Genomic DNA, 142,633 nt, shown 5'->3' on the forward strand with positions numbered 1-142,633 from the left:
CATCATTCATCTCAGGAAGCCCAGAAACAGTGCTTCAATCTGACAAGTAAATAGTCTATTAATAAACTAATTAGTGTTAGTTAACTTAGGTTTAATTAAATAAATATACACTTAAAAAGTGTACTAAGAGGTAAGTAAGTAAAGATTTTTTTATTATTAACTACTGCCCTTTTTTTTATATAAAGAAAGAGGGCTTTTAAGTACACATAGCCCCTAACGCACAGGCTAGATAGCCAACGTTTCAGGCAACCTAATTCAGCCGTACGCGTGTACGGACGCAGCTGTACTTACGTACGGACAAATATTGCTAATATTTGCTGATGTAATCTTTTATCGGTTCGTATTGAATAAAATATTATTGGTGCCAACTCTGCATCTGAATGGCAGCCACACGTATGAGCCACAATACCCATTGATGCTTGGCGGGTTAGCGTGGCGTGGTTGCTGAGTCAACTGAGCCACGAACTTCATGCCCGAACAGTGTTCGCGATCACCACTGTTCAATATCGCAATGCGGGCCCACATTAGGCATGATACACCTCTATGTCCTCCTCACGGACACCCCTGAAAGACAATACAACGCCGCCCTCAAGCTTCCTCGACCCACCTCTAACGCCTCCACCAACGGACGAGAAAACCTTCACTCAGGCTCCCCGAGTCATCGCGCTGTTCAAGGATATTCAAGCCGGGAGGCCCACGAAGCAAAACTCGTGGACTGAATTTCGACTTGTCCGGGGAGAGTACGACGAGATTGAGCTTCGACTTAGGCGAGACGAGCCGCTGTTTGGATACGTCAAAGATAAGATACGGTGCGTGTGCTCAAACAATAGTACGAGCAACGGTTAACAGCAACAGATATGATTACTACGGAGGGAGCCATCAGCTTGTCGTTCGGATGCCGACTGGCGTATATGAGCTCTTTATCGATGGCGTCGAAGATGCGATTCGAAGTCAGCTGAAAACGATTCGCGGCGGATCAGACAGGGCAGCCCTCTTTGCGCAAAAAGTGCGGCCAGCCCGATCTACCGAGATATACTTTCCAGTAGATGGATCTCCATCAAGCACGAAGTCAAAACACGAGCCGGACGCCTCTTTCTGGCACGATAATGCACAATACCCTGGCGTCATAATAGAAGTGGCGTATTCGCAGAAAAAGAAGAGGCTGAGCCGGCTAGCCGAAGACTATCTTCTGGACTCGGATGCCAGTGTGCAGGTCGTTGTGGGTCTAGATATTGAATACGGCAAGAAAGGTTCGCGCAAGGCGACGTTGTCAGTGTGGCGGACGCATCTAGCCCATATTAGCGATGGGGACGAGCTAAGAGTAGTTCAGGTAATCGCTGACGCGGTATGTTTGGTCTGAGATAATATTTCTCCTCCCAGTTGCTGATCTCTTGACGGGCGTTTCGCGACGATGAAGGACAGCCTACAAATCATGCAGGTTTACAAATTCAACTGTCCGACTTTGCTTGCGAAGAACTCACACAAGATGTAATCGCAGGCGAAAATCGAGATATCATTGTGTCTACTCAGGAGCTTTGCAATTGTCTGACTACTGCAGAAGACAAGATTAAGCAGGAAAAAGCACTTGTCAGGCACTCTATTCTTCTTGGAGTAAAAAAGCGCAAGAGGTCCGAGACGCCGCCAGAGAGGATAACGTCCGATGATGAAGCGACGTATGCTGAGCAGGAGGAGAAGACAGCTAAGCGAGTGTCAGCAGAAGATGCCGATTATGAAGAAGCATAGACTAAAAGCGCGTCAGAGTAGACTACAAGATTAATGCTACATTTGTAGTCGTATTTGGGACCTTACCGTGGGGATAAGCATGTTCAGTCCATGTTGCCGAAGGACCAGGGTGACTTAGCTCGTTTTACCAAAAGGGTGCCCATTCGACAAGGGTGCGGCTGATTGCATGGCCAAGGGTGATGAGAGATCTGCCGGGATGTAGGGGATAAGAAGAAGGGGAAATTGTGTTGTACCAATTCGACTCTCGCGGCGGGCCCTATTTCGATCCGCCGCATTCCGGAAGCTAGGTCCCAGATATCTCACGAGATCCGATCTGGTGGAATCTCTTGGCATCCGCCCGCCACAAAATAATTTCAACGCCTCCCTGACTTTGTCTGGGAGGCGTTGAAGTTGTTTTAGTGTGGGAAGGAAGAGTTTGAGATTAGATCTCAGATATTGCCACTTATAGCGTAGGGTTCGCTAAGCAAGTACCAATTGACAAGGTGTCCCTGCATGGAATTGTGCCCTGCAGCGCGCATAGGGCCAGTAACGACTTGCTAACCCATAAGAGAGGTTCTACGACTTAGACAAGGTCATTCTATGAATGTTCAGAGCAACAAAGACTAAAGCTGAGCACTGTAGGGAAGAGAGTCTGTTACACTAGAAAAGGAGACGAGTACAAAGCAGGCTTAGAGACGACAATGCAAACGTAATTTTTCTTGAGGAATAGATCACAGACATTAAGAACTAGCTATAGAGCCTTATTTCTACTAAAATATAACAATATTCATTGTGCGCGTGGCCTCACCGGTTGCTGAAAGTCGAAGTACCCCTCACTTTTCTCGGCACACAGTGTTTCTCGCTAGGCAGTGAGGGACGTTAGTTTAGTTCTCACCTGATTGACACCTCATATGCCCTATATGATCCGGTAGATCTAAACGTGCGGTACCAGCAGGTGAGTGCATTTTTCACATTACTATTACTAAGAGCAGGTGCATTCAGACCCCGTCTAGTCAGATATTCAAAAGGCCTCGGAGTTCTCTATTCTTCCAGCATTTTCCATTTCTGCAGTGTAATACCCGTCGATTTATTGCTAGCGCGGTGGCCGTCTTGCTTCATTCCCCTGTTGGACCCTACCGCATGTGTCTCGGCGAGACGTGTCGCGCGTACGTTTTATCTACCTATAAGTTCTTCTGTGTGCTTGATAGAATGCTGGCCTTTTGCCGCCTGTCGCACGTGAAACTGGCTCACGTGACCTTGCTCAGGGTGAATGTTGGTCCTTCACCAAGTTCACCTCTCGCCCCTTTCCTGTTTAGGACTAGCGATATTTTAGCTACTATATATCTACCTCTGAGCCCTCTCGAGCTCCAGAGGACTTCCACCTCACCTCAATATACCTAGGTCGTCTCTCATTACCTAATTGAATGCTCCATGCTCTCCACCATCCTTCTGCTCTAACCCTGCGATACTACCTGCAAAAAGCTGGTCACACGGTCGACGGAATAATTCTTACGCAGGTGTTTGACGATGCGCTTGTATAGCCTCCGAAGCCATGAACCCCTGGAGTATCAATAGTATATCCACCTCGAACACCACCAGGTATCAGCTGAAGAATGGCTCTGACCTTTGTCCAATGGGGCTCAATTTAATCTTGTTATAACTGTTCCTGCACAGCTCTGTGAACGTATTGAAAGCAAGGAGATTAGGGAATGTGGGATAATAGCAAAGTCATTCCGACCTACAGACTTAATAAGTCTATCGTATGGTCAATTATCTTGCGTAGCTTATGCTTTACAAAGATAAATGAGGCAGTCAGATACTAGCTGCCTGCCCTGTGAAGAGGCTTCTAAAAACAGGCTAAATGGTCATGAATCTTTCCCTCTATACCTTAAAAGGCGATACAATATAATTAAGGTCGACTTGGTACAAATGCGCCCAGGCAACGCCGTCGTATTTTCGCGATTTGCCTTACCCAAGACAATCTTAACATTATATACCTTGGATAGCCACTAATACGGTGAGTTCCGAACGAATCTTTGTTTCTCCATTCTTAAGTGGAATGTCTCGCCCGAGTTCTGGGTTGGTAGAGAGCAGCGGTTTCCGGATTAGGCAGGCATCAAACCGTGGTAAAAATCTTGTGACCTCATACAAAAGGCAGGAGCACCTTCGGCGCCATAGTTCTGCCCTAGCATTAGTGGTCCATTCCTAGCTAAAATTCATTCATCATGACCGGATGTCGATCGTACATTTAAGAAACTGCGGACATCATAGCGCTAACAGGTAAAGAGGAATAGTAGAGTTCACTCTAGAAAGATAGACAGGAAGAGTGAAAACACGTGGATAATATCGGCAATGTTCTGGAATCAAAGAGCTTCCATGACAGCGCGACCCTTCTTCTGAGTAAGGTTCACTAGAAATTCGTGCCCTCTTAGCGTTCATGATCTTACGTTGACTTGTACCCAGGATTGCGGCGTAGATGCATGACTTCCATAGGTAAGTATGCATGCGGCATAACAGGACCGCTAATATCAAACGTCAATCCATTCTAGTTTCGCGGCTTTCAATACATTCATACACTCCATCTTGTCATCGTAGGCATGATGCATAGCCTGTTTGAAGCATAATCCTAATACATTGCTCCGTACCGTCATCAGGCCGACCAATGAGATTTCATTGAGATCGATGCTGAGATATCTTTGCTACACCTGGAAAGTTCGCGATGTTACCGAGCGCTATGTTGCATTGACGTAGGGAGGGCACCTCGGTATTATGTTCTGGGCAAATATATGCCAATTGAACCGCAAGGTTATTGCTGGAGTAGAAGCGGCGCAAACCGGAAGGTCTAAGGAAACAATTAGTATCCATGCTCGGACGGTAGACGCATATATGAGCATAGTGAAGGTAACCATGTAGAAAGACAAATTATATGGGGTATGTATTGACACTGGGTTTGATCTGGCTATGGCTTCTCTTGAACCCTTTGCACTACTTCCAAGCGAGGAAGCTCAAGAAAGATTGCCGAGGAAGCTGAAGCTCTCATCTTCTCAAGTCAAGGACGTGTACCCATGCACTTCGCTTCAAGCTGGATTGAAGGTACTTTCCGGTCGGGACTTATAGTACGTGTCGCAGAGAATGAATGTGCCGCCACCGACGATTGATTCTAGGCGATTTCGAAAAGCATGAGAAATGGATTCAAGCTCAAAGCTAGAAAAACCACACCTGATGTTGCTTCTTTCGCGAAAACATTTTCTCACTAAATCAGGACATAAGCATATGAGTCCAGATCTTTTGTTTCAAATGCGAGAACCTTAGTCGGACTGTTTACAGGTTATTATAATTTCTCCCAGCCGCCATTTGCGTATGCCCAGGAGATAGCACCACCTGCCTTAAGGATATCTCTGATTTCAGTTGATTTGCAGTATCCAAGGGGGTTGCGAAGTTTAGAACCATTCGTGCCATTCACATTAGCACCAGCCTTCAAGAGAACTCGAACAACTTCTGTCTTGCCGTATTGACAAGCTCGATGTAGCGGATTTTCTTGATAACTGCCCTCAATATTAGGATCGAATCCTTGGTCTAGGAGAAGTTGCACAATTTCATGATGCCCTCGAGTGGCAGCCCTGTGCAATTCAGTATCGCCTCTTGACCAAGTGCTGTTTTCATCTGAAGTGAATTCAACCCATTGAGCTTTTCGTTTTAGACGCATCCGAGACTCGCGCAAATTGTTGGCAAGGGCCCCAGGCAGTGGAACTCCTAGCTCCATTAACCGAATGACAATAACACTGTGTCCACTTTCGTAGGCTGTTTCCATGGCATCCGTGCCACCCCGGCCCTGGTCCTGGCCGAGGAGATGCGGATAATTCGAATGGAGGAACTCAAAGGTGCTGTGATGCCCACCCCTAATGGTGACTAGCAGCGCTTCCAGGGTTGGTTTGGCCCCGAAGTCGACGAGATGTTTCACGATGGAAGTGAATCCACCCTCAGATGCTATCTTGATGTGTGAAGAGTTGGCTTTACCACCCCTTTTTAGTAAGAACAGAGTAACTTCTGGTTTCCCTGATCGACATGCGCAATCGATTGCTTCGTCCTGAATCTCGGCTCCATAACCAAGGAGCATATTGATAATATCAAGATCCCCTTTGCATGCAGCACCAGCAAGACAGTGGTTTAGTGCCGCAGTGGTGCAAATGGAGCTATTGAACCTTGCTAGAGAACTTTGCTTCTCGCAAAATGCCACGATAATATCTCGATCTCCAAGATTTCCCGCCACACGCCAGCATTTCTCCGGGATACACAAGGAAAACTCGAGAAGAGCTAGTATCATATTAATATCTCTTTCCTTATTTGAAATTGCTGTCAGTAATGCAGTATTGTGGCCATTGCTAGAATCTGGTTTTACCCCTCTGGCGAAGAGGAACTGAACAATCTGCACTTGGCCAACCTCCACAGCTCGGAGAAGGATTGAAAAGGTTTCGAGTAGCCCTAGTCTCTGATACGCAGAGAAGAGTTCTTGAAATGCAGTGATGTTGCCTTTCTCGACGAGTATGATCAACGCTCGTTGGAGAGTTGTTGGCTTTTTTACCACTCTGGAAAGGAGAGACACAATCTCAGTGTATCCCTTTGAGCATGCTTCATCCAATGCTGTTATCGGTTCCGCATAAGTGGGGAGATTTGGGTCCCGCTCTCCTTCAACGAGCTCGGGATTAGCGCCTTTGTGGAGGAGGAGCCATGCGATTGCGTAGTGGCCCTCAGAACAGGCGATATACAAAGCCGACTTTCCAGATTCTATTGCATTGACATTCGCCCCTGCCGATAACAGATTCTCGCAGAGTCGAAAATCTCCAGCAGTAACGGCCTTGCATATGTTCTGGTTGAGGACCATGGATGGGGCGGAAGATTTTGCAGAAAGGCTATCCTCATAGAACTGCCATTCTTCGTAAGGCTTGGACACGACAGCGAAAGAGATCACTTCCATGTGTCTGCCAAGATGTTGCATAAGAGCGTTTCTGCTCCCGGCAATATTTTGGCCACAGAATGGACAGCTCGACTCTTCAACCAACTCATGCTTAACCGAGATTCCTTTGATCTGAGGCCTTGGAAAGAGCCATTCGGATCTCCCACCAAAAAATAATTTTGGAAGCTTGCTTTGATGAAGATCGCAGTCATCAAAGTGGATATGTTTTCTACCGTCTCGTTTTCTAGAAAAAGTCCTGGTGCAAGTGGTACAAGCGTATGTTCGGGATACCTTACGGTGATGCTTCATCTCATGAGAAACCAGTACACGTCGGGTTGTGTAGGTCTTATCGGGAGTTGGGCAATCTTCAAATGTGCACAGATATGGCTCTAAATCCTGAAATACATGTTTCCTGCCCAATCAGTATATTCCACGACGGGCTCTGCGGGTTACCTACTTCCAATCTCTTCGGCGTAACACCTCTACTTGGTGACTACAAATGTCACACGTGAACGATTTCTGGGTGCCTAATTCCACAGGAGGAGGGGGTAGAGAAAGTAGTGGCTCATGTACATCGTGTGTATTATTCGAGCCTGGGGATTTACCGGTGGAGAAGGTCCGCACAGACTTGTGCGATTGATTATATTCTTGAAGGCTGTCCGATCCGTGAAGAGAACTATGGCGAGTAGATGATCCTGACGCTGAGGAATGTGGACCAGGGATACGATACGTCTGCGACCAATAAGACTTTACCTTGGAACCAGACTGATTGGTGGCCATCGCACTCAGTCTAGCTTGGGGTAGCTGCCTAGGTTCGCTCTGAGGTCTTCGTGTTTCTAGCCCTAGAGACTCTATATCGTCTTTTATGCTGTTCAATGACCTGATTAAAAGACTGGATAACGTATCCCGGGAATTGGACTGAATAGCAGGAGCGAATTCGTCAATAGAATCCTCGGAGCTTTCAGAAGTGCTATCAGAAAGATCCACAAGGCTTGTTCTGCATAAACCCAGTCTTTCAGCACGTCTCTCGTTGGCTTTTGCTAACCTCTTTGCTAAATACTCTGGCATCTGTGGGTATTTATCGCGAATGTTGCGGTAAAATATACGGGCGTTGAAGGAAACTTCGCGCAAATTACGCGCATTTTGGGGTTCATCGGAAGCGACCGAGCGTTTATCATAAGCCCGGTCAATGTGAATGTGCCGAAAACATTCGAGAGCATTTGTTTCGTTATCTTCGTTGTGGATGGTACCATATTCGTCGCTGGAGATCCCCATCTCCGACGCTGAAAGAATTGATACTTGATCAAGCCAGGCATCCAGTGGAGTGGGCTTGGATCTTTTATCTTCGCTGTTTTGCGACTCTATTTCGGTACTCTTGCGTCCGGATAGAAGGGCGTCCAGCTCAACTTGTCCCCACGCACTAAGAGTTGGCAACATATTGGTTTTGATTGACTTTTGTGGGGCTACCCTCTGTATATCGAAAATAGCTTCGTCAGTGTCCATAATATCTGAAGGTACAGGTCGCTCGCCAAATATCTGGTAGTCCTCATCAATTTGTCGTTGTTCGACTCGGACCTCTTCACTTTCTAGGACGGTGAAATCATCTACTATTTCAGGCACTTTGCAGAGATAGCAAGTTAAACCGCACCCAGGGCTTGAAAATGTTACCATCGTCCGTTTTAGGAAAGAAAAAGGCAATATTTTAACGTACCACACAATTGCGGGCCCATTCGTCATCGAACTGAATGCAAGGTTCCTGCGACAGCTCGGCCGTGGACATAGATGGTGTTGCATGAGGACATCCTTGATAATCATGGACATTACGAGTGACGATCCCGGAAAAACAGTTTCTTTCCAGTTCTCTTTTGTAATGACCTGAGTCTGATTGGTCCTGTTGATAAGATGATATTCACCTGATGTTACTTTGAATTCTCCGGGCAGGCCGTGGAATTCTGCGCGAAGCAGTCCCTCGAATGTCTAGTATAAGTTGTCAACAGATATAGATGTAGAAAGATATTAAACTATACCTCCCAGTGTTGAAACCATTCAAATGGTAGTCTTCGATTGCGGCCAAGTGCATCTTCGAAAAAGATATTGGAATCAGACATTATCGAGGGGTTCGGGCTCAAGTTATTCTGGAAATGAAGGAGCAAATGGTATATCTGGACGTTCGTTCGAAAGATTCTCTGCAAGAGGTGTTGAATCTCTCGAGGGAAGGAGTTCACAAAGTCGACGATCTGCTCACCGACACCTCTCAGGGTAATGATGGAGGTTTTAATAGACGTCTGGGAAGCCGTTATACTGTCGCTGAAGCTTTGGATCTGGGCCGAAACGTTCTCGACCTCGGTTTGCAAGACATCCAAGGTCTGGGCTTGTTCTTTCACTTTACCTTGAGTGCTCTTTCCCACACTCGCCAGTTCTTCTCGTACCTTAAGAATTTCGGACAATACATTGTTCTGTTCATTTCGCACCTGGGGCTCAATCCTAGAAAGAGACTCCCTAGCCTTAAGTTAGCTGACTTGCGAGCAACCTCATTACCTCCATCATCTTACGAGATTTGTAAATTCAAGAGTAAGTTAATACTTGTGACTTTGGCGGCAATCACAGCTCTAAGCACCTGAATATTTTCTTCTTGGGATGTTGCCCATTTTGCTTTCCGAAAGGCACCCGATGCTGAGTTTCTAGGGGCAAACGGCCCTAAAGATCGTTCATAGCTCTGCAGCCTTTTAAGGAATTGGCGGAGTGGCAGTTGACAAGACAATGCCATTCCTCGAATAGCATTGACATGAAGAGCGTTACTCTCATTTGGGTTAAGAGCGGCGACAGCTTTCAGTGCCCGATCAAGGCCCTCCAGCTCAATTACAACATGCTGGTAATCCTCGGCAGCACCGCCGGCCGTTTTAAGAGCATCGGAAACTCTTTTAATTAATACTAGAGATGGTATTAACAGTCAGCTCCATGCCAAAATAATGTTTCCACAGAGACGCTCACAGGCAGCACTGATAAAGTCACCGACAGAAAACCCAAAAGCTGATGCCATTTCAAAAGGTTGAATATGGCAGTTTGCATGCAGATCAGGTGATGGCGAGTTATCCCTTCCTTCGTCGCACTATGGAATTTAAAGGGGGCAGCATTAATGCTCAAGGAACACGATGTGGAAGCGAAAGCAGAAATACGTAGAAACCGTAGAGAAGCCCACAGCACAGCCTTCAAAAAGGGCTGTGTAAGCCACAACTGCGATGACTAATTTAGGCATCGCTGTCACCGCCACCAATCGAACCAGTTGAAATTGCGCAAAATCCCTAAGCCCCATTGCAGCCCAAATCCAGTCGGGTGCCGGCGCAGAAGAATTTGCACCGGATTCTCCTGGAGAATATTGACATTAGCCTAAAATGAGATGGCCACTGCTGCCGTTAGAAGCAAATCAGTGGCAGGATGAACAGTCTTGCGAACCTACACACAGACGTGTTCGATGAACCAAACATTGGACGCGTCGGTTAGCTCACCCTCACTCCTCTAGATGGTAGCGCTACGCATCTGGTAGTGGGTCCCTTCTCTGCATGGCTACGCACGCGGTAGGTGGTGGTGGGCAGCTGTACGCTAATCGTACAGCCTGCAATAGGGGTGAGCAGGCAAGAATCTTCTTGTAATTGACTACTGCCCTCTCTCTTTGTACTACAGCCTGCAATAGGGGTGAGCAGGCAAGAATCTTCTTGCAATTGACTACTGCCCTCTCTCTTTGTACAAAGAAAGAGGGCTGTTAAGTACACATAGGCCCTAACGCACGGGCCAGATAGCCAGCCGTTTCAGGCAACTTAATTCAGCCGTACGCACATACGGACGCAGCCGTACTTACGTACGGACAGGACGAGAAATTAAGCTTTCGGAATGGGATAGGTGACCCAAAACTAGTAGTCTCTTTTTATCTAGTTGGGGGCCGAAAATCCGGGATCGAACAAAGCAAGCAGAGGACGACTAGCCAAGTCTGTGGTGGCTGATAGCACAGTTCCCCATCCAGATATAGTAACGCATATCAGTGGTTTGCGAATTTTGCACTTCCGTTGTTCGACTCCCTTATCCAACAGGTGCGAACGCTCTACGCTAGAGCAAGTTCGCTCTCTAACCGCCTTAGAAGGACTATGCAAGACCTTAAGTGGATTGGCATAGGTCAAAACCGAGCAGTCCGCGCCAAGGTTCGGTGTGCAGCCCGCGAGGCTTCCAATAACATCCAAGCAACAGGAGCGTCCCTTCGCTGGCTGGCCTTGTAGGCAACTCCTACGACCACCACTGCACCACCTCCTCACGATCCGTCCTCCGACGTCGACTTCCGTACTTTCGACCCTCGAATACCTCGCGCCGACGTGCCGAATGAGTCGCACGAGTCGCGCTTGCCATGAGATCGCGCTTCAGCTATGGCCCTTATACGCCTCCTGCAGCGCAAACCGGATGGCGAGATCGTCTTTCGCGAACCCACCAGCCATGCCCCTGCCTACGCAATACTCTCCCATACATGGGGAAGCGAGGAGGTCACTTTTCAGGATATGGAAGCTAACACGGACATGAGCAAGACCGTGGGCAAGGCTAGGTGGGGAAAGATACAGTTCTGCGCGAAGCAGGCTGCAGCTGACGGGTTACAATATTCCTAGATAGACACCTGCTGCACTATACAGACTCACTACCGACGACAACGCCCTACGAAAAGGGTGGCATATGCCGCCGAAAATGGCGGCAGAACGTATATAGCTTTTCAATACAAACGTATTAATATTTTCTTACTATCTACCTTTCCATCTGAGAATCCTTGACGAAAGCTCTAATCTGAGAACCCGCTCATGCAACGAGGCCCTTGAATCAGACCCCCTCATGCAGCGGCTGAGCAAGACTGGGCCCCACCCTGAACAAATCCAACAGGCTCATGAGCTCGCTCTGAGCTGACGTGAGCCGGCGTGATCATGCTTGATTCAAGCCTGAGCCTCTCTGATTGTGCCTGATTTCATCCCTGAGCAGCATGAAGAGGGTCTGAAATTGGGCCCCAATCAGCTCGTAGAGATATGAGGTGTCACAGACTGACTGGTCCCATTTTCGGGCCCCGGTCATCCGTGGCTTACCTTTTCGACCCCCTATACCAACAATACTTTCCTTTGATCTACAGTCCTCAAGACGGCTTGAATAATTCAATTCGCATATTCAGCTACTTTAACTTAGTGGTACAAAGGCTTCTCAAGCTTTACGGCAAGGTCAGTCTGTTCTATTCTGATCAAAGGAAATGCTGCCACCAGACAGATAAGACATGGTCACCAATGACTGGACGAGGAATCGCGAGAGTGAACAAAACATCACCACGAAGGAGTAGGACCCGCTGCCGCCACTGCCAGAGAGACTCTCTTAGACTGACGAGTTGTTTGACGATGCGCCTTCCAAGCGAGTCTGAACCATACATTGCAGGACATCTGTCGTCGTCAAAGCCGCTACCAGGGAGCGTCTCTTAGACTGACGAGTTGTTTGACGATGCGCCTCCCAAACGAGCCGGAGCCATACATTGCAGGACGTCTGTCGTCGTCAAAGCCACGCTCAAGAAGTCACAAGCTCTTGGTAACATCCAGGGGCAAGCTGAGTGGGGCCGTGTGAAAAACCACTACTACTAGCGGGTCGCATTGTACTGTGTGCAGGTCAAATCATGCTCACCGGAAGAAGAAAAGTCGGGATGTGGTTCCGTCAAGCGCCTCTCTGCTGCCTGAACTGCGACGTGAGCGGGGCATGATGCTCAACGAGCATGGTATAGGCAGCTGGTGCTAGCGGGCCTTTAGAGCGTGATCTGATGGTGGAACAACTGCGTCTTCTGCGCAAGCTGAATGGATGCAAGACTCCCGGTACCCCTGTGATGATGGCTCATCGTTTGGCACTATAACAGGTTGCTCATGCGTGCCAGCATGTCCAGGCACTCGATGAGACTGAAGACTGCATCAGTGTGGCACAGTTACTGCCTGGAGACCATGACTAGGTACTGTAGCTGTACATTCATGCGAGCATGCTGTGCTGGAGCCTGGGTACAATGCCTGCTAGTAGAACCGGTTCTCCCCTAAAAGTACGTGCGATATTCCAAAGAAGGGACATAGACGGCAGACAGCAGCCTAAGATGCTGACTGAGGTATAGTCACAGGTGCTTTCTTGAAGCCTGCTTCGTTCTCCTTGCTCTTCTATGGCCATTCCCACAGGCATTTCTGCGTAGATGGTGGTGATCTAGAAGCATGTTAACCTGTAAATAGATTCCTAGAAACAGAGCCTGTCTAGCTAAGATAGCGTAAGCTTAGATATCATTAGAATAATTATGCTTTAGCAGTTCTCCACTACGTGATGAACGCGTTACTATCGCCCAATACAGAGTAAAGTCACATGCGCAAATGTGGTGATAGTTGCCAAGACTAAGTGGCAGGGGTAAGGACCTGTACGTTCTAGTATCTAAGTGACTTAGCGTTGTTGTTAGATTTTGTCATAATACATCTCACTTTTGCGCTAGATAACTCCACAACAAAACCTAGCAGTAAGACATAAACGCTTAATATCTTAGCTTAAACAAAATAGCTACCCGTTCAAAGCCTACAGCCGCCTAGTAAAGACTACCTATACCATCCTTAGAAAATAAAGGTATATATTATAGTCTACTTAAATAGAGCATATACTAACACCTTAAAGTACATTCTAGGAACCACAAACCTTCTACCCGCATCGAAACCTCCTGTATTAAGAAAACCTTAACAATTAAAAAAGAGCTAACATCTTAGATAAATAACAAGCAACAAAAGGCAAACGTACAATCGCGTCTAGTAACAAGTAATCTAACAATACATAAGAACTTGTTATTAAACACAACTCTACGTTGCAAAGAACCTTACATCTCTAATTTAAAAATTGTATACTACTAACTATATCCTCTACTTAAAAAGCGTCTATACAAAAACAATCTTAAGAGGCTAAAGCTAAGCAAGCTACTAACCTTAAATAATCTAATCAACAAAAACTAGCTACAGATTAGAAGCTAAACTAGGCGACAGCGAGTCTTTCTTTAGCCTAACCCCCTAAGAAGCGACAACAACAAGGAAACTTAAGAAAGAAAACTAGAGAAAATAATCCTAATCTAATAGAACAATCACATAAAAGACATTAATCCTTATTCCTAAGCAGCAAGATTACTAACCTAAAAGTTATTAGCGACTTTACTCTTTATAATACTTTAGATATTATAGAATAAATAGAGAGAGTTATAAAAGAGACAGATATAGTACAACATTAAATACTACTTAACTACAAATATTTTAATAATATATATCATTTACTTGTAGAAAAGAAAACTCTCTAACAAAAGCAATCCTTATCTAACATTACATCCAACTTACCTAATAATTAGGGATACTAGGATATATAATATACTACTAATCTTAAAATAAATAAAAGTTTTATAAAATAATATTTAAATAAGATTGTTAAAAAAGTTAAAGAGTTTAATAAAAACCTTTATTAGATACTTTTTAAGAACAAGTACCTAATACCTAAGTAATCTCTATTTAACAACAACTATTTTAAGGTAATTATAAACTTAATTTAAGATTATAATAAGACTATAATTAATAAAATTGTTTCTAACCTAATATTTCTAAATATTTAAGTAATAACTATTTGTAATATAAAGTATAAACCTTTTATCTAAAGCGTTAATAAAGAATAAAATAACTATAAGAAAATCACTTTAACCTATCTTTAACTAGATTTAGCTATAGGGTTTAAAGTATCTACATTTTTAGCAAAATAATTTAAGAAGCTTTAACCTTAGCTTAGTAATCTAAATACTAAATCCTATTTTAGAGCTATATACTATATACTTTTTTTATTTATAACATAGAAAGTAAAATAAGGAAACATTAGACTTAATATTACAGATCGGCAAAATACTTATAGCCACATTATCGCTTTATAAAGTCTAGCTATACTTTTTAAACTCTTTAGAAGAAAATAAGAACTCTATAAAAAATTTTAACTTACTTAATATCTTATAATTACTAAATAGTTAGACTATATAACTACTAAATAATAATTATTAGTTAAAATATAATATACTAGTAAAAAGAGATTAAAGCGTTTAACTTTAGAACTTATAAAGGTAGAAATAGGTAAAAATACTATTAATTCTACCTTAATATCCTAGATAAAAGCCTAAAGCTCCTACAAATTATCTAAATAGTAATTAATAACTAGATACTAAATCTAGTATTAGAATTTTTATAAAGATCTAATACACTATTTATAAAGATCTAATACACTATTTATAAAGATCTAATGCACTATTTATAAAGATCTAATACACTATTTATAAAGTCTTTAGGCCTTTTATAATAATTTAACAACTAAAGCCTATTAGATAATAATTCTAAAATCCTAAGTTTATAGTAACTAATACTAGAATTATCTACAATACCCCAACTAGCGAAAAAGAAGCGGTAGATTAGGGTATACTTTAAGCGAGAATAATAGGTTAAAAACATCTTAGCAATAGTAAATTAAACCTTAGCTATTAAAAGCAGTACTTCTATTAGTACCTCCTTTATCTTCTAGGCGCGGTAATAGGTTAGAAAAAAGAAAACTTACTAGTAGAGAGAGTAATACGTTTTAATAACCATTTCTTATCATTTTTTTTAGAAGTCTAGCTAAGTTAATTTACTTTATACTCTACAACGCTTCAAGTACTTTAACTAATTTAGATAACATCTCTATATAGATATTAATATCAACTATATCAAGACTAATAATATCCTCGCTTAATATTCGCAATGTTTTTTGTATAGCCTTACAGATCACCTCTTTAACATATACCTCTTCTTGCTCTAGCTTTAACAAGATATATTCAGCTTCACTCTTATAGCTATTATTCTATTTCCTTTTTTTACCTTAAATATAGATTAGTACACTTAATAATTATTCAGCGTTATATTTACCTCGATTTTATAGTCTTTAAGCCTATAAGTTCTCTAGATCTTCTTTAGTATTATAAACGGATATCACAGCCTACTACTACAGGTAAAGGGATACTAAACTCTTAACACTCTTAATATCGATTATAATATTATAGTTCACAAGATATAAATCAAGCTTACGCGTATTAGTAGTGGATAATAAAAGTTGGGCTAAAAATACCAACCTCTTCTTTTTAAATACTTCCTAGTAAGTATAGTTCTATAAGTATTTGAAATACGAACATTACATTAATAATCAGCTGGTTTATAGAAAAGAAGTAGATTTAACTAGTGCATTAAGCGGATCCTAGACGATAGTCTTTTATTCAAAAACACCTAGGCTAAATAAGTACTAACAATACTATAGCCTTAACAGCTAACTAATAAGCCTCTATATTACACAACAACTATAGGCGGTAATAAAGATCCCTAAGTAGGACTTTATACATTAAACCGCTTCCTACTACTATACTAAGTAGCTTTACCAACAGCCTCGCATATAAATAAGTAGCCTTTAAACACTATTACTTATTATTTGCTAACGTATCACAATTAATTAGATAATTGTATACTATTAAGCATAGTCTAAATCCTAGAGAAAGGCTATAGGCAAAAATATTACTTAGCTTTTAAAACAACTTCAGCCGCTTAGGGATATAATCTCAGCTTTGTTATCTTAAGGGCTCGTCCTCTATACTTCACAGCCTAGCACAATACTTATACCTTATTATAGTCCACCTTTACTACTTTAATCGCTTTCTCTATTATCAGCATAAAAGTACCTTTAAAACCCTGTGTTATAAGTTTCCTAACTACCTAGACAAAGCAACTAAACTCTATCTCCTAACACTACTATTTTAAGTTTAGCCCTTCTCTAAGTATATATTACAATGATAATAGCTAAGGCAAGAGTTAAAGGGAAACGCGTGACTAGCTAAAAGGCTCTAAACGCTGCAAAGAAGGCCAACCTAAGCTGTACAACGCAAGGTGTGACTAAGCTAATATAATTAAGAGGCAGATGAACTCGCCTAGAAGCTAGTAAAGTAGTTGTAAACAAACTAAAGGATGCTAGAGGCAGACCACGCAAATTACAAATTAGAGAAGAGGTAGAGGTGCTAGAGAAGCAATAAACGCAAGCCACTTCTGAGGCCAAGAAGACTAGCGACAAATAGAAGAGTCCCCTTATAGCATTAAACAAGGCGAACACAGCAACCGGGAGTGAGACTGGCGCTCATGGATTCCTCGCCATCAACAGCCTGAGCTCTTTCCAGGATGCAGCAGGAAGTGCAAAGAGTGTGAGAAAGTCGGAACGCATTAAAGCCGCGCATGATTCATCGCCAACTGGCTCCAATCCCGCAACAGTCTTCACCGTCCCACGCCCAAGAGCAAGATTCGCAGCTAAGGGACAGAGTCAGAACCTTGGGATTGTGCTGGCTGACATTGGAAACTACACCACTACAGCATTTAAACTGCAGGATGTGGCCAAGCAGAGTACTATTATGCACGGATTGATAGATCACCAAGGAGGGAGGGGGTCCGTGGAGAGATTCTTCGTGGAGAGACTCTCTCCGTGGACAGACTTCTCTGAGGAGAGAATGTCTTCGTGGAGAGATCCTCTCTGTGGAGAGAGTTCTCCGTGGAGAGAAGCGCTCTGCGGAGAGATTCTTTAAGGAGAGACTCTCTCCATGGAGAGAACAGCCGAGGAGAGATAATCTTCAAGGAGAAAATGTCTCTGTGGAGAGACTCTTCGAGGAGAGAGGAGCTCCGGGGAGAACCCGGCCAGCTTTAAACTTGCAAAGCTCCATCGAATGGTTCACATCTCTATTAATTCGGTTGGTTTACTTCCTCCAGCAGTTTCCTTATGCATTCGTGCAATCTGGCTAGCCCCAGCTTACGTGTTGTTCTACGCCTTTCAAGACTTTGATTTGATTTGACCGCATTATTGAAGGATCACGGATTTTTTATATCGTGGAGGTGGACCCAGTTTCGGGCCCCTTTGAATGCCAAGACCGCGAACTGTTTGTGTCAAGCCTGGCTTCGCCACCATAACGACGTTTATCCCGAGTGGTCCGAAACTGGACCCTCCAGTACAGTGGAGAAGTTACGATCTTATTGTTACAGTTAGTTAATCACTTCAGTATTAGAAACACCATCAGTTCCTCGCCAAACCAGTATCTGGAGCCCAAAAGTTTGCAGTGAACATGGACTTGCACATTAAATTCTGAGATCGAACTATTTAGTTACCTACGAAGACTGGCAAATCAAACAATCAAGCTAACTATCGCGGTTCATTGCCTTCCCATTCCTTACCGCCATGACTTTTCCATGGCCTTTGATGCTACGCTTTTCGATGTCACCGGTTGGTATTCAAGTTCCAGTAGGCGGACTTTGTCCGTCAAATAACCACGGACTATCTCCCGTAGATTGTCTCTCATTTCGTCCGTTGCCGAAGCTATACGGCATTAGTAGTTTGTCAATGGAGTCTAGTTGCACATCTTACTTATGACTAGCATTGATCCTCGTTCCTCACCTTGCATCCTTTTAATGTACTTCCCTGACATCTTGTCTTATAAGATCGCCTAAAGATCTGCAGACCTATTGTACTACGCTGCACGGCGTCCCCAGGAGGTACTATCTAGTTTCCCAATTTTAATATATGTTGATATGCCGAGGATCTAGCTCTCTTCAGTACGTATATTATCGAAATAATCTGTGTTGCTTACATTGCCGTTATCTAGAAGATCGTCGGTTAAAGCGTCGTTCAGGTAGGATTATGCTACAATTCTAATGTCTACTAATATAAGTTACGTTTTCGTAAAGGATAACGTGTTTCACCACTACTCGGGCCACCCCAGTCCTCGGGCCACTAAAAAAACCGCTAAAAATCAAGACAATCGTGTCTTGATATCTCAACAACAACTAGATAGTAAATTCCAAAATTTCATAACATACCTTTTATGCCTATTTTAAGACTCTTACCTAACTTTAAAAGTAATTCATTATATAGTTCTAGAGATAACGTACCTAACGGGTTGGCCGGCCACACGGGTTAGCCGGCCACTTTTGCTAAGCCCCCACTAAACTCTACCTATCTACATAATGCCTTAACAACAACACTAGATTAAATCTTCTAAAGAACGTTAAATACAGCTTGCTCTTTAGGCTTTTAAATAAGACTTAAAACTCTTCTTACAACACGCTGCAGCTATCTATAATGTCTTTTACATAACACTAAGCAATTAACGCGCTAGACAGCCTTTACAAGTAGAATGCTAGCCTAAATTAAGGAATTTAACTAAGCTTAAAAAAAAGGTAGTTGTTAAGTATATACTTAAGCTTATTACGCGCAGATTTCCCCCTAGGCTTATAGCTGTAGCTAATATAGCTAATTCCTTGCCTGTAGAGCGCAATTTAGGCTAGGTTAGCTTAAACTAGCCTAGTATATAAGTTAAGCACTGCCCTAAGGTTATAATAAAGTTTAATTATAAGTATAATTATAAAAGAGCACTTTACAAAGATCTAGAGGTTATCTAGGGCTAGTTTTACCTAGTAGCTAACATAAAAGCTAAGTACAGTATTTAGAATAAAAACATGTATAACTTTAATAAGTTAGGCTTTATAATAGGCTAGATATTAACTAGAGCAGTTATTATAGCTTTAGAGAGACAAAGACAGCTAAAGGTAATATAGTAAGGTAATAAGAAGTAGATAATAGTTATCTAAAGCATTAACATAACAAAGTAGGCTATAAGATTATAAAGCTTTAAGCAGCAAATAAGGCTACTACATAACATAGATTGCATAAAAAGAAGCAGATTTAGGTAGAAAAGACTTTAATAGTTAAGGATAAGGCTTATCTAACTGCTCTAAAGAAGTTTAGAGCGCGTAGTAATAGAAAGAAGCTAAAGACGTAGGTGTGCGCTAAAAAAGGTAAGCTAAGTTAAAGGTAATGCAGGCAGTGTAATTAGACTAGGCATAACTTATGTATGTGTAAGTAAGTAGTAGAAGTAGACTTTAAATAATATCTTGTGTTGTATTGCTTTATATAGGGCTAAAGTGGGCTGTTTTGCAAGAGAATAGGGTGGTTTTAGTGGGGGCTTGGCAAAAGTGGCCGGCCAACCTGTGTGGCCGGCCAACCCGTTAGGTACGTTATAGTAATTTAGACTAATTTAGGCTAATTTAGAGGCTAAAAACTCCATATCATAATAATAGCTAGGGTTCTTACTCTAGAACTCTAATAGAAATCTTAAAATAAACATAAGAGACTTATTATAAAAATTTAGAATTTATTATAAAGCCATTGCTAAGGTATTAAGACACGATTTTCTGGATTTTTAGTGGTTTTTCCAGTAGCCCTGTCAGATATGCGCACCTACTGTCAAGACAGGAGGAACGCTGGACGAAAGCTGCTACATAGTACGAGCAATAAGCTCGAACAGTATGTTGCTGCAAATTGCTGTATGTTGCAGCATTTTGCAACAAATTGCAGCATGTTGCAGCATTTTGCAATATTTTGCATCAAATTGCAGCATGTTGCAAGCTGGTCGCGCATAGGGCTAGTGCGCGAGGGACTCGGACTGGAAAAACAAAAGCTGAGCAACACAAGCAGAGCAGGCGAAGGAAAAAATCGATCAATCAATACAATCAATCATCATCCCATACATCATATCTAAAACCCATCATTCATCTCAGGAAGCCTAGAAACAGTGCTTCAATCTAACAAGCCTAAGGATTAGGGTAGCCTAAGGAGTAGTGAAACACATTAAATTTAGGGGCTTACTAATCGTTTCTAATTACTACACTAGATAGACTTGCTAAGTTCTAGTTATACAAGTATTATACCTATATATTAGTTTCTTAAGGTAAGGTAGCTATCTAGCTATACTGAAACTACTAGCTATTATAACAACTATCTTGTATCAGTTAATAAATATATTAATCCTATATAGACTAGTAAACAAAGCTAGATATAGTTCAAGTCGCCCTCTAGCTTTTCAAACTACTTTACTAATAAGAAAAAGTCTTTATATAAAGCCTCTATAGGGTTCTATAAGAAGGTCTAATAAGTTCTACTTTCCTTTTACCTATAAAGTTATCATAAACGAATAACTTTATAGAAAAGACTAAAAGTTCATTATTAATATCTATAGAGAAATATATTACCTTAATTTAACTCTTAAATATCGAGATAGTTTCAAGTATAGCTTAACAATATCATTAATATAAAAGATATAAGCTTAGGAATATACTAAGCGTACTAACTTATTTCTATAGATTATTACCCTAAATTAGAGAAGTTGTGACGGCGCGTACCGCGTCACATGCTCTGCGGCATCAGCTCCCTCGCTTGCGCAACGAGTAGCACGCTAGTGCTACGAGTAGCGCCTTGGCAAGGGGCACACATGTATATTTAAACTCGCAGAGCAGCTCCTCTGCTCCTTAGTTTAATCTAGTTGAGTTACACCACTTCTTGCTTGTAGCTTGAGCATGCCGACCGTGACAGAAGTAATAAAACGAGAAATATTTATATTAAAATATAAACATATAATTAAAAAGGATAAAATTACTAAGGCTATAGTTTTAGCTGTAAGTACTACTAAATTAAATATATAAAAAGGATAACTAATAACTAATAGATATAGAGGTAACGTACTTTACAGGCAAGTTGCTTACACACCTAAGTTGTTTACTTTTGCTAAGACCCTACTAAACTACTTTTTTTACACTAATGCATTTCTAACAACACTACTTAGACGCGCTAAAAGAACATTAGATATAGCTTACACTCTAAGCTTTTAAATAAAATATAAAACTTTTAAAGAAACATGCTGCAGCTATGTATAGAGTCTCTTAAAAGATAATAAATAACTATAGCGCTAGATAACCTTTATAAGCTAATTCTGTAGCTAACTTACAGAGGCTAGGTAATAATAAGAAGAAGGTAATTATTAAGACTATACTTAAGCTATATACATAAGCATTTTCCTCTTAAATAGCATTTATAGCTAATATAGCTAATTTTTTACACGCTAAGTATAATCTAGGCTATATTAGTATAAACTAGCCTAGTATGTTTATAAAGTGTTATTTAAAGCTTAAAAGTAAAGTTTTAAGTGTAAGTATAGTTAATAGATATTTAGCTTATAATAAAGCCTATCTTGCTAAAGTTGTACGTGTTATTATCTTAGATGCTGTACTTAGCTTTAATATTCTCTATAAGGCTAAACCTGCCCTAAATTACCCTAGAACTCTTATAGAGGGCTCTCTTATAGTTATATGTGAAGCTATGTGGGGCACCATAGACATGAGGAACTGCATTGTATGTATTGCTAGAGGAGTCCTTTGTAGGAGTCTATATACATGCGAAATGAGTGGGTGAGTCTTGGCAACAGATCATGGTGACGACGCACACGACTATGATGACGACGCATCCGATCATGGTGACGACGCATGCGACCATGGTGACGACGCATCCGACTATCGTGTGATTACTGCAAACATTATACTATGCTTAAATAGTACTTTAAGCTCTAGATAACACTTCTTAAACATACTAAGCTAGTTTATGCTAACATAGCCTAGATTATGCTTAGCGCGTTGTGATGACAAGCACTGTCTCTACTACTGTATGGAGCTGGGGATGTATCTAATGTTCTTTTAACGCGTTTAAGTAGTGTTGTTAGGAATGCATTAGTGTAGAAAGAGTAGTGTAGTAGGGTCTTAGCAAAAGTAAGCAACTTAGGTGTGTAAGCAACTCGCCTGTGAAGTACGTTAGCTAAGATTCTTAATTATATTAAGTAATAAAGACTATATAAAGTAAAGTAACTACTTTAAAATACTAAGTGTAAAAGAGTAACTAGGAGTGTCTTTACTAGTAAACTATATAAAATAATTAAAAAGTTTAATAATATCATTACTTTTAGTAACATACCTAACAGGTTGGCGGCCACGCGGGTTAGCCGGCCACTTTTGCAAAGCCCCTACTAAAACCACCCTATTCTAGCGCAAAACAGCCCACTTTAGCCCTGTATAAAGTAATACAACATAAGATATTATTTAGAGTCTACTTCTACTACTTACTTACATGTACATAAGTTATGCCTAGTCTAATTACGCTACTTATATTACCTTTAACTTAGCTTACTTTTCTTAGTGTACACCTACATCTTTAGCTTTTTCCTATTACTATGTGCTTTAAACTCCTTTAAAGTAGTTAGATAAGCTTTATTCTTAACTATTAAAGTTTTTTTTACCTAAATTTACTTCTTTTTATGTAATTTATATTATGTAGTAGCCTTATTTACTGCTTAAAGCTTTATAATTTTCTTTTATGCTAACACTAGCTTATGTATAATAAGTACTGCTCTTTTTAAGACCTTCTTAAAAGCCTTTACTATAGACATTAGTAAGCTATTTATATGCCTTTAAATCTTTACTTTTATAAGCATTAATTATAACTTAAATTTAAAAGTATTACTTAGGGTTTATAACTGCTAGAGCTTATTATTAATATATAGTAGTAGTAATAGAGTATATAACTAGATGTTAAAGGCTATTTTAACTTATTTTAGGTTAAATAGAACTAAACTAGCGCCTTAAAACTCTTCTTTAATATTACTAGAAGTAATTACTATATTATAAGTGTGTATAAAGCATAGTAGAAACTTAAGTTTTATAATGTAAGTAATTTAGTTAGACATAAGATTTTTAGCTTAGCGCTTATACACCTTCTTTAAAGAGGCAAAACAACCTACATTAAAAGGCTATAAAAGGTGTAATAAGTGTAGAAGCTTATAAATAGTAATAATTTTATTCTTTTTATAGTACTATTAAAAGTTAAGTAAGTTATAGCTTTTATAGCTATTAATAATAAAAAGCTAATAAGCACTTATAACTTTTTTTTTACATAGTTATTAAAGTGCTTTAACTACTGCAGCTTAAGCTTATTTATTATCTAGCTATGTTTAAAGACTATAATAACCTAGTTCTAAAGCAGATTCTTTTTTTATACTAAGTAAAAAAGTAATAGCAGCTTTTAAAGATAATAAAAAGTAAAATAGCTTACTTTATTATGTTAATGCTTTAAATAACTATTATTTACTCTTTATTACTTTACTATATTACTTTTAGCTATTTTTATCTCTTTAAAGCTATAATAACTGCTTTAGTTAATACCTAGCCTATTATAAAGCCTAACTTATTAAAGTTATATATGTTTTTATCTTAGATACTATACTTAGCTTTTATGTTAGCTACTAGGTAAAACTAGCCCTAGATAACTTCTAAATTCTTATAAAGTGCTTTTTTATAATTATACTTATAATTTAACTTTATTATAAACTTAAAGCAGTGCTTAACTTATATACTAGGCTAGTTTAAGCTAACCTAGCCTAGATTGCGCTCTATGTGTAAGAAATTAGCTATATTAGCTATAGCTGCAAGCCTAGAGGGAAATCTGCGTGTAATAAGCTTAAGAATGTACTTAATAACTACCTTTTTTTAAGCTTAGTTAGATTCCTTAATTTAAGCTAGAATTCTACTTATAAAGGTTAGATAGCGCGTTAATTGCTTAGTGTTATATAAAAGACATTATAAATAGCTATAGTGTGTTATAAGAAATGTTTTAAGTCTTATTTAAAAGCTTAAAAAGTAAGCTGTATCTAACGTTTTTTAGAAGATTTAATCTAGTGTTGTTGTTAAGGCATTATGTAGATAGGTAGAGTTTAGTAGGGGCTTGGCAAAAGTGGCCGGCTAACCTGTGTGGCCAGCCAACCTGTTAGGTACGTTATAACTTTATAGTAAATTATATAAACACTTAAACTGCTACTAATTTTAGTAGTAATCTATATAAATTTAAGGTTTTTATATAATTACTTTATTAAACTTATAACGGCGCAGGCAAGACAATGGGTCCGAATGCGGTATGAATCCACTCAGAGGCATATGGGAGTGCGTGGGGACTCAGAACCTGGGAATGCCATTGACACCTATAGGCCTTGTACGAAAGGATATTAGAAAACTACTAAGCTAGCTACAGGGGCGAGGTGCGACTAAATACATAAGGGAATAGGGGTAACTGCGGGGGACTGGGTCGAGTCATGGTCGGGGCCGATACGGGGACCCTTCGGATAGGATCTAAGCGACCTAATATAGGACAATTTGTAGAATTGTTACACTACTCCCCCCTCTGTAGGCTAATAGTCCCTATCTGCAGTGTTTAGAAAGTATTTAAAACTGCTTTAGAACTAATTTAGATAGGATATAATAAGTATAACTATCTTAACTAAAATTTCCTGTTACTAAGAAAATAGACTAAAAACCTAATACTAATATAATGCCTCTATTATAATGTTTTTCTTTAGTAGTAACTAGCAGTGTAGTTGTTGTTAATATAGTAAATTTGTTGTTTATAGTAATAAGTGTTTGCTTACCTTACTTATATAGTCTAGTTAATTTTATTAGTTTCTTCTTTAGCTATTATCTAATTCTCTACCTTGTAGGTATTGTTGTGCACCTAACATTCTATAGCTTAGTCTGCTGTTACAATCCTTGCTTCGTGGAAGCACTCGGGTCGGGGGGGGTTTTCCTTGGGGTGTAGGACGGGATGAAGGGGCCAATCCAGTAGGGTGTACAGTCCTACGTACAGGCTAATGGGCTAGTGGAGGGAGGGGAGAGCGACCAGATTGTGGTTTGCCCTGTGTGCGGCGGTATAGAGGCCGGGTCAAACAGTCCTGTAGAACAGGATAGGAGGTATATATAGTGTAAGATATATAAATAGTATTGCAGCTTTTTAGAAAGCTAAATGCTACTTAGTCTATATAAAGAATAAACTAAATGTTAAACACACCTTCTAAAAAGTAGTTCCTAATACTATTATATACATGTGCTAGGTGCGCTAAGGGGAGCTAGCAGGAGCTTACAGGAGTCTGCTAAGGAGACTCCTGCAGGCTCCCTTAGACTCCTCTAAGCTCCCTAGATTTGTGGCCTGTCTCCTTACTAGACAAGGCATTCCTCTATAATAGCAGGCAGCTGCGCTGCCTCTGTGTTCTCTAATTAGTCTGTAAGCAAACCCTGCTCTAACCCTATTGTATTGTAGAGCACTGTGGGTAGAGTTACGCTAGTCCAACCATAGACTGTAACACACTGCCCCTCCTCTCTAGCAGCGTCCTCACCGCTCTGCTTACACAACTGCGTTAATAAGGGTTTATTTATAAAGTAAGTGCCTACTTATAAGAAGGCATTTCTAATAACTATTTTTTTTATACTAAATAGCTTGTTAGTCCTGTTTATTTTATTATTTTTATGTTACCCTTTATTTTAATCCTCTTTGCTAGATAAAGATAAGCCTCTATAGCGCTTACTAATTCTTAGAGTTGTTATGCGTGTTAACACTGTCCTTAAACAACTATGTTAAGTGTGTAAAAAAGCATAGTAAGTGTAATACTTTTATCTCTAATGCTACTTAGGGTTAGCTAGAAAAAGAGAGGGAGGCACTTCTTTAGAAGTCCTTTGTAGTAAAGGCTTAGGAGTGCGCTCTACTAGAGAAGCAGCTTATCTAAAAGCAGCTCCTCTTAAAAGAGTAGCAAGCCTAGGACTAGAAACAGCTTTGTTTATAGAAGGAGATGCTAAGGAAGATAGATAAGAAGTGTTTTAGGCAGAATTATATCTAAAAGTTATTAGACTTACTAGAGGCTTATTACGCAAAATATTTAAAAGGGGACCTTTTCTCCTTAGACAAGATAGAAGCTTTTAAGGTAAAAGTAAAAAGCTGTTTTCTTTCTTAGCCTTTATTAGCTAGAACTTGTCTCTAAAAGCCCTTACTATCTAATAATAACATAGCTGTTCTTTTTAATATAGGTGCTTTATTACCTAGCTAGTTTCTTTTAGATAAGCTTAAAGGTACTTTTGTACTAACTACTGCATATTCTGTAAGTTCTTAGCTAGTTTTTATGTGTTTTTACTAGTAAGCTATTTTTTCTATTTTACTAGAAACTCTTTTTAGTTTCTTTAATTACTAATAACATGTTTAACTTTATACTTTATTTCTTTGTCTTTTTATTTTTATGTAGATAGGGGGATTTCTTTAAGTGCTTTTTCTAGTTTAGAGATATAGAACTATAGGTGTATTTTTATGTGTAGGGGAAGCTTAAGCTTATAATTATTCTGTTAGGTCTAAAGGACTTTATAAGGTTCTATCCTCTTTTCTACTAGCTTTCTTAAAGGTTAGGGTACCTTAAGGTTCCTAGTATTAAGGTATACATAGTCCCCTAGGTAGATTTCTAGTCTTTGTTGTTATAATTTATTTACATATTTCTTTATTATTCTTTTGCTAGACTTAGCTTTTATAGCTAACTTTTTATGTATTTAATATAAGTTTATTAGTTAGTCTATTAACTTTTATAAGTCTATAGGTTAGTTTCTTTATAGTGTAAAGTAGGGGTTATACCTAAAATTAGCTTTGTACAGGGTTTCCTTTATTGTGGCTAATTCTACACTGTTAATAGCTAGCTGCGCCATTAGGAGCTATTCTGCCTAATTATGCTAGGTGTAAGAGATGTACTTCCTTAAGTACTTCTTTACTTCTGCGTTTACTCTCTTAGTTTGGCTATCTGTCTGCAGGTAGTAGGCTGTTAATAGCTTGTGTGTTACACCTAGATGTTACATTACTGCTTTTTAAAACCTACTAGTAAATAGCTTATCTTAATTAGAGATAATTATCTTAGGGCATTTATATACTAATATTACATTTCTTTTTAATTTATAAATAAATTCTTTAGCTGTTATTATTTTTTTTAAGGGCTAAGTGTATAAGTACTTTATAGTCTTATTAAAAGCTACTATAATTATGTTGCACATTCTTTCTGTTCCTAGTTTCTTAGATAGAGGTAACTCTATAATAAAATCTATTGTAATTATTATCTATAGCAACTTTAGGGCTTTAATAGGTTATAAGTGTCTGTAAGGCTTATGCCTCCTTAAGTTATTTTTATTGCAGATGTTGCACTTTTTAAGCACCTTTATGCATAGTTGCTTTATTTTTAGTATTTATTAAAAAATAGCAGCTCTTAGCTTCTTTTAAAGAGTGCCTATCCCTAGGTGTCTATATATTAGGGACTTATAATATTCTTAGATTAGATTCTTCTATCCTTGCTTAACAGCTATAAGCGTGTAAAGTTCCTTTATAAGTTAAAGCTTATTATAAATTTATCCTTTGTCTACTTTTTTAAAGAGGGTAAACTTTTTAGTTCTCTTTTTTTTTTATTAAAGTAGTCTAGTCTTTAGCTAAGAGCGTTAGCCTGTTAATTATGTACTTCTAGTATGTGCTTAATAACATAGTTAAACTGTGCAAGCTTTATTACTTATTTTATATGCATTAGTAAGAGTTTCTTTACTGTTAAGAACATAACTAAATTTACATAGTCTATTATAATATTAAAGGGTTTTGCTATTTTATGCAATTCTATAGCCTATACTCTTACTGCATTTAGTATTGCTTTTAGTTCTTTGTTAGGTATGCTATAGTCTGCCTTAGGTCCTAAAAATTTTGCGGAGTAGTACACAACTAGGTGCTATCTTCTGTCCTCCTGTTTTTAATAGAACGCGGCTCTACTAGCTTCTAAGGATGCGTCTGAATAGATCTTAGTGTCTAGGCGTGGATTATACATCTGTAGCACTAGTTTAGCTGTCACAGCTTGTTTTAGTGCTATAAATGCTTTATTTATTTCTAGGGTCTAAACAAACTTTACTGCTACTTATTTCTTAGTTATAGTGTTTATTAATAGTATAGTAATTTTTAAATAATTTTTAATTATTTTTTTTATATAGCCTAATAGTTTTAGGAACTCTTTTACTTCCTTAACTATTATAGGTTCTAGCTATTTAAGTACCTTTTATATTTTAGCTAAGTCTATTTTTATTTCTTTGCTATTAATTACAAATCCTAAATATTTTATTTTAGTAATGTAGAATTTGTATTTAGAGAGCTGTAAATAAAGTCTATACTTTTTAAGCTATTCTAAAACTTTTTATACCTTCTATATATAGTCTTCTAGGGTATCTTTTAAATAGATAAGAACATTATCTAGGTATACTAGGGTAAAGACATTAAGATATAGGTTAAGAGCTGTATTAATAATTTATTAGAAAGTTACTAAAGTGTTTGTTAGGCTAAATAGCATTACTAGTAGCTTATAAAGCCTTTATAAGGTTCTAAACACTATAAGCTACTTATCTTTTTCTCTTATTTTTATCTTATTAAACTTATTCTATATGTTAAACTTTATAAAGTACTAGGTTCCTTTTAGTTAGTTTATAATGTTCTATATAATTAGTAAGAGAAACTAATTTTAAATTATGTTGTTATTTAAGGTCTTATAGTTCTAATAAACATAGATTTTTTTCCCCTTCTTTTTTATAAAGACTACTGCAGAGGCCACTAGGCTGTGGCTTTTTTAGATGTGTTCTTATGCTAGCATTTAGTTAACATATTCTTGCAGGGCTTTTTTCTGTGCCCTAGTTAGGGGGTAAAGCTTATAGGTTTTTAACTTATAGTCTTTTATTAAGTTAATAGTATAGTCTTAAGGCTAGTGCAGTAGAAGTTCTTCTAGATTCTTAGGTGTTTTAAACATGTCCTTGTAATCTTTGTATTTAAAGGGAATGCTGCTTTTATTCTAGATATAGAAGATTTTAGCTTATTTTATATCCTTATTATTTTTTAGTTTTTTATAAGAGACTTTTTTAAGTTCTTTCTTTATTATTTTTATAGCCTACACTTTAGGTTCTTAATAGGGGAACTTTTAAAGTTTTCTTTTTTTAGAGTAGTAACTACTTCTCTATTTTACTTGCTTATAGACTAAGCATTAGTTATTATAGCATGCTAACTAGGTTATGCATGTGTGGTCCTCTAGAGTTTTTATAGTTATAGTTCTCTAGTTAATTACAGGATTATGTGTCTTAAGCTAGTTATAGCCTAGAATTACGCTGTACTTACTTTTTAATAAGAGTATGTTTATAGATCTCTAATCTCTAGTATTTAGGGTTTTAAGGTCTGCCTTATACGTTTTTAGGTTAATTTATCCTTTGCTATATTCTATTAATAATGCATTAGTAAGGGTTACCTTAAATAAGTTTTTTTTATTTAAAAGGGAACACTTTAGTTCTTAACCTAGTCTTTGTCTATTACAGTAAAAGTGCATCTACTGTCTACAAGGGCTAATCTAGGCCGCCCCTTGTACGTAAAGGTGGTGGTTAGGCTCTGTTCTAATCCTTGTCCTACAGCAACTAGGACTAATATATTATGCAGGACTTCTTTATTAGGAAGGGGGTAAAGATTAATATTCTAAAAGTTATTTTTAAACTTATTTCTTTTTTTTTTATAAATTTAGTGTTCCTTATTATAGCAGTTAGCTGCCTTACACTTATAGTCTTTAATTAGGTAGTGTAAGGTTAAATAATCTTTTTTCTTTACTGCCTTTTACTAAAAATAGTAGAACCTGCAGTTGTTTTATTTGTTGCACTTTATCTATTTTTTCTGTTTATAAGGGGATGCTGTTTAATAAGTGTAATAATTTATTATTTCACAGGCAGAGGCTGTCCCCTGCTATAGGCAACTATTGTAGTTCCTTTCCTATGTGGGCCACTAGCCTGCTTAATGCTTGCTGTTCTAATGCCTAAGGCAGTATTGTTACGTGCATTAGTACTATAAGTATAGACAGTTATTAGGTCTATATAGGGTGTTAATAAGGTGTTCCTAAGTCTACTAAGGGTACTCTTATGTTTATACTACTTGTACAGGGTGTTCCTTCTACTAGTAATTATTAGTGCTATAGGTGCTATTTCTGCAAAGAGCGCACTGTCTGTGGCTCTATTGCATTACTAACGCCTTCCTGCTTATTGCTAGACTAGGGAGAGGCGTCTTAGGTTTGTTAGGCGCTAGCTTTAGGACTTTAAACCTAGCAGGTCTGCCTAGTCCTTCTAGCTTCTAATCTTAGATCTTAATAAAAAACTGCTATTATTTCTCTTTATTTATAATATTATACTATACTTTCGCTATTTGTTGTATAATATTAAATGTAAAATAGTTATTGCTAATGTTTATTTAATAAAGCATTACAATGCAGTAACTTAGGTAGTTGTGTTATAGACTACATTTCTAGCACTTACACTTCTAGAATTATCTAGAAAGCTCTTTTGCTAAAGTGCCTAGGGTCTAGTCCTAAAGGGGAAACTGTTCCTCTCTTTTTTAGACATTTATAATGTATTCCTAGATCTAAGTTTTTTCTCTATATCTCTCTAGAATTATAAGGTTCTGTAATACTATATTAAGGCTACTAAAGTTTTAAATAACTACCTTTTAATATACTTTAAAGCAGTTGTTTAAAGAATAGTTTTTTTTACATTACTAGTAAAGTCTATTGTCTAGTCTTTTTAATATTTCTTTGTCTATAAAGCTGTATTTAGCAGTAATAGCTTTTATTATTATAGTAGTATTTTTATTCTCCCTCTTCTAGAAGTCTAGGTAATTTTAGTAGAAATGTCCTACTTTTTTATAGTTTAGGTAGGCCTTATTTTTTAGCTACTTTTTTTATTCTTTTATTAGGGGCAGCCTATTACGTCCTAAAACTTAGCTCTTTTTAAGAGGGGGGCTTTATGTATGCTTTACATAGCTAAGATTTATTAGTTTTTTATTATATTATAAAAGCTTTTTTTTTAAAAATAAACTCTAGTCTCTAGAGAGTTCCCTTTTATCTTTTTTCTCTTTTACACTCTTTATAATAGTTGTTATAGGTTGTTGCTTATGTAATAAATTTTTTAAAAGTAGTTAGTTTCTTACTGTGTATAAATTTATCTTTTACTACTTTGCTTAGTCTATTATAGAACATGCAGTAGAGGGCCTTCTAGTCTGTCTATCTACAGATGGCCAGCTGCTCTCTAAAGCGTGCTGCATAATTCTAGACTAGGCTAGTTTCTTGTTTTATAGAGTTTAGCTTGTTAGCTGTAATTTTCTTTTTATTAAAAGTTCTATAAATAGCTGTTAAGGCTTCCTTAAAATTTTTAATGCTACTAAATATTTCCTTTGTTTTAAAAGTAAGTGCTTTACTATTTACTCTAAAGTCTATCTAGTTGTCTGCGTAAAGTTAGAACTAAATTATAAAGGGGCCCTCTAAGTGTAGTCTTATTTAGGATATTATTTCTGCATTAGTCTAAAATGCTTCTTTATTATATTACATGTAGAGGTAGCATTTTATAAAAAATAGTTAAAGGTTCTTTAATAATTCTCTAAAAAGCTTTAAAAGGGCTAGTTTTAAAGTCTTCTTAGCTATAATACTTACTTTTTTAGTTAAGATGTTTTAAATCTTTGCTAGCTCTACTTATAGTTTATATATTTAATAGGCTTAATTAGTTGCCTCTTAGAGGCTTAGTAGTTTAGGTAGGTTCTGTAACTTTATTACTTTTTAATAAAGGTTAGTAATTTTTTTTCTAAGTTTTAATAATTTGCTAACCTTGTTACTAATCTACTAAAGTTCCTTAATGTTGTCCTAGATTATATTAATCTGTTCTGCTAGGACAGCTTTGCTTTAGGTAGGAACTTCTGTAGATCCTAATAGCGCAGTGTGGGCTATATTAGAATCTAGGTTATGTCTTGTAGTTATACCTTTTAGAAGGGGTAGTGTTTAATGTTATAATCCTTACTTTGTAGAAGCACTTAGGTTAGAGGGGGTTTTCCTTAGAGTGTAGGACAGGATAAAGGGGCTAATCTAGTAGGGTGTACAGTCCTACGTACAGGCTAATGGGCTAGTGGAGGGAGGGGAGAGCGACCAGATCGTGGTTTGCCCTGTGTGCGGCGGTATGGAGGCCGGGTCAAACGATCCTGTGGGACAAGATAGGAGGTATATATAGTGTAAGATATATAAATAGTATTACAGCTTTTTAGAAAGCTAAATGCTACTTAGTCTATGTAAAGAATAAACTAAATGTTAAACATGCCTTCTAAAAGGTAGTTCTTAATACTATTATATACATGTGCTAGGTGCGCTAAGGGGAGCTAGCAGGAGCTTACAGGAGTCTACTAAGGAGACTCCTGCGGGCTCCCTTAGACTCCTCTAAGCTCCCTAGATTTGTAGCCTGTCTCCTTACTAGACAAGGCATTCCTCCATAATAGCAGGCAGCTGCGCTGCCTCTGTGTTCTCCGATTAGTCTGTAAGCGAACCCTGCTCCAACCCCATCGTATTGTGGAGCACCGTGGGTGGAGTTACGCTGGTCCAACCATAGACCGTAACATCTGCTAACTAATTATAGCATTAAAGAAAATTACTATGCTGCTCTGCCTCCCTTCTAGAGCCTCTTTAGAGGTGTTTTAAGTTATCTGCCTTTAGGCTGCCTACGCCTTTGCCTACAGCTTTTAGGTTAAGTTTTCCTATTAGTCTTTTAAATTAAAGAAATGTAAATATTACACTTTACATAATAAAAAATGCAATTCTATATAAATATAGTCTAATACTGCTAAGTTACAAGTTACTAATGCGCGCGTAGGTTCTTTTATATTGTAAGGAGGAGTTTTTAGTCCTGCAGGGCTATCTTAAGCTGTAGGCGGCAGCCTAAAATGTAAAAAGTAAGGAGGATAAAAAGGGGGCTTTTAAAGCTGTTTTAGAGTCTACTTAGAACCTAGCGCAGGTAGCGTAGGTTGTAAAAAGTTAGAAAGCTAGGCTTCCTATAGCTAGTGTTTAGGTAGCCTTATTCTACTAGAATACTAAGCTGCTCTAACAGGTTTTAGCCTTAGAGGCTCTAGTGTCTAACCTTTAGGCAGACATTACAGCGCTTTTAAGCGGCTAAGGATAAGGTAGAGGGGGTTTAGAGGGAGTCTAGAGGGGAGGGAGAAGAGGAGGGAGAAGAGGAAGAAAAGCAGAGGAGGAGGAAGAGAAGAGTCTAGAGGTGTCTAACAGCTTACTGTTAGACCTTTTAAGCAACATGTCTATAGAGTTATAATAATATTATGTAAAAATATAATCTAACTTTTTACTTTTATACTTTATTATCTGCTAAGTAATTTATACTTTCTACACTAGCTTTAAAAGCCTTAATCTACTTCTATAAGGCCTTTAAGGGTCCTAGCTAATTTAAATGCTTATTATAAAAAGCTTTTAATTTATAGGGGGAACCTATAAAATTTAAAGCCTTGTACTAGACTAGATTAAAGTTGTGTCCTACTTATCTTACTTAGTACTTAAGCATTTTCTAGTAGAGCTTACTAGCAAGTATTTCCTCTACTTCCTACTTCTCTACTTTATTAATAGCAATGCTAGGGGGTTTTAGAGGTTCTTGTCTTAGAAAAGGATCCTAGGGGTCTTTATAAAGCACTTTTAGTGCAAAGATGTTATGTATCTTTAACTCTAAAAGTAGTTTTAGGCAGTATAAGTTACTAACTTACTTAAGTACTTTAAAAGGACCTTTTTATTAATTAAATAGTTTTTAGCTAGGTCTCTAAACAGCTAGGTTCTCTATGCTTAGGTAGACTATGTTGCCAACCTTCTAGTTAACTAGCTAGCAGTGGCAGTTAACTACAGTTTGCATCTAATTCTAGGCCTTTTCTATATAGGTCTTGGCTAACTCCTAGGCTACATGCATGCAGGTTGCTAATGCTAGGGCATCCTTATAATTTAGCTTATCTATAGCTGTAATAGGTTCTGTAGAATGTTTCTAGTCCTAGCTTTAACATAGTTTAGAGCTGTATAAGACTTAATATAGAGACATTTTAATTATTATATAAGGCAAGGTTATTTAAGCCTAATTAATTAGAGGCAGTAAGGAACTCTAGTTATTTTAGTAAAAAAATATAAAAGGCCTTAGTCTTTAATTAATATACTTATTTATAATCTCTATTTAGCTATTTATTTCTTTATAATAAGTAATAAAGAGCTTAACTTTTATGCTTAAAATTTAACAAAATTTAGACTAGAAACTAGATACAAACTAAAGTCCTTAATTAAAAATAATAGTTTTAGGTGTGTAGCTAAAACAGTACACTTATTAAATAAATAAAGTAGCTATTTTTTAAATGTTAATTATTTTATAGCAGGGGATAGAAATAGCTTATTTTAATAAGTAATTAATTATAACTATAATTTAATTATATCTAGACTTGTCTTTAGAAAACTCCTTAAAGTTAATATACAGGTACTACATTAGTTAATTAGGGATTAGAAGAGGGTAAATAAACCCTAGGGTTTAAGTCTGTTTTAGATAAGCTTTATAACAAAAGAGGTAATTTTATATATATTATTTATAAGTAGCCTCTATACTCTTTTAGTAGTACTTTTAGGCTAGTAACTAATAGGTCTTAGTAGCACTAGAATGTGCTAAAGATACTTAGTTATAGACTTTTTAGATAAGTTAGGTACACAGTAATAAGTCTACTAGCACACATAAGCAGTTAGCATAGAGGAGTAGTCTATTTCCTATCTAATAATAGTAGGGTAGGAGTTCTTGCTTTTACATAAAAAAGGCTTAATTTTTTTAAAGTAATATATTAATTAATTTTAGAAAATTTAAAAACATAACCTAGTTTAGTCCTTTTATAACATTTAGTGTAGCTGCTTAAGTTATTATTTAAGCAATATAGTACTAGGCTAGTTTAGAGTTAATTTAAAAGTAAAGTTAGTGCAGCCCTAGTAAGACTTTTAACTTATTATTAGTTTAAGCTGCTCTTAAATTTTCTACGTCTTATTTGCAACAACTAAAGATATCTGCTCTAGTGTTGTTCTTACTAGAGGTGTACTTAATTTAAAAGTAATACTAAGCTAACTCTTTAGCTTAATATACCTAGCAAGCATTAAGTACCTTTATTATTATAAAATACTTTAATAAATAATAATTAGTATATACTAGAGTGCTTATTGCTATAGATGTAAGCTTAGCCCTTTATTATTTAAACACAGTAATAATTATAAATAGCTCTTTATTATGTATTTTTTAGTTTAGCTTTAAACTAGATAGGACCTTGCTATAGAATAATATAGGGCACTAATTTCTATCTACTTGTTCCTAAGAGAGGACTTCTGCTACTACCCTATTAAAAGCGTTAGTTTTAATTTTAGTTTACAACATAAAGTTAAAATAGCAGAAAGTAGGTATTTTTAATAGCTTAGACTTTAGCTTTTTAAAAGCTACATTACACTCTAAAGTTTATATAAAAGGGGTAGTAGGGCTTTAAAGCGTAATAATTAGTTTTGCTATATAAAAGAATTTTAGAATAAATTGCTAATAGAATCTAGTAAAGCCTAGGAAGAATTTTACACCTATTATAGTAGTAGGCGCCTGCTAGTTGCGTAGCACCTCTACTTTCTCTAGGTTAACCTCTAGTCCTTTGTTTAAAAGTATATAGCTAAGATACTTTATTTAAGTAATATAAAATTTGCTTTTTTTAATCTCTACTTATAATCCTGCTTACTAAAGCCTTTCTAAGACTTTTTTAACATAGAGGATATAAGTTGCCTTATTTTTAAAGTAAATAAAAATGTTATTAAGATAAGTAATATAGAAATTATTTAAATAGTTAATTAATATATTATTTATATAGCGCTAGTAAGTTGCTAGACTATTACATAATCTAAAAAGTAGAACTTTACACTTATAAGTTTTATATTATGTTTAAAAGGTAGTACACTTTTTAGAGCTTAGATCTATCCTAATCTTATTAAAAGCTGCGCAAATGTTAAACTTAGTAAAAATTACTACCTTAGTAAGTCTTAATAAGAGTTTATCTATGCACAGTATTAAATACACATTCTTGTAGGTAAAAGTGTTAAGTTTGCAGTAATTAACACAGATACATAAGTTGCTATTTAGTTTCTGTACATAAAAAATAGAAGATGCAAAAGGGCTCTAACTCTACTTAATAAAGCTATATTTTAGATTATCTATAATGTATTTTTTTATTGCCTCTAGCTCCTTAAGGTTCTGTTTGTACAACAGACTATAACTGTTAGGGAGAGACTCTGTAAGGACAATCTTGTAGTTATATAGATAATGTACTAGTAGCTAGTAAGCTGCTATGTAGCTAAACACATCTTAGTACTAATAGTATTTAAAGAGTAATTAGAGGTTTACTAATGCTTTAGTTTTATGTTTAGTGTCTAACTATAAAGCTTACTTATCTTTAATTAACTGCTTAATTTTATAAATAAAAGTTAAAAAGAACTTATTTTTTTTTCTTTTTATATTAAAATAAAAAGCATTTACTAAAATTAGGGTAATAGTAGCTAAATAAACCTCCTTTAGACCTGTTCTAGACTTTTTAATAAATAGGCAAGAGAACAATTTAAGTGTCTTTAGACTGTAGATAATAAAAGATCTGTATAATTTTAGTAGCCTTAGCAAACCTTTAATGCAGTAGATTATTAGGCTGCATAACTGCTAAAATTAGTCCTTTTTTTATAGTGTGTTGTGTTGTTTAATATCTAGCTCCACTTCTTTATCACGCGCAGGCTAGGTTAATTGCATAAGTAAGGGCAGCAAAGGTTTGTAGGTAGGCAGATATTTGCTAGGCTATATAATCTAATTTCTCTCTATATCTAGATAGAGTTTAAAATAACATAACTATTTAATACTAATAATGCAATCCTAGGAGCTAAGGTCTATAATAATAAAAAGGCAGTTTTAGATGCTTCTTCTATTAATTTACATATGCAGGCAGATATACTAGTAGATAGGGACTTAGATCTAATCCTAAAACCTTAACTATAACTTTAAATAGTAAGTGTTAGATAAGAACATAAAAGCATTAAAATAATAACTTAGTAGTTATTAAGTTAATAAATAAAAAACTATAAGCGCTAGTTGTAACTAAAGAATTTAAATAAACTCTAATGCTTTTTAAATATAAAATAGTAGGAACTTAGAAGTGTTTTCCTTTAAATAAGTGTAATAAATTAATGTTTAATAAATTATACTTACTTAAGCCTAGAATAAAAAGTTTTCTTAAGTGTTACTATTTCTTATTTAGGAGGCATCTAAATTAAAATTATTTACATTTATAAACTCTTTTTTAGAATTTTACTGCTTTACCTTTATTTCTTGTACTTTAGAGATAGGGCAGTTACTAGTAAAATGTTCTAGTTTTTTATAATTATAATAGTTGCTAGAAGTTATCTATCTTTCTAGAGCAGGTGTCTAGCTAGATTATCTATAGGTAACTAAGGTAGATTAGGGTAGTAATAGAGGTGCTAGTTAGGGTGCACTAGAATAGTATACTGTCTTAGATGTATCCCTAGTAACTTTCTAAGACTAATCTGTACTAGGTCTAATAGTAGACTATTAGTTAAGATTAATAGTTTGCTTTAAAATAGCAAAGGTATTCTTTCTTTCTATGTTATAAGCTGTTAAGTAGGCTACTATAGTCTTAAAAAAGCCCTTTTAAGTGTGCTTAAAACCTAAGTTTAGTACTTTTAAGCTAGGTAGTATTTTTTTTTATAAGTAGAAAAACTATTCTACCTTTAATATAGACTCTTTAACAGTAGCACTAATAAAGTAAGCTTTAAAAAAAAAGAACACTTTTTCTTTACTTATTTTTAAAGTTTAAAACACCTGTTGCACCTCTGCCTTTTTATTACTAGTAATAAAGTAAGTTTATAAGAGCTTAATTATTTCTTTTACATTCTTAAACTAAAAGTAATCTAATTTAGCTAGGTATCTAGGCTCTAGGTATTCCTTCGCGATACTAGCAGTGTGTCCCTATACTAGCGCTATGCGTGCGCGCTTACTCTAATAGTAATCTGCATTAATGTTAAGTCTATCTATAATAAAAGCTTACTATTATTTAAATGTAAGTTTTTTGCTGTCTATAAAGTTCTTAATCTTAAGCATATATTTAGTAAGGTAGCTTTAAAGGAGCTTAAAAGTGCCTAAAAAGTCTCTTACTATTAATGTAGTAAAAGTAATTTAAGGCATTATTAAGGGTAATTTAGTAGTTAGTAAAGGTTAATTAGGACTAACAGTTTTTAATCTAGTTAGCTGTTTAATTTATGCCTTTAATTAAGCAACTTAGTCTTTAAGAGCTATATTACTATAGTTTAACTCTAAATTTAGTAGGTCTTTAGCTTTAGGTTCTATAAAAGGGGGTTTAGCTGTTAAAGTAGGTAGTTGTTTAGTTTTAAGAGCAAGCATCTTGCTTTAGCTGCAACTAGAATAAGTTATAGTCTTTATAATAAAATCTAATAGTAGTTAAGAGTTAACTATTAGTAGTTGTTTTTAATCTTAATAAGTTATTAGTAGTCTTTAAGTTTTTACTTTAGCGCACTTTTTACAACTTTTCTAAAGGTAATCTTAATTATAAAGGATAAGAAGTTCTAAACCTAAAGACTTTAGTTAATAAAAAGTTTCTAAAATCTTATCTATACTAACTAAATAATTTAATGTAACAGTGTGTAAAAAATTACAACTTAAACTAAATTAGACACTTTTTAGAACTTAGACATAGTTAAATAAATAATTAATGTAATATTATTAATAAAGCTGTTACTAGCAAAAGCAAGTTTTCTAATATAATGTAACAGCGCAGGCAAGACAATAGGTCTGAATGCGGTATAAATCTACTTAGAGGCATATGGGAGTGCGTAGGGACTTAGAACCTGGGAATGCTATTAACACCTATAGGCCTTGTACAAAAGGATATTAGAAAACTACTAAGCTAGCTACAGGGGCGAGGTGCGACTAAATACATGAGGGAATAGGGGTAACTGCGGGGGACTAGGTCAAGTCATGGTCGGGGCCGATACGGGGACCCTTCGGATAGGATCCGAGCGACCCGATATGGGACGATTCGTAGAATCGTTACAAAACTAGGCATTACTAGTAAAAAGTAACTTATAATTAACATTATATTACTCTATAAATTATATAAGAAAAAGAAAATTACTAAAATTAAGTAAATTAATGGTAAAAATAACTTATATTATAAAACTTAAGTTTCTACTATGCTTTATACGCGCCTATAATGTAGTAATTACTTTTAGTAATACCTAAGAAGAGTTTTAAGGCGCTAGTTTAGTCCTATTTAACTTAAAATAGGTTAAAATAGCCCTTAATGTCTAGTTATGTACTCTATTACTACTACTACCTATTAATAATAAGCTCTAGCAGTTATAAACCCTAAGTAATACTCTTAAATTTAGGTTATAATTAATGCTTATAAAAGTAAAAATTTAGAGGTATCTAAATAGCTTACTAATGTCTATAGTAAAGGCCTTTAAAAAAGTTTTAAAAAGGGTAGTAATTATTACGCATAAGCTAGTGTTAGTGTAAAAGGAGATTATAAAGCTTTAAGCAGCAAATAAAGCTACTACATAATATAGATTACATAAAAAAAAGTAGATTTAGGTAAAAAAAACTTTAATAGTTAAAGATAAAGCTTGTCTAACTACTCTAAAGGAGTTTAAAGCGCGTAGTAATAGAAAGAAGCTAAAGACGCAGGTGCACACTAAAAGAGGTAAGCTAAGTTAAAGGTAATGTAAGTAGTGTAATTAAACTAGGCATAACTTGCGTACATGTAAGCAAGTAGTAAAAGTAGACTCTAAATAATATCTTGTGTTGTATTACTTTATACAGGGCTAAAGTAGACTATTTTGCGCTAGAATAGAGTGGTTTGGGTAGGGGCTTAGCAAAAGTGGCCGGCCAACCTGTGTGGCCGGCCAACCCGTTAGGTACGTTATAAGTAATTAAAGAAATAAAAAGAAGTTTTTAATAAAATAAAAAAAATAGCTTACTAGTAAAAACACTTAGAAACTAGCTACAAACCTAAAGAACACACAGCAGTTAGTACAAGTGTACTTTTAGGCTTATTTAAAAGAAACTAGCTAGGCAATAAAGCACCTATTTTAAAGGGAACAGCTACGTTATTACTAAATAGCAGCAGCCTTTAGAGACAAGTCCCTACTAAAGAAGGTTAAAGAAGTAAGTAGCCCTTTACTTTAGCCTTAAGGGCTTCTATTTTATCTAAGAAAGAAAGATCCTTCTTTAAGTACCTTACACACTAAGCCTCTAGCAGGTCTAGTAACTTTTAGATATAATCCTCTTTAGAACGCTTCTTATTTTTTACCTTTGCTGCCTCCTCTAGCAAATAGATCTACTTATAAATTTGCTTTAACTACTTTTTAAAAAGCTTTTAGTCCTAGACTTTTAAAGCTTTAGTAGACTAAAGAAGCTTTTTTCTTTCCCTCTTTAGCTAATCCTACACAGTATTAGACATAAAGGTGTTGCATCTATTGTTTTTTTTTACACACTTTATGCATTTATCTAATAACAAGGTTAACACATAAGATAACCCTAACAATTAGTAAGCGCTATAGGGTTGCATCTTTGTCTAATAAAGAAGATTAAAGCAAAGAACAGCATAAAGATAGTAAAATAAGTAGGACTAATAAGCTATTTAGTTTAAAAAAGATAGATGTTAAAAACGCCTTCTAGTAGGTAGACGCCTACTTTATAAACAAACCCTTACTAACGCAGTTGTGTGAGCAGAGCGGCGAGGGCGCCGCTAAGGAGGAGGGGCAGCGTGTTACAGTCTATAGTTAGACTGACGTAACTCTACTACAAGTGCTCCACAATCTGGCTAGGTTAGGGCAGGGCTTGCTTATAGACTAATTAGAGGATACAGAAGCAGCACAGCTGCCTGTAATTATAGGAGAATGCACTATCTAATAAGACAGTAGGCCACAAGTCTAACAAGTCTAACAAGTTAAGCAAGTCTGCTACGCTACAAACTTAACAAACTTGTCTAACTTGTTCTTAGCACCTTTAGACATGTATATAGTTTTAACCTTAAACAACCTTTAGGAGGCGTGTTTAATGTTTAGTTTATTTTCTTATATAAACTAAGTAGCATTTAGCTTTCTAAAGAGCTGTAATACTATTTGTATATCTTGCACTATATATACCTCTAATCCTGTCTAACAGGACCGTTTGACCCAGCCTCCATACTGCCGCCTGAGGACAAACCACGATCCAGTCACTCTTCCCCCACTCCAGTAGCCTAATAGCCTCTACGTAGGACTGTACACCCTACCGTTGGCCCCTACCTTCCGTCCTATACCCCCATAGGAAATAATATCGACCCGCGTGCTTCCCCGAAGCAAGGATTGTAACACTAACCACCCTAGTAGTGAGCCACCCCTGGATGTAAGCCAGATCACCAAAATAGACCCGCGGGATAAAACAGTGTAGATTTTAGTGAATAACCCTATAGTTGCCATTAAATAAATATAGGATTAATATCTACAGTATCTCTACTTGGTACAGGTATAGTTTAATGCGTTGGAGCCTTTTTTATGCGCTTTTTTCGTCGCTTTTCTTACTTTGCACGCATCTAAGCAGCTGGAACTTCATCTATACAGGCAAAGGTCTTATTAATATTAACTACTACGCGTGTACGCCTTTTTAGAGCCTGTAAGGTCGCTATTTATTAACTTAGTTGTCGATTTTCCGCTTTAAGTAACGCTGCTCTTATATTTGCTTGATTAAACACCTTACTTGCTTTATAAAGTATCCGATTAGTTTTACAGATTATTGTCCCATTATAACGCGTTGACTGCTGTATATAATAGATACCCTAAGGCCTTTATAGGGTGAAGACTGATGATGGAGATGATAGGAGAGGTTATCTACGCGGTTCTGGTGTTGTAATAGCATTAAACTTGTAAGGAGCTTATAATAGCTTTAGGATTGTATAGAGAGATACTAATAGCCTTTTAACTTTGTTGTATTATATGTTCTATAAGGTCTTAATCCCTAGTAAACTTATAATAAGTAATAAATTATTCCTTCTTTACTAACGTAGTATTATTAAGGCTAGCTAGCTTAGTAATTTATTTTCAATAGACGCTCTTAATAATAGAGAAATAAGTAAGATCTAAAGGTTGTAGGATGTGTGAGGCGTATAGAGGTAGATAGATAACCTTAATTTTAGCCGTCTTATAGGCTAGTTAAAAGTTAATATTAATATAGCTACCGTGACTATTTAAAATTAATATCCGATAGCGTTGTAAATTAGGATCCATCTTAGGGATAAAAATACATTATACTTAAGCTAGACCTATTTAATTTAATATTCATCTAGTCTTTAATATTATATAATACTAATTTAATGTACTTTATAAAGAAACTATATTAATTAAAGATTATTACTAATAAAGATAATAGCTAGTGTAAGGGTCTTACTAGTTACTAAGATCGTCTTAATTATTAATACCTACTCTTAATTATAAGGTTCTTTGGTATTGGCCTTTTTCTTTAATAAGCTTGCTAATACCCTCGTATTGGTATAGACCCCTAGGGTAATACCTGTTTCGTCTATATTGTAGATATCCTCTAGCCTAATACCAAGCTTAACGCGTATATACTCGTACTGTTGTAAGAATGCATTTATTTTATCAGGTGTAGTTACCTTAGCCCTAGCTACATCAATAGATCGACTGATGATGCTGGCGACGCTTGGGTTACGGCGTAGGAAGCTAGCTATCCATTTGTTTCCTAGCTTTTCGCCGTCGCCATTCATAAGCAGTACTCTTGTAGCCATTTCACGCGTACGAGCGTGAGTAGGAGGGAATCCACGCGCGTCCTCGTCAAGGATCCATTGTACAACGAAGTCCTCTTGTAGTGGGGTCAGCCGTTGCTGGTGTTGATGAGATATCGCACGCGTTGTAGCACCATGGTGATGACGCTGTAGGATCGCTCGAGGGATGCCGTACGCTATAGCCGTAGCCCGTAGGCTTGGGTAAGTGCCGGCATTAAAATCAGCAAGCGCTTTTTGAATAGTAGACGCGTAATTATCCATGATAACAAGGTTGTTGAGGTTGTACGTGCGATTAATGTGGATGGCATCGATCTTGGTGGGGTGGCTCACTACTAGGGTGGCTAGCTTATGAGGGGCTACGTGATCCTATTTCTACTAGCCAGCTTGATACGTAGGGAACCGTGGAAAACGATAACTAACACCCAGAAAATAAAAGCTATTTGCAATTTGCCTCCTAATTCCGAGGGATTGCTCAAAGAAAATTTCCCCCACTTTTCCGGTCTCTACCATGGATAGACGACCATTATTTTGGCTGCGCGTCCTTGAAGGGCGCAACCAGTCAAAGCATTCGATCGAGCCACCTCATGGCTTGAGACTTTCCATGGAACATAAATAGAAAATTTTCGCACTATTTAATTGCGATTATTCATGGGCTATATAAGTATACCGGAGTTTCTGAGTAGGGCTGGCTCGCTTTAACACAACCATCAATCCTTGGCCGTCTTACATGACAATCTTTATTATACATTCATACAGCCTCCTTGACTCCTACGTGACGAAAATTGACAAACAGGAGTCTATCATCTCCCTCAGCTACCAATGGTCGCGACCAGTTGCCCGGAGGAGGTCAGAATGGGAACCCCCGACGAGCCGCCACCACCATACACACCTACCGCAAGGCATCCACACGAGGTAGGAAAGCATTTGTTCCTTCCATGCACTTTGAGAAGCTCTTCAGCCGCACTCGATCAGTCACAAGCAAGTTATTAGTCCTTAGTTATGCAGTGCCGTAGCCATCCATATTGACATTCTTTGGAAGCAGGAAACCTCACGCAACGCAGAAGTGATGAGCATGCTCGCCTCTTCACCAGGAATGCAGATGGACGACTTGGAATTGGGCGGACTGAGTCCCGAAAACGATGCCGATTCCGGGGATAAATTTTCCCATCGGCACAGGTGGGTGGTACCGCTGGTCACATTCGTTTTGGTAATGTGGCCTTGGATTTGTTTAGCATGTGGCCTCATCTTAGACCGGTTGTAAGTCTGGAGAAATTGTCCTTGAATATCAAGGTACTTACTGTTGGGGCAGTGTTTTGCACGGGAAATGATTCTCTCATTATGTGCAGGGGCCAATAGGCAAGAAGGGGAGGGACCATGGGAATTGCGAGTTGACTCTGGTCATAAATTCGGCAGCTCCTTCCGTTGCGAGTCTACTTTGGGCTTCGGCAGCTCCTTCCGCTGGTCGTAGAAGAGAAGGTGTCCTGGGCTGTGTTTTGGTCAACATGATAGTAGCAGGTAGTAACGGTGGACGGCCGCGATGGATTAAAATCCTGCTTCGCCGTCCTCTTGCACCCTTTCTTCTTCAACATTGTTACAACGCATTCGCTATCGTAACATTTCTATCAATACAATTCGTTACCAAAACATTTTAACGTCACCATTCGTTTAAAAATGGCATTCTTTCAACTCTGGCTGAACTCCACGGCCCCGGACCCTCTCATGTGGACCCTTTCGGTCTGGGTTGGCATCATCCTCTTCGTGCTGGGCCTGTAGGGGAAGGGCCCGAAGGTGTACATCAGCGTCGCGGTGTCAATCGCCGTAGTACTGCCTGTCATCTTCGGGTACCTCCACGGCCCATACCGTCAACGGCACGAAGAGTGGTGCTCTCGCCAAACAGATCAAACCTCACGAAGCACTGGTTCGAGCCGTAGGGCTCAACCAGTCCCGCCCAGGTGTTCTCCAAGAAAACCACTGCCTGCTGGCTTCGACGCAGGCGACAAGAACACCTAGGGCAAACTTCGTTGAGGTGACAAGTACGAAAGGTGTCCACATGGGTCCGGAAATGGAGGCAAATGGCCGGCACCCCTTGTTGGTCAAGCCGGAGGTTGGGTGGTGGGCGGGCATGGGGGAAAACACAAAAAAATAAGCAAAGCTACTTATTTGCGATCCCTGCCCGCATTGAGCTCACTATCTATCGTCGTGAGGCAAGTCGATCTATAACCCATTCACTAAGCGAGTTTCGTACTGACTTGCTTGCAGAGGAAGTCCTGAAGGCCTTGAGGCATCCGTTATGCGGACCAGTCTTACAAGGGTCTCAAATGTCAGCCGTCCTTACAAGAACGACGAAAGGTTGGCTCCACATCGGAAATTTCTTCTCATGTCTATGAGCCTGGACTTCGACTAGAAGCCGACCAATTGGGGTTTCTTGTACTCCAATCCGGCAAAAACAGGACCGGGAACTCGCCAAGTCCCGACGCATCATGTCTCTCGATACACACAAAACTTGCCTGTTTAAGTCTATTCAGGCGCAAGCTGATTAGCGGTGACAAATTATTTCGATGCTTTTTCTCGGTCAAGTACACAAGGCATCGACTACATCGTTGTCGTCTCGCGGTCTGCCTGGCTGCCACATCTACACGCACCGACCTCCGAATAGTTGCCCGGTGACCAGAAACAAGCACCTAAGCGTCTTATACTCAGTTCTGAGAGGTGTTTGCCGAGGTCTGTCCGCCATAGAAGGACCTTCGCTCCCCTTAGTCATCCAAAGCCACTACACCCACTAAGAGGTCCACGACTTTCGAAATCAATCCGTTCCATGCTTATCAGAGGTTGAGATGTTTTGGAGGAGGCTAAATTTCTCGATACTTCAATTGGCAAATGCATTTGCTCAGCGCAAACAGAATCAAAGCTTTGCTTGTGACGGATGGCACCAAGACTACCGCATTCAGCGTGACACCGTGCAAGAGGGTTTGTCTCCTTACCATGACGAATGGCAAGAACGGAATTTGTTTTCGAAAGGCAAGCAAGATTCCCCACAGAATCTGAAATTTCCGCTGCTATGCAACCCGAGGCTTTTGAGGGCCTTCAACTGATTGGATTTTAGTATCGATGCGGCACGGCGAGCACAAGAACACGTGGGACCCTTCACATCGGCTTGCTAGGTTCACGGCAGATAACCGCGTTGGATATACGGATGGTGGAGCTCGAGGTTGTTGGGCTGACAGTGTGCTCATGTTGTGTAGGCACCATTCCGTATCTCAATATCGGTGGTGGTAACGACAATCGGGTTCGCCAACAATATCATGCTCATCAGCTTCCACGCCCATACTGGCACCAGGGTCATCAAAAATTAGTTGGACCATTCTCTCTATACGGCGGTCTTCATCGTCACCACGTTCGTGGCATCATAATGTTGCTGTCACGTACTCTCAAACACGTGGCCTTCATGTCAATGTTCTCCACAACGCACACGGCAAGTCAGTAATGACCAAACCACGCCCGTGTCCCCTTAGAGATCCTTGGGAATTTGAGATGGCGGCATCCTCGACGCCGATTCTTAGCCGAAAGCGACTAATTCCTTCGAGCAGCGTGTCCATCTCCGCGCTGGCCTGTATGTGAAGATGTCGCCCCCGGCTACTAATCAGAGGTGGAAATATTTGCTCCGAATTCTCTGCAGATGAAGGGGCTCTGAGTTATAGCGATCGTCCTAACAACACCCTTTTTCAACCTCTTGATTCAAGCAGGGTAACTTCTCTCCCTTTCTCATCCCCAACTTCCTCCCTTCGGCGTCCTTATTCGTCATCTTTAGTTCGCCTACGTGCCATCTAGCGTTATTCTAATCGCGACGATATGACGGGTTCCCGCTTCAAGCTTCCCACCAAGATCAGGAACGATGTATACAAGCCCGTGCTTGTAGATAGCTTGCCGCTCCATACCGTTCGAAAGGGCTACGAGATCCGTCGGCAACGGAAGTATCATGGCGTACAAGCAGCGGCTTTTTAGATGATCTTTCGCAGCTCACAGACAGTTTGCCCCACGCTCTGCCTGCCAATCACGAGCGGGCTAACAAGTTTGTAAAGCAGCGCGGGGGCCTTAGCGGCAATGCTGGCAAGTTTGTGTCAGATGGTGCGTCCCTTTTTTTCTAAAATGATTTTCGACTGATACGACAGCGTAGTTGCTGTTCGCTCTGATGTCGCATACACCATTACAGACAGCCAGTCCTCCTCGATTGTCGACCTCCAGCTTACCATCGAGGCTTTCTTCATTACCCGAAACGCCACTGGGCCTGGATGCTCCCTCAGAGGAAGCTCTACCGCACTCGCACAGCTAAAGACGCATTTTAGCGCCATGAACAAGAAGCTCAAGACTTCTCCCGCCTTCATCCTAGTTTCCAAGCCAATTGACTACTCAGTTTTTCATCGTTTCCTATCTACTGCACTTCTCGAATTAGGTGTCTTCTTCCCTGCCCTAGGGATCTACTTGCGGATCTTAAAGCCGGAATCTCATGCCCTGGACCCCAATTCGCGGCTAGCGTGGTATTCCCGCCACCACCTCCATTGATCCTCTTAGATATGATACCTCCGTTTGAAATCGTCACTACCGGCATTTTCATTGATGCTGAGATGGCTTCAAAGAGCCCCAAAACTTTTGACGCATATCTCGCAAGCATGATCAAGGCATCACCAAATGTTGGTGCTATGCTCGCCCAGACAACCTTATCCTGCGCCGAACGGGATCTCAAGCCCGCAAACAGATTTACATTGCAGAAGCTGAACAAGTCTTGCTTGCAGAAAGCTGCAGGCAAGACCTTGTATATTGGTACGCACAACTACCTCCCATCACATCCCACCACAAGCTAAAGTACTCCGCAAAAGATACCGCCGACCCTCTCCGCCCCCAGACGCCGCGTACTACATGCGTAATAACTTTGGCTCAAAGACCGCAATCATCATCGACTACGCCACCGGACACACCCCGGCCAGTTCCGAAGGCGCCCTCTCCGGCGGCTCGGGTTTCCCCTCTCCAGGAGTCTTTGAACTCATCTTCAGGTTCATCAACCTCAATCAGATGCCGGCGCTGAACAGCATTTACTTGCCGGATCTGCCACCTTTTGTTGATGGAGGCGCGAGGCGTGTCGGACTGGTGTTGGATGTATTTGGATGTGTTTGGATGGATTTGGATGGATGAGGCCGATGCCTGTGCATCCGATTTTAGGGAAGACGAATTAGGGGAATCAAGCGTGGGGGTTGGGGTACAGAATAATGGCTTGCTTTCATACATTGTAATTTTGAGCTCTGCTGGATTTGTATAATATCTTATCACGAGCCTCATTAGTGTTCGTTCACATGTCTAGTCGTGTGATCTATGAGCTTATTACTATATGGTTCAGGTTGCCAACTACAATGAACCTTGTTCCTAATATGCTTGCATACCATTGTGATATATCATCTTTCATGCCACGTGAGCCGTGAGGAGCTTATCTAGACTAATTGTCTCCTGTTCCTACTCTGCAACACTATTTATGGTTCCTAATGCTTATTTGCAGAGGCCCTACATGATCTTGTCAGATATAATGCAAAGAACTTCGGGTACTAACATGACGCTATTCCAACAAGATCGATTCCGCACTACAACATTAGCTTGTAGATCAAATCTTTATCTTGCCGCAGCGAAGCTTATTCTCCCTATATTTAGATATCTGCGCATGGATAATACCGCTCAAAGTCACTTCGAACTGGACCGAAGATAAGCCTAAGCGCCATGGACAGCGACGAACTCGCCAACACTCTTTCTTGTTATGCTCTACGAAGCCCATAATTCTATAAGCATTGCACAGAATAAATTCGGAAATAAATACAATAATAGTCCCAAAACTTTCAAGTGTATACTAGGACCGGAGGATCTGAATGTCAGCGCGCATCTTGAAGTAATTTTATAAAGCTAGGTGCATCTACTCCTCTCTAGGTCATATTAGTATATATTATATAGAGAGTTACTACCTTAGTAATTACCTAGGCTAAGGCGTTAAGTTTTGCCATTGCGAGTACACCTTCAGACATGCTTCTACAGAGGCTTAAAGCCTCAAGCTAGTAAAGTTATTTCTTTCTTATAAAGTTCTTGATATTGCCTTTGTCCTGAGAGTTGATCCCCTGGTTTATAGAGTTGGAATTCCAGTCACAGAGGTGATCGACCCAATAGATATTCGAGTAGCGTAACGCCACTAACGGGTCTGGATCTAGCTGTTTCACTAGCGTGATAGGGCAGTCTAAGGCACCTAAGCTGTAGATATCTCGTCGCAAAGTCCTAGAGATAGCCTTAAGTGACCTTGAGAAGATTTCATGGTGGGTCTCTTCCTTCCTGGATGGAAAGATCTCAATAAATGCCTTTGCGAGTAGAAAATCCTTTGCTGATTAGTGAACAAATGATATAGTGCGTTCCTGAAGTGTTAGTAAGGATCCACAGAGCCCTATAATCTCAGATAGAGCTTCATATTCGCTATTAACTCCGTTAGACATATCAACAAAAGATTCTAGCTCGTCTAATGTGATGGGGCGATACACAGTCAAAGTAATAGCCAGTACACGTTTACAAAGGTCGACATCCTCTGAACCCCTAATCTAGTCTATCATCCGCTGGTAGAAGCCATCGAGTCCAGGTGGAAATGTCGTTAACTTCTGCTGAGCCTTCCATCTAGGGGTGTTAGACATCTCCTGGCAGACTAAAGCTACCCAAAGAAAAGTGCCTTCTGCGTTTAGCGATAAGTAACGGTGGACAGCATCCCGTACACTAGTAGTATATTTATTTCGCTTTGCTAGCCAATCAACTTTAAACTGGATATATGTCGCAATAGCATTGGAGATTGATTTTTGATTAATCTCAAGACACAATCTCGCCTTCTGCATTACGGCGTCGAGCTCTTTCTCAATAACTGGCCAGTTTCGACTAGAGATGATCCATTTAACACGGGGAGATATAGACGACATCCGTGCGATAAAACCTAGTAATTCCGGCAAGCCTACTATGCATTCATCGAGCGCGTCAACGATTAAATAGATACTGTTCAAATTGGGGTCTTTTAGAACGCTGCTAAAAATCTCAGATAAAGCAACCCAGGCATTCGCATCCCCAAAGAGCGCTTCACCAGCGTGATCATACTTTTTCTGTATATAGGAAAAAAGCGATGGCTGTTAATCTACTAGCAAGTATATTAACCCTCGTAGCACGGCTGTAGCGTTATTGATCCGCGAGTCCATGGCCTGGCAGAAGAAGTATGACAAAAGATCTGTTTTAGCCACTGACTTCTCCAGCTCGTCAATGATGCCGCAAAGCAGCATAGTCTTGCCCTTGCCAGGATCGCCCTTGACCCATAGCAGTCGGCTCTGCTGGTCATTACGCCAATGCTAGAAGTTAGGATTCTTAAGCACCCAGCGATACGACTCTTCTAGAGGTCCACCCTTAATATCCTCTATGCGCTTCTTGTCGTGGCGTGGGTCTGTAATGCGCATATCTTGAATACACTTGCGTTGTGTTTGGATATCGTCAGGCGAAAGGTAGAACGTGGTGTTATTAACTGACCCGCTGATAATGCCTGCTTAAAAACCAGTATTCGTGTCGCTAAAAGATATCGTAGATGCCATGACGGTATGGTAGTAATAGAGTTTGCGTTACCAACAAAATCTTCAATAAGGCTAGACCCACCGGTGTCGTAATGTCGTAAAAGACGTGTTGTTTAGCATGAAGTTAGACAGACGCAAGCGGCAGGAATAGATCGTTAGTTAGTTTAAAGGAGGCAGCCTAGCTAGAGAGACGAGCACGGCAACTCGCTCGTCCGTTGGGAATATTAGTCCTGGGTATCAAAGTTAGCGAGCATACGAGAAGATAGGATGCTAAGCTATACTGAATGTTTGCATCTGAAAGTAAGTAAATACAAGAGTGCTATAAGTTAATTCTACTATAGCATACCATATCCTTTGTTTTATAAAGAAGCTTAGGTTAAGGTGAGGTACGGCTAATTGCTAGATTACAATGTAGGGCAGTAAGGTTTACATACAGCGCCTACAGCAGAAGGCGAATTTACAAGCGAAGGACACAATAGTGGCGCTAGTAGGGAGGATGGCCGACCCACTCTAAATATAGGGTTGTAAAGTAGCGAATTCTATAGGTATTTTAGAGAGTTAAGTTAGTTAACTAAAGGCATAGCCAAGGTTAAGTGAGTGGGGATCGTAAGGCTGCGGGGCTGAGGTCGGCCCGCCTGCCAAGATGTTACGGTCTATGGTTGGACCGACGTAACCCCACCGATGGTGCTCCACAATCTAGCTAGGTTGGGACAGGGCTCGCGTACGATCCAATTGGAAGATGCGGAAGCAACGCAGCTGCCCACAGTTATGGGAGAATGCATCATCTAATAGGAAGGTAGGCCACAAATTAGCAAGCTTAGCAAGCTTAGTAAGCCTGTTACTACAAGCTTATTAAACTTACGCAACTTGTTCTTAGCACCCCTAGACATGTATATAGTTTTAACCTTAAATAACTTTTAGAAAGGCGTGTTTAATGTTTAGTTTATTTATTACATAGACTAAGTAGCATTCTAGCTTTATAAAGAGCTGTAATACTATTTATATATCTTGCAACATATATATCTCTAATTCTATCCAATAGGACTGTTTAACCTAGCCACTATACTGCTACTATAAGGACAAACTACAATCTAGTTACCCTCCTAAACCCTGTTAGCCTATTAGATATTACATAGGACTGTACACCCTACTGTTAGCCCCTACCTTTTATTCTATCACCTAAGGAATAACATTAACTTAAGTGCTTTTATAAAGTAAGGATTATAACATTAAACACTACTCTACTCTAAAAAGTATAACTACTTAACATAACCTTAATTCTAATATAGCCTATGCAGCTCTATTAGAATTAACAGAAGTTCTAATAGCTAATAAGGAAGTCTTAGCAGGACAGATTAACAGTATCTAGGATAACATTAAGAAACTCTAGTAGATTAGTAATAAGATTCATAAACTAATTAGTCTTTAGAAAAAAGTAAAAAATTTGTGCTAAAAAGTAGCAGAATTTAATCACTAACTTATACTAATAAATCTTCAAACAGCTATAAGCTCTATAAACTAGATACACATATTACAGGTAAAGCTAGCTAAACTTTAGAATATCTTAACTAAGAAAATAAGTATTATAGCTAAGAAGACTTTATAACTAGCCTTTTTAAAGCTTTTTAAAAAATTACCTAAGAACCTTTACCTCTTTTTTACTAGATGCTACCTCTACATGTAATATAATAAAAAAGCATTCTAAACTAATGTAGAAATAATATTCTAGATAGGACTACATTTAAAAAGACTTTCTATAATTTAGTTCTAACTACACATAGATAACTAGATAGATTTTAGAGTAAACAGCACTACACTAAACCCTAAGACTAAAGAAATATTTAGTACTATAAAAGCCTTCAAAGAAGCTCTATTAACTATTTATAGAACTATAAATAAACAAAAAATTACAGCTAACAAATTAGACGCCCTAAAATAAGAAAAAGGAACTGCCTAGTACTACACAGCATGTTTTAGAGAACAGCTAGCTATCTATAGATAGACAGACTAAAAGGCCTTTTACTAAATGTTCTATAATAGACTAAAAGACATAATAAAAAATAAATTTACATATTATAAAAAGCTAACTAATTTTAAAAAATTTATTATAAAAGTAACACTTTATAATAATAAGCATAGAGAATGTAAAGGAGAAAAATAGCATAAAGAAGCTCTCTAGAAACTTAAGTTTGTTTCTAAGAAAAGAAAAGCCTTTTATTATAATAAAAAGCTAATAGACTTTAGTTACATAAAACATATATAAAGCCCCTCTTTAAAGAAAAGCCTAGCCTCTAGATGTAATAAGCTGCCTTTAACTAAAAAGTAATAAAAGTAGCTAAAGAATAAAGCTTACTTAAACTATAAAAAAGTAAAACAATTCTCCTAAAATTACCTAGACTTTTAAAAAAAAAAGAATAAAAATACTACTATAATAATAAAAGCTATTACTGTTAAATACAGCCTTATAAATAAAAAAATATTAGAAAAATTAAATAATAACCTCTACTAGTAATGCAAAGGAAACTATTCTTTAAAAAACTACTTTAAAGTATATTAAGAAGTAGTTATTAAAGAATTTAGTAGCCTTAATTAGGTGTTACAGGACCTTATAATTTTTAAAAGATATAAAGAAGAAACTTAGATTTAAGAATACATTATAAATATTAAAAAAAAATAGCTTCCCTTCTATAACTAGACCCTTAGCACTTTAGTAAAGAAGCTTTCTAGAAAGTTCTAGAAATGCTTATGCTAGAAATGTAGTTAATAACATAACTACTCTAATAAATACATAGTTGCGCTTTACTAAATAAATATTAGTAACAACTATCTTATGTTCAATATAGTATAATAAATAGCTAAAGTTAAGTATAACATAGTAAATAAAAATAATAATAGCAGTTTTTTACAAAAATTTATAATTAAAAGCTAGAAAGACTAGGCAGACCTGCTAGGTTTAAAGTCCCTAAACTAGACTTTAGGAAACCTAAGACACTGCTTCTAGGCCTAGTAATTAGTAGAAAAGCCCTTATTATACAATAGAATCACAGCTAGTGTATGCTCTATAGAAGCGCCTCCTATAGCACTAACAATTGCTAGTAGAAAGGACACCCTATATAGGTAGTATAAACACAAAAATATTCTTAGTAGACTTAGAAAAGCCTTCTTAACACTTTACAGAGACCTAATAACTGTTTATACCCTTTGTACTAATGCACATAATAGTATTGCATAAAGCATTAGGATAATAAGCACCAAGCAGGCTAGTAGCTTACATAGGAAAAAAACTACAATAGATACTTATCATAAGGAATAGCCTTAGCCTATAAAACTATAAATTACTACACTTATTAAACAGCTTTACTTGATAAGCAAGAAAAGTAGCCTAACTATAATAATAAAAGTAACTATAGGTTTTATTATTTCTAGTAAAAAGCTGTATAAAAAAAAGGATTACCTAACATTACACTACCTAGTAGAAGACTATAAGTGTAAAGCAGCTAATTACTATAATAAAGAACATTAGTTATATAAAAAAAATAAGTTTAATAATTCTTAAAATATAGACTTTTACTTTTTTAAAAATAAAAAAGTACTTTATAACATATTAGTTCTAGTTACTATAAAATAAGAAGTAGAACATAGCCTTACTATAACCTTTATGTTTAAAGGATAATTAGGACTTACTCTTATTAATAGTAGATGCACTTTTACTATAGTAGATAAAAACTAGGTAGACAAGCAAAACATTTTATTCTAAATTTAAAAAAACTTATTTAAGGTAACCCTTAATAACGCCTTCTTATTAGAATATAGTAGAGAGTAGATTAATTTAAAAATATATAACAAAAATTTTAAAACACTAAACACTAAAAACACTAAAGACTAAAAACACTAAAGACTAAAAACTAAAGATTTATAAGTATACTTTTATTAAAAGATAAATATAATATAATTTTAGGCTATAACTAGCTTAAAAAGCATAACTTTGCTATTAACTAAAAAATAATAACTATTAAAAGTTCTAAAGACTACACACATATAACCTAGTTAACATGCTATAATAACTTATACTTAACTTATAAGCAAGTAAAATAAAGTAGCAGTTACTACTTTTAAAAATAAAAACTCTAAAAATTCTCTTACTAAGAGCTAAAAGCTAGAGTAATAAGGGTTATAAAAAAAACTAAAAGAGGTTACTTTTAAAAAACTTAAAACTAATAAAGATATAAAATAAGTTAGTATTTATAAAATCTAAAAGGAACACACTATTCCTTCTAAGTATAAGAATTACTAAGACATGTTTAAGACACCTAAAGACCTAAAAGAATTGCCCCTACATTAACTATAGAACTACGCTATAAACCTAATTAAGAACTCTAATCTAAAAACTTATAAGCTTTGTCCTCTAATAAAATTATAAAAGAAAACCTTATAAAAATACATTAATTAAATGCTAGTATAAAGCTATATTTAAAAAAGCTATAGCCTCGTTGCCTTAGCAGTTATCTTTATAAAAAAGAAAGAAAAAAATCTAAGTTTATTAAGACTATTAAACTTTAGAGAATAACATAATTTAAAACTAGTTTCCTCTTCTAATTATATAAGATATTATAAACTAATTAAAAGAAATCTTATACTTTATAAAGTTTAACATACAGAATAGATTTAATAAGATATAAATAAAAAAAAAGATAAATAGCTTACAGCCTTTAGAACTCTATAAAGATTATATAAACTACTAGTAATACTATTTAGCTTAATAAACTCCTTAGTAATATTCTAGAGAATTATTAATACAGCTCTAAACTTATACCTTAATGTTTTTATATTAGTATACTTAGATAACATCCTTATCTACATAAAAGATACCCTTAAAGACTATGTACAGAAGGTATAGCAAGTTCTAGAAAAGCTATAAGAATATAGACTACACTTATAGCTTTTTAAATGCAAATTCTATGTTACTAAAATAGAATATTTAGGATTTATAATTAATAAAGAAGAAATAAAGATTAATCTTACTAAAATATAAAAGGTCTTTGTAACGATCCTCATGAATCGTTCCATCTCGGATGGCCCGGAAGGCCCCCGTATCGGCCCCGACCTCGACCTGGCCCCGACCCCTGCTGTTACCCCTATTCCCTCATGTATTTAGTCGCACCTCGCCCCCGTAGCTAGCTCGGTAGTTTTCTGATATCCTTTCGTACAAGGCCTATAGGTGTCATTGGTATTCCCAGGTCTCTGAGTCCCCACGCACTCCCATATGCCTCTGAGTGGATTCATACCGCATTCGGACCCATTGTCTTGCCTGCGCCGTTACAGTCTTAGAATAGCTAGAACTTATAATAGTTAAGGAGATTAAAAGATTTCTTAGGCGATCTAAATATATTAGATAAGTAATTAAAAACTACTTTAAAACTGCCTTACTATTAACTAACATAACTATAAAAGAATAAGTAGTAGCAAAATTTATCTAGACCTTATAAATAAATAACACTTTTAAAGCTTTAAAACAAGCTGTTACTACTAAACTAGTGCTAAGAATATATAACCTTAGACTAGATATAAAGATCTATATAAATGTGTTATTAAGAGCAAGTAGTGTAGCACTCTACTAAAAATAAGAAAATAAGAAATAGCACCTAGTAGCATACTACTTAGCTAAGTTCTTAGGAGCTAAAGTAGACTACAGCATACTTAATAAGAAATTAAAAGTAATACTAAATATAGTATAAATATAGGCGGCAGAACTGCATAAAATAGGGAAATGTTTTAACATTATAACAAACTATATAAGCTTAGTTATGTTTCTAACTATAAAGAAACTCTTACTAATGTATGTATAATAAGTAATAAAACTTGCCTAGTTTAACTATAGTATTAAGCATGTTTTAGAAGTGTAAAATTAATAACCTAACACTCTTAGCTAAAAGCCTAACTATTTAGAAGAAGGAGAAGAAAAGACTAAAAAATTTACTTTCTTTAAAAAAATAAAAAAAGAACTAGTATATAATAGGCTTAGGCTTATAAAGAAACTCTATGCACTTATAGTAATTAAATAAAAATAAAAAAATCTAATTTATAAATACTATAAACCTTTAATATTTAAACACCTAGAAATTAGTACTCTTTAGAAGAAGCTAAGAGCTACTATTTTTTAACGCATACCTAAAATAAAACAATTATGTATAAAAGTACTTAAGGAATGTAAGACATGTAATAAAAACAACTTCTAAAGATATAAACTATATAAATAGCTGCAGCTAATTAAAGCCCTAAGGCAACTATAGACAATAGTTACTATAGACTTTATTCTAAGACTTTGTTACGGTCTACAGTTGGACCGGCGTAACTCCACCAGCGATACTCCACAGTCTTGCTAGGTTAGAACAGGGCTCGTTTATAGACTAATTAGAGGACACAGAAGCCGCGCAACTACCCGCGGTGGAGGAGGAGTGCGTCCTCTAGTAAGGGAACAGGACGCGAGTCCTAACAAGTAAAGTAAGTTAGACAAGTTAGTAGAGCAGCTAACTTATAAAAACTTACCTAGCTTGTCTTAGCGCCCTTTATATATATATATAGTCTTTACTTTAAACAACCTTTAGAAGGTGTGTTTAACATTTAGTTTATTTTTTACATAGACTAAGTAGCATTTAGATTTCTAAAGAGCTGCAATACTATTTATATATCTTACACTATATATACCTTTAACCTTGTCTAACAGGACTGTTTAACCTAGCTACTATACTGCTGTAAATAGGGCAAACTATAATCTAGTTACTCTACCCTCCTCTATAAGCCTAATAGCCTTTACGGAGGACTGTACACTCTACTGTTAGCCCCTACTACCTGTCTTATCCCTTTATAGGAACATTGTTAACCTAAGTACTTCTACAAAGTAAGGATTATAACATTAAATACTACCCCCTCTAAAAAGTATAACTACTTAATATAATTTAGATACTAGCATAGCCTACATAGCCCTATTAAGATCTATAGAAGTTCCTACCTAAAGTAAAGCTGTTCTAGCAGAACAAATTAACATAATCTAGAATAACATTAAAAAACTTTAGTAAATTAGTAAAGAAATAAATAAACTAGTAAGCTTTTAATAAAAAGTTATAAGTTTTTACTAAAAAGTAATAGGATCTTAGAACTTTTTCTAACTTATAAACCTTTAGTAAGCTACTAACTATGCTTACTAAATATATAAACTATTAGTAAAGTTAGCTAAACTTTAAAATATCTTAACTAAAAAAATAAGTATTATAGCTAAAAAGACTTTAAGACTAGCTTTTTTAAAGCCTTTTAAAAGTTTATTTAAGAACGTCTACTCTTTTTTTACTAGATACCACCTTTACATGCAGTATAACAAAAAAGCATTTTAGACTAATGCAGAGATAATATCTTAAATAGGACTACACCTAGAAGGTCCCTCTATAATCTAGTTCTAGCTGCACGCAGATAACTAGATAGACTTTAAAGCTAACAGCACAGCACTTACTTCTAAAACTAAAAAAATATTTAGTAGTGTTAAAGCTTTTAAAGACGCTCTTATAGCTATCTATAAAACTATTAACAAACTAAGAATTGCAGCTAATAAATTAGACACTATAATATAAGAAAAAAGCCTAGCCTAGAACTACACAGCACGTTTTAGAGAGCAGCTAGCTATCTGTAGATAGACAGACTAGAAGGCCCTCTGCTGCATGTTTTATAATAAGTTAAGTAATAAGATTAAAAATAAGTTTATACATAATAATAAACTAACTACTTTTAAAAAACTTATTATGTAAGCAACAACCTATAATAATTACTATAAAGAGCATAAAAAAGAAAAATAATAAAAAGAAACTTCTTAGAAACTAAAGTTTATCCTTAAGAAAAAAAAGTCCCCTAGGTATAATAAAAAACTAATAGACCTTAGTTATGCTAAGCATATATAAAGCCCTCTTTTAAAGAAAAGCTAGGTTCTAGAACGCAATAGGCTGCCCTTAATAAAAGAATAATAAAAGTAGCTAGAAAATAAGGCCTACCTAAACTATAAAAAAGTAGGACATTTTTGCTAAAATTGCCTAGACTTTTAAAAAAGGGAGAATAAAAATACTACTATAATAGTAAAAGCTATTACTGCTAAACACAGCCTTATAAAAGAGGAAATATTAAAAAGATTAAATAACAGACTTTACTAGTAATGCAAAGAAAACTATTTTTTAGAAAACTGCTTTAAAAAATATTAGAAAGTAGTTATCTAAAACTTTAGTAGCTTAAATATAGTGTTATAGAACCTTATAATTCTAGAGGGATATAGAGAAGAGACTTAGATCTAAGGATACATTATAAACATTTAGAAAAAAGAGGAACAGTTTCCCCTTTATAACTAGACCTTTAGCACTTTAGCAAGAGAACTCTCTAAACAGTTCTAAAAAATATAAGTGCTAAAAGTGTAGCCTACAACACAACTACTTTAATAAATGCATAGTTATGCTTTACTAGATAAATATTAGTAATAATTACTTTATGTTTAACATAATATAGCAAATAGCTAAAGTTAAATATAACATTATAAATAAAAAGAAATAATAGCAGTTCTTTATTAAAATCTAAGACTAGAAACTAGAAAGACTAGGCAGACCTGCTAGGTTTAAAGTCCTAAAGCTAGTATTAGGAAAACCTAAGACACTGCTTCTAAGCCTTATAATTAGCAGAAAGGCTTTTGTAATATAATAAAGCTATAGTTAGTGTGTACTCTGCAGAAACAACACCTATAGCACTAATAACTGCTAGTAGAAAAGACACCCTGTACAGATAGTACAAACACAGGAGTACCCCTAATAGACTTAAAAGAGCCCCCTTAACACCTTACACAGACCTAATAATTATCTATACCCTTAGTACTAGTGCACGCAACAGTACTGCATTAGACACTAGGACAACAAGCATTAAGCAGGCTAGTAGCCTACATAGGAGAAGAACCACAATAGATGCCTATAGCAGGGAACAGCCTTAGCCTACAAAACTACTAACTGCTATACTTGTGTCAGATTGAAGCACTGTTTCTGGGCTTCCTGAGATGAATGATGGGTTTGGATGTGATGTATGGGATGATGATTGATTGTATTGATGGGATGATCCTTTTTCTGCTCTACTTGTGTTGCTCGGCTTTTTGTTTTGCCGATCCGAGTCCCTCGCGCACTTGCCCCATGCGCGACCAGCTTGCAAAATGCTGCAATTTGCAGCAACATACTGTTCGAGCTTATTGCTCGTACTATGTGGCAGCTTTCGTCAAGCGTTCCTCCTGTCTTGACAGTAGGTGCGCATATCTGACAACTTGCTAAACAGCCCCCTCCTATAAATAGAAGAAATAGGTAAGCTGTAAAGAATAGAATAACTACAGGTTCTACTATTTTTAGTAAAAGGTAGTAAAAAAAGAAGACTATTTAACATTACACTACCCTATAAAAAACTATAAGTGTAAGGCAGCTAACTACTATAACAAGGAGCACTAAATTTATAAGAAAGAAAAGAACAAGTTTAACAACAACTTATAAGATATTAACTTTTACTTTTTAGAAAATAAGAAAGTCCTCTATAACATATTAGCCCTAGTTATAGTAGGATAAGAAGTAGGATAAAGTCTAACTACTACCTTTACATTTAAAGAATGCTTAGGATTAGCCCTTATAAACAGTAGATGCACGTTTACTGCAATAGATAGAAACTAGGTAGAATAACAAAACATTCTATTTTAAATAAAGAAAGACCTATTTAAGGTAACCTTTACTAATACATCTTTAATAGAATATAGTAAAGGATAAATTAACTTAGAAATGTATAAAAAAGACCTTAGAACTCTAAACATAAGAAATTAAAAATCTATAAATATACTCTTGTTAAAAGGTAAGTATAACATAATTTTAAGTTATAACTAGCTTAGAAAACATAACCTTGCTATTAATTAGAGAATAATAACTATAGAAGGTCCTAAAGACTACGCATGTATAACCTAGTTAGCATGCTATAACAACTTATATTTAGTCTATAAATAAGTAAAACAAGGTAGCAGTTACTACCCTAAGAAAAAGAAATTCTAAAAGTTCCCCTATTAAAAACTAAAAGCATAGGTAATAAGACTAATAAAAAAAAAACTTAAAAAAGTCTCTTATAAGAAGATTAAAGCTAATAAAGATGTAAAATAAATTAGAATCTTTAGAATTTAAGAAAAAGGTAGTATTCCTATTAAATATAAAGACTATAAGAATATGTTGAAGACGCCTAACAATCTAGGAGAATTGCCTCTACACTAGCCTTAGGATTACACTATTAACCTAGTAAAAAACTACAATCTAAAAACCTATAAGCTTTGCCCTTTAATAAGAATATAAAAAAAAGCCCTATAGAAATACGTTAACTAAATGTTAGTATAAGGCTACATTTAGAAAAGCTACAGCCTAGTTGCGTTAGCAGTAGTTTTTGTAAAAAAGAAAGAAGGAAAAATCTAAGTCTGTTAGAACTATAGAACTTTAAATAATAACACAATCTAAGACTAATTTCCTCTACTAATTATATAAGATAATATAAACTAACTAAAAGACACCTAGTACTTTATAAAGTTTAATGTACAAGACAGATTTAACAAAATAAAGATAAGAGGGAAAGACAAGTAGCTTATAGTATTCTAGACCCTATAGGGACTTGATAAGCTACTAGTAATGCTGTTTAGCTTAACAAACACCCTAGCAATGTTCTAGTAAATTATTAATATAGCTCTTAACCTATACCTTAATGTCTTTATGTTAGTATACCTAGATAACGTTCTTATCTACTTAAAGGATAGCCTAGAAAATTATGTATAGAAGGTATAAAAAGTCTTAGAAAAACTAAAAAAGTATAGACTTTATCTACAGCTCTCTAAATGTAAATTTTATGTTACTAAAACAAAATATTTAGGATTTATAATTAATAGTAAAGAAATAAAGATTAACTTAGCTAAAATATAAAAAGTACTTAAATAGCTAACGTACCTAACAGGTTAGCCGGCCACACGGGTTGGCTAGCTACTTTTGACAAGCCCCTACTAAAACTACTCTATTCTCTTGCAAAACAGCCTACTTTAGCCTTATATAGAGTAATACAACATAAGATATTATTTAGAGTCTACTTCTACTACTTTTTTACATATACGCAAGTTATGCCTAGTTTAATTGCACTGCCTATATTACCTTTAACTTAGCTTACTTTTTTTAGCGCGCACCTGCGTCTTTAGCTTTTTCCTATTACTACGCGCTTTAAACTTCTTTAAAGCAGTTAGATAAGCTCTATTCTTAACTATTAAAGTCTTTTCTGCTTAAATCTGCTTTATTTTATATAATTTATGTTATATAGTAGCCTTATTTACTGCTTAAAGCTTTATAATCTCCTTTTACACTAATACTAGCGTGTGCGTAATAATTACTGCCCTCTTTAAGACTTTCTTAAAGGCCTTTACTATAAATGTTAGTAAGCTATCTATATGCCTTTAAATTTTTACTTTTATAAGCATTAATTATAACTTAAATTTAAAGATATTGCTTAGAGTTTACAACTGCTAGAGCTTATTATTAATAAGTAGTAGTAGTAATAGAGTACATAACTAGATATTAAAGGCTATTTTAACTTATTCTAGGTTAAATAGAACTAAACTAGCGTCTTAAAACCCTCTTTAGATATTACTAGAATTAATTACTGCATTATAGGCAAGTATAAAGCATAGTAGAAACTTAAGTTTTATTATATAAGTAATCTAGTTATGCATAAGATCTTTAGCTTAGCACCTATACACCTTTTTTAAAAGAGTAAAACAACCTACATTAAAAGGCTATAGAAAGTGTAATAAGTGTAAAGGCATATAGATAGTAATAATTTTATTCTTTTTATAGCTCTTATAGCTATTAATAATAAAAAGCTAATAAGCGCCTATAACTCTTCTCTTTATATACTTATTAAAGTGCTTTAACTACTACAGCCTAAGCTTATTTATTGTCTAGCTGTTTTTAAAGACTATAATAACTTAGTTTTAAAGCAGATTTTTCTTCTTATACTAAGCAAAAAAGTAATAGCAGCCCTTAAAGATAATAAAGAGTAGAATAGCCTACTTTATTATGTTAATACTTTAAATAACTGTTGTTTACTTTTTATTACTTTACTATATTACTTTTAGCTGTCCTTATTTCTCTAAAGTTATAATAACTGCTTTAGTTAATATCTAGCCTATTATAAAGCCTAACTTATTAAAGTTATACATGTTTTTATTCTAGATACTATACTTAGCTTTTATGTTAGCTACTAGGCAAAACTAGCCTTAGATAACCTCTAAATCTTTATAAAGTACTTTTTTATAATTATACTTATAATTAAACTTTATTATAAACTTAAGGCAGTGCTTAACTTATATACTAGGCTAGTTTAAGCTAACCTAGCCTAGATTACACTCTGTGCGTAAGGAATTAGCTATATTAGCTATAGCTGTAAGCCTAAGGGGAAATCTACATGTAATAAGCTTAAGTATATACTTAATAACTACCTTTTTTTTAAGCTTAGTTAGATTCCTTAATTTAAGCTAGCATTCTGCTTCTAAAGGCTGTCTAGCGCGTTAATTACTTAGTGTTATATAAGAGACATTATAGATAGCTGCAGCGTGTTATAAAAAAAGTTTTAAGTTTTATTTAAAAGCCTAAAGAGTAAGCTATATTTAACATTCTTTAGAAGATTTAATCTAGTGTTGTTGTTAAGGCATTATGTAGATAGGTAGAGTGTGGTAGGGGCTTGGCAAAAGTAGCTGGCTAACCTGTGTGGCCGGCCAACCTGTTAGGTACGTTAAAACTTATAACAGTTAAAAAAGTTAAAGAATTCCTTAGATTATTAGGCTATGTTAAGAGAATAATTAAGGACTACTTAAAGATTGCTATACCCCTAATAAATGCTACTACTAAAGAATAAGTAACAGCAAAATTTGTCTAAACCCTACAAATAAATAAGGTGTTTATAACACTAAAACAGGCTATAACAGCTAAACTAGTACTAAGGATGTACAACCTACAACTAGAAACTAAGATCTACACAGATGCATCCTTAGGAGCTAGTAGAGCCACACTTTACTAAAAACAGGAGTATAGGAAATAGCACCTAGTAGCGTACTACTCTGCTAAATTCTTAGGACCTAAAGCAGGCTACAGCATACCTAACAAAGAATTAAAAGCAATATTAAATGCAGTAAGAGTACAGGCAACAGAGCTACACAGGATAGCAAAACCCTTTAACATTATAATAGACTATGCTAACCTAGTTATGTTTTTAACTGTTAAGAAACTCTTACTTATACATGTAAAATAGGCACTAGAGCTGGCCTAATTTAACTGTGTTATTAAGCATGTTCTAGGAGCACAAAATTAGCAGGCTAACGCCCTTAGCTAAAGACTAGATTACTTTAATAAAAAAAGACAAGAACTAAGAAGTTTACTTTTTTTTAAAAAACTAAGAAAAGATAGCTCTATAATAAACTTTAACTTATAAAAGAACTCTGCATGCTTATAGTAAATAAGTATGGATAAAAGAATCTAGTCTATAAATACCACAAATCTCTAATGTTTAGACACCTAGGTATAGGCACCCTCTAGAAGAAACTACAGGCTGCTATACTATAATAAATACTAAAGATAAAGCAACTATGCACTAAGGTGCTTAGAGAATGTAACACCTGCAACAGAAATAACTTATAAAGGCATAAGGCCTATAGATATCTTTAACTAATAAAGGCCTCTAAACAGCTATAGACAATAGTTATAGTAGACTTTATTATAAGACTTCCCCTATCTAAGGAACTAGAAACTAAGAGAATATGTAACATAATTATAGTAACCCTTAATAAGACTACTAAGTACCTGCATATATAGCTGTTAGAGAAGACTATTACAGCTAAAAAATTTATCTACAAATTTAAACAAAATGTTATATTAGTACATAGATGCCCTAAAATTATTATTTTTAATAGAGATAAATTATTTACTAGCAGATTCTAAAAGGCAGTAATAAGGCATCTTAGAATAACGCACAAACTATCTACAGCATACTACCTACAGACAGATGGCTAAACAGAGAGAGTAAATGCTAAAATAGAAAGATACCTAAGGAAGTACGTTTCTTACGCTTAAGATAATTAGGCAAAATAGCTTCTTATAGCACAGCTAGCTATTAACACAGTAGAATTAGCTATAACAAAAGAAACACAATATAAGGCTAATTTTAGTTATAACTTATACTTTACACTATAAGAAAACTAGCCTATAGACCTCTAAAAATTAATAGACTAGTTATTAAATCTAAGAAACATACACTAGAAATTAGTAATTAAAGCTAAATATAGTTAGGAGATAATAAAACAATATGTAAACAAATTATAATAACTAGGACTAAGGATACACCTAGAAGACTATGTGTACTTTAATACTAAGAACCTTAAGATATCTAGACCTTTAAGGAAGCTAGCAGAAAAAAGAATAAGACTATATAGAGTCCTATAAACTTAATAAGACAACTGCAAGCTTAAGCTTCCCCTACACATAAAAATACACCTATAGTTTTATATTTCTAAACTAAAAAAGGCACTTAAGGAAATTCCTCTATCTACGCAAAGATAAAAGAATAGTAAAACTAAGTATAAAGTTAAACACATTATTAGTAATTAAAAAAATAAAAAGAAATTTTTAGTAAAATAAAAAAAGTAGCTTACTAGTAAAAACACATAAAAACTAGCTAAGAACTTAAGAAACACATAGCTATTAGTATAAAAGTACCTCTAGGCTTGTCTAAAAGAAACTAGCTAGGTAATAAAGCACTTATATTAAAAAGAATAGCTATGTTATTACTAAATAGTAGCAGCTTTTAGAGACAAGTCCTAGCTAATAAAGGTTGTAGAAGGGAATAGCCCTTTACTTTAGCTTTAAGAGCCTCTATCTTATCTAAGAAAAAGAAGTCCCTCTTTAAGTATTTTACATGCTAAGCCTCTAATAGATCTAGTAACTTTTAAATATAATCTTATTTAGAACGCTTCCTATCTATTACTGCTAGAATCTCCTCCTGCAGAAGAAGTTACTTCTAGTTTTAAACCTACTGCTTATTAAGCAACACACAGTTCTAAGCTTAAGAAGCCTTAGCAAATTAAAAAAGCTTCTCTCTCTCCTTCTCTAGGCGCTTTTAGGCAGTGTTTAAAATAAAAGCGTTGCGCCTATTATTTTTCTATACACACTCTACACACTTATTTAATAATAAGGTTAACACGTAGGACAACCTTAATAACTAGTAAGCGCTATAGGGTTGCATCTTTATCTAATAAAAAAGATTAAAATAAGAAATAGCGTAGGAGTAATAAGACAAGTAGGACTAACAAGCTATTTAGTTTAAAAAAGAAGGATATAAAGAATGCCCTTAAGCAGGCAGGCACCTACCTTATAAATAAACCCTTACTAACACAGTTGTGTAAGCAGAGCGGCGAGGACGCTGCTAGGGAGGAGGGGCAGCGTGTTACAGTCTACAGTTAGACTAGCGTAACTCTACTAGTAATACTCTACAGTCTTACTAGGTTAGAATAGGGCTTGTTTATAGACTAATTAGAGGACACAGAAGCTGCGCAACTACCTGCAGTAGCAGAGAAGTGCGTCCTCTAGTAAGGGAACAGGACGCAAGTCCTAATAAGTAAAGTAAGTTAGATAAGTTAGCAGAGTAGCTAACTTACAGAAACTTACCTAGCTTGTCTTAGCACCTTTTATATATGTATATAGTCTTTACCTTAAACAACTTTTAGGAGGTGTGTTTAATGTTTAGTTTATTCTTTATATAAACTAAGTAGCATTTAGCTTTCTAAGGAGCTCTAATACTATTTGTATATCTTACACTATATATACCTCTAACCCTGTCTAACAGGACTATTTAACCTGGCCACTATACTGCTGTAAATAGGGCAAACCACAATCTAGTCACTCTACCCTCCTCTATAAGCCTAATAGCCTTTACGTAGGACTGTACACCCTGCTGTTGGCCCCTACTATCCGTCCTATCCCTCCATAGGAACATCATTGACCCGAGTGCTTCCACGAAGCAACGATTGTAACAGACTTCTCCTGTTAAAAGAACTAAAGATAGAAAGAATATGTAATATAATAATAGTAGCTTTTAATAAAACTATAAAGTACTTATATATCTAGCTATTAGAGAAAACTATTACAGCTAAAAAATTTATATATAAGCTTAAATAAAATATAGTGTTAGTGTATAAATGCCTTAAAATTATTATCTTTAATAAAGATAAGTTATTTACTAGTAATTTCTAGAAAGTAGCTATAAGACACCTTAGCATAACACATAAGTTATTTACTGCATACTACTTATAAATAGACAGTTAGACTAAATAAGTAAACACTAAAGTAGAAAAATACTTAAGAAAATATGTTTCCTATAGTTAAGATAACTAGGCAGAATAACTACTAATAGCTTAACTTACTATTAACACAGTAGAATCCACTATAACAAAAGAAACACTATATAAAGCTAACTTTAGCTATAATCCCTATTTTGCGCTGCATAGAAGCTAGCCTACAGATCTGCTAAAATTAATTAATTAGTTATTAAGCTTATAAAGCATATATAAGAGGTTAGCAGTTAAAGCTAAATTTAGTTAAAAAATAATAGAACAATATACAAACAAGGTACAGCAACCTAGACTAGAAATCTGTTCTAGAGACTATGTCTACTTTAAGACAAAGAACCTTAAGATACCTAGACCCTTTAGGAATCTAGCAGAAAAAAGAATAAAGCCCTATAAAGTTCTATAGACTTAATAAGATAACTATAAACTAAAGCTTCCTTTTTATATAAAAATACACCTAAAGTTCTACATTTCTAGGTTAGAAAAAGCACTTTAGGAAATTTCTCTGTCTACATTAAAATAAAAAGAAACAGAAATAGAATATAAAGTAAAATAAATTATTAATAATTAAAGAAACAAAAAAAAGTTTTTAGTAAAATAGAAAAGATAGTTTACTAGTAAGAACACTTAAAAACTAGCTAAAAATCTAAAGAACACGCAGTAGTTAGTACAAGAGTACCTTTAGGCTCTTTTAAAAGAAACTAGCTCGGCAACAAAGCATCTATTTTAAAAAAAGTAGCTATATTATTATTAGATAGTAGCAGCCTTTATAGACAAGTCCTTATTAAAGAAAGCTAAAGAGGTAAACACCTCTCTACCTCTGCTTTAAAGGCTTCTATCTTGTCTAAGAAGAAGAGGTCCCCCTTTAAATACTTTACATAATAAGCCTCTAACAGATCTAGTAATCTTTAAATAGAATCCTGTTTAAAACACTCTTTACCCTTTACTTCTTGTCAGATTGAAGCACTGTTTCTAGGCTTCCTGAGATGAATGATGGGTTTGGATGTGATGTATGGGATGATTGATTGATTGTCTTGATTTATCGATCCTTTTTCTGCTCTACTCGTGTTGCTCGGCTTTTTGTTTTGCCGCTCCGAGTCCCTCGCGCACTTGCCCTATGCGCGACCAGCTTGCAAAATGCTGCAATTTGCTGCAATTTGCTGCAAACTGCTGCAACATGCTGCAAAATGCTGCAATTTGCAGCAACATACTGTTCGAGCTTATTGCTCGTACTATGTAGCAGCTTTCGTCAAGCGTTCCTCCTGTCTTGACAGTAGGTGCGCGTATCTGACACTTCTAATAACTTTTAAAAGTAACAAGCTTACTTTTTATTCAGCTTTTACTTATAAGCTTTTGCAGCTTTAGTAAATTATAAAAGTTTTTCTCTCTCCTTCTTTAACTAGTTTTATGTAGTGTTAGAAACAAAAGCATTACACTTATTATTTTTCTTTACACACTCTACGCACTTGCCTAAGGATAAAGTTAGTACATAAGATAACTCTAATAATTAGTAAGTCTTATAGAGTTTTATCTTTGTCTAATAAAAAGAATTAAAATAAAGGGTAACATAAAGACAGTAGGATAGATAAGACTAGCAAGCTATTTAGTATAAAAAAAATAAACATTACAAATGTAAAGATGGGATGGTAAGTAGCACGGATAGCACTGAGAGCACGCTTTCGGAGAAAGATAGGAGTGTATTGTAAGAGAGACGAATCGCTGCTAAGCTTCGCTTGTCAGGATTCATGCTTATATACGAAGCACAGGTCATACGACCTCCAAACAGGTCAGGTGAGGCCATACTAGCCTGTTCTAGGACATCCGGCCTTACATTATCCCCCCTTATAGTAGTCCTACAACTTAGAGGATAGAACAGATAACAATAGGCCTAAGTAGCATAAAAAAGTGTTACATAATGCCCTAAAAACTTGCTCCTGCCTATTTTAGTTAATTCTATGCAAGTTTATTTAAAAATAACCTAAAGTTATTAAGTAAAGGTAAAGTAAAAGTACAGAGTAAAAGTAAAGGTGAAGTAGCAGTATATCTCACGCTAGTAGAGTAGCGGTTAGGACAGTATATATAGGGTCTAACTGTCCCAGAAGTCTATCTCCTTTACACCCCCGCCCTCTCTACAGGTTAGAATTTAGAAGATTCTAAACCTTTTAAGGTAAGTACATTCTAAGCTACTCTAGCGCAATCTAGCGCAAAGGGGTGCTAACAAGCTTTAATAGTCCCATCCTACCTCACTCGCGCCTGCCTGTTGCCTAATCTGCTCTTAGCTCTTTCCCTTATGCTTAACTTTACTTAACAACCCTAAAATAGACCTCTGCAGCCTACTCTATTGCAATCTAGCTATAGTTTCTCTTAAGAAAAATTAATTAGCCTCTGCTAACATAAACTTACACTCTAACAACTCTTACGTCTAATGCGTTAACAAAATGTCCTACAAGGGCATTATAGATAAAAGTAGTAGCTGTTATATACTTATAGACAACAAGTTATGTTATAGCATAAAAAAAGAGAAAATTAAGTACACTAAGTGTGCTTATTACCTTAAATTTAGTAAGAAGTGCTTTAAGGTGCGTATTTTAGCTCTTTTTAGCATATTTACGCGCAATTTGTCTAGGCTAACCCTAGATAGCTCCCTATTACCTTTAAACCTAAACAACAGGCTTTTAAAGACACTATGTTTAACATTTTAGCCTCTATTAATCTACTTAACCCTACTTAGTTAGCGCAGGCTAACACAACAGTTATGTTATAAGTAAACACTATTATTTAGTTCCTTTAGGCGTAAGTCTTCCTGTTACAGCATAATCTAGCTTAATTAGCCCTATTCTAGCTTTTAATAGTTTATAGTAAAAACAAAATTCTGTACAACAACTATCTGTACACGCACAGTGGCATTATAGGTAAAATTACTAAGACTAGGGTTGTTTTTAAAAAGCGCGCCCACTCTAAAGCTAATATTACTAAGAAAGAGAAGAAAAAGCATAAGGCGCTTAAAAAGGACTCTAATAAGAACAAAGCTGCAATAACTCTATCTAAAAAAGTAAGTGTGTGCTATTCTTAACTATTCTAGCGCTAACTAGCATAATAAAAGAAATATAGTGTTAAAGGTGTCTATATTACTAAAGCTAAGCAACATTATTATGTTAATACTGCTAAAGCTGCTAATGTAATCTGCTGCGTCTCTAAAAAGCATAATAAGGCTAATAATATTAAAAATAAGGCTAGTTAGGATTAAACCTTAGCTAAAAAAAGGTAGCTAACTAGGTATAATAAGAAACATCCTAATAGTTATTCTGCTGTTGTAAATTCACCTACAGAGGACCTTAATGTCTAATCTAGGGCCCCAATGGCACAATCTAGTGTGATCTAGCGCATCCTATAGTAAAAATAGTTAAAAATGCATAGTATAGTGTAGTTTTAAGTTCTTTAGCTTAAGCTTCTTTTTTTTTCTTAATAAAGTTAAATACCTTTACATTATGTCTCTTAGACTTAAAGTATAACTATCTTAGTAGTAATAGATTAATCTACTTCTAGCTTACTTACTTTACAGCTCTTTTATTTTAAAAATTCTAGAATGTTTTACTAGACTTAAACTCTGCCCTTTTTTTACTAGTATAAGTTATTTTAGGCTAGAATGTTTATTTCTTCCACACAATAAATTTCTTAGGGTTAGAATAACCCTCTTCTTAACTCTAGCAAGCTATTCTATGCTAGAACAGCCTTACTTAGTCTAACTAAGAAATCTTAGGTTTAAATAGGCTATATTATTTTTCTATTTTTATAGCGCTATTAAACACCTCTTGTTAAAAAAACCTTAAGTAAAAAAAAAATAAGGTAAAAGTAGCTATACTTAATCTATTAAGTTACTTTCTTTTTTTTAAGAAGTTTAACCTAAACTAGCATAATTTAATCTTTTACTATATATTTTTCTGCTTTTTTAAAACACTTTTAATGTGTTTAAGCTAATGTTAGGTCTAAGTTTTTATAAGTTTTTTTTAAATAAATAACTTTTTTATTTTATAAGATATTTTTATACTCTAACTAAATTCTGTCTTTAGTTAAGTATTTTCTCTACATAGTACACATTATCTTTTATAGCGTGTAGAGTGTCTATAATTAGTTCTAATTATAACTTAAGACGCCCTTTCTAGGTATATAGCTCTAAAAGTAAGACATAGAATACTAGATAAACTTCTCCTAGATTAGGTAAGTCTACTTTATACACCTTTATACTAATCTAGGCTATAACTTTTCTTAGTTCTAAAAACTTCTAGTCTAACTTCTTTTTTAGCCTTATTAATTTTATGTGTTTATTAGAAACTAATACCTTATCTTCTACTTACAGCTATATATGCTTTTATTATTTATCTACATACTTCTTTTAATACGCATTTGCAGCAATAATTTTCTAGCAGCATTCTAACTGTAGAGCAAGTGCTTTTGCGGCAACTCTGTTTACTATGTGCAATTCCCCCTAACCTAGGGGTTCTCTAGGCTAATCTAGCCCTTTTAGGTTTGCTCTGTAGTATGCTTAGAAAAGAGTAACTTCTATAGTTATATGTACGCTATTATTATACATAAACTCTGCTATTAGCAACTACATTACCTAATTATCTTATTCTAGGTAATAGTAACATCTAAAGTACTATTCTAGAGTTTAGTTTTGTCTTTTAGTCTGCCTATTAGTCTTAGGATAGTAGGCTAACAAGAGAATCCTTTACATGCTAAAATAGTAATAAAAACTATTTTAGTACTTTAAGTTTATTATTAGCTTTTAATTAAAAACAATGTTTTTTAAAACTTTATAAAGGTAAATAACTTTTTTTAACTAAACTTTTACTAGGTCTAAAGCCTCCTAATTAGCTCTAGCTAGCATGTAGTAAGCTATCTTAGTAAGACAGTCTACTATTACAAGGATTGCATTATATACTAACCCTAAGTATTTATAAAGGGGCAGCTGTGTTATAAAATCTATTATAACATCCTACTAAGGCCTATTAGGCAGTGGCAAAGGGTGAAGAAGCTTATATAGGCAGTGTTATAAAGCTACTAATTATCTGCACTTTAGGTAATTATTATAGTACACCTTTACATCCTTTCTAAGCCCTTTTTAATTATATTAACATATAATCTTTTTAAGCGTCTTTTTTACACTAAAGTGGCCTACTAATAAGCTATTATAGCACTCCTAGAACGCTTCTGCCTTCTCTTAGTCTGTTGTTAGGGTCTTTTTTCCTATATTAGCTATAGCATGTTATTTTAGCCTATTTTAAGAATAAGTGTTTTTATTAAAGTTCTCTTTCTTTTTTATTTTACTTTTAGTGTTTAATAAGTCTGTTTTGTTATAGTCTTCTTTAATACCTAACATAAAGTCTTTATTATTGTCTTTTTTTAGTTCTTTGCCTATAGCTTTTTTAGGATCTAGCTGTTTTAGCTCTTATTCTCTTTTAAAGTAGTTCTTAGCTAAGCCTAAAAAATTTTAAGAATGTGTAATAGCTATAGCTATTAATTCCTTATTATAATCTTATTAATTTAAAAGGTTGCGCATGTTTATTACATATGCTGCATTTCTCTTCTAGGAAGGCTGTTATAACTCTTTAATATAGTTAGGTCTTCTTAAGGGTCTATCTGCTAGGTTTAGCTTCCCTAAATAGTGTGTAATAATAAAATTATATTCTGTTATCCTTTTATAGGCTTAGACCTGCTAGTAGTTTAAGGTTTTAGTTTTTATAAACTAGCAAAGATTATTATAGTCTGTAAAAAGTTTAAATAGTAGACTCTAAAGGTAATGTTACTAATATGCTAAACTTTTATTAATAGTAAGCAACTTTTTATTATAAGTATTATAATTATACTTAGCTTTGCTTATCTTTTTTAAGAAAAAGCTAATTAGCCTTTATTAAGCCTTTTTAGTCTTATCTAAGACTAATTAGCTTAAAATGCTATAAATTACACTCTTTAAGGTGTTAACTTTTACTTTAGTTTTCCTATTAGCATTAAAATAAGCTAATATAAGAACTTTAAAGAATAAGTTTTAAAGCTTTTAAAAGGCTACTTTACTCTTAGAACTAATATTAAGCTTTTAACTTTTTTCTTACTTTTACTTTTAACTACTCTTTGCTGCGTCTAGGCCCTTTTAGGTTAGCTTAGTAAAAGGTAGGGTAATTAGAGAGAAGTTAGCAATAAACTACTTATAGTAGTTTATAAACTCTATAAAAACATAAATATTTTAAATAGTCTTTAGCATTAGCTACTTTTAGATTATCTTAATTTTTAAAAGGTTAACTTTAACTTCTTCTAGGTAAACTATGTACCTTAAGTACTTAGTCTTTTATGTGTAAAATTTACACTTACTAATTTTTAAAAAAAGCTTTACTTTATATAATTTTTATAGCACTTTCTTAATATAAACAACTTGTTCCTTTTTTATGTTAGAATAGACTAGAATATTGTTAAGGTACATAATACACGTTACATTAACTAACCCTGCTAAGGCCTAGTTAATATAAGCCTAGAAAGCTGTAAGAGCATTAGTAAAACTAAAAGGCATAACTTAGTACTTAAAATAACTATATTAAGTCTAGAATACTATCTTCTACTTATCTTCTTTACAAATACATAATATATAGTACGCATTATAGATATCTAGCTTTATATACTACTTTGCTTTTCTAAGTTTCTTAAAAGATTCTAAGATAAGTAGTAGTAAGTAATAATTTTTTATTATAATTTAGTTTAAGCTTTTATAATATATATAAAGCTTTAACTCTTTATTTTCTTTTTTTATAAATAAGATTAGAGCTTTTATAGAAAACTTAGATCTCTAAATTTACTCTCTCTGCAGATAATTACTAATATATTTATAAAAATGCTGTAACTTATACTCTAATAAGTTATATAGTAGTTAGTAAAGAAGCTTTATCTTTTCCTCTAGCTTAATAGCTAGATCCTGCAGGCTATGTAGTAGTACTTCTAACATTTTATTAGACTTAACTATGTCTGCATATTTTTTATACTCTAGTCTTAACTTAAGCTCTACAGGTCCTAAAGAATCTTTAGTGTTATTAGACAGTACACTGCAGATGTAGACATTTATATTAGAACTTTATATAGTTTGCTTAAACTCTACTGCGTCTTCTAAGGCTACCTTAGCGTACTTTAGCACACTATAGTTCTTTACGCCCCTAAATAATATATGTCTTATATAAAAGTTTAGCTTTAGATTAAACTAATTAACTTAAAGTAAACTTAAATATATTAAGGGTCCCTTTAAGTCTATTACTATAAATAGCACTTTATAAGTCTAAACTTTTTCTTAGAAGTTTATAATCTTTATGTTTATAACTATAAAGCTGTAGACAGCAAAGTCTAATTTATTAGGTGCCTTTAGAAAGACACCTAGTAGGGGCTTAATCTTAAGATCCTGCTTCTTAGCTATTATAGTAGACAGGATGTTTAATTAAGCTTTTTTATTTACTACAGCTTAAAAGTCTTCTAATAACTCTATGCTTACTATTACTAATAATAAAGTTAACTTTTTTAGGTATAATAAGTCTTAAAAGTTTTTAAGCTCCTTTTTATTACTTTTTAAGGTAATATAGGCTAAGAGGAAGAAGCTTAGTTTTTTTAGCCTTACTCTTTTTTTTTCTACTTATTCTTGTTAGACTTATTTTTATTTTTATCCTTTATAAGACAATCTAGGGAAATATAACCTAGCTGCTTATAATTCTAGTAAGTAACTTTTATTTTATTAAATTTTTACTTTTTTTTAGCTTTTTTTTAGCTTAAAGGCTTTTTTTATTTTTTTTTAGGCTTCTTTAGGTCTTTATTAGCTAAAGGTAAAGTAGAACACTTTTATGTTTTTTTTTTTTTTAACTTTAGCTCTTTTCCCTTCTGCAGGCAGTAGTAGGATATGTTACTTTACTTTTTTACCTAAGCTAGCGTCTCTTGCTTACTTTATAGGATATATGTTAGATTACGCTTAATCTTGTTAGATAGTGTGCTACTAAAGTCTACTATTATTCTATCTAGGCTTTTTTTATTAACTTTAGTCTATAATAGCTTAAGGTAGGCTAGAAGTTTAGTTAGAAACTAATTAAGTTATTATTTATAGTTTTTTATAGTGTTATAAGCTACCCTTTTTTATTCTGCTAGAGTACTTAATATATTAAGCATCTTGTTTTTAAGATCTTGCTATGTTAGTAACTATAATAAGTTAATAAGCTTTAAATAAGTGTACTGTGTCTTTTATAGTAATTATAGTGTCTTATTAATATATTATAAGCTAAAAGAGATCTTTTATAATTTTTAAGCAAAGCTTAATAGACTTTTTTAGTAATAGTCTTTATTATCCCTACACTACTAGTTGTAGTCTGCCTTGTTCTTCTTTTTATATTAGTGTAGTAGTTTAGGACGCAGTAGGTTTACTTAGGCTTAAGTAAGTTTTAGTATAATAATATTTAATACCTTAGTTAGCAACTTATTAAGCGTGTCTATATTACTTACTTTAAATTAATAATAAATTTCTATTATCCTAGCTAGTTCTTGCGCTTCCTGCTGCTCTTGCAGCTAGGCGTAGGCTTCTGCTAAAGCCTAATTCGCAGGGGTGGACTGTGCGTTGCTTAGTCCTGCACTAGCCCTTCTAACCCTTTCTAGGCCCTAATCACCTTTTAGATAGCTTAATAAGCCTAATTTATAAAGATTTTTATTATTTTCTTTACTTATCTCTTATTCTGTTCCTCCCTGTGTTAGTGTTAACTTTAGTTAAGTATTACTAAAAGTAGTAGTCTTAGCTAGCTTTTTAAGTAGTCTTTAAGCGCTAGTTGCATTTAATTCTTCTCTAGCGTTTTGCTTTAACACTATTATATAGAAATGTTGCCCTTAAGCAGTATGCTAGCTTGTAGAGCAATTTAAATGTAAAGATAGGATAGTAAGTAGCACAGATAGCACTAAGAGCACGCTTTTAAAGAAAGATAGGAGTGTATTGTAAGAGAGACAGATTGCTGCCAAGCTTCGCTTGTTAGGATTCATGCTTATATACAAAGCACAGGTCATACGACCTCCAAACAGGTCAGGTGAGGCCATACTGGCCCGTTCTGGGACATCCGGCCTTACAACAAACGCCTTTTAGTAGATAAGCGCCTACTTTATAAACAAACTCTTACTAACACAGTTGTGTAAGCAGAGCGGCAAAAACGCTGCTAGAGAGAAGGGGCAGCGGGTTACAGTCTATCGTTAGACTAACATAACCCCACTAATAGTGCTCTATAATCTAGCTAGGTTAGAACAGGGCTTGTGTACAATCTAATTAGAAGATGCAGAAGCAACGCAGCTGCCCACAGTTATAAGAGAATGCATTATCTGATAGGAAGGTAGGCTATAAATTAGCAAGCTTAGTAAGCCTGTTACTATAAGCTTATTAAACTTACACAACTTGTTCTTAGCACCTCTAGACATGTATATAGTTTTAACCTTAAACAACTTTTAAGAAAGCGTATTTAACGTTTAGTTTATTTATTACATAGACTAAGTAGCATTCTAGCTTTACAAAGAGCTGTAATACTATTTATATATCTTGCAACATATATACCTCTAATTCTGTCGAACAGGACTGTTTAACCTAGCTACTATACTGCCGCTATAGGGACAAACCACAATCTAGTCACCCTCCTAAACCCTGTTAGCCCATTAGCCATTACGTAGGACTGTACACCCTACCGTCGGCCCCTACCTCCTGTCCTATCACCCAAGGAATAACATTAACCCAAGTGCTTCCACAAAGCAAGGATTATAACACAAGACTCTGTATAGCCTCAAGCCTTACTATTATTAGAAATAAATTACACTATAATAATTATATATATATAGGTTATTATATATTAACTAAAATTAATAGTTAGTTTAATTAAAAGTATTAACTAGGGTAATAGCTTTACATAAAATTTATTTATAATTGTTACGTTTATTTTACTAGAACTCTACTAGAGTCCTACTAGCCCACCTACAGTTACGTGCTAGGCTGTATATAGCTCTAGTATCCGATTCTTAAGATTCCTTAAGGATTCGTCTTATATATTAATGTAATATATTATTACCTTCTTAGTATTTTATACCTTTTTATCTATAGTATCCTTATATTAATAAATAGATCTTACTTTATTGTAAGGGTATATATGCTATTCTATACACAGAACGACCACTGGTTTACTGTATCCTTTTGCAAGATAGCATACTCATCGAGTGGTGTAGAGCTTGGTTGTGACATTTATATAGTTATTATAGAATTTTAAAAATAAAGCTTATATTAAATAATATTTAGATTTATTTTATATATATTAAAGAATTTTAAATCTTTTATTAGTTTCTAATAACTTTCTAAATTCTAATTTTACTTACTTATTTTAAATTCTTATAAGCTATTAATAATAGGTTTTACTTTTATCTTTCATAAGAATATTTTCTTTAATTAATATAACTAAGTATTTTTAAATTTTTATAAGATTTTCTTTTATTAACTTTTTATTAGTTTACAATTTAAGGAGTCTTATATTAGATAGTTATTTTAAAGAAATAAGGCTTTTAAGATAGGTATCTATAGTTATAATAATTTAAAAGAAGTACTAAGAATATTAAGGATTAGTTAAGTAAGAAGATAGTTATTTTATAGCTATAGTAAGGAGGTATATTTATCTATTACTAATGATTTATTTTTAGTTCTCTGGTATAGATAAGAAGAAAGAATGCGAGGGAAGGGGGGGGTGGGGGGGGGGGGTTCCATTTTCGGGCCCCCGACCCTGAGTAGTTTAATTACAAGGATGTGAGTCCAACAGAGATTATAGAAATAAGTAGTAAGTAGTTTTAAATATTAAAAAATAAGCTAAGTAGTAAAAATTACAGGTCATGTAAGCGGTTGAACAAAGTCAATGTTGTCGCAAGTGTATGGTGAGTTTGCATTGATAAGAAGAATTCAGTCAAGCTTAGCGCAGCGATTAACTCCATGTTCCGGTGGTATCAGAACGCTGTGCGCTGCTACGTCTATCTTTCAGATGTCTCTAAACCTGATAGGGCAGACAGCGAAAAGGTATGGAAAGAAGCCTTTAGGACGAGCCGATGGTTTACCCAAGGCTGGTGGCTTCAAGAGCTCATCGCACCAAGGCTGGTTAACTTCTTCAGCTTAGAAGGCGAGCGACTTAGAAGTAAATCCATGCTTAAGCCTGAGATACATGAGATTACTGGAATTGCGAAGAATGCCCTTCAAGGCGATATATTGTCGAATTTTAGCATTAAAGAGCGGAGGTCCCGGGCCGAGCACCGCAATACCACTATTGAAGAGGATGGAGCCTACTGTTTAATCAGGATCTTCAATGTTTCTATGGCGCTAATCTACAGAGAGAGAAGGGATCAAGCATTCCAGCGACTAGAGGAAGAGATCCACAAGTTGTACAAGGGTAAGATTCTGCCTAGATGTGCTGACAGGAGCGATAACCCTGACCAGCACAGGTGTCGACTTTGAACAATTTGCCGTCAAACTCAACCTTAGATCATTTCCTGAAGCTGCACAATTTGTGGCTACACAATTTGTGGCTAGAGAGCAGGAGCTGTTGAAGATGTATGAGCTGCTTCATGGTCACAACAGCCGAGCGGCAGTCGTCCTTCATGGGCTAGGAGGAATTGGAAAGACTCAGCTGGCAATTGAATACGTCAGACGGCACAAGGAGAAGCACACAGCGATATTCTGGCTAAATGCGAATGATGAAGACTCTCTCCAGCTCAGCTTTCGCGGCATCGCTCAGCAAGTCCTAAAGTACTACCCCTCAACTAGAGTGCTTAGTGGTGTAGACGTAGAAGGCGAGCTCGATCTAGTGGTCAATGGAGTCAAAGCCTGGCTCGATCTCCAGGGAAATACACGTTAGCTAATGATCTATGACAATTACGACAACCCTCGAATTTCCAATCATTCCGACCGTTCGACAGTGGATGTACGTCAATACCTGCCGGAGTGTGATCACGGCTCGATTATCATCACAACGCGTTCAGCGCGAGTTACCCAAGGTCGGCGTCTCCACGTTCAGAAGCTGACAGGCCTCAAGGACGGGCTTAAGATCTTGGCAAACATGTCTAGAAGGGTAGGCATTGAAAGCGGTGTGTGATATGGGTATCAAATGAGTTAGTAAGAGCTGGCAAGGTAGATCCTGATGCAAAAGTGCTCGTCTCGAAACTCGATGGCCTGCCTCTCGCTCTCTCCACGGCTGGGGTTTACCTAGAGCACGTGACCACGAGCTTCGCAGAGTATCTCCAGCTGTATGAGACATCATGATCAAAACTCCAGATGACAACTCTAAAGCTAAGCTCCTATAAAGACCGGTCACTATACACAACATAGCAGGTAACCTATAATTAGATACAAAATTAGAACGCAGCATCAGCCAAGTTGCTTAAGCTGTGGGCCTATTTCAACAAGCAAGACGTGTGGTTTAGACTTCTTCAACATGCATGCTCTATAGACAATAAGTGGATACAGAAGCTTACTAAGGATGAATTAAGTTTCAACAAGGCAGTTCAACTGCTCTGCGAGTACGGTCTAGCTCATCCAGAGCCTTTACTTGGACAGCTGTCTGGATCCGCGGGGTATGGTGTGCATAGTTGTGTGCACTCATGGGCAATATCTGTTTTGAACGGCAAATGGGACGATGGTCTAGCGCGGCTAGCTCTGACTTGTGTGGCATCTGAAGTTCCTGACACGGATGTAGACAAGTGGTGGCTCCTGCAGCGGCGGCTCCTTCAACATGCTGCGAGGCATCAACATTTTATTAGGAACGGCAACCTAGGCATCGAGGGGACTGAATGGGCGCTACACAACCTGGGTATGCTCTATTGGAACCAAGGCAAGCTGGCGGAGGCGGAGGCCATGTACGATCGGGCGCTGCAAGGCAAAGAGGAGGCACTCGGACCGAAGCACACATCGACACTCGATACGGTCAACAACCTAGGCAACCTCTACAAGAACCAAGGCAGGCTGGCGGAGGCGGAGGCCATGTACGATCGGGCGCTGCAAGGCTACGCGGAGGCTATTAGGCCCGAGCTGCTGCTGTCGTATTTGCCAGCGTTGAACACAATGTTCTCCTTCGGTGACCTCTATGTGCGGACAAGTCGTATAGACGCGGCATAGGAAATGTATAGTCGGGCGTTGGCTGGATACACAGTTGTCCAAGGGCCTTCTTCAAAATGGTGCGAGAAGCTTGAGGATCGACTTCAGGGGTTGCAAGTTGTTTCTGCTAAGCTCAATGAAAACCAGGCTGAGTTTACAGAGATCAAAGCGACGAAGTCGTGGTCTCTTAAGCGTATATTCCGCAGGCTAGGAATAGGTTCAGGCGCGAGATAGGTCGTAATAGCAAAATTATATCTTAAATTCTCGTCAGCGCCCTTGTCCAAACCTAAGTAACTATAACCTCACTGTCGGAAACTTGATAAGTAACGTTACAATATCAGAAGGTGATTAAATATATAGTAGGCAACATACGCCAAAATAAGAAATACGTTCTACTACCACATACGCACTACTAGGGCTCTCTAGGGTTCTGTAATAATCTCATTCGTCTCAACCTATCTATCCTTTATCCGCGCAACCTTGGCCCTGGGCTCTGAGAGATCCGTCCTTACCGTAGCAGTCGTCCGCTTCTGGACCCGCTTTCCCCCTCCCGTAGCAGCATCCTCTGCTTCTGGGTTAGCCTTCACAATTTTCTTAGCCTCCCTAGCCGTTTTCTTGGCCGTTTTCTCCGCCTTTGCAGCCTCCTTCACTACATGCTCTGCTCGTGCTTTCTCAAGGTCCTCCTATGTCATCACCTTCGCCTTCCCAAGTATTGCTGACTTGGTCGATCGACGGGCTTTGTCTTCATCGTTCATTTCAGTTAAGAATCTGTTTTAATCATAAAGGAGCGCTTTTTTGGCAAGAAACATCTGAGCAGCATTTGACAACTTTGTTAGAGCCGCTCTTTGCGCTGGTTGCTCGCTTCATCTTTAGGAACGTGCTTAATCATATCAAGTAGCGACTTCAAAGCCTCTCCTGATACTAGTGTAACAGGCGTTAGTAATTCTGTGTAGTGCCAGCAAGTGCCCGCTATTACTTCGTTAGCTTTCAAAATGGTTTGCTAGGTAGGTAGTTTTAGTATATCAACAAGAACTCTGTCAGGGTTGAACAGGAATAACCCGCTTCCTCTCCATCCTGCGAGAATATTCCTTTTAGTTAAAGCCGCCTCTCTTGAAGGGCCGTAAAAATAAGTAAAATGCTGCTTGCCAATTGTATTAACGCCTTCTAAGGGGAAAATCCTTGCGCATATAGCTTAAGTATGTTCTTAATAATTACCTACTCTTTATTATTACTTATCTTTTATAAGTTAGCTATAAAATTAACTTATAAAGACTATCTAGTATATTAGCTATTTATTATCTTTTACAGAACTAGATACATAGCTGTAGCATATTACTTTAAGAGTGTTATGTCTTATGTAAACACTTAGAGTGTAAGCTATATCTAACATTCTTTTAGCACGTCTAAGTAGTGTTATTAGGAATGCATTAGTATAAAAAAGGTAGTTTAGTAGGGTCTTTGTAAAAGTAAGCAACCTAGGTAAGCCTAAGAGTGCAGGAAGCAGAGGTATATATACAACGCTCTTAAAAGAAAGTAGTAGACGCATTACTCTAGTTAATTTAGAGCACTTTTAAATAAACTTTTTTAAAGCATTTATTACTTACAATAACAGAGCGCTTAAAACACTCTATATAGTGTTTTCTATAGCTGCTTTTTTTTAGGTAGCCTTAACTAAGAGCTTATAAGCTTCTAAAAAAACTCTTAAAATAAAAAAATTTATATAAGCACTTATATAAAGATTTTTTTAAGATTATAGCATAAAAAAAAATAGCTACCCTACTTAAAAAGGCGCTTAGAAAAATATTATATAAACTAAAGTAACATCTAAGCTGCCTTTACTAAAGTAGGTATTTACATATAAATTTAACTAGAATAGGTGTTTTACTAAATGTAAAGGTTACATTTGCGTACATAGTAATCTCTAGAGTAAGGACTTACTCTAGTTAACCTATACTGCTACTCTTGCAGCTAGATTCTTCTAAACAGTAATAGCAATAGCAGCTTAATTTAACCTAAAGATTAAGTAATATAATCTTATAAGCGTGTTTTTAAACGCGTACTATAAAGGTAAGCTAGAAGTAACATGCAAGCTTCTAAAAGGCTTTACAAAGCCTAGCATATATGTTAAGCTTCTATAAGCCTTATATAGACTATGTAACTTACTAATCTTATAGTACTAGAAGCTTTTATAAGCTTTTTAGAAGCTTAAGCTTATTTTATTTAAAAAAGAACTATACTTATTTTTTAACTTTAATTACTATATCTTACTTCTTTTTTATGTAGATAACATACTTTATATTTATTACTATAATAATAAGTTAAAAGCTTACTAATTACTTAATATAATTAAAAAATTATATAAGCTAAAAAATTAAAGGCTGTGTAAATAGTTTTTAGAAATTAAAATAATTAAAAATAAAAAAGCTAGAATAATCTAGCTAGTACATAACATATATATTAAAAAAGTAGTAAAGAAGTTTAACTATATAAAAAGTGCGCTCTTTCTAGGCACTTTTTTACTATTAGAAGAGCTTATAAGCAACTAAGGATTAGCATTAAAGCATAAAATTAAGGAATACTAAAAGCGTGTAGGATTAACACTTTACACTGTAATTATAGTGCGCTCTAATGTAGTGTTTACAGCATCCTAGCTCTTCTACTACCTAATAAACCTAGGAAAGCAGCACTTCTAGGCAGTAAACTAGGCAATTGTGTACCTGTATTGCATAAGGCATACAGGCATACAGTACAGAGCACTAGAAGGCGCGCAACTTATTATGTGTAGAGACATGTCTTTTGCTTATTACATAAAGACTAAATAATTATTTTATAAATATATTATCTTACTTTTTAAAAGACTAATCTTATAAAAAGTAGCTTTTTAGCTAACAGTAACTATGTTTATAATAAAAGCTAAGCTGCTTACTTTAGTGCACATTATAAAAAAATTACTGGCTCTAAAACGCTTCTTTAAAGAGCTTACTCTAGAGCTAGGCACACTATAGCAGATCTACTATAACAACTAGTAGACAATCTAGTTAGTAGTAAAAAAGAACGCCTAGATAACTACCTACCTGCGCTACATTAATATCTAGAACATATAGCTGCGCTAGAAGCATGCAAAAGATCTTTTAAAGTGCGCTATATTAAAATAAGTAACATGCTAGTAGATAGACTTATAAAGCACTTACTAAAATAGTAATTTAAGCACTTTAAGTAGCTTTTAAACTTTAAAGACATATAAATAAGCTTTTAAGAAAAGAAATTATTAATTATTAATAGTAAAGATATCTTTACACTGCCTAGAAATAAGAGAGCTATCTACTAGCAGAGACACTCCTCTATGCTATAGAGATTAAGCAGGGATTTAGTACATAAGATGCGCAGAAACATAAAATGCTTAAACTATAAGAAGGTTAACAAGCTTACCTAAGAGCTTCTTAGCGCGGTGGCGACGCGCCAGGAGCCTAGGGGACACGTCATCCTGCTCCTCCTTCCCCTCCCCCTCTTCTATCTCCTCTACTTCCTTCTCCTCCTCCTCCTTCTCCTTCTCCTCTTCCTCCTTCTTCTTTACTACATCTTTTTTAAGCAGAGCTTAAAGAACTAGCTAAAGCTAGAACACAGCCTATAGCCTGTTAGTCTAATCTAGGGTATAACACATAATCTCTGCGGAGAAGCTTACCTGCTTGTCCTCCGCAACAAGCGCCGCAACAAGGCGCCGCGCATACACAACAGCAACAGGGGGACTGCAAATAAGTCAAAAGCTAGATCACCCCACACACTGCTACAGGGCTTACAGCAGCAGGCAGCTGTGCCTAGAGGAACAGCGCCAGCAGCGCGAACCGCTAGTGGCGGAATTATAGCACTCCCTACTAGAGCGCCCCGCGAGCGCACTCTTTATGCAGCCCAGACAGGACTGCGCGCGGAGCGCACCAGGGGGAGGCCGGCGGGGAGTCGAGGCCGGAGCGGGGAGCGGGCGCCGGCCGGGGGTGGTAGGCGCAGGGCGGCAGGGGGCAGCGGGCTTGCGGGCAGCGGGCTTGCGGGCAGCGCGGCCCCGCAGGGCACGCGCGCGAGCAGCTTGTTTAGCTTTATTAAGCTTTATACACACATTAGTAGAGATTACAGACAGGTTTAAAGTTGTTTTTAGAGCTTAAAAGCATTAACTTACACGCAGCATGTTAGTTAGATCTAAAGAACAGGAGCTTAGGGAGTAGCAGAATTTATTTACCTCTGTTGCAGCAATCACAGCACGCACGTGACCCGCGCTGCCTAGGAAAACGAGCATTGCGCTGCCTAGGGCAACAAGCACAAAAACAGGGTAAACGCCCAGCGCTGCTCTAACAAGCTAAGGTAACGCTCTACGCAGGTGAGCTGCGCAGCAGCTCACCTGGGTGGTGTGTCGCGTATACAGAGAGCCTTGGCTGGGGCTCGGAGCCTGGGACTGGGGCTCAGAGCCTGGGACGCAGCTCGGGATCTGGAGATATTATGTTCCGAAGCTTGGTGTATATAAGGAGAGCCTTCAGCTCTCTTAGATAGCAGAGTCACTTCATCTAATCTTCTGAACAGCTACTGCCAGGCTCTTTTATCCTCCACACTTACTTTTTTAAATAAAGTTATTATAGATTTATTTTTAATAAAGTTTTTTTTAAGTGCTTTACACTTTTTTTTCTCTTTCTTAGTACTATTAGCTTTAGAGCAGGCGCGCTTTTTAAAAACAACTTTAGTCTTAGCAATTTTACCTATAACACTACTATGCGTGTATAGATAGTTGTTGTACAGGATTTTATTTTTACTATAAACTATTAAAAGCTAGAATAGAGCTAATTAAGCTAAATTATACTGTAATAGAAAAACTTATACTTAAAAAAACTAAATAATAGTGTTTACTTATAATATAACTATTATATTAGTCTACACTAACTAAATAGAGTTAAGTAGATTAATAAAAAATAAAATAATAAAAATAGTGTTCTTAAAAGCTTATTATTTAAGTTTTAAGGACATAAAGAGCTATCTAGAGTTAGTATAAACAGACTACGCATAAATATGCTAAACAGAGCTAGAATGCGCACCTTAAAGCACTTTTTACAAAGTTTAAAGTAATAAGTATACTGTATATACTTAATTTTTTTTATACTATAACATAACTTATTATCTAAGAGCATATAATAGCTACTACTCTTATTTATAATACTCTTATAAGACATTTTATTAACATATTAAATATAAAAGTTATTAAAACATAAGTTTATATTAGCTAAAGCTAATTAATCTTTTTTAAAAGAAACTATAGCTAGACTATATTAAAGTAAGCTATAAAAGCTTATTTTTAAGTTATTAAGTAAAGTTAACTATAAAAAAAAGCTAAAAGTAAATTAAGTAATAAAAAGGTGTAAGTAAGGTAGAATAGAACTATTAAAGCTTATTAGCACCCTTTTACACTAGATTATGCTAGAGTAGCTTAAAATATACTTACTTTAAAAAGTTTAAAATCCTCTAAATTCTAACTTATAAGAAGAGAACAGTTATAAGAGAGATAGAGTTCTAGAACAGTTAGACTCTATTTACACTGTCCTAACTGCTACTTTACTAGTGTAAGATATATGTTACGGTCTACGGTTGGACCAGCGTAACTCCACCAGCAGTGCTCCACAGTCTAACTAGGTTGGAGCAGGGCTCGCTTATGGACCAGTCAGAAGACACGGAAGCAGCACCGCTGCCCGCGGTAATAGAGGAATGTGTTGTTTAGTAAGGGAACAGGCCACAAGTCTAACAAGTTTAAGAGAGCTTATAGAGCTCTTCTTAGTAGACTTATATAAACTTATTCTACTTACCTTAGCACCCTTTATATATGTATATAGTTTCTACATTAAACAACCTTTAAAAAGTGTATTTAACATTTAGTTTATTTTTATATAAACTAAGTAGCATTTAGCTTTCTAAAAAGCTGTAATACTATTTATATATCTTACACTATATATACCTTTAACCCTGTCTAACAGGACTGTTTAACCCTAGCTACTATACTACTGCACATAGGGCAAACTACAATCTAGTTACTCTACCTTCCTCTATTAGCCTATTAGCCTTTACGTAGGACTGTACACTCTGCTGTTAGCCTCTAACATCTGCTCTACTTCTTACTCTTAAGTATTATTAACTTAAGTGCTTTTATAAAGTAAAAATTATAACATTAAACACTACCTTTTTTAAAAAGTATAACTACTTAATATAACTTAGATACTAACATAGCCTACATAGCTTTATTAAGATCTATAGAAGTTCCTACTTAAAGTAAGGCTATTCTAGCAGAACAAATTAATATAATTTAGGATAATATTAAGAAACTTTAATAAATTAAAAAAAAAATAAGTAAGCTAGTAAGCCTTTAATAAAAAATTACTAACTAAAAAGTAATAAAGTTTAGTAACTACTTTTAGCTAATAAGCCTTTAATAAGCTACTAGTTACGCTTACTAGATACATAAACTATAAGTAGAACTAGCTAAACTCTAGAACATTTTAACTAAAAAAGTAAGCATTATAGCTAAGAAAACTTTAAGACTAGCCTTTTTAAAGCTTTTTAAAAAATTACTAAAAGACCTTGACCTATTCTTTATAAAATGCTACTTTTATATATAATATAATAAAGAAGCATTTTAAACTAATGCAGAAATAATATTCTAGATAAGACTACATTTAGAAGGCCCTCTAGCAATCTAGTTCTAGCTACATGTGGACAACTAGATAGATTTTAGAGCTAACAGCGCAACACTTACCTCTAAAACAGAGGAAGTATTTAGTAGTGTTAAAAACTTTAAAAAAGCTCTAGCAGCTACCTATAAAACTTTAAATAAAAAAAATTATAGCTAATAAACTAAACACTTTAAAGCGAAGTAGTAGCCTAGTCTAGAACTATACAGCATGCTTTAGAGAATAATTAGCTATCTATAGATAGACAGATTAAAAAGCTCTCTGTTACATGTTCTATAATAAACTAAGTAAAATAGTAAAAGACAAATTTATATATAGTAATAAGCTAACTACTCTTAAAAACTTTATTATATAAGTAATAACCTATAACAACTACTACAAGAAGTGTAAAAAAAATAAAAAATAAAAAAGAACTTTTTAAAAACTAAAATTTATTTTTAAAAAAAAAAGCTTTTATAATATAATAAAAAACTAATAGACCTTAGTTATGTAAAACATACATAAAGCCCCTTTTTAAAAAAGAACTAAGTTCTAGAACATAATAAGCTACCTCTAATAAAAGAATAATAAAAGTAGTTAAAGGACAAGGCCTACTTAAACTATAAAAAAGTAGAACATTTCTACTAAAATTACCTAGACTCTTAAAAAGAGGAGAATAAAAATACTACTATAATAATAAAAGCTATTACTGCTAAATACAGCCTTATAGACAAGGAAATATTAGAAAGATTAGATAACAGACTTTACTAGTAATGCAAAGAAAACTACTTTTTAAATAGTTACTTTAAAGTGTACTAGGAAGTAGCTATTTAGGACTTTAGCAGCTTAGATATAGTGTTGCAGGACCTTATAATTCTTAAAAAATATAGAGAAGAGACTTAGATCTAAGGATATATTATAAATATTTAAAAAAGAGAGGAATAGTTCCCTCTCTATAACTAGACCTCTAGCACTTTAGTAAAAGAACTCTCTAAATAGTTCTAGAAATATAAATGCTAGAAGTGTAGTCTACAGCATAACTACTTTAACTACTATATAGTTATGCTCTACTAGATAAATATTAGTAATAATTACTTTATATTTAATATAATCTAATAAATAGCTAAAGTTAAGTATAATATTATAAATAAATAAAAATAGTAGTAGTTCTTAACTAAAATCTAAGACTAAAAACTAGAAGAACTAGGCAGACCTACTAGGTTTAAAGTACTAGAGCTAGTATTAGGAAAACCTAAAACACTACTTCTAAGCCTTATAATTAGTAGGAAGGCTTTAGTAATGTAATAAAGTCACAGCTAGTGTGTACTCTGTAGAAACAACACTTATAGCACTAACAACTGCTAGTAGAAGGGACACCCTGTACAGATAGTACAAACACAGGAGTACCCTTAGTAGACTTAGGAGAGCCCCCTTAATACCCTATATAGACCTGACAATTGTCCATACCCCTAGTACTAGTGCACACAACGCTACTGTGTAAAGCACTAGGACAACAAGCACTAAGCAGGCTAGTAGCCTACATAGGAAAAGAACCACAATAGATGCCTATAGCAGGGAACAGCCTTAGCCTGCAAAATTATAAATTGCTATACCTATTAAACAGCCCCCCTCTATAAATAAAAGGGATAAGTAAGCTATAAAAAGTAAAATAACTACAAGTTTTATTATTTCTAATAAAAAGTAGTAAGAAAAAAAGACTATCTAACATTACACTACCTTATAAAAGACTATAAATGCAAGGCAGCTAACTACTATAACAGAGAGCACTAAGTCTATAAAAAAGTAAGTTTAATAATAACTTATAAAATATTAACTTTTACTTTTTAGTAAATTAAAAAGTCCTCTATAACATATTAGCCTTAGTTATAGTAGGACAAGAGGCAGAGCACAGTCTAACTACTACCTTTATGTATAAGGGACAACTAGAATTAGCTCTTATAGATAGCAGATGCACCTTTACTATAATAGATAAAAACTAGGTACAACAATAGAACATCCTATTTTAAATTAAAATAGATTTATTTAAGGTAACCCTTACCAATGCTTCCTTAATAGAATATAGTAAAAAATAGATTAACCTAGAAATGTATAAAGAGAATCTTAAGACCCTAAACATAAAAAATTAGAGATCTATAAATATACTTTTACTAAAAGGCAAGTATAACGCAATTCTAGAATATAATTACCTTAGAAAACATAACCTTTTAATTAACTAAAGAATAATAACTACAAAAAGCTTTAAAAATTACGCACATATAACCTAGTTAGCATACTATAATAACTAAAACTTAGTCTATAAGTAAGTAAAATAAGGTAGTAATTACTACTCTAAAAAAAAAAACTTTAGAAGTTTTCTTATTAAAAACTTAAAGTATAAGTAATAAAGTTAATAAAAAAGAAGCTTAAGAAAGTCCCTTATAAAAAAATTAAAGCTAATAAAGATGTAAAATAAATTAAGATTTTTAAAATTTAAAAAAAGCATCCCTACTAAATATAAAGACTATAAAGATATATTTAAGACGCCTAATAACTTAAAAGAGTTGCCTTTACATTAGCCTTAGAACTATGCTATTAACTTAGTAAAAGACTATAACCTAAAAACACATAAGCTTTGCCCTGTAATAAGGGCATAAAAAGAAGCCTTATAAGAATACATTAACTAGATGCTAGCTTAAGGCTATATCTAAGAAAGCTATAGCCTAGTCGCCTTAGCAGTAGTCTTTGTAAAAAAGAAAGAAGAAAAGATTAGAGTCTATTAGGACTATAAGACTCTAAATAATAATATAATTAAAAATTAGTTTCCTTTACTAATTATATAAGACATTATAAACTAACTAAAAGGAACCTAGTACTTTATAAAGTTTAATGTATAAGACAGATTTAATAAAATAAGGATTAAGAAGAGAGATAAGTAGCTTACAGCGTTCTAAACCCTATAGGGACTTTATAAGCTGCTAGTAATGCTGTTTAGCTTAACAAACGCCTTAGCAACATTCTAACAAATTATTAACACAGCCCTTAACCTGTACTTTAATGTCTTTACCCTAGTATACCTAAATAACGTCCTTATTTATTTAAAAAAAAGCCTAAATGACTATGTATAAAAAGTATAAAAAGTCCTAGAAAAGCTAAAGAAGTATAGACTTTATCTTTAGCTCTCTAAATGTAAATTCTATGTTACTGAAATAAAATACTTAAGATTTATAATTAATAGTAAAGAAATAAAAATTAACTTAGCTAAAGTATAAAAAGTACTTAAATAGCTAGAACTTATAATAGTTAAGGAAGTTAAGAGATTTCTTAGACTATTAAGATATATCTAAACAATAATTAAGGACTATTTAAAGATTACTTTACCCCTAATAAATGCTACTACTAAAGAATAAGTAATAGCAAAATTTGCATAGACCTTATAAATAAATAAGGCATTTAAAACTCTAAAGTAGGCTATAACAGCAAAATTAGTGCTAAGGATGTACAACCTATAATTAGATACTAAAATCCACATAGATGCATCTTTAGAAGCTAGTAGAGCCACACTTTACTAAAAAACAAGAAGACAGGAAATAGCATCTAGTAGCATATTACTCTGCTAAGTTCTTAGGACTTAAAGCTAGCTACAGCATACCTAATAAAGAGCTAAAAGCAATACTAAACGCAGTAAGAGTATAGGCTACAGAGCTACATAAAATAGAAAAACCTTTTTACATTATAACTAACTACACAAACTTAGTTACATTTCTAATAGTAAAGAAACTCTCCTCTATGCATGTAAGATAAGTAATAGAACTTGCTTAGTTTAACTACATTATTAAGCATGTCTTAGAAGCATAAAACTAGCAGGCTAACACTCTTAGCTAAAGGCTAGACTACTTTAATAAAGAAGAAAAAAGAACTAAGAAGTTTACCTTTTTTAAAAAAACTAATAAAGAATAGCTTTATAATAGGCCTTAGCTTATAAAAGAACTCTGTATGCTTATAGTAAATAAGTAAGAATAGAAGAATTTAGTTTATAAATATTACAAGTCTCTAATGTTTAGACACCTAAGAGTAGGCACCCTCTAGAAAAAATTAAGGGCTGCTATACTATAACACATACTAAAAGTAAAGCAACTATGCACTAAGGTACTTAAAGAATGTAACACCTGCAACAGAAACAACTTATAAAGGCATAAGGCCTATAGATATCTGTAACTAATTAAAGCCTTAAAGCAACTATAAGTAATAATTATAATAAATTTTATTACTAGACTTCCCCTATCTAAGAAGCTAGAAATAGAAAAGATGTGCAACATAGTTATAGTTACCCTTAACAAAACTACTAAATACCTATACACTTAGCTGTTAGAAAAAATAATAACAGCTAAAAAGTTTATTTATAAACTTAAATAAAATGTTATATTAGTATATAAATGCTCTAGAATTATTATCTCTAACTAAGATAAATTGTTTACTAGTAGATTCTAGAAAGCAGCTATGTAACACCTTAGTATAATGTATAAACTATCTATAGCATACTATCCATAGACAGACAGTTAAACTAAGAGAGTAAATGCTAAAGTAGAAAAGTACCTAAGAAAGTATGTCTCTTACACCTATTATAATTAGGTAAAGTGGCTTCTAATGGCACAGCTAGCTATTAACACAGTAGAATTAGCCACAACAAAGAAAACGCTATATAAGGCTAATTTTAGCTATAACTTATACTTTATGCTATAAGAAAACTAGCCTATAGACTTTTAAAAATTAATAGACTAGTTATTAAACTTATAAAATATATATAAAAAATTAGTAATTAAGGCTAAATCTAGTTAGAAAATAATAAAATAATACATAAATAAATTATAATAGCTAAGCCTAAGAATTAGCTTAAAAGACTATGTAGACTTTAACACTAAGAATTTTAAAGTATCTAGACCTTCTTAAAAGCTAGTAAAAAAAAGAAGAGGACTGTATAAAGTCTTATAGACTTAATAAGATAATTATAAGCTTAAGCTTCCCCTACATATAAAAATACACCTATAGTTCTATATCTTTAGATTAGAAAAAGCACCTAAAGAGATTCCACTATCTATATAAAAATAAAAAGATAAAGAAACTAAGTATAAAGTTAAACACATTATTAGTAACTAAAAAAACAAGAAGAAATTTTTAGTAAAATAAAAAAAGTAGCTTACTAGTAAGAACATATAAAAACTAGCTAAGAATTTGCAGAACGCGTAGCTGTTAGTACAGGGGTACCTCTAGGCTTATCTAAAAGAAACTAGCTAGGTAATAAGGCACCTATATTAAAAGAAATAGCTACATTATTACTAAATAGTAGCAGCCTTTAGAGACAAGTCTTAGCTAATAAAGGCTGTAAAAAGAAATAACTTTTTACTTTAGCCTTAAAAGCTTCTATCTTATCTAAGAAAAAAAAATCTTTTTTTAAGTACTTTACGCACTAAGCCTCTAATAGATCTAGTAACTTTTAGATATAATCTTATTTAAAACACTTTTTAGCCTTTACCTCTAAAGTTTTTTAAACTTAATGCAACATTTTCTTATTAAGCTTCTACTTATAAGCTCTTGTTATAGTAGCATTTTAAAGAAGTGTTTCTCTCTTCTTCTCTAACTAATTTTATATAGTGTTAGAGATAAAAGCATTACACCTACTATTTTTTTTTACACACTTAACACATTTATCTAAGGATAAAGTTAGCATATAAGATAACTTTAATAACTAGTAAGTGCTATAAAGTCTTATCTTTATCTAGTAAAAAAGATTAAAATAAAGAGCAGCATAAAAATAATAAGATAAATAAGACTAGTAAGCTATTTAGCTTAAAAAAAATAAATGTTAAAAATGCTTTTTTACAAGCAGGCGCCTACTTTATAAATAAACCTTTACTAACATAGTTGTGTAAGCAGAGCAGCGAGGACGCTGCTAGGGAGAAGGGGCAGCGTGTTACAGTCTACAGTTAGACCAGCGTAACTCCACCAGCAGTGCTCCACAGTCTAACTAGGTTAGAGCAGGACTCGCTTATAGACTAGTTAGAAGACACAGAAGCAGCACTGCTGCCTACAGTAATAAAGGAATGCGTTATTTAGTAAGGGAATAGGCTATAAGTCTAATAAGTCTAAGAGAGCTTATAGAGCTCTCCTTAGCAGACTTATATAAACTTATCCTGCTTGCCTTAGCACCCTTTGTATATGTATATAGTTTCTATATTAAATAACTTTTAAAAGGTGTGTTTAATGTTTAGTTTATTTCTATATAGACTAAGTAGCATTTAGCTTTCTAAAGAGCTATAATACTATTTATATATCTTACACTATATATACCTTTAACCCTATCTAACAGGACTGTTTAACCCTAGCTACTATACTGCTGCACATAGGGCAAACTACAATCTAGTCACTCTACCTTCCTCCGTCAGCCCATTAGCCTTTACGTAGGACTGTACACCCTGCCGTTGGCCCCTAACATCCGCTCTACTCCTCACCCCTGAGTATCATTGACCCGAGTGCTTCTACGAAGCAAGGATTGTAACAATATACTACTATTTTACCTTTACTTTTACTTTATATTTTTACTTTACTTTTACTTTATAACTTTAAGTTGTTTTTAAATACACCTACATAAAATTAACTAAAATAAGTAGAAGTAAGCCTTTAAAGTATTATATAACACTTTATTATAATACTTAGGCATATTATTATCTGTTTTATCCTCTAAGTTGTAGGACTACTATAAAAGGGGATAATGTAAGGCTAGATGTCCTAGAACAGGCTAGTATAGCCTCCCCTAACCTGTTTGGAGGTCACATGACCTGTGCTTTGTATATAAGCACGAATTCTAACAAGCGAGGCTTAGCAGCGATTTGTCTCCCTTACAATACACTTCTATCTTTCTCTAAAAGCTTGCTCTCGGTGCTATCCGTGCTACTTACTATCCCATCTTTACACTAAGCTAAAAACCTTATATATAACTAAATTACTTATATTGTAAAAATAAAGTTTTTACTATACTTTAAAGTAGCTTATAATGCTATAATAACTTTTAGTAATATTTAAAAAAGTTTTAAAGTGTAAGATTAGTTTTTTTTAACTTATATTAAGTTATAATAAGCCTTAATGTTAAGTATACACTGTATTACTACTACTACTTATATATAATAAGCTCTAGTAGTTATAAGCTTTTAGTAACACTTTAAAACTTAACCTATAATTAATAGTTATAAAATTAAAAATTTAAAAGTATATAATGTCCGTACGTAAGTACAGCTGTGTCTGTACACGCGTACAGCTGAATTAGGTTGCCTAAAACGTTAGCTATCTAGCCTGTGCGTTAGGGGCTATGTGTACTTAAAAGCCCTCTTTCTTTATATAAAGAGAAAGAGTAGTAGTTAATAATAAGAAGATCTTTACTTACTTACCTCTTAGTACGCCTCTTAGGCGTATGTTTATTTAATTAAACCTAGGTTAACTAACACTAATTAGTCTATTAACAAACTATTTTGCTGCAAAAGCTTAAACCCACTATATACATAGCTATGTAAAGAGGGCTTCTTAAGCCTTTATAAAAAACCTGTCTTTTTAATAAGCAGATTTGTAAGGATTAATAAAACTGCTACTATATAAAAAGCTTACACCTACTACGTGCGTAGCTATGTAAAGAAGGTACAAAGAAGCTTACATCTACTGTGTGTGTAGCTACATAGAGAAGGGTAAGCAAGCTTTATGCGCGCCCCTAGATTAACTAATTACATAAAGACAAGATTAGCAACCTGCTGTGTGCGTAGCCACACAGAAAGGGCTTACTGCTAAGCCTTTGTGCGCCTTAGAGCCTCTTGTTAATATAGGCTGTGCGACTACTTACCTACTGCGTGTGTAGCTACGCAGAGGAGACAATACAGGCTGCATAATTAGAAACCTACTGCGTGCGTAGCTACACAGAGGAGGCTTCTTATTAGCAGCCCGCCTTGCTAACACTTCCCCCTGAGAACAGCCGTACAAACACACAACTAGCACCACCTACCCCCCCTAGACAACAGCTGTACAAACGCAACTAGCCTCTCCCCTTAAGAGCTACTGTACAGTTAACTACTACTACCTAGACAACTGCTGTACAAACGCAACTAGCACCTACCCTCCCCCCTCTTAATTAATTGCCTGCACAAGAGGCAATAACTAACTAACACCTTCCTCCCCCTCCTTAGGGATTAATTACTTACATAGAAGGCAATTAACCTACACCCCCTTCTAAGCTATAGCGTCTTTGTACACCTTATATAAAAAGTTATTAGGGGTTACACGTGTGTCTAAAATAATCTTACATAGAAAGGTAGATTTAGATCTTCTGCATAATAGAATAAATACAGACTCTCTCTTACTAAAATAATAAGCTTTATACGCAGTGTACATTCTCTTAGACATGTGTAAGCTGCTAAGAGGAAGGTACACACAATAAAAGTAAAATAACTTTAAGGGATAGACAACGCATAATTTTAACAACCTTCTTTATATAGTTAGGTAAGAACTTTTTCTTACTCTAGCTAAGCATAGGCACTATCCTAGAAGCAGGTTAAATTATACATAAGCTAAGAAGCTAAGGGATATTATAAATAGAAGAAGCACTAAGGGTTAGCTCTAGAAAAGGAAGTAAGAGAGTAAAAAAAAAAGAAAAAAAAAGAAGTAAAATTAATGTACAGATAAGTAAGCAACTCTATAAAAGTAAAAAGTTGCTAGTGTTTGTATATAAGTATAGCTGTGTCTGTACACGCGTACAGCTAAATTAGGTTGCCTAAAACATTAGCTATCTAGCCTATGCGTTAGGGGCTATGTGTACTTAAGAGCCCTTTTTCTTTGTACAAAGAGAGAGGGCAGTAGTTAATAATAAGAAGATCTTTGCCTACTCACCTCTTAGTACGCCCCTTGGGCGTACGTTTGTTTGATCGAACCTAGGCCAACCAACATATAAATAGTTTACTAACTTTTATAGTTAAAGTGTTTAAAAAGGTTTTAAAGAGAGTAGTAATAATTATATATAAGGTAGTGTTAGTGTAATAAAGAATTACTAAGCTTTAAGCAGCTAATAAAGCAGCTATATAATATAAATTATATAAAAAAGGTAAATTAAAGTAAAAAAAAGCCTTAATAGTTTAAAAAAGCTTACACTAAACAGCTTTAAAACAGTTTAATCTGCGTAGCAATAAAAAGAAGGTAAAAAAGTAGGTGTAAGCTAAAGTAGGTAAGCTATTTTAAAGGCGCTATAGGTAGTGCAATTAGACTAGGCATAACATGTAAACATGTAAGTAAGAAGTAGAAGTAGTATCTAAATAATATTCTAGACTATACTATACTAGATAATACTAGGGCAGGTTGTTATAGACTATAATAGAGTTTGTGATAGTGTAGTCTTAGCAAAAGGAAGCAACTTAGGTGTGTAAGCAACTCGCCTATAGTGTACGTTATAAAAAGTATAAAATATAGTATAAAGGTATTATATGTACCTTTAAAAGTTTAGATAACGTACTTCACAGGCGAGTTGCTTACACACCTGAGTTGCTTACTTTTACTAAGACCCTACTAAACTACTCTTCTTACAGTAATGCATTCCTAACAACACTACTTAGACGTGCTAAAAGAACATTAGATATAGCTTACGCTTTAAGCTTTTAAACAAGACATAAAACTTTTAGAGAAACATGCTATAGCTATATGCAAAGTCTTATAAAAGAGAATAAATAACTATAGCGCTAGACAACCTTTATAAGCTAATTCTACAGCTAAATTATAAAAGCTAGGTAATAAAAAGAAGCAGGTAATTGTTAAGACTATACTTAAGCTATATACGCAAGAAATTTCCTCTTAGATAGCATTTATAGCTAATATAGCTAATTCTTTGCGCGCTAAGCATAATTTAGGCTATGTTTACATAAACTAGCCTAGTATGTTTGTAAAGTGTTATCTAGAGCTTAAAGTAAAGTTTTAAGTGTAAGTATAGTTAAAAAATATTTAGCTAATTATAAAGCCTATTTTACTAAAGTTGTACATGTTATTATCTTAGATGCTATACTTAGCTTTAATATTCTTTATAAGGCTAAACCTGCTCTAAATTACTCTAAGACTTTTATAAAAAGCTTTCTTATAGTTATACTTACACTTAAACATTACTTTAAGCTCTAAATAGCGCTTTACAACTATATAAGGCTAGTTTATGCTAATATAGCCTAGGTTATGCTTAGTGCGTAAAGAATTAACTATATTAGCTATAAATGCTATCTAAGGGGAAATTTCTTGCGCATATAGCTTAAGTATAGTCTTAATAATTACCTACTTTTTTTTATTACCTAGCCTTTATAATTTAGCTGTAGAATTAGCTTGTAAAGGTTATCTAGTGCTATAGTTATTTATTCTTTTTTATAGAACCTTACACATAGCTGTAGCATGTTTCTTTAAGAGTTTTATGTCTTATTTAAAAGTTTAAAGTATAAGCTGTATCTAATATTCTTTTAGCGCGTTTAAGTAGTGTTGTTAGGAATGCATTAGTGTAGGAAGAGTAGTTTAGTAGGGTCTTAGTAAAAGTAAGCAACTTAGGTGTGTGAGCAACTTGCCTGTGAAGTACCTTAGTGTTTTAATTATCTAAGAAAGCTTATAGTAGTAGTTATACTAAACTAGGTTTACTAAGTTAACAGTGCTATAGAAACTATAAAAAACCAAGCATAACACTTATATATAAAGTAAAAAGAACAAGTATTAACATTAGATATAAGTATATTATATGTGAAGCTATGTGAGGCACCAGAGACATGAGGAACTGCATTGAATTGTCTATCTAGAGGAGTCCTTTGTAGGAGTCTATATACATGCGAAATGAGTGGGTGAGTCTTGGCAACAGATCATGGTGACGACGCATACGACTATGATGACGACGCATCCGATCATGGTGACGACGCATGCGACCATGGTGACGACGCATCTGACTATCGTGTGATTACTGCAAACATTATATATATATATATATATATATATGCTAGCTAACGTACATCACAGGCAAGTTGCTTACACATTTAAGTTGCTTACTTTTGCTAAGATCCTACTAAATGTTACAATCCTTGCTCTGCGGAAATAGTAGTTTCGGAGCACGACGGCCTAAAGTGTGTAATTAGCGGAGGGGGAGGACTTAGCTGAATCGGGTGTACAGTCCGTTCAGCAGAGTACGGGTATGTCGGTAGAAAAAGATAGGCAGGCTGTGGTTTACACCTAGCGGCTGTATGGGTAGCTGGGCGTCACCGGTCCAAAGGTTGGACGGGAATTAGTGGTATATATAGTAAATATATAAGTTAGCAGAGTCCTTGCTAAAAAGAAGTAATGCCTCTTAGATCTACTATAAAAAGGGAAGTAGTCTAATAATAAAACTAAATGTTAATTACAACTCTTAAACTCTAGTTAAGATTAAGACTATATACATGTAGTTTCCTACAGTGCGCGCAGTGCGCGCAGCCTTAGCTTCTGCAAGCATTGCAAGCATTACACGCCTAGTCTAAGTCCTTATTAGACTATGCATTTCTTAATACACCTATTCAAAAGCTAGAGCTGTTCTTTATCTAGCTTATTACATAATTTTTTTAATATAAGTTTAAAAATTATCTATGTAGTGTTATTTAAGCTATAGGAAATTACAGATTAGTTTATTACATCTAAACTGTTAGTTATAACACGTAGGCTCTTCTCCTAGTTAGCGTCCTTACTGTTACGTCTACACTGCAGTAAATGTTAGGGTTCTTTTTTCTCTAGTGCGTCCCCTTTTCTCTAGGCATTAAGTGTATTGCCTTATTTTAACTATGCTATACTAGTTATCTTATGTTTTGTTGTTTATCTGCTGTCTTTGTACTATAGCTTGTTTTAATCCTCTTTATTACATAAAGATGCGCCTATGTAGTCCTTATTATTTAAGTAGTTTATCCTATGTAATAACCTTATTATTAAACAACTACGTAGAGTGTTTAAAAAAAAGGTAGTGCAACGCTTTTATTTCTAACACTGCTTAGAATTAGCTAGAGCAGAAACATAAAAGGTTATTAAAAAAAGTAAAATTAGTTTATAAAAAGAAGAGATAAAAGTATAAGAAAAAAATGCTAAAGTATAAAAAGCATAACTATGAAATGTGTTTTTACACTTCTTATTTATTAAAAGCAGAGAAGTAGTTAAAGGTGTTAAATAACTATAAAAGTTTATACTTAAAAAGAAACTTTTTATTATTAGACAAGCTTAAAGCTTTTAAGGCAGAGGCTGCAGGTCTTTCTTCTCTACAGCCTATGTTAAAGGGTTGCAGACCTCCTACATTACAGCTAGCTAATGCTGCTATAGTTTTTGTTAGTAGAGATGTTTTCTAGTGTGGGAACTTTTGCTAAAGTAGTTTAACTTAGAAGGGATGCCTAATACTCTTATAAGGCTAGAAGGGCATTTATTAAGTTCTTAACAAGTTCTTATGTATTTTTACTAGTAAGCTATTCTTTCTATTTTACTAAGTATTTATTTTGTTTATAAGCTAAGATTTATTTTACTTTATATTCTAGTTTTTCTTCTTTTTATTTAGTAGTTACTAATAGAATGTTCTTAGGCGCAAGTTTAAGCTTAGAGACATAGAACTATAAATGTATCTTTATTTTCTTTAGCAGCTTAAGCTTGCACGTACTAGAACATGTTTAGATAAGTCTATAAGGTCTTATATGTTTTTCTGTAAGCTTCCTTGCTAGGCAGGGCAACGTTAAGTTTATAGTATCTAAATATATATAATTATTTAGATGTATTTTAGAGGTAGTTTATTAATTTTTATTTACTACTTTTTTTATAGCTTCTTAGGCTAGTTATGCTTCTTTAGCTAGCTTCTAGTATAGTAACGCTAGTTGTCTTGTTCTGCTTACAGCTTCTAGCAGGTTAGTTAGTTGCGTGCTAGTTAACTTGTATTACAGTAGGTACCTAAAATTTGCTTTATATAAGGTTTCCTTTATTATTGCAAATTGTGTTGTGTGAATAGCTAGCTAGGCTATAAGTAGCTATTCTGTCTAGTTTATCTGTTTATATAATATATACTTGCGTAGGTATTTTTTTATTTTAGTGTTTATTTGTTCTGTCTGTCTGTTAGTCTAGGGATAATAGGCAGTAGAGAGCTTGTGTGTGACTTCGAGGTGTTAAATTGCAGCTAACTAGTATTTGCTAGTAAATAGCTTATCTTTATCTAATATAATAGTCTCTAGGCATTTGTAAGTAGCTAGAAAATTCTTTTTTAGTTTAAATATAAATTCCTTAGCTGTTATACTTTTTTCTAATGCTTATAGGTAAACAAATTTTGTAGTTTTATTAACTACTACTATAATTATATTGTATAGTCTTTCTATGCCTAGTTTTTAAAAGGGCAGCAGTTTTATTATAAAGTCTATAGTTACTAAAGTCTATAGTTAACTTAGTAATGTAATTAGTTAAAGTTGTCTGTAGAGTTTATGTTGTTATAAATTGTTCTTTTAGCATAAGTTACATTCTTGTAGAACTTTTATACACAAATGTTTTAGCTATAGTATCTCTTAGAGTATAGCTTCTTTAAGTTTCTTTTAGAGTAATCTAATTCCTAGGTGTTTAAACATTAGAGCTTTATAGTATTCTGTAATAAGGTTCTTCTAACCTTGTTTAATAATTATAAGAGAACATAGTAGTTTTTCTTAGTTTAGTCTAGCATAAACTAGGCCTTTTATAGTTTTTTTAAAGATTGTAAATTCTTCTAATTTTTCTTTGCTTTTATTAAAGTAGTTAGCCTGTTAGCTTAATGTGTCTGCTTATTAGTTACTGCTGCCTATAACATGCTTAATAATAAAGTTAAATTGTGCTAATTCTATAGCTGATTATACATGCATAGGGGAAAGTTTCTTAGTTGTTAGGAAAGTTATAAGGTTAGTGTAGTTAGTATAAATAGTAAATTATTATCTAAGTTTTTATAGTTTAACTTTTTACTTCCTACAAGCATTAACTATAGCTTTTAGCTCTTTGTTAGGAATAGTGTATTTTTGTTCTAATAGTGCGAATTTTGCTAAATAGTAGGCTATAGGGTGCTATTAACTATTCTTTTGTTTTTAAGAAAGGGCTGCTCCTTTAGCTTTTAGTAAAGCATCTGTATTAACTTTTGTTTCTAGCGTAGGATAGTACATTTAGAGAATTAGGTAGCTTATAATAACTTGTTTTAGCTTGTAGAAGGCTTCTTTTATATTAGAGGTCTATTAGAACTTTTGTAATGCCCTTTCCTTAGACATAGTGTCTGTAAGGGGAAGTGCAATTTTAGAGTAGTCTTTCATTCTCCTTTGCACATAACCTGGTAGTCTAAGAAATCCTTTAATTTTAGTAACTATTTCTAAAGTTAGCTATTTAAGCACTTTATTTACTTTAGTAGAGTCTATTTTAATTTCTTCTTTATTAATAATAAATTTAAGGTACTCTGTTTTTTAGATGTTAAATTTGCATTTTTCTAGCTAGAGGTAGAGTTTATATTGTCTTAATCTGTCTAGTACTAGTTTTATTTTTAAGATATAATCCTCCTAGTCTTTTTTTATATACATAAGAATGTTATCTAGATATACTAATATAAATATGTCTAAGTAAGGGTTAAGTGCAGTGTTAATAACTTATTAGAAGGTTACTAGGGCATTAGTTAGTCTAAATAGCATAATAAGAAGTTTATATAGTTCTTCTAGCGTTTAAAAGGTAGTTATCTATTTATGTCCTTTTTTAATCCTAACTTTGTTAAATCTGTCTTAGATGTTAAACTTAGTAATGTGCTTAGTTTCTTTAAGCTAGTTTATAATGTCCTAGATAATAAAAAGAGGGTATTAGTCTTTTATAGTATTATTATTTAAGGTTTAGTAGTCTTAGTAGACTTTTACTTTCTTATTTTTTTTTTATAAAGGTTACTACTAAAGCTATAGAGCTATTACTTTCTTAGATATAGCCTTATACTAACATTCTGTTAATATATTCCTATAAGGCTTCTTTCTATGCCTTAGTTAAGGGTTGTAGCTTATAAGCCTTTAATTATAGGTCTAGTTTAAGGTTAATTGCATAGTCTTATAGCTAATAAGAAGGTAATTCTCTAGGGTTTTCTAGGGTTTTAAACATGTCTTTATAGTTCTTATATTTTTAGGGTAGCTGTTTATTAGGTTCTTTAGTAATCTAATAGATCTTTACTTATTCTAAGTCTTTTTTTTCTTTTAGTTGTTTAAGGGATACTTTAATAAGTTTTTTTTTATTAAGTAGATAGCTTATGCTTCTAGTTCTTAGCAAAGGAACTTTTATAGTTTTCTTTTTTTTTAGAAAATACCAACTCCCTTCTTTTACCTATTAGTGCACAAGGTATAAGTCTTAGTAGCATGCTAACTATGTTATGTGTACATGCTTGTCTTTTGTTTTTATAGTTATTATCTGCTAATTAATCTGTAAGTTGTGCTTGTAGAGCTAGTTATAGCCTAATATAGCCTAGTATTTTCCTTTAAGTAGTAGTATGCTAAATAATATCTAATCTCTTATGTCTTTAGCTTTTATAATTAGTTTATAGGTCTTAAGTTAGATTCTTCTTCTACTATACTTAATTAATAAGGTGTCTGCTAGAGATACATAGAAAGGTTTTTTTTTCTTTAGAACAGTATTTTATTCTTATTAACTTAGAAAGAGTTAATTATAGTAAACATGCAGCTACTATCTATTAGTGCGCAGCTCTTTTATTTAAGGCCTATGTGTCTTAGAGTAATCTTAGTTGTTAAGCTTCCCCTAAGTCCTTATCCTACAGCAATAAAGACGCGTAGTTTGTGCAGGGTTTCTTTATAGTCTATACTGTTGTCTTCTTCTATAGATGTAATTATGTTTAGCTAGTTATGTTCTTAGTCTAGTTATATTTTATATTTCTAGTGTTCTTATATTATACATTTTTGTACTAGGCATTTACTATTTTTAATTTTATAATGCTGCAGCATTTAATTACTTTGCTAATAAGCCCTCTACTAGAAGTAGTAGAATTTATAGTTAGGCTAATTATTATATTTAGTCTAGGGTTTCTGTTTATAGCTTATGTCTATGTTATAATAGAGGCATTTAAGCATTTTATAAGTTGTAGACATTTTAGTAAGCGTATCTATAGACACTTTGCTTTCTTAGATTCTATGTAGCCACTATCCTACTTAGTTTTTAGTAGGCTAGTGCTTAATACAGTACTTATTAACACATAAGTACTATGTATAGAGGCATTTCTTTAAGTTATTATAAATAAGTATTAGTTAAATGTTTATCTATCTTAGGTATTCTTTAGTCTATATAATCTATAATAGGTAGTCTTAATAGTTGTAGTAGAATTTATTATGTTATAGGCTTCTGTAGAGAATATAATAACTCTTATTCTGCTAGGGTTCTAATTCTTTGCACGTAATTGCTAATGCTAGTAGTAGGGTGTTAGTTTACTCTTTACATAGGTCTAGAGTTAACAGGGGTGTGCATTACTAGTCTAGTTCTTTTTTTTTAGAATTTTTTAAAAGAGTTTCTACTATTCTTTTTTATTTATAATAGTGTAGTGTACTATAGTAATCTTTTTTATTATTCTGTAAGTCTTAGCATTATTATTAATATATACCTTATATATTATTTTTCTGCAGTACTTTATGTTATAAGTATTACTGCATTTCTAGCAGTTACTGTAACTAAATTAGTAGTTTAACTCTTATGCTAAGATTTCTGTTATTAGCTGTTTTAAGAGAAACTGCTTTTTCCCTTTTTTAATATTTGCAACATATGTAGCTGCTTAAGTCTAGCCTTACTATTCTTTATAAGTAGCTGCTTGTTCTAGTGCCCTAAAGATATTATTATTATCTTAGACTTTAACTTCTTAGTAGTTTATAAAGCATTTTTTAAATTTATAATTATCTTTGCATTTCTAGTAGAGTTATTTATCTAGTCTGCCTAGGATCTTAGCTGCTAACAGACCTTGTTCTATATACATTGCTTTTATGGACAGCCCTCTATTTTTATTCTCTAGGTTCTTAGAGTCTAGGCACTTATAATAGTAGTGTCCTACTTTTTTATAGTTAAGGCACGCTTTTTTTTAAGCTACTTTTATTATTTATTAGATAGTAGTAGCTTTTTACTTTAATAAAACTTACTTTTTTTCTTAGGTAAGCCTTATGTATGTCTAGTGTAACTAAGGTCTATAAGTTTACTATTAAACGAGGGGTTCTTTTTTTTTTAGAAACATGTTAAGTTTCTAAAGTGTTATGCCTAGTTATTTTTCCTTAAGATGTTTTTAGTATTATTTATTATATATTATTACTTTTTTAATATATACTTTAAAGGTGTCGAGTTTTTTATTATGCATAAATTTATCTTTTACTAGATTAAACAGTTTATTATAAAACATTCTTCTAATAGCTAGCTAGTTCGTCTATCTGCTAATAGCTAGTTGTTTGCAAAAGTAGGTTGTGTAAAGTTAGACTAAGCCTTTTCTCTTTAATTAGCTATTTTATAAATAGCAGTTAGTGCTTATTTAAAAGCTTTAAAGTTCTAAAAAATTCATTAGGTTTTTAAAAAAAGCGCATCTTTAGTTATCTTATATTTTATCTAATTGTCTGCGTGTGGCTAGAACTATATTACTAGGGATCCTTCTAGGTGTAGTTTTATTTATAAGATTATTTTTTTATCTATTTTAAAAGCATCTTTATTATATTACATGTAAAGGTGGCACTTAGTAAAGAATAGTTTAAGATTCTTAGCTATTTTATTAAAAAGTTTAAGTAAAGCTAAGTATAATAATTTCTTTAATTTAATGCTAGTTTTTTTTATAGTAGTGTTTCTAAGTTTAGCTATTTTTATATAAAGTGTATAGAGTTACTAGACTAGGGGTTATCAAGTATAGTGTTAAAGTTAAGCTCTAAGCGTCTTAAGCTCCTATTAAAGATACTGTATTTACTAATTCTGTTCTTCCTTGTTTTAGAACAGGACCTTGCTAGTGCCCACAGCACTAGCTCCTGTTATACTAGTATTAAAGGATAAGGTGTAAGAAGCTATACTTTATAAATAGTAGTAATTAATGTTATAATCTTTACTTTAAGAAAATAGTAGTTTTAGAGCATAACAGCCTAAAGTGTGTAATTAGCAGAGGGAGAGGACTTAGCTAAATTAGGTGTACAGTCTGTTTAGCAGAGTACGGGTATGTTAGTAGAAAAAGATAGGCAGGCTGTAGTTTGCACCTAGCGGCTGTATGGGTAGCTGGGCGTTACTGGTCCAAAGGTTGGACAGGAATTAGAGGTATATATAGTAAATATATAAGTTAGTAGAGTCCTTATTAAAAAGAAGCAATGCCTCTTAGATCTATTATAAAAAGAGGAGTAGTTTAATAATAAAACTAAATGTTAATTCTAACTCTTAAACTATAGTTAAGATTAAGACTATATACATGTAGTTTCCTACAGTGCGCGCAGTGCGCGCAGCCTTAGCTTCTGCAAGCATTGCAAGCATTGCGCGCATAGTCTAAGTCCTTATTAGACTATGCATTTCTTAATACACCTGTCTAAAAGCTAGAGCTATTTCTTATTTAGCTTGTTACATAATTTTTCTAATACAGGTTTAAGGATTGTCCATGCAGTGTTGTTCAGGCTGTGGGGAATCGCGGATTGGTTCATTACGTCTAGACTGTTGGTTGTAACACTAAACTACTTTTCTTAAATTAATGCATTTCTAGTAACACTACTTAAATATGCTAAAAGAATATTAGATATAAGTTACACTTTAAGCTTTTAAATAAAACAGAACACTCTTAAAATAACATACTATAGCTATGTATAACAGCTATTAAAAAATAATAAATAACTACTACACTAGATAACTTTTATCAGCTAATTTTATAGCTAACTTATAAAAGCTAGGTAATAATAAAAAGTAGGTAATTATTAAGCATATACTTAAGCTATATATATAAGCATTTTTCTTTTAGCTAGTAGCTATAGCTAATATAACTAATTCTTTATAAACTAAGTGTAATCTAAGTAATATTAGCATAAACTAGATTAGTATATTTATAAAGTTTTATCTAAAGCTTAAAGTCAAGTTTAAGTATAACTATAACTATAAAAAAACTTTTTATAAAAATTTTAAAAAAATTAAAAGCTAGTTTAGCCTTATAAAAAATATTAAAGCTAAGGATAGCATTTAAGATAATAACATGTATAACTTTAATAAAATAGACTTTATTATAGGCTAAATATTTACTAACTATACTTATACTTAAAACTTTACTTTAAGCTTTAGATAATGCTTTATAAATATACTAATCTAGTTTATGCTAATATTACTTAGATTACACTTAGTTTGTAATAAATTAGCTATATTAGCTATAGCTACTAGCTAAAAGAAAAATGCTTATATATAGAGCTTAAGTATATGCTTAATAATTACCTACTTTTTATTATTACCTAGCTTTTATAAGTTAGCTATAAAATTAGCTTATAAAAGTTATCTAGTGTGTTAGTTATTTATTCTTTTTTTAAAGACTTTACACATAGCTATAGTATGTTATTATAAAAGTGCTATATTTTATTTAAAAGCTTAAAGTGTAACCTATATCTAATTTTCTTTTAGCATGTTTAAGTAGTGTTATTAGAAATGCATTAGTGTAAGAAAAGTAGTTTAGTAGGGTCTTAGTAAAAGTAAGCAACTTAAGTGTGTAAGCAACTTGCCTATAATGTACGTTATGTAAATTAAGTTTTATTACTTAATTCTTTTTTAATTACACTTTATTAAACTTATTTTTTTACTATAGATCCTTTACACTGTAAAGTAGCTATTTTTTAAACTACTTATAAACTACTTAGTGCTATATAAGTCTTCTTTTATATCTTATTTCTATACATGGTTTTTTATTTCTTTAATGCTAGGATAAAGCTTGTAGAAGCTGTGTTTTTAGTGCTTACTATTTAATTTCTTATGTCATAGACTTTCTTTACAGAGGGTAGGGTCCATCTACTAGTACTAGTATCAGCATAGCCAGCCACTCTATGGCCCGTGAAATACGGACCGCGATACCCGATGGCCAAAAAACCCGGCCATATCAGCAGTTTCCGGACGTCAAGGGAGGATTGGCGGTGAAGCGGCCATTCCGTCGTAAGGTGTGTCTTGGTGTCGCGGATCGAGGCCAGCTAATTGCTTGTGGAGTCAATTGGATCCTTTCCATGTTCTTTGAATCCAATGAAACCCCATGCAGCACCCTTAGTATGGGTGGGACCTGTCTGGGGCTGGCCATTCTGGCTACCTTTTTTCTTCCTTCTGTACACGAAGTGCGAATCCACCTGGCTGCCGGCAACCAAGCGACATAGCCTGACATGCAGGCATCTCCTGATGGAAGGATGGACGTGCGGTGAGACCTTGATGTACCTTGATTTCGTTTCGCGCTCTCGTGGGTACGGCCGAAGCTGGGTCGAGCAACCTATTTATTCAAGTACGGATCCCGCTAGGTTGAGGACCAACAATAGCCTTCGCCGTCCAATATCTGTCAGGTGTACAAGTTCCACTCATCATCTCCCATCTCTAGATATGTCTACTTCTAGATATCTTACGAGAAATTATCTTGCGGGTAACAGATACTCTTTAGAACTGTGAGAGGCAGCGCTGATGCTCGAATAGATGCAAACTCTGAAAGATGGGAACGCGGCAGTCCCCAAGGTCCAAAAGAACTATCTGAAAACGGAACTTGCAACTCTAAATCCCGACAGGGTGGATCTCCGAAGAGGTTCTATTCCACCCCTCATGGTGTGTGGGATGGAGTGGTTGGTAACTGTCAAAACCCCACGGAAATACTGGAACGGCAGCAAACCCCAGGAATGCACCAGAGTGTGTCACGGAATGAGTGCAACGAGAACCACTCTTTTTGGGTTTCCGAGCTCACAGGTCTTTCCAGAGCGCCACAATTTAGCTTTGCGAGAACCCAGACTACAGGCCGGCCCCAGAACTCCGGACTTCATCGAGTCTCTGCACCTTTGGACACTTATTTACTTTCTAGCATTACCGCGGTTTGTGCCGAGCTGAACATCTCGTCTTTGGCTTTCTCCTTTACCGCCTTGGGAATTATGCTTTCTCGGGTTCTGGAGCTCGATGGGGAATTATGCATCGCATTGGTGATGCCAACCGGAACGGACAAAATCCAACCGGACCAGTCCAGTGCTTTGACGGCCTTTCTCCCTATAAGGATCGGCGTAAATAGAAGTGACACGATATCCGACACTCTCCATATTGTGAATCGCAAACTTAATGTTGCACTTGCCCATGGGGAGATTGACATGGAAGCCTTGCTTGACAATATTGGGTATTCCAATAGCCTAGGAGAGTTTGTGTCGGCCGAGTTCGCTTACGGAAAGTGTACCCATAGGGTGGAGCCTTCGAGTTCCTTCGTTGCGACCGAATACAGGGAGAACAGCCTGGATGGTTTTGACCTGAGTATACACGTCACTGAATCCGATGACAGTGGATGCGCACACGTCGACCTTCGAGCACCACAACGCGTTTTTACCAAATATGATGCAAAGATACTGTTGGATATCTACATTCACGTCGTGACTGAAATGCAGGGTTGCCTCTCGTCAAGACTGAAGGATTTGCCGTTATTCGACCCTGCGCAAGGATTGCATACAGTTCACTATGGAATGGGACCAAAAATGGAACACGACTGGCCAGCTACCTTGCTGCACAAGATCGACGAGATGGCAGACATCTTTCCGGAATGTACTGCCGTCAAAGACAGCCGAGGCAACCGGATGACATACTCTCAGCTACTCCAACGCGTTAGTGTCATCGCTACCTCATTGCTTAAAGACAACCTCACAAAGGGATCGCGAGTAGCGGTTTACTGCGATCCCAGCTTGGACTCCCTTTGTTCGCTGCTAGCCATCACACGAATCGGATGTATTTATCTCCCCCTAGATCTACGCAACCCATCCCAGCGACTTGCTTCAATCGTCGGGGACTGTGATCCCTCAGTCATCATATTTCACCAGTGGACCGCTTGGAGTGTGAATGAGCTGCATTCTGCCGCCAAGCTCCTGAACATTTCATCCCTCCCAACTGAAAGTATCGACAGGTCCCCCATAAAATGCACGCCATCCGATCCTGCATTCATACTATATACTAGCGGCTCTACCGGTCGTCCGAAAGGAGTTTTGATAAGTCATGGGAACTTCCTAGGCCAGATCACCGCAGTGCATAGGGAGTTTAGCCTTGACCGAGAAAGGGTGCTCCAGCAAAGCTCCCTAGGATTTGACACTTCGTTGCATCAAATATTCGTTGCGCTGACCACTGGTGGAGCTGTCATAATTGCCACGCGAGATATAAGGGGAGATCCACCGAGGCTCTCTGAGCTTATGCTTGCGGAGCGTGTTACATTTACTGTCGGCGTGCCTTCGGAATACTCTGTCCTGCTTCGGTATGGGAACCGGCAGCTGAGGCAATATTCTGACTGGAAATACGCCGTGTGTGGAGGCGAGCGCATGACCGTCTCGCTCAAGAAAGAATTCCGCGCGCTGGGGGAATCTGGTCCGATTCTGCTCAGTTGCTATGGGCCGACCGAGGTCTCCCTTGCGTCCTCTTTTGGCATTCTCTCGTACTCCGACCCACAGCTCGGCGCGGATGAGGAGGACAGCCCAGTTGGGTTCACATTGCCCAATTACAGTGTCTATATTTTGGACCACAATATGATGCCGGTTCCTCCAGGCTTTCCTGGAGAAATTTACATTGGGGGTGTTGGAGTTGCATGTGGCTATCTCCATAATGATAAACTATCTCGGGAGAGATTTCTTCCGGATCCCTTTGCTAGCCGGGAGTATTCCCAAAGAGGATGGAATCGCATGTACAGGACTGGAGATAAAGGTCGACTCCTGCCAGACGGCGCCTTGGCTTTTCTAGGGCGCATCGAGGGAGACTCCCAAGTGAAGCTCCGAGGCATTCGAATCGAACTAGAGGAAGTCTCCAAGATTATCCTTGAGACGTCGGAAGGAATTCTTCACCAAGCAGCTGTGATCGTCAAGGGATCGGAAAACCAGTACATGGTAGCATTTGTGACATTTTCCCCAGGTCGCCGGCCTACGGATACAAGTTCTTATGTCAAGAAACTTCTCGACATGCTCCCTATCCCGATCTATATGAGGCCGGCAGCGTTAGTTCCTCTGCAGACCCTGCCACTGAACGTCAATGGAAAGCTTGATAGACGAGCGTTGCATTCAATAAACATCGGGGAAGCTCAACCTACCAAGGCTGAGGTGGAAGGAACCGTTACAGAAATGCGTTTGAAAGGTTTGTGGGAGGAAGTCCTTGGCGAATGTCATTTGCGAGACGGCTTCCAAATCGCTCCTGATTCGGACTTCTTCCAAGTGGGGGGAAATTCCATTCTCCTCGCGAAGCTGCAGAGACTGATATACGATATTTTTGGAGTGACCATAGGATATCCGGATATGTTTCTAGCCAGCGTTCTTCGTGAGATGGCGGGCAGAATCGATAGCAACTACAAGACCGAAGTTTCTCCCTCAATCAACTGGAGCCGAGAGATTGATGAATATTTTGATCAGATTCAGAAGCCTATCGATCACAAACCGAGCCCTGGAAAGCAGGTTTTATTAACTGGCTCAACCGGATTCCTAGGAAGCCACCTCCTTCGCCAGCTCGTTCAGAGTCCCAGCGTGGTGAAAATCCACGCCGTCGCGATCCGGCGTCATCATCTCACGAACCAGCCTGACGAGTTAGTGCCAAGCATCGCGGGAACCTCGTCCATGAAGATCAAAATATGGCCAGGCGACCTACGACTTCCTTACCTCGGGCTCTCTCCTCGCGAGCTCGACTATCTTGCAGACACGGTTGACGTTGTCATCCATAATGGCGCCGATGTCTCGTTCCTAAAAGCGTATCGGACACTGCGTGGTCCCAACGTCCTTTCAACGGTCGAGCTCTGCCGCCTAGCGCTCAAGCGTCGCATCCCTTTCCACTTCATCTCCTCTGCAGGCGTCTTACGGCTTTCGCATGATCTGGACGCTGTTGGGGAGGTTTCCATGGAAGCCTATACCCCTCCAACCGACGGGTCCGACGGATATATCGCGTCGAAATGGGCGAGTGAGCAAGTTCTCGAGCGCTCGGCCAGCCAGCTCGGGCTGCGGGTTCACATCCATCGACCAACCACCATCCTGGGTGACAGTGCTCCAAAAACGGACCTCATCGCAAATCTGGTGCGTTTCTCAATGACCATGAGAGCGGTTCCCATATTTCCTAGTGCATGTGGATTCATTAACATGGTACTCGCGGACGATGTAGCAAGGGGCATCCTTCAGGAGGTGTTGAATTCGCATGATTATCAGACGCCCGATGGAACAAGTGAGGATGAAATCCGTGCCATGCAGGACGAATCCTTCTGGCCTGAGGTGGGTCGAGTTTGTTGGAAGCATCACGCTAGCCAAACACAAATACCGCTCACAAACCTGGGCGACTACTTGCAGGGCCAACAACATGATGCATTCCGAGAATTAAGTTTGGAGGATTGGGTGTCGGAAGCCGTGTCGCTCGGTCTGGATAAGAAGGTGGCGGCGGTGCTGAGTACGCCCGATGCACAGCAGGGGCATGGAATGACCGTTCCCCGACTCAGGTAGAAAGAATTTGTCAATTGCGGAGGGCAAAAATGCAGCAAATTTATTGTCAGCGAATGTGGAAACGAATCTGTGCAACATGTACAAGATTTCTCTCTTCGTTTAGTATTCGTGCAGCTTAAGCTGGCTGATTGGTCAAGATTGATATTCTCAGAAGGTTCTCACTTCAAAATCACACATCGTTGCAACAAGTGTTGGTGACATGATCAACCACAACATCACATCATATAGACACGAATTTTTGTGCAGAGAATCTCATCCAGGCATCTCATCTAGAGGGTAGAAACGCTACGCTCATCCGGGATAGCTAACGGAGTAAATTCTACAAACTCTAAACACCAGTAGAACGGCTAATCTGATAAGTACCTCAGTGCTGATGCATTTATGTAGTATTTGAGTTTACTAATTGATCCAAGTGGCATCGCTGATGAAGGAACAAAATGCCATGAAGCCAATTAGATCGGGGACGCCATCAGAATCACGTTGCCATTGAAGACGCGTGGTGGCTCCGTGAGAGCCTCCCGGGGGACTGAGACCGTTGATCGCAATCTCACTAGCTAGTATTGGAATAGTTCCCTAGGGCCGCCGTCTTGATCGGCATTAGCGAGGCGACCCCTACGTATTGGTTTGCCGAGGCTCAGCCATGATACCTGCTATCCAGAGAGTAATCGGTCAACTCAACACTATGTCTGACTGTAATCCCGCCCTCTAACCTCGCATCATCACTCATCCGTCGGGCGGTAGCCATATGCAATCTTTTTTGTGACCCCCCATCATCAAACTGCGTATATTCCAGATCATCTGGGTTCCTAGAACGTTTTGGCTTGAAAGATCCAATGGTGACAATCGTTGAATTCGCCGGCGGGAGCCCACTTCTTGCATATGAGCTTAATGAGAATCGCTTAGGCAGGACGTAGCTGAGAATAGGTCTCAGCATAGGAAGGCAGGTGCAGATGACGGCGACCAATGGCTCGATGGCGGTCCAGATAAGTGCGTCCAGATATACCCCTTACGATAACGGTCAGCTGGATCGTTGGAGGTGTGGGATTTCCAGAAACCTACACGTAAAATCTGGGTCGTTGACATGAATAATGGCTACTAGGAGTCGGACAATGGCAGTGACACAAGCGCTATTGAAGTCAACGAGAAAATCTGGAAAGGTGCCTTCCCGCACTCACAAAGCACCCAGGAGAAAGACTAAGCTAAGCGCGATCTTTTGCGGCTTCGTGAGTTGCAGTCTCCAGACCTGGTTGACCGGAAGCATCAGAATGAAGACGTCGAGAGTAATGTTGACGACGGCATAACCAATGTCGTACTTAAGGAGATTCATACACTTCTTTCCCGGGATGTCTTGAAACCAGTACGCTTGGACCGGTATGCAGGTGAAGATCCCTGAGATGGACATCGCCGTCCACCACATGATGCAAACAATGATACCTAATGTCACAACTCTCCGGAAAAAAGGAAGATCGAATATGCGTCGGTACATGAGAAGCATCGCGATCTTGTTGACAGGACCTGTCATGACATATATCTGGTTGTAAGAGTAGAGCGTCTTCCAGAACGGTACGTAGTGAAATGTGTCCTTGATGGCCTCTAGATGCTTACCGATGCCCAGTTTTGTGCCTGGACCGCGGGTCAGTGGGTGATTGAAGCAATGCTATCATGGTCGAGGAGAGGATCGTACAAATGGTCGAGCAAATGCAACACCCGATGGCCAGCACCTCTTTTGGTCAGTATCGAGCCCTCGCCAGGCATCGAACCTCAGATACTTACTAGTGCGAATACGGCCATCCAATCATCAATCTTCCAGGGCTGTGCTTTCATTTTTCTCGACGTGAAGCGTCCGAAGACTGCTAAAATAGCCACTCCTGCCACAGACCACACGCTTGCGAACAGCACTGGGCCTCGGTCTGCGTTAATGTCATAATTCTTTGCTGACATTTGGAGATATGATGAGAAGAAATTCACAGTCGAACGTCGGGGAGGGCAGGACAGATGAGGTTTGGTGGTGAGCTTTGACGAGAGAAAAAGCAAGGCTCAGGAAGGGAATAGTGTGGCATTTGAACAGAGGTAGTGTTTCAGGACGCAGCTCGCATGTAATCGGCAGGGCACCACGGGTTGAACTACATGTTGGACGCCTCTTTTGAACGCCATGAGGCACAGCATACACTTGGAAAACTCTAATGTGCGGATTAGGGAAGCTGATTCTAGTTTAATTTCCTACAAGACCCACAGGATGGTCCGTGGTCTTCGGCTCTGGTAGGATTATCCGAGAGAGTTGCGCTTAAACGCCTCCCTGTACGGTCGTATACGCAAGCGGCGGCGACCCGCTCCCCCGGACACTCCACGGGAATTCGTAATCAAGCCGTTGTAAATACAAGCAATTTCTGGGCCCGGCATCCAATAAGACGACAGCCGGACCCTCCCATTCAACAATCTTCGCGTCGCTTACATCCTTACGCTAGGCGTCCAACAGGGACAGATTGCGCAACACTATCATGCTCCTCCCGCGCCCACGATCCACTCCTCTAAGTGAGATGCATAGATATGCAGCACGCTAGCCCTTCAGCGTAAGAATGGAATGATTGGGATGATTCTACTTTAGAGCGATCTGATTTAATTGTCTCTACATCCTCACGTGTATAGGGTCTTGATTGTTCTTTGCTCGGACACAACCAAGTCATCCTCACTCACTGGGGAAAAGCCAGGCCTCCAGACAAATATCATGGGGATCAACAAACGCTCTCGGTTGCGTCCGGTATTCATTCTCTGTAGTTTAGGTGGAACACTACCTGAACCATATCAAAGTCGACGAGTACATCCGCTACCATGCCATAAAGCTAGATGGAGGTTCCGAAATGTACCTAGTGGACGTCTGGGGTTGTCTTTTTCGTCTCTTCGAACTCAGCGGGAGGCTCAACTTCCCGAGGTATGATGACAGTGTCCTCTAGGCCATAGTTCGTCTGCTTGACCCCAAACCAGCAGACCCAAAGCATGCAAAAGAGTCCGGTGCCCTGCAAAGTAAATGAGAAGGCGACAATCTGGCTCTGGGTGAGAGTGCCAGCGGCTTCTGTGCCAAACGTAGCGCAGAGCCCACCAGCCAGACATCCTTTGGCAAACCCTGCATAGCGAGCCAGAGTCTCTGGGTCATTTGTCAGTGCAGCGACAATCCACTGGACAACAACTTGATACTACTTCGATCAGTACGGTAGTCAGTCTGGCTGAGACGTTGGGAAGACGCTTACGATGACCATGTTGATACCAAGCAGCAGAGTCAACACGAGGAATCCCGCAAATTCGCCGCCTGTCCAATCCCAAAGTGGAGGCGCCGTGAGATCCAAGGGGTTTCTGTCGAGCCAAACAAGTAGACCAATCCAAGTTGCAATAGTAAGGACCCCCATGGACGTCGTTGAGATCAGGCCACGGGCTCTTCTCGAACCAATCTTAGAACTATCTAGCAACGGTGTGATCCCAATTGCACCTACTGCTTGCATTGCTACAAACATGACGGAATTTAAGCTACGAGTGCGGATATTGAAATATAGGGCTAGGTGCATTAGCTACCGTCGACTCTACCAGCCTCTAATTAGGATTGGAACTTACAATTTATCGTGGAAAATACGATGATGGCAATCTCGGAGCCGAACATAGGCAAAATCAGCACAACCATTCGCCAGTCCAAAAAGATTCGGGCCTGGGCCTTGATTCCTGCTTTCCAAGAGTGATGTGGGTTCTGCGCGATGGCAGTTCCATCATCTCTCCGAACACGTGCTGGATCAATGATGCCGAAAAACGCGACAAAGAATGCCATACACATGAGGATGATGAATACGATGTATACGGAGTCGGGGCACTTGACAGCGCCAGCATTGTAATTGATGCCAAAGGCCATCAAGGACGCGATGGTGCCTTCATTACAGGTCAGCCCCACAATGGGAGAAGCAAAACGTAGGATGGGACGACTTGCTCCCAAAACTGAGAAGACCCCATTGCATGGAGATGAACGACCCCTTCTTCTGCTCAGTCGCATAGGAGAATGCGATGAAGCCGGCTGCGGTCCACAGATGAACTGCAGTAATCCCTAGGAGGGTGCCAGCGAAGATGGGGTACCATATGTGGCCAGTATTGCTAACTGTGCCGCCTTAGCATCCATGCGGACCAGGCACGTCGCATTCAAATATCTTACAATACCACATAGCACCCGCGAAAACTGGGTAGCCTATGGAGCCAAAGAGAAGCGTGAACCTCGGACCAATTGCAGTGACTACGGAGCCACTGAACATGCCCGTCACGAAATACACAGCATACAGGACCGAATTGGTGATATTTGCCATTTGTGTCGCATTGGCTGGCCCGCCACCGGCGCCCAGGACAGTGAGGGCAACACTGTTTCCGCGGTTAGAGGACGGATAATGCTCGTATGCTTAACCGGACTAGATCAGCTACCTACTAGATGCCGGGAGTTAAGCAAACGATCACGGCTGCCAGAAAATTCTGCACGAAGGGACTGTATTAACAGATCAGCAAGAAGAGGAGACCCCACAGGGGATAGGCGGGGGTAACGTACCTGTCCAACCTCGGCATCTTCAGGGGGGCCATCCTGATAGATGTTTACGGAGTAAGGAAAAGAAGGATATGGAGGAGTCTGAAAGAAGAAGGGGGTGGTATGGGGGCGTCTGGCTTTTGGGTGAGACAAGGAAATAGATTGCGGTGGTCTCTGAGGTTTTCTGGTGGCGCGAGTGTTGCGGCGAAGATGCAGAATGGGCGTCGACGCGTCGACGCCGCCGGGAGGAGAAGGAATGATAAGCCAGACTCCTTGATGGAGTGATTAATAAATACGGCATCTCCCATCTCCACGCTCACCGCAACACGACTCAAAATCGCTGAACACCAACTCACGACATGACCGCCATGAGCTCCATGGGCCCCACTCCACCCGCCGCAGCCGCAGCCGCAGCCGCAGCCGCGAAGGTTGCCGCCGGCCGACACATTGTCGGCTATGCGGACCCGCTCGTCGTCTCGGCAGGCGACCGTGTCTGCGTGCAGGTGTCCTGCCAGCGGCCACGCTACACCAGCAGTCTTGTACGGCTCGGACCGTCCATGGAAGCGAAGGACGCTCCCCCACCCGACCATCAGGCCATCTCTAGCGTTCCCGAGACCACGTACCCTGGAAGGCCGCAATTCACTCGACTCGGGTCCTTTGCCTCGGTCCCATGGTTCGTGGGGGCCTATTCAACCCCAGCTAGCGACCTTGCCCTGGCCGTCTCCTTCTGGGCTCGGCCCGACCTCCCCGAACGCGCGGGCCATGACCAGTTCTTCTTCTCGACGCTCCAACGTGACGGTGGCGCTGGGTTTGCATCCTTCATTGACAGGGATGGAGCATTGACTCTCGCCGTTGGCAGCGAGCGCGGACGCCTTACCACCCAACTCCCAATCACACTCAAGCGGCACAGCTGGACCTTCCTTACCTTCACCTTCAATGCCCCCTCACGCACAGTTGCCGTCTCTGCGAGGAGCAAGGAAAGCCATGTCGACAGCGCTCATTCCCAGCATGCCTCTCACGTATTGACCCACCCTTTCGTCCTTTCATCTTCCCAATCTCTGACTATTGCGAGTCATTCGAGCCAGGACCGTGTGTCCGCGGTCCCTGTCGACTCGACCTCTTTCAACGGCAGGATCGATAGTTTCAGGATCGACCTCGTGGCTGCAGCAGACACGAGAACCGTCTTGCATCTGGATTTTTCCAAGGACATCCCCACGGATCACCTCAGGGACATCTCGGATAGCGCCTGCCACGGCTCCCTTTTCAACTGCCCCGCTCGGGCCGTGACGGGCCACGACTGGGATGCGTCGGAGACGGACTGGACTCGCGCTTCCTACGGGTACGGAGCGATTCACTTCCACGATGACGATGTGGATGATGCCGCCTGGGCGACCGACTTCGAGCTCGTGCTGCCCAAAGACCTCGCGTCTGGGTTCTATGGATTCGTCATCAACGACGGGGAATCCGAGGACATCGTTCCGTTCTTCATCAGGCCCGACTTGACCCAGCCCCCAACCAATAAGGTGGTCTTCATTGTCCCAACCTTCACATATACTGCCTACGCAAACGACCGAATGTACGACACCTCACGTGACGTGCATATCGACATCCCGGGATCCGATTCGGTGCATCGCGGTCGTCACCTCCGCATCTTGGAGGCCCGCCCTGACCTTGGAATCTCGCTCTACGACAGTCATAACGATGGCTCCGGGGCCACCCATTCAAGCACGAAGCGAGTCGTTCTTAATATGAGACCCGAGTGAGAAACCCCCCACTATGTCCCCACGGTCTGCACTGACGCCTTGAAAAACAGCTACTTTCACTGGGGATTCGGCGGCCCCCGCGAGTTGTCCGCTGACCTTTGGTTTATCGGGTTCCTCGATAGGGAGCTTGGCCCAGGTAATTACGACGTGATCACCGACCATGACATCTCGTGCTACGGTTCCTCTATACTGCTTCGCTATTCCATCGCCATCAGCGGCAGTCATCCAGAATACCCCACATACAAAATGCTGGATGCGTATGACGCCTTCCTCGCAGCTGGTGGCTTCTTCATGTATCTAGGCGGCAACGGATACTACTGGGTGACTGGGCACGACCATGAGCGGCCCCATCGAATCGAAGTTCGGCGGGCAGATCAGGGATGCAGAGTATTCGGTCTTCCTCCAGGTCACTGGTTCCTTGCGCTGACGGGCGAGCAAGGAGGACTATGGCGCAGCCGTGGACGAAATCCGAACCGCATCTGTGGACTAGGTAGCGATGCCTGTGGGATGGGCCAAGGTGCTCCTTATGGCATCGTGCCTGAGGCAAGACAGAATCCGAAGCTTGAGTTCCTGTTCAAGGGCCACGGCCTGGAGAAGAATGATATCATTGGGGACTTCGGCCTCGTGCAAGGCGCGGCATCTGGTGATGAGATTGACCGTCTAGATTATTCGCTTGGCACTCCGGAAAATGCAGTCATCATCGCGACGACGAAGCTTGCAGGTGGGCATTCGGACAACTATGCTTTGTTCAACGAAGAGATTCTTTTTCCCATGGTTAACACTTTGGGAACCACATCAGACAAGGTGAGAAGCGATCTCGTTTATTTCGAGACTGGAAGCGGAGGTGCCGTTTTCGGGGTTGGTAGCATCAACTGGGTAGGCAGCCTGGCCTGGAAAAATTACGAGAACAACGTAGCACAGATCACTGCAAATGTGCTCCATGAGTTTGTGAAGAGGTGCGCTAGCAAGTCTTAGAAGAATCCGGTGTAAAATTAGGCTACTTGTGTCGGTAGCCTTCTAGTCCATTAATCCAAAATGTTTTGTCAAGTAACTACGCAGTACTCACTAGCAAGGTTTTGTTCCATGGAAATTCATCCCATTTAGTCCCTTCGCAACTTCGACGCTAGACTGCATTTCTTCATCACCAGTCTCAACACCACAATTCGCTGGGACACACTCCAGCTTTCAGAGAGGAATCTTAAAATAGGTATTCAAGACTAGGGATAAATTTTTAAACTTTGTAAATACGTCACTGTTAAAATATTAAGGTACAAAATTTACTATTGTTGGTGAGTTTTGGGCCTGGCGGATGAGTGGTAACAGACGTTGTCCGACGGACGCTTACTCTATGCTTATATAGTTCCTCCATGGACGAGAAGCGGGATGCCAAGAGGTATTAGGAGCGGTTAGAGTGAATAGTAGCTAGTAACTTCGTCTCTTCACTACTGCCTTCACAAGGGTAGGCCGGAGCGGGTCGGTCATCCTCCCTGCTAGCGTCACCAAAGGTGTTCGTCTACTTCCGTTAGGTCCCCTTACAAAATTGCCTTCCGCTTAGGTCAAAGCCCGCGTCTATGACTTATTACGCCGCGCTTTAGACTGTGCAATCAGCCGCATATCGCCTGGGCGGAGCTTGTTCGAACTGCCTCCTCATAAACCTAGGGATATGCTAGGTATAGCAGAATCACTGCACCGCACTCCTTCTATATCACTTTCAGGTTTGATTCTTCGGTATTTTCTCGCAAATGCTGCCTCATATGTCCGAACCATGAATGCCGTAGCCCGAACCTGAAAAGCATCAACAGCCGACTGCCTGTGCCAGCCAATAACGGAGTGCTGTGTGTAGCGAGATGATATGCAGCAACGGCAGTAAACGGACGGACACCCCGCATGACACCCTCGAATTATGGCAGCTCAATCTCCTCTCTCCCAATCCATAAATTCCTCAGCTACTACAAAACCCCCGCTATGGAAGCTCTAATTTTTGTTCAGCCCACCCTCAAAGAACGGGTCCTTCCCCGAACCTTCATCATCGCTAAGACCAGCCACCGGTCGGTTGTATGACCACCCTATGAACTGCTGCTGCATGGTTTGAGAGAGCATCGGGCCGTCCACGTATGAATCGTTTGGGGCTTCTGAAGTAAACTCACGATCAAAGTTGACAGTATCTTTAGCGTCGGCCTATACAGACATTAGCAAGCTACTGTGGCTCCTCAGACTAGAACACGTACCACGTTGGGTTTGAAACTAGGCTCGTACTTCTCTAGCAGCTTCCGCCAGTCAATGCTGTTAAAGAAGGAGTGAGCCTTGATCTCAGAAGCACCCTTGGCGCCCATACGCTTCTCGGCATTTCGATCCAGTAGACGGGTTAGCAGGTCTCGAGCAGCTGGCGGCACAATATCCGGACCGGGTAAGTGTAGAGGCTCGGTGAGAATCTTGCGGTACATGTCGTTGGTGTTCTCGTCGTAGAATGGCGGCAGGCCAGTCAACATCTCGTACAACAGAACACCGAAAGTCCACCAGTCGACCGTCTTCGTATAACTAGCGCCAGTGAGTAGCTCAGGAGCGAGGTACTCTGGTGTTCCGCATAATGCTAAGTGCAAATCAGTAAAAGACTGTTCGAAGTAGGGAAAGGGTGCTTACTGTTAGTCCTGTCGTCATCTTTCATGTCCAACTTGCAGAGACCGGAGTCACACAGAGCGATATGCCCCGTGTAATCGAGCAGGATATTCTCTGGCTTCAGATCGCGGTAGATCACATTGAACCCATGCAAGCATTCTAGAGCACACAAAAGCTCCGCAGCGTAAACCGAGCGCGGTGAATATCGAAGCGCTGCTCTTTCTGAAGATGATGGAAAAGCTCACCACAGTTCACGAATGCCAAAACGAGGTACCGTTTTTCAGATGACTGAAACGAGAATTTAAGCGGCACGATAAAGGGATTGTCTACCTGAGCAAGGACGGAACGCTCTGCGAGAGTGTGTGCCACTTCGGAGCAAGAGATGATGCGAGCTTTGCGAAGGGTCTTGAGAGCATAGATACGGCGAGTATCCTTTTTCCTACGCAATCGTAAGCATACAAGTCGTTACGACGAGACGCAGCCAAATATACATGACTTGCATGACTTTGCCGAAACTTCCCCTGCGAACCACCTTGAGAAGTTCAAAATCGTCAATAGAGAGTCGGTCTTGGCGATTCTCCACAAAGTTGACGCCAATCTTCATGGATCTGGTGCCGAGCTGGATATCAACTTAGCGCCAATTTAGCCCTGAGAAATCTGCTCCTTGCTCTTTTTCGCCTTTAGATCCCCGGGATGTGCTTGTGACTCTTCGAATCTCGGATTGACTTTGCAGGTTCCAATGAAGATATCTTCGTTCCTACCGACGAAGGGAGGCGCTGAGGGGTTGCGGATGTAAAGCGACACACTGAGATCGGTGACACGGGAGACATCGAACTTGTACTGTGTGTTGGCCCCCGCCCACAATGGGTTCTCGGGTGTACCCGAGACAGCATTGATGAAAACCTGTAGCTTGTCGAAGTCCACAAGAGTGTACGGAAGGCACCTGGAGGAATAGCGTCCGTGGACTGTAGGGATCACATTAACGTTGTTAGCAGCCGAGTAGGGCCGGTTTGAAGAGTAAGAGCCTGCTGCTCGGTTCCGTGATAATGAATTCGGCCCCATAGACTCTGCTACCGAGAAGCCCCCGCCCGTTGAGGGCGGGTCGTGATGGTGCACTGTGTTGAAGGCCGCCCCAGTGCCGGCCGGGAGCGAAAAGCCTTTGCCCTCATGGAGGGTCACTATGAGAATGCCGGGTCGGAGAGGCGGAAGAGGAGGGGTAGTGTTCGCCTCAGAGGCCGCTTAGCAGTTCAGCATTTTTCTCCTATTTTGCTTCTGAGCCACACACCGACACCATTGGGGTCTTTGGAGTCTGCAAGGGTGGCGCTGCTCGCTGAACTTGAGGACTTTGGCGGCTGATTACCGTCTATCGTGGACGGCGACGACAAGCCGCTAAATGTATTGGCCAGCGGCGTAAGGCAGGTTTCCTTGAATTCTATATGTAGCGTTAGAGGTGACCAATAGAGGGCAAACAGAACATATGTACTCTGAGTGAGTTTCCAAGACATGGTTGCGGCGATCGAATGCAGTCAGCTGCAGAAGGGCCCTAGGAGTGGGTAGGTGGAGAGGGTAGTAGCTGCCGAGTGACCAGAGGGGAGCGGCAGGCCTGGCAGTACAGCAGAACAGTGTGGAGAGAAGTAGTGAGAACCTTCAGGAGTATAAGTGGCAAGGTGTGCTCTTATCACGCTATCGGCGACCTGAAGTCCTTCAATGTACCTCCTCTGGGAGAAGCTGGAGCGAGGGCCGAGACGAAACGAGGCTCATATATACTGTTCACCAGCAGCACGCCAATCTACAGCACTCCGATTTCCGGCGTTCCGACGCCGCGCAAGCGAACCGTCTATTTTGAGCTTTCGACGACGCTTGGTGGACGCGACAGCCCACATAACCTCTGATGCGGCTATCGCTACCTCCACACAGCCACACCAACCTGAAACTCAACCGCCATCAGCATCGCGCCTAGCACATCGTCGGAATTGCCCTCAGCGCATGGGTTTTCGCTGTAATTTGAATGTTGGATATAAGCCGCCCCACCTTCCGATATGCAGCTCCTGATAAAATCGCTAACAATCTCTTGTGCGAGAAGACATCTTATTTAATGTAATTTGTACTTAAAATGGATATATTATTGCGTTGTTGTGTTGTTTTATTGCACAGGCTTGGAATACTGATAGGTATCCGACTTTTTCGTTACCGCAAGAGCACCTTGTGCGCGTTTTGGCCTTCACCGCCACATTCACGGCTCCATTTCTCACCTCCGGCGCCAGGCGTGGCAATCGTCTTTCACCACTCCCACGCATAGAGGGGCACCATGGGTCTTATCAAGAAGAAGTCCGCGTCGCGAGGCAACGAGGACGACGTCACGTACGTAGGTATGTCTGCGATGTTTGCTTGTCGGACATCGTGCCGACAGAGCGCTTAGCAACCCCTTTACTACTACCCTCACCGCAGTTGTTGATACTGCCTTCTGCAGTGCCGAATACGCTGTGCCAACAGTTCCTACCATGAGTACGACCTCTGCATGCCCTGCTTTTCCGACGCCAAGTATACCCGTAAACATGACCCTCAGACCCACGCACATCAAGTAATTGAGCAGCACTCGATAGCAATATTTATCAATGATTGGTTACAAATGAGTTGGCGATCCTAGACGGTGCGGAACCATATGGGCTAGGATCATGGGCAGACATAGCAGACTGCATCGGCGGCCTCAGGTCCAAGGCCAAGGTCCAAGACTATTATGTCAAAATCTAGTCAACAGCTCCAGGTTTCCGCTTCCTAGGAACCCTAAGCTCTTAGCTATGTTAGCATAAACTAGCCTAGTATGTTTATAAAGTGTTATCTAAAGCTTAAAGTATAGTTAGTAAATATCTAGCCTATTATAAAGCCTATCTTATTAAAGTTGTACATGTTATTATTCTAGATGCTATACTTAGCTTTAATATTCTCTGTAAAGCTAAACTAGCTTTAAATTACTCTAGAATTCTTATAAAAAGCTTTTTTATATTTATACTTACACTTAAACTTTACTTTAAGCTTTAGATAACACTTTATAAACATACTAGGCTAGTGTATGCCAACATAGCCTAGATTATACTTGGCGTGCAAAGAATTAGCTATATTAGTTATAGTTACTAGCTAAGAGGAAAATCCTTGCGCATATAGCTTAGGTATGTGCTTAATAATTACCTACTTCTTGTTATTGTCTAGCTTTTATAAGTTAGCTATAGAAGTTATTAGAAACTCTATTAAGATTATAATCTTCTATGTAATTTTAGTAAAGGAAAAAAAGATTTAAGGAACGCTAAGAATTTTCCTGATTTTTGCGCATAATAGATCCACGTCAAGGCCTAATGCACGCTGAACACTAAACCACCTCAAACTTTAAGACTACCTAAGGCCACCAATATGGGATCTATTAAGGCTGCGCTTGCAGCTATAGAGTCGCTGGGTCCTGGGGAGTCTATCAACTATGCGAAAATTGCGAGAGAGTATGGAGTTGAGCGCTCTACACCATCAAGGAGACACCGAGCCATTACGCAGTCGCGAACAGTCAGTAGAATCAACCAGCGAAAACGGTAGTGGCACTGCTGCAAACCAAAAGGTTGGGTCAAGGGCACACCGGTGTACCACAACTGAAACTTCTGCCCAGTTGGGAATCCACAGTTCAACCCATATATTGAGTTATGCTTTTATGCTGACGCTCCCTACGAATCTCAAACCATCGAAAAATGCCCATTTTTCTCAGCCTGGAGCTGCGTTGCTGCTGCAACAGCCGAGAAGTTCCCACTCGCAATGGCATGTGGAACCACCTTGTACGGTGAAATGCAATCCCCAGCGGCAAACACGCCACGACAGCTAGTCTGATACGCTGGAGCATCAGCATCAATATCCCCAGTTGGCGACATCTTGAGCTCAAGTTGCTGTACGAACGGTCCCTGCGGAACCGTCAAAGGATTGTGCACCAGGAATGAGACCTCTGTGAAGCTTCCATCGCTGAACTCCACTTTGACATTCCCCTTCTCGCGGCAGTCGACTAGTCGAGCTATGGGCCGAGAGTCGATCTTGAAGGGGGAGTTCGGGGCCATGGACTTAAGTTGCCCGGCGACGTCCTGAGAGCCGTTGGTGAAGATGGTCACCTCCCTGGACAGCTGGGCGGTGTTGTCGGCCATATGGATGGCCAGCGCTGGCATCATGGCAAGGGCTTGAACGGCGAGAACACCGGAACTCTCTGCCTTTCTTTGTTCGTATCCAAGGCAGAAGAGGCAATGGAAACTAAGTCTGGGAGTTAGGCAACTCGATTAATATTTTTTTTCAATAGCACCTACATCTTCTTCTTCCATAGCTGACTGTAACCTTCGATCTCCGGCAGGACGTCGTTCGACCCGATGGCAAGAATGACTTTCTTCGACTCCCATGTCTTGCCGGACTGGTCGACAACATGAAAACAAGAGTCAGTTTTCTTCTCAACAGATGTGACTGCTACATCTGCGAACTGAATCGTTTCGTAATTGTCTTCGATCTGCTTTCGTGAAGTCTGGCGGTACTCCTTGGGATCTTTGTGGTCGAAGGCGAGGACCGTGTGCATATGTGAGCTTCCAGCGTTTCGATAGGTGCCGCTATCAAAAACCACGGCTGTATGCAGCTGGCGGGCGAGGGTTGCGGCAGCTGTGAGACCTGCGGGGCCGCCGCCAATGATAACTACATCGATCGAAGCCATTGTCGCCTTGGAAGAGAAAATCTGTATCAAGGAAAGGTGGGTTTACGGACTTTTGCTATCTCCCTTCTTGTAATCTCTCTTTATATGCCTATATGCTATCAGGACAACCGTGGAACGAAGAAACCGAAGTCAAGACTGGGTATACAAACGCACGTAAGAGACAAAACCATCGCCGGTGCTCACCACGAACCACAGGTCGCCTCAGCAGAGTGACTCTCGAGTACATTACGAGCGATCTATCTTATTCGGCCTTCATCTATTTGTTGGCGGCACGGCATTATTGGAAATCCACAACATGCTCTTGGCTTATCATCCTTCGAATGCAGAACAGGGTTCCCTTACCCTTGTCCCGCTAAGATTCCGCTGCCTTCTGGCCTTGCCGCAATATGTGCGGTGTGCCCCTCAACTTAGACTCGGTTGAATGTATGTGTACGGCGTCCTCAAACTCATATCAGAATTCACTAGGCGGGTTCGGTGCGGGCCTTCTATGGGTCGAGCCCAGCGTGCATGCAGCGGGCATGTAACCCGCAGTTCACAGCTTTGAGCTGCGGCCACGAAAACAGCTTTCATTTCAAGACTCCACTAGTATCTATATTCGTAGCGTAGGCGTCTGCTTCGAGCCAGGATTAGAGTGCTGAGGCTGTACAGTCCCATTGCATCTGCATAGAACTAATATTGCCGCGATTCAACTCAACACATCTTCCTACGCCGTACATGGTGCGTTATCAGGACACCACCTTCTATTGCCAAACCTGGTAATCTTGGAAGATTGGAAGCCCTTGAGAGAGCTAGTTAACCTTGACAGCCGCGAGTTGCATGAAGCAACCCTGTGTCGTCTCCCATTCTCAAACTTAAATTCAATCGAAGTCTTAGTATCCTTTAGCTATCATCCACAAAGCCAAAACGTCTTGCATGAGCTGAGAAGGGGGCATATGGTAAGCGAGTCAACAAGGTATTAAGATCTAAACAAAGCAGATTGTACAAGTGTATTGTAAGGTCTTATAAGCTTAAGAGAGCTCTAGGCTGACTATATACTGTACAAGAAAGAAGCTAGTCCTAATAAGTAAATAGTGCAGTACATGGGTATAGTATCGCGTGAGACGCGTGCGACGCGCCCCCCTAGCTTTAATAAAGTAAATACTAAAGTAAAGCTATACAAAAATAACTAATAGACTAGAGGTGTACAGTAGTGCACTTAAAAGTATAAAATAGTAAAAAGAAGTTAGTAAGCTTAAGCTTTAAAGCTAATATTAGTAAAGTAAGCCTTTAAAGTATTACTTAAGCAAATAAAACTTAGTTATATAATAAACACTTAATACTTTTATTAAAGTAAGAACTTAGTAAAGGTGTTAGCTAGCATGTCTATGTTACGGTCCACGAGTGGACTAGACGGGACCCTGGTAGTAACCCCCACTATCTGAACGAGCAAGCTTGGAATCCCTTTATGCTCAAATGAGAGGAGCCGGGGGACGCCACAGTACTAGCAAGCCCTGATCCTTTAGAGCGGGCTATGGATAAATGTGTTGGCTAATAGGAAAACCCCGCTAGGGATTGCAGTGCTTGCAACGCCTAGCAAGGCTAAGGCTACAATTACTACATAATAGATTGCAGTGATCACAACGCTTAGCAAAGCTAAGGCTATAATTACTACATAATACATTATAGTGCTTACAACGCTTAGTAAAGCTAAGGCTATAATTACTACATAATAGATTGTAGTGCTTGCAACGCTTAGCAAGGCTAAAGCTATAAGTACTATATAAATACAAATGTATATAAGACTATGTTGGTTTAACCTTTAAGAAGGTATAATTAATGTTTAGTTTATCTATATAGACTAAGTAGCATTTTAGTTTTTTAATAAACTGCAACACTAGCTATATATCTTACACTATATATACCTCTACTTCTGTTCTATAAACTGTTTAACTAAGCGCCTTATACTGCTGTTAAAGTCTAAACTATAATTTAGCTACTCTACTATCTCTATACCTAGACTATACTAAGGACTGTACAGCTAAGGCAGGTTCTCTATTCTCTCTCCTAATTAACCCTATAAGGCCTGCGTACTTGCAGCATCTAAAATGGACCCTACTAAGTAAGAATTATAACATGAATTACTACTTCTTTAATAAAGTATAAATCTTTAATAAACTACTACTAACACAGGGATAATTAGCGCTGCCCTTTTTAAGATAGGCTAGACCTTAACACTAAATAAAAAAGCTCTAACTAAGTAACTAAATAACATGTAAAACAAGCTGCGTAAACTTAGAGCAATAAAATAAAAAATAATTAATTTAAGGTAAATGCTATTATAGTTAGTGTAAACCTAAAGACTATAGACTATAAACTTATAGATCTAAGCCTTATAGCTAGAACTTACAAACCTCTTAAATTCTTTTTAAGAAAAAATAAGCATAGTAGCTAAAAAAACTTTAAGACTATTTTTACTTAAACTTTTTACTAAAAACTTAAAGGATCTTAGACCTTTCTTTATATAATACTATTTATATATGTAATATAACTAAGAAGTGTTCTAATTCTACAAGAAAATAATTTTATAGATAGAACTCTACTTTAATAAGCTACCTGCAGTCTAGTTCTAACTCTACACTAATAACTAGATAAATTTTAAGGTAAATAGCTACACACTTCTACCTAAGATAAAAAAAGTGTTTAGTAGTATAAACCTTTTTAAAGAAGCCCTTACTACAATCTATAGACTTATAAATAAAGAAAAAACAGCAGTAGATAAGATAGACACTCTATAACAAGAAAGAAAACTGTATAACATTATACTGCATAGTTCTACAAACAGCTAGCTATTTATAGATAGACAGACTAAAAAGCTCTCTATAAAATGTTTTATAAAAGACTTTATAAAATAATTAAAGACAAATTTATATATAATAAAAAACTAACTACTTTAGAAAAATTTAATAAATAAGCCGTAACTTATAACAAGTGCTATAAGAAACATGAGTAAGAAAAAAGACCTAGTAAAACACCTTAAAGGCCTAAGCTAGCACTTAAAAAAAACATCTTACTATAATAAGAAGCTAATAGATCTAAGCTACATAAAACATATATATAGTGCCTTCTAAAAGAAAAGCAGAGCTTCTAAAAAAAGTAATAGGCTACAACTAATAAAAAAGTAAAAAAGAATCTTTAGAATAAAGCCTACTTAGACTATAGCAAAGTAGGCTACTTTATTAAAAATGCCTAGACTTTAAAAAGGTAAAGAATAAAAATACTACTATAATAATAAAAGCTATTACTGTAGAACGCAGCCCTATAGAAAAAAAGATAAAAGAAAAGGTTAAATCTTTTTTTTACTAAAGATGTAAAGAAAAATATCCCTTTACTAACTACTTTATGCTATATTAGAAGGTAGAGTTCTAGGACTTCTACAGACTTAATTAGGCGTTACAGGAAGTAGCTATTTTTAAAAAAGATAAAACTAGTAGTTACCTAAGTCTAAGAATATAAAAGAAATGTTAAAAAAAGAGAAAAATAGTTCTTTTTTAACTATCTAACAGTAGAAATCTTTATAGAGGAACATACTAAACAATTCTAGCAGTGCTAATGCTAGAAGTGCAGAGAACACTATAACTACTAAAAACACTGCCTTACTGTAGACTATAAGGTACTTATAAAAAATAACTATAACACTTATAAAGCTATCTAATATATAGCTAAAGCACTTTATAACTTGCTAAAAAAAGAAAACTAGTAGAAGTTCTTTAAAGCTATAAAAGATTAATAAAAATAAAAAAAAACTTTAAAAAAATAGCCTTTAAATGTAAGAACGTGGCTCTGCACTACTCTGCTAATACAACTAAAAGGTACGAATAATCAACCAACAGTTGATTTTCAGGTGCAGAATAGTATATATACCTGTGGCACGTGAGCGCCATCTCGGCCTTACATTAAAGTCCTGATTTTTTATATTAAAAGACTTAAAACTTTGCTTTTATCTCTAGTAATTAGCTAAAAGGCACTAGGCTTTAGATAAAATAACAAGAAATGCATTAAATATAGAAGCATTTCTTATAATATAGAAACATGCTAGTAGAAAGAGCATTTAGTGCAAGTAGTCTGCACTAGAGAATACCTAAGGTGGACACAAGTTCAGCTAGTCCTAGTTTGCAGGGACATAGTAGAATGTCTATACCACTGCTTAAAACGCTACTGTATCTAACACTAGGGCACTAAGCACTGCGCAGGATAGTAGCCTTTCTAGAAAAAAAACATAATAAACTAATAATAGAATAAATTTATGTCTACTTATAAAAAACTAAACTACAGGCACTGTTATAAACTGCCTATACATAAGATATTACCCTAGCTAGACTATAAGTAACGCAACTAATATGCATTCTACTACTTTTAATAGAGGGCTAGCTAACTAGACAACTAGATGCCCTACTACTACCTAATTAATAATAAAGACTGCATTATAATAAATTATAAAATTAATAAACAAGCAGATTTATAAAATAATCTACTAGAGGTTAACTTAGACTAAACCTTAGCATATAAAAAAATATTTTATAATGCATAGGCCTTAGTAGTAGTTAGATAAGAAATAGAGTAAAGCCTTACTATAACCTTTACTTTTTAAGGAAAGTAGAGCCTTGCTCTAGTAGACAGTAGCTACTTTTTTACAGTAATTAACACAACTTAAGCAGAAAAACAAAACATTTAATATTAAGCTAAGAAGTTCTTTTTTAAGGTAATATTAGCTAATACTTTATTAATAGAATATAAAAACAGATAGATTAACCTAGAAACTACTAAAAAAACTTTAAAAACTTTAAACATGTTAGATTAAAAATCTCTAAGTCTCCTTTTTTTTAAAGATAAATACTAAGCTATACTAGACTATAACTAGTTGTAAAGACACAACCTTTTAATTAACTAAAAAGAAATAACACTAGAAACACTAGATAACTATGTAAAAATAACATAGTTAGCATGCTATAAAAACTTTTACTTAATCTACCTCTAGGTAAAACAAGAAAGCAGCTACTTTCTAAAAAGATAAAAACTATAAAAGTTCTCTTACTAGAAACTAGAAGCTTAAGCTATGTAAATTATAAAAAAAACTTAAAAAGTTATGTTTAAAGAATTATCAAAGAATTAAGACATTAAATAAGCTAGAATGTACTAAATTATAGAAAAATAGTCTATTTCTTTAGAATAGTAAGAATACTTAGACATGTTTAAAACTCTAAAAGACCTAGAAAAGCTACCTTCTTACAACCTCTAAGATTATGTAATAAACTTAGTAAATAACTTAAAGCTTTAAACTTATAAGCTTTAACTGCTAACTAAAGTCTAAAAAGAAGTACTCTAGAAGTATATAGACTAAATGCTAGCTAGAGGACACATCTAAAAAAGCAATAGCTCTATAGCATTAGCTATAGTATTTATAAAAAAGAAAGAAGAAAAAAATTTAAGTCTACTAAGACTATTAAACTCTTAATAAGAACACTGTCTAGAATTAGTTCCCCTTTTTAATTATCTAGAACAATATAAACTAACTGAAAGGGACTAAGCACTTTACTAAGTTTAATGTGTAAGACAGCTTTAATAAAATCTAAATTTAAAAAAATAATAAATAGATAACTACTTTTAGAACACTATAAGGCCTTTATAAACTTCTAGTAATGCTATTTAGCTTAACTAACACACTAGCAACCTTCTAAAGAGTTATTAACATTGCACCTAACCTATACTTTAACATCTTTATTTTAGTTTACCTAGACAACATCCTAATCTTTACTAAAAACACCTAAGAAGACTATATTCTAAACGTAAAACAAGTACTAGATAAGTTATAAGAATATAGCCTTTATTTATAGCTTTTAAAATGCAAGTTTAATGTATAAAAAATAAAATACCTTAGATTTATAATTAATAAAAAAAAAGTTAAGATTAACCTAGCTAAGGTCTAAAAAGTCTTAGACTAGCTAGAACTAACAACTGTAAAAGAAGTAAGAGAATTCCTAGAACTAACTAGGTATATAAGGCAGATAGTAAGAAATTATTTTAAAATTACACTTCTTTTAACAAACACTACTATAAAGGAATAAGTAATAACTAAGTTTATCTAGACCTTAGAAATAGTAACTGCGTTTTAAACCCTTAAGCGTGTTATAAGCAAAAAACGAGTTCTAGAACTATATAACCTAGAACTAGAAACTAAAGTAAACACTAATGCTTTTCTTTATAAAGAAGAAGCAGCGCTCTACTAGAAACAGGAGAATAGGCAATAGCACCCTATAGCATACTACTCTGCTAAATTCTCCCTTGCGAAAGCAGACTATAGCATACCTAATAAAGAATTAAAAGCTATAGTTAACACTCTAAGAACCTAGAAAATAGAACTTTAAAAATAAAAAAGCGCTTTAAAGTCTTTACTAATTACACTAACCTAGTTACATTCCTCTTAATAAAAAAGCTCTTACTAATGCATATATAATAAGTAATAAAGCTTACTTAATTTAATTTTATAATAAAACACATTGCTAGCATAAGCAACTAGTAGGTAGATGCACTAAGTTAGAGAGTAGACTACTGTTACAATCCTTGCTTGTTAGGGTCCTTTTAGATGCTACAAGCACACAGGCCTTATAGGTTAGTTTGAGAGGTAAAAGGGGAGTCTGCCTTAGATGTACAGTCCTTAGTTTAGTCTAGGTATGGAGACGTTAGAGTGGCTAAATTATGGTTTATACCTTAACAGCAGTATAAGGCGCTAGGTTAACCAGTTTGTAGAACAGAAGAGAAGGTGTATATAGTGCAAAATACACAACTAGTATTGCAGCTCTTTAGAAAGCTAAAATGCTACTTAGTTTATAAAGATAAACTAAACTTTAAATATACTTTTTAAACGTTAATTAAACATATTCTTATATACATAGTTACGCCTGCTATTCCTGTGGCCCTTAGCCTTACCTAGCTTATAGGCGCTGTGTCAGATATGCGTACCTACTGTCAAGACAGGAGGAACGCTGGACGAAAGCTGCTACATAGTACGAGCAATAAGCTCGAACAGTATGTTGCTGCAAATTGCAGCATGTTGCAGCATTTTTGCAACAAATTGCAGCATGTTGCAAGCTGGTCGCGCATAGGGCTAGTGCGCGAGGGACTCGGACCGGAAAAACAAAGCCGAGCAACACGAGCAGAGCAGAAAAAGAAGAAAAAGGATCGATCAACAAAAACACAAGAAAATACAATCAATCATCATCCCATACATCATACCCAAAACCCATCATTCATCTTAGGAAGCCTAGAAACAGTGCTTCAATCTGACACGCTGCAGTTGTCCTGTCTAGCTGTTGTACTTAGCCTTGCTAAGCCTTACAGTTGTGCTGCATAACTGCTATGCTTAGCCTTGCCTAGCTTTACAGTTTTATAGGCGTTTTTATTAGACAACGCATTTATCTATAGCCTGTTCTAAGGGGTTAGAGTTTTTAGATGTTGCAGCGTCTCCTAGCTCTTTCTATTTAAGCATAAAGGGATTCTAAGCTTTCCTGTTTAGACTGTAGGGGCTGCTGCTAAGGTTCTGCCTAGTCTACTTATAGACTGTAACACGCAGGCCTCTCTTCCTAGCAGCGTCCTTGCTATTCTGCTTGCACTGCTGCAAGTGTTAGAAGTTCTTTATTACTTATAAGTCCCTTTTGTAAACACTTTACAGATATCTATCTCTCTAATCTAAGAATATACCTTAATATTTAAGCTGCATTTATTAAAGCTGTGTTACTCTTTGCTTTAAACTTTTTTATTATATAAAAATGTATCTTTATCAGCCTTATTATTATTTCTTAGGTTTATCTTATGTTCTAACCTTTTCTTCTAACAACTATGTAGAGTGTGTAAAAAAGAGTAGTAAGTGCAACAGTTTTATTTCTAATGCTACTTAAAATTATTTAAAGAAGAAAAAAAAAGATTTAAGAGAAATTAAAGAAAGTTTATAAGAAAGAGAAGTAGGTAGTTAAGTAGTATGCTGCTGCTACAGCTACTGCTGCAGTAGAGGTTCTAAGGGCGCAGAGGGAGGCTGTAGAGAGAAGAGAGTGTTTTAAGCAGTAGTTTAAGCTTTTTTATAATTAAAAAGTAAAGTATTTAAAAAAAGACTTTTTATTACTAGATAAGATTAAAGCGCTTAAGGCAGAAGCTGCTAGTCTTTCTCCTTTGCAGCCTCTATTACTAGGCTCTTGTCTATATACATTACTGCTATCTAATAATAGCGCAGTCCTGTCGTCTGCGGCAGCTAACAGGTTTCCCTTAGGGCCCCTTTCTTCTAGTTAGTTTTGCCTAGACAGAATAAATAATATTCTTTTAGTAATTAGTAAGTATTTATTAAGTTCTTAATTCATTTTTATATATTTTTACTAGTAAGCTACTTTTTTTATTTAATAAAAAGTTTTTATTTTTTTATTACTACTAATATGTTCTACTTTATATTCTATTTTTATGTCTTTTTATCTAGTTATAGAGAAAAGAATCTATTTTAAAGCTTTTTTAAGCTTTAAGGCGTAGAACTAGAGATGTATCTTTATAAAGAAGGAGAGCTTAAGCTTATAATTTTTCTTTTATACTTATAGCACTTTATAAGGCCTAATTTACTTTTCTACTAGCTTTCTTAAAAGTCTAAGAGTTTGTAGGTGTTTTGTGTCTAAATATACATAATTTTTTAAGTAGAGTTTAGAGGCCTTAGAGTAAGTTTACTTTAATTACTTTTTTATTTATTTCTTAGTCTTTTAGGCTTTCTTAGCTAAATTTTAATGTAGTTCTTTTAATTAGTTTATTTTATTAATAGCCTTAATCAAGTCCTGTAGTTGCGTTCCTCTAAGAGTGTAACATAGATTATAGCTAAAATTAGCTCTATAGGGCGTCTTCTTTATTACTAAGAATTTAGTAGTATTAATAGCTAGTTAGGCTACAAGAAGCTCTTCTACTTAATCTGTTTATGTTTGCAGTGGTGACACTCGGATGCGTCGTCACCATAGTCGCACGATAGTCGGATGTGTCGTCACACGATGATCATGCGTCGGCACTATAGTCGTATGCATCTCAGCACAGTCTGTTGCCACGACTCACCCACTTATTTCGCATATATATAGACTCCTGCAAAGGACTCCTCTAGCAATACATTCAGTGCAGTTCCTCATGTCTCTAGTGCCTGACATAGCTTCACAGTTTACTTATAGAAGATGTATTTTTGCAGATACTTTATTATTTTAGCATTAGCTTGTTCTGTTTGTCTATCTGTCTAGAAATAGTATGCTGTTAAGAGCCTGTGTTTAATGTTGAGGTGCTTTATAGCTACTTACTAAAAATGCGCAGTAAACAGCTTATCTTAGTCTAATATAATAATTTCTAGGACGCTATAACTGCTAAAGACATGCTATTTAACTTTATAAATTAGTTTTTTTAGCTATTATTTTTTAACACTTAAAAGTGCAGCATTTTAGTCATCTTATTAACAGTAACTACTATTATGTTATAAAGCCTTTTAGATCTTAGTTCTTATAAAAAGGGTAGGCTAGTAATAAAGCTTATAGTTATTATAGTCTATAGCCGCTTAGAGGCCTCTATTAGTTAAAAAACTCTATAGGGCTTATTTTGCCTAGAGTTGTTCTAATTACAGGTGTTACACCTACACAACACTTCTATGTAAAGCTACTTAAGGTAGAGTATAGTTCTTAGGATAGCTGTTTTTAGTTTCTTTTAAAAGGTTCCTATCTTAGGATGCCTAAACATAGGTGCCTTATAGTATTCTCTAATTAAACTCTTCTATTCTTGTTAGGCTAATGGTAAGGTAGTAATGCTTTTTATTAGTAGAGGGCTATTATATACTAGTCTATCTTTTTTAAGTTTTTTAAAGTAGTTTGCTTTTTAGCTTAGAGCGCCTACTTATTAGTTACTTATACTAGTAATATGCTTTATTATAAAGTTAAACTACGTTAGTTTCATTGCCTATTGTATGTGCATTAGCAAGAGTTTTTCAGTTAAGAGGAATGTAATAAGGTTCGTGTAGTTAGTAAAAACTTTAAAGTGTTTTTTAGTTTTTAAAGTTCTGTTTCTTACATTCTTAAAGCATTAACTATAGCTTTTAGTTCTTTATTAGGTATGCTATAGTCTGCTTTAGCAGAGGAGAACTTAGTAGAATAATAGGCTACAGAGTGCTATTGCTTATTTTCTTATTTTTAATAAAGCGCAGCTCCTTCCCTGCAGAGGAAGGCGTTAGTATTTACCTTAGTTTTTAAATATAAGTTATACATCTATAAGATAAGCCTTTTACTTATAAGGCGCTTAAGTGTTCTAAACATAGTTACTATTTTTAAAGTCTAAGTAAATTTAGCTATTACTTAATTTTTTTTATACTAGCGTCTATTAAGAGAAGCGTAATTTTAAAATAATTTTTAACTATTTGTTTTATATATTCTTTTAATTCTAGGAATCTTTTTACTTTCTTTATAGTTGTTAGTTCTAGCTAGTCTAGAAATTTTAGAACCTTAGCTAGGTTAATCTTAACCTCTTTACTATTAATTATAAATCTAAAGTATTCTGTTTCTTATACATTAAACTTGCATTTTAAGAGTTGTAGGTAGAAGCTATATTTTTATAGCTTACTTAGTACTTGTTTTACTTTTAAGATATAGCCCTTACAAGTGTCTTTAGTAAAGACTAATATGTTGTTTAAATATACTAGGATAAGAACATCTAGGTATAGGTTAAGTGCAGTATTAATAACTCTTGAAAAGGTTATAGAGGCATTTATTAAGCTAAACAGCATTATAAGAAGTTTATATAGTCTTTATAAAGTTCTAAAAGCAGTTATCTACTTATTATCCTTTTAAATTTAGATTTTATTAAAGCTGTCTTATATGTTAAACTTAGTGAAGTGCTTAGTTTCTTTTAGTTAATTTATAATATTCTAGATAATTAAGAGTAGAAACTAGTTCTAGATAGTGTTTTTGTTAAAGGTCTAATAGTCTTAGCAGACTTTAATTTTTTTTTCTTTACAAACACTATAGCTAATGCTATAGAACTATTACTTTGTTAGATGTGTTCTTTAGCTAACATATAGTTAATATATTCTTAGAGTGCTTTTTTTTATACTTAAGTAAGTAGTCTAAGCTTATAAGTTTAAAGCTTTAGGTTATTTATTAGGCTTATTATATAATTCTAAGGCTTATAAGAGAGTAGTTTTTTTTAGGTCTTCTAGAGTTTTAAACATATCTATGTATTTTTAATACTTTTAACAGATAAGTTATTCTTTAGTAAGTTAATACATTCTAGCCTATTTAATGTCCTAGTCTTTAGATAACCTTTTAAGTGTAACTTTCTTAAGTTTTCTTTTATAATTTTAATAGCTCTAGCTTTTAGTTCTTTGTAAAGGAATTTTTATAGTTTTTATTTTTTTAGAAAGTAGCTACTTTTTTACTTTACCTAAAGGTAGACTTAGCAGTAGTCTTTATAGCTTACTAACTAAGTTATTTTTATATAGTTGTTTAGTGTTTCTAACATTATTTCTTTCTAATTAATTAAAGGGCTATGTTTTTATAGCTAGTTATAGCCTAGTATAGCTTAGTATCTATCTCTAAAAGAAAAGATGCTTAAAGACTTTTATTTAAAAGTGTTTAAAGTTTTTAGAGTTTTTAAAGTTGTTTTACAGTTAATCTATCTATTTCTATATTTTATTAATAATGTGTTAGCTAATGTTACCTTAGAAAGAGATTTCTTAGCTTAATACTAGATGTTTTATCTTTCTACTCAAGTTACATTAATAGCTGTAAAGAAGTATTTACTGTCTACTAAAGTAAGGCCTTCTTTACTTTAGAAGGTAAAAGTTGTTATAAAGCTTTATCTAGTTTCTTGCCTAACTACTACTATAGCTTATACATTATAAAATATCTTTTTATATACTAAAGTTTTATTAGGTTTAATGTTTATTAAGTTATCTAAGAGGTTACTTTACTTACTAACTCTATAGGTTATTATTATATAGTTTGTTAACCTACAGTCTTTATTATAAACTAGATAGTAATAGGGCATTTAGTTGTCTAGTTAGCTAGCCATTTACTAAAAGTAGTAGAATAGGCATTTGTCTTATTAGTTGTACCAAAGGTAGAAGATTAAGACTATAACGTACTTTATAGGCAAGTTGCTCACACACCTAAGTTACTTACTTTTACTAAAACCTTACTACACTACTTTTTTTACACTAATGCATTTCTAATAACACTACTTAAACATGTTAAAGAAATGTTAGATGCAGCTTACACTTTAAGCTTTTAAATAAGATATAACACTTTTTAAGTAACACACTGTAGCTATTTATAAGGTCTTTTAAAAATAATAAGTAACTAACACACTAAATAACTTCTCTAAGCTAATTATATAGCTAACTTATAAAAGCTAGATAATAATAAAAAATAGGTAATTATTTAGTATATACTTAAGCTAGATATGCAAGAATTTCTCCTCTAGCTAGCAGCTGTAGCTAATATAGCTAATTCTTTACACACTAAGTGTAATATAAGCTATGTTAGTATAAACTAGCCTAATATATTTATTAAGCGCTATTTAAAGCTTAAAGTAAAGTTTAAGTGTAAGTATAACTATAAAAAAGCTTTTTATAAAAATTTTATAACTAGTAATTTAAAGCTAGTTTAACTTTGTAAAGAATATTAAAGCTAAGTATAGCATTTAAAATAATAACATATATAACTTTAATAAAATAAAGTTTATAATAGGCTAGATATCTACTAGAGCAGTTATTATAAGTTTAGAGAGATAAGAATAGCTAAAAGCAGTCTAGCTAAGTAACTAGAAGTAGATAATAGCTATCTAGAGCATTAATGCTATAAAGTAGGCTATTTTACCCTTTATTATTTTTTAAGGTAGTAATTACTTTTTAAACTAGTATAAAAAAATTTACTTTAAAATTAAGTTATTATAGTCTTTAAGCGTAGCTAGACTACTAATTAGCTTAGTCTAGACTAGTTAAAGCACTTTAACGCGCATATAAAGAAGTGTACTATTAGCAGCTACTATCTACTAGTTATTAACAGCTATAAAAGCTATAACTTACTTTATTTTTAGTAATACTATAAAGATAATAAAATTATTACTATTTATAACGTACCTAACAGGTTGGCCGGCCACACAGGTTGGCCGGCCACTTTTGCCAAGCCCCTACTAAAACCACCCTATTCTCTCGCAAAACAGCCCACTTTAGCCCTATATAAAGTAATACAACACAAGATATTATTTAAAGTTTACTTTTACTACTTACTTACATGTATGTAAGTTATGCTTAGTTTAATTACACTGCTTATATTACTTTTAACTTAGCTTACTTTCTTTAGCGCGCACTTGTGTCTTTAGCTTCTTTCTATTACTACGCGCTCTAAACTTCTTTAGAGCAGTTAGACAAGCTCTATCTTTAACTATTAAAGTCTTTTATGCCTAAATCTACTTTCTTTTATGTAATCTATGTTATGTAGTAGCCTTATTTACTGCTTAAAGCTTTGTAATCTTATAGCCTACTTTATTATATTAATGCCTTAAATAACTGTTGTCTACTTTTTATTACTTTGCTATATTACCTTTAGCTGTTCTTATCTCTCTAAAGCTATAATAACTGCTCTAGTTAATATCTAGCTTATTATAAAGCTTAACTTATTAAAGTTATACCTGTCTTTATTTTAGATACTGTACTTAGCTTTTATGTTAGCTACTAGGCAAAACTAGCCTTAGATAACCTCTAGATCCTTATAAAGCACTCTTTTATAATTATACTTATAATTAAACTTTATTATAAACTTAGAGCAGTGCTTAACCTATATACTAGGCTAGTTTAAGCTAACCTAGCCTAGATTGCGCTCTATAGGTAAGGAATTAGCTATATTAGCTACAGCTGTAAGCCTAAAAGGAAATCTGCGTGTAATAAGCTTAAGTATGTACTTAATAACTACCTTTTTTTTAAGCTTAGTTAAATTCCTTAATTTAGGCTAGCATTCTACTTGTAAAGGCTGTCTAGCGCGTTAATTGCTTAGTTTTGTGTAAGAGACATTATAGATAGCTATAGCGCGTTATAAGAAAAGTTTTAAGTCTTATTTAAAAGCCTAAAGAGTAAGCTGTATCTAACGTTCTTTAGAAGATTTAATCTAGTGTTGTTGTTAAGGCATTATGTAGATAGGTAGAGTTTAGTAGGGGCTTGGCAAAAGTGGCTAGCTAACCTGTGTGGCCGGCTAACCTGTTAGGTACGTTATACTTTTTTACTTATTACACTTTTTATAGCTACTTAATATAAGTTATTTTACTTTTTTAAAAAAGGTATATAAGCGCTAAGCTAAAAACTTTATATGTAACGAAATTACTTATATTATAAAAATAAAGTTCCTACTATGCTTTAAAGTAGCTTATAATGCTATAATTACTTTTAGTAATATCTAAAAAAAGTTCTAAGGCGCTAGATTAGTTCTTTTTAACTTATAATAAGTTATAACGTACTTCATGGGCGAGTTGCTCACACACCCGAGTCGCTCACTTTTGCTAAGACCCTACTAAACTACCCTTCCTACACTAATGCATTCCCCACAACACTACTTAGACGCGCTAAAAGAACGTTAGATACAGCTTACACTCTAAGCTTTTAAATAAAACATAAAACTCTTAAAGAAATGTGCTATAGCTATATATAAAGTCCTATAAAAGATAATAAATAACTACAGCGCTAAACAACCTTTACAAGCTAATTCTACAGCTAAATTATAAAGGCTAGGCAATAAAAAGGAGCAGGTGATTATTAAGACTATACTTAAGCTATATGCGCGAGGAATTTCCCCTTAGATAGCATTTATAGCTAATATAGCTAATTCTTTGCGCGCTAAGCGTAATCTAGGCTATGTTTGCATAAACTAGCCTAGTACGTTTATAAAGCGTTATTTAGAGCTTAAAGTAAAGTTTTAAGCGCAAGTATAGTTAAAAGATATCTAGCTAATTATAAACCCTGTTTTGCTAAAGTTGTACGTGTTATTATCCTAGATGCTATACTTAGCTTTAATATTCTCTACAAGGCTAAACCTGCCCTAAATTACCCTAGGACTCTTATAAAAGGCTCTCTTATAGTTGTACTTACGCTTAAATGTTACTTTAAGCTCTAAATAACGCTTCACAAACGTACTAGGCTAGTTTATGCAAACATGGCCTAGATTACGCTTAGCGCGCAAAGAATTAGCTATATTAGCCATAAATGCTATCTAAGGGGAAATTCCTCGAGCATATAGCTTAAGTATAGTCTTAATAATTACCTACTTCTTTTTATTGCCTAGCCTTTATAATTTAGCTGTAGAATTAGCTTATAAAGGTTGTCTAGCGCTGTAGTTATTTATTATCTTTTATAAGACCTTACATATAGCTATAGCACATTTCTTTAAGAGTTTTATGTTTTATTTAAAAGCTTAGAGCGTAAGCTGTATCTAATGTTCTTTTAGCGCGTCTAAGTAGTGTTGTGGGGAATGCATTAGTGTAGAAAGGGTAGTTTAGTAGGGTCTTGGCAAAAGTAAGCGACTCAGGTGTGTGAGCAACTCGCCCATGAAGTACGTTAATAGGCTTTAATGTAAAGTTATGCACTTTATTACTACTACTACTTATACATAATAAGTCTTAGTAGTTGTAAACTTTTAGTAATACTTTAAAACTTAAGTTATAATTAATGCTTATAAAGATAAAAATTTAAAAGCATATAAATAGTTTACTAACTTTTATAGTTAAGGCATTTAAAAAAGGTTTAAAAAGGGTAGTAATAATTATGTATAAGCTAGTGTTAGCATAATAAGAAATTACTAAGCTTTAAAAAGCTAATAAGGCTGCTACATAACATAAATTATATAAAAGAAAGTAACTAAATTAAGGTAAAAAAAACCTTAATAATTTAAAAAGGCTTATAATTAATAGCTTTAAAGGAGTTTAAAGTGCATAGTAACAGAAAGAAGGTAAAAAAGCAAGTGTAAGCTAAAGTAGGTACGCTATTCTAAAGGCGCTGCAGATAGTGCAATTAGACTAGGTATAACACACAAATGTGTAAGTAAGAAGTAGAAGTAGTATCTAAATAATATTCTAGGCTATACTGTACTATATAGTGCTAGAGCTGGTTGTTATAGGCTATAATAGAGTTTATTAGGGTGGGGTCTTAGCAAAAGTAAGCAACTTAGGTGTGTAAGCAACTCGCCTGTGAAGTATGTTATATCTAAAAGTAATTATAGTAAATATAAATGCAAAGATGTAATTATAAAATATTGTTATAATTATTATAATTACCTGCTAAGAACTATAATAACTACGTTGCTTATGCATAGCGCTATACCTGTCCTAGAGCGTCACGTGATGTAACATTTGCAGGCTGTGCCCTTACTAGCTTTAGTCTGTTCTTCCTCTGTAAAGTTAGAGATCTGTACGTTCCTCTAGCTTAACTAGCAGTTATAACATCTGCTTTTCTCTCTCTAAGCTTTTCCTTAAAGTTAATAGTCTAAGTAAGACGCTGTGCTACTTTTTTTAAAGCATGAATACCTTTATTTTTAAGATTTATTACGCACTTGCTTTTTCTTTCTTCTTTTATATTTATTTACTAATAGCTAAAGTAACGTAATCTGTTTACTGTTTCTGTTCCTGTTGCGCTACCTACTTGTCTCCTCTAGGTTGCAAGACAATACCTTTATACAGTTCTTACTATAAAGAGAAGGTTAACTATATAGTGTCTTTATTCTTTTTACAACTAAAAGAGGTTATAGTGCAACTTTTTTATACTAGATTTAAAGTAGGATTAGCTAGAAAGTAATAAGAAGGCGCTTCTAGACTAGTTAAAAGATGCTCTAGCTAAACTATGTTACGCAAAGAAGAAGAAAGTAGTGTTAGCAGTTACACAAGCTATAGTAGCTGTTAACAAGGCCTGTCTTCTTGCTTAGATTTTTTCAACAAAGAAATGTGTAAACTTTTTAGAAAAGCTTTATTCTACATTCTTTAAAAGTAATAGAAAAGTAATAAAGATAGTAGAAGCTTTTAAATAAGAAAATATAGGTTTAGCAATCAACTTCTTAGACA

At 36.2% G+C, this 142,633-nt stretch overlaps 19 protein-coding genes across 19 annotated transcripts; 8 read left to right on the forward strand and 11 right to left on the reverse strand.

Annotated features, from left to right (window-relative positions):
- Positions 1-504: 504 nt before the first annotated feature.
- BDR25DRAFT_337559 (uncharacterized protein) lies at positions 505-1,919 on the forward strand. Its single transcript, XM_033693197.1, has 3 exons — positions 505-809; positions 856-1,345; positions 1,399-1,919. Exons 1-3 carry the CDS (start codon positions 544-546, stop codon positions 1,741-1,743), a joined length of 1,101 nt encoding a protein of 366 aa, XP_033540976.1. The 5' UTR covers positions 505-543; the 3' UTR covers positions 1,744-1,919.
- Positions 1,920-2,763: 844 nt separating this feature from the next.
- BDR25DRAFT_361868 (uncharacterized protein) lies at positions 2,764-4,631 on the reverse strand (the record flags this gene model as incomplete). The annotated part of the gene is made up of 12 exons (XM_033696499.1): positions 2,764-2,855; positions 2,904-2,949; positions 2,979-3,030; positions 3,099-3,149; positions 3,182-3,204; positions 3,236-3,346; positions 3,643-3,689; positions 3,720-3,886; positions 3,953-3,978; positions 4,027-4,206; positions 4,257-4,421; positions 4,470-4,631. The coding sequence occupies 12 exons, from the start codon at positions 4,629-4,631 to the stop codon at positions 2,764-2,766; spliced, it is 1,122 nt and encodes a 373-aa protein (XP_033540977.1).
- A 30-nt stretch (positions 4,632-4,661) lies between these two features.
- BDR25DRAFT_307334 (ankyrin) lies at positions 4,662-6,115 on the reverse strand. The gene has a single exon (XM_033690821.1). The coding sequence runs from the start codon at positions 6,044-6,046 to the stop codon at positions 5,054-5,056; it is 993 nt and encodes a 330-aa protein (XP_033540978.1). The 5' UTR covers positions 6,047-6,115; the 3' UTR covers positions 4,662-5,053.
- BDR25DRAFT_396835 (uncharacterized protein) lies at positions 4,663-4,979 on the forward strand (the record flags this gene model as incomplete). The annotated part of the gene is made up of 2 exons (XM_033698463.1): positions 4,663-4,815; positions 4,887-4,979. The coding sequence occupies exons 1-2, from the start codon at positions 4,684-4,686 to the stop codon at positions 4,977-4,979; spliced, it is 225 nt and encodes a 74-aa protein (XP_033540979.1). The 5' UTR covers positions 4,663-4,683.
- Positions 6,116-9,224: 3,109 nt separating the features above from the next.
- On the reverse strand, positions 9,225-9,716 carry BDR25DRAFT_243095 (uncharacterized protein; the record flags this gene model as incomplete). Its single annotated transcript, XM_033685805.1, has 2 exons — positions 9,225-9,607; positions 9,668-9,716. 2 exons carry the CDS (start codon positions 9,714-9,716, stop codon positions 9,225-9,227), a joined length of 432 nt encoding a protein of 143 aa, XP_033540980.1.
- A 1,921-nt stretch (positions 9,717-11,637) lies between these two features.
- On the reverse strand, positions 11,638-12,895 carry BDR25DRAFT_361872 (uncharacterized protein; the record flags this gene model as incomplete). The annotated part of the gene is made up of 10 exons (XM_033696500.1): positions 11,638-11,695; positions 11,748-11,840; positions 11,888-11,945; positions 11,975-12,035; positions 12,068-12,226; positions 12,260-12,335; positions 12,362-12,468; positions 12,505-12,627; positions 12,669-12,735; positions 12,789-12,895. 10 exons carry the CDS (start codon positions 12,893-12,895, stop codon positions 11,638-11,640), a joined length of 909 nt encoding a protein of 302 aa, XP_033540981.1.
- Positions 12,896-16,746: 3,851 nt separating this feature from the next.
- BDR25DRAFT_361873 (uncharacterized protein) lies at positions 16,747-17,565 on the forward strand (the record flags this gene model as incomplete). The annotated part of the gene is made up of 4 exons (XM_033696501.1): positions 16,747-16,787; positions 16,830-16,857; positions 16,905-17,159; positions 17,197-17,565. The coding sequence occupies 4 exons, from the start codon at positions 16,747-16,749 to the stop codon at positions 17,563-17,565; spliced, it is 693 nt and encodes a 230-aa protein (XP_033540982.1).
- A 55-nt stretch (positions 17,566-17,620) lies between these two features.
- Positions 17,621-18,242, reverse strand: BDR25DRAFT_361874 (uncharacterized protein; the record flags this gene model as incomplete). The annotated part of the gene is made up of 4 exons (XM_033696502.1): positions 17,621-17,756; positions 17,815-17,913; positions 17,992-18,133; positions 18,182-18,242. 4 exons carry the CDS (start codon positions 18,240-18,242, stop codon positions 17,621-17,623), a joined length of 438 nt encoding a protein of 145 aa, XP_033540983.1.
- A 26,672-nt stretch (positions 18,243-44,914) lies between these two features.
- BDR25DRAFT_361880 (uncharacterized protein) lies at positions 44,915-48,714 on the forward strand (the record flags this gene model as incomplete). Its single annotated transcript, XM_033696503.1, has 18 exons — positions 44,915-45,001; positions 45,066-45,347; positions 45,427-45,507; positions 45,545-45,856; positions 45,900-45,968; positions 46,001-46,071; positions 46,135-46,250; positions 46,323-46,439; positions 46,486-46,723; positions 46,756-46,857; positions 46,888-46,987; positions 47,072-47,224; positions 47,260-47,368; positions 47,418-47,693; positions 47,738-48,061; positions 48,099-48,394; positions 48,432-48,548; positions 48,613-48,714. The coding sequence occupies 18 exons, from the start codon at positions 44,915-44,917 to the stop codon at positions 48,712-48,714; spliced, it is 2,952 nt and encodes a 983-aa protein (XP_033540984.1).
- Positions 48,715-49,338: 624 nt separating this feature from the next.
- On the reverse strand, positions 49,339-50,748 carry BDR25DRAFT_329318 (uncharacterized protein; the record flags this gene model as incomplete). The annotated part of the gene is made up of 5 exons (XM_033692446.1): positions 49,339-49,649; positions 49,704-49,855; positions 49,916-50,427; positions 50,467-50,620; positions 50,678-50,748. 5 exons carry the CDS (start codon positions 50,746-50,748, stop codon positions 49,339-49,341), a joined length of 1,200 nt encoding a protein of 399 aa, XP_033540985.1.
- Positions 50,749-78,252: 27,504 nt separating this feature from the next.
- BDR25DRAFT_361884 (uncharacterized protein) lies at positions 78,253-81,601 on the forward strand (the record flags this gene model as incomplete). The annotated part of the gene is made up of 12 exons (XM_033696504.1): positions 78,253-78,271; positions 78,301-78,777; positions 78,830-79,237; positions 79,304-79,475; positions 79,534-79,630; positions 79,761-80,468; positions 80,499-80,694; positions 80,802-80,821; positions 80,904-81,200; positions 81,238-81,371; positions 81,441-81,472; positions 81,519-81,601. 12 exons carry the CDS (start codon positions 78,253-78,255, stop codon positions 81,599-81,601), a joined length of 2,643 nt encoding a protein of 880 aa, XP_033540986.1.
- Positions 81,602-83,906: 2,305 nt separating this feature from the next.
- Positions 83,907-85,027, reverse strand: BDR25DRAFT_361885 (uncharacterized protein; the record flags this gene model as incomplete). The annotated part of the gene is made up of 8 exons (XM_033696505.1): positions 83,907-83,916; positions 83,954-84,050; positions 84,160-84,241; positions 84,303-84,349; positions 84,390-84,513; positions 84,724-84,814; positions 84,865-84,951; positions 85,023-85,027. 8 exons carry the CDS (start codon positions 85,025-85,027, stop codon positions 83,907-83,909), a joined length of 543 nt encoding a protein of 180 aa, XP_033540987.1.
- Positions 85,028-108,675: 23,648 nt separating this feature from the next.
- Positions 108,676-111,573, forward strand: BDR25DRAFT_158054 (acetyl-CoA synthetase-like protein; the record flags this gene model as incomplete). The annotated part of the gene is made up of 1 exon (XM_033683992.1): positions 108,676-111,573. A coding segment is annotated over one exon (2,898 nt), but the record flags the coding sequence as incomplete, so codon positions are not given.
- A 1,189-nt stretch (positions 111,574-112,762) lies between these two features.
- BDR25DRAFT_153586 (uncharacterized protein) lies at positions 112,763-113,820 on the reverse strand (the record flags this gene model as incomplete). The annotated part of the gene is made up of 4 exons (XM_033683937.1): positions 112,763-112,878; positions 112,933-113,000; positions 113,049-113,530; positions 113,647-113,820. Coding segments are annotated over 4 exons (840 nt in total), but the record flags the coding sequence as incomplete, so codon positions are not given.
- A 754-nt stretch (positions 113,821-114,574) lies between these two features.
- BDR25DRAFT_307336 (uncharacterized protein) lies at positions 114,575-116,626 on the reverse strand. The gene is made up of 7 exons (XM_033690822.1): positions 116,441-116,626; positions 116,324-116,380; positions 116,060-116,259; positions 115,841-116,005; positions 115,477-115,782; positions 115,119-115,420; positions 114,575-115,064 (listed from the first exon to the last, which is right to left on the reverse strand). Exons 1-7 carry the CDS (start codon positions 116,470-116,472, stop codon positions 114,738-114,740), a joined length of 1,389 nt encoding a protein of 462 aa, XP_033540990.1. The 5' UTR covers positions 116,473-116,626; the 3' UTR covers positions 114,575-114,737.
- Positions 116,627-116,775: 149 nt separating this feature from the next.
- Positions 116,776-119,579, forward strand: BDR25DRAFT_346840 (uncharacterized protein; the record flags this gene model as incomplete). The annotated part of the gene is made up of 3 exons (XM_033694191.1): positions 116,776-118,175; positions 118,230-119,135; positions 119,540-119,579. 3 exons carry the CDS (start codon positions 116,776-116,778, stop codon positions 119,577-119,579), a joined length of 2,346 nt encoding a protein of 781 aa, XP_033540991.1.
- Positions 119,580-120,153: 574 nt separating this feature from the next.
- BDR25DRAFT_381567 (serine/threonine protein kinase-like protein) lies at positions 120,154-122,300 on the reverse strand (the record flags this gene model as incomplete). The annotated part of the gene is made up of 8 exons (XM_033697721.1): positions 120,154-120,357; positions 120,408-120,769; positions 120,820-120,954; positions 121,041-121,234; positions 121,287-121,414; positions 121,522-122,033; positions 122,081-122,227; positions 122,279-122,300. The coding sequence occupies 8 exons, from the start codon at positions 122,298-122,300 to the stop codon at positions 120,154-120,156; spliced, it is 1,704 nt and encodes a 567-aa protein (XP_033540992.1).
- A 2,208-nt stretch (positions 122,301-124,508) lies between these two features.
- On the reverse strand, positions 124,509-125,512 carry BDR25DRAFT_243119 (FAD/NAD(P)-binding domain-containing protein; the record flags this gene model as incomplete). The annotated part of the gene is made up of 2 exons (XM_033685808.1): positions 124,509-125,067; positions 125,121-125,512. The coding sequence occupies 2 exons, from the start codon at positions 125,510-125,512 to the stop codon at positions 124,509-124,511; spliced, it is 951 nt and encodes a 316-aa protein (XP_033540993.1).
- A 92-nt stretch (positions 125,513-125,604) lies between these two features.
- Positions 125,605-126,968, forward strand: BDR25DRAFT_361891 (uncharacterized protein; the record flags this gene model as incomplete). The annotated part of the gene is made up of 6 exons (XM_033696506.1): positions 125,605-125,651; positions 125,708-125,844; positions 125,870-126,015; positions 126,044-126,114; positions 126,180-126,455; positions 126,902-126,968. 6 exons carry the CDS (start codon positions 125,605-125,607, stop codon positions 126,966-126,968), a joined length of 744 nt encoding a protein of 247 aa, XP_033540994.1.
- Positions 126,969-142,633: the final 15,665 nt, after the last annotated feature.

The sequence above is a fragment of the Lindgomyces ingoldianus genome (assembly GCF_010093535.1).
Source record: "Lindgomyces ingoldianus strain ATCC 200398 unplaced genomic scaffold BDR25scaffold_48, whole genome shotgun sequence".
Classification (NCBI taxonomy): Eukaryota; Fungi; Ascomycota; class Dothideomycetes; order Pleosporales; family Lindgomycetaceae; genus Lindgomyces; species Lindgomyces ingoldianus.

What these genes read in the sequence shown, in the direction of transcription:
- BDR25DRAFT_337559 (XM_033693197.1), top strand. Translation starts at nt 544, where the DNA reads ATGTCCTCCTCACGGACACCCCTGAAAGACAATACAACGCCGCCCTCA. An exon ending in TACGTCAAAGATAAGATACG is followed by an intron (nt 810 to 855) that starts GTGCGTGTGCTC and finishes TAACAGCAACAG; the next exon opens with ATATGATTACTACGGAGGGA. An exon ending in TTCAGGTAATCGCTGACGCG is followed by an intron (nt 1,346 to 1,398) that starts GTATGTTTGGTC and finishes ATCTCTTGACGG; the next exon opens with GCGTTTCGCGACGATGAAGG.
- BDR25DRAFT_307334 (XM_033690821.1), bottom strand. Translation starts at nt 6,046, where the DNA reads ATGATACTAGCTCTTCTCGAGTTTTCCTTGTGTATCCCGGAGAAATGC.
- BDR25DRAFT_307336 (XM_033690822.1), bottom strand. Translation starts at nt 116,472, where the DNA reads ATGGCCCCCCTGAAGATGCCGAGGTTGGACAG. An exon ending in CGCGGGTGCTATGTGGTATT is followed by an intron (nt 116,006 to 116,059) that starts GTAAGATATTTG and finishes AAGGCGGCACAG; the next exon opens with TTAGCAATACTGGCCACATA. An exon ending in TTGGTATCAACATGGTCATC is followed by an intron (nt 115,065 to 115,118) that starts GTAAGCGTCTTC and finishes TGATCGAAGTAG; the next exon opens with TATCAAGTTGTTGTCCAGTG.